General features: G+C 35.5%; 1 protein-coding gene across 2 annotated transcripts; it reads right to left on the bottom strand.

Moving 5' to 3' along the window:
- Positions 1 to 44,145: 44,145 nt before the first annotated feature.
- Positions 44,146 to 140,165, bottom strand: LOC149553754 (Metal-dependent phosphohydrolase). Of its 2 annotated transcripts, XM_089789114.1 has the most exons (7): positions 139,878 to 140,165; positions 139,772 to 139,802; positions 139,641 to 139,659; positions 139,421 to 139,515; positions 107,515 to 107,613; positions 67,644 to 67,819; positions 44,146 to 44,442 (listed from the first exon to the last, which is right to left on the bottom strand). In XM_089789114.1, exons 1-7 carry the CDS (start codon positions 140,127 to 140,129, stop codon positions 44,356 to 44,358), a joined length of 759 nt encoding a protein of 252 aa, XP_089645240.1. In that variant the 5' UTR covers positions 140,130 to 140,165; the 3' UTR covers positions 44,146 to 44,355. The 2 variants fall into 2 exon arrangements, with proteins under 2 accessions (XP_089645240.1, XP_089645241.1); XM_089789115.1 differs by lacking the exon at positions 107,515 to 107,613.
- Positions 140,166 to 144,179: the final 4,014 nt, after the last annotated feature.

Below are 144,179 nucleotides of genomic sequence, written 5' to 3'. Positions count from 1 at the left end.
TTATTTAATTAATTAGAAAATTAATTAAATAAAATAATTAAATTTGAAAATAAAATAATTAAACTGGAAGATAAAAGTTATAATATTAAATTTGGAATGTGACAATATTTATTTTAATAATAATATATTTGGAGCTCATTTTTAAATAAATGACTAAATAATATTATTATTAAAGCTAATAAATATTTTAGCAATAAAGTTTTAGAAAATGAAATTTAAAAGTGGAAAATATATTTTAAATTATTAAAAGATTTTAAATCTCATATGATTAAAATATAAATATATTAAGATTGAAAAGTGGAGATATTAAAGTTAGTGCATAAATAAATTAAATTGGAAAGAGTAAAGTAAATTGGAGTTATAAGCTTGTATGAAAATTAACATGTGTCAACAATACGGGGGTTAATGCATCAATTAAGCACAAGGTGTCTACAATTCTATGACTCATCAAAAAAGATTGAAAAAAACTCATGCTTAGTTGGTGACACTTTTCAGCGGTTTCAAAAAGCAATCCAAAGGTTTCTTGAGAGCTCTTGATATTCAGGCATTCATAGAAGCTTAAATGAAAAGCTTAATGGAAACTACAAGCTTAATGGAAGCCACGAGCTACAAGCTAAAATAGAAGCTTCAAAGATTACATGCAGGGGAGAATATTCATATGCTCATATATTTTCTACTTGCTTCTATGCTCCTTCTAGCGTTTCTAATCACTTGGAGGATTCGATCGGCTGAGATTCTTGGAAGAATTGCGAATGATGGAAAAAGAAAGGATTTTCTATGGACTTCTGAGGCATGACAAATTAGCATCAGTGTCCAGGTGCATTCGTGATATTCTCATATTCTCTTTGCACTCTTTCTTTTCCTGTCTTCATCATATCTGTTTTATGTGTCTGAATACTCTCTGTAATTGAATCTACTATTTGAAATTGGAATCTAAATATTTTATTTAGTTGAGAAGAAAACAATAGAAAAAAAAACTAGTTCCAAATGAGAAAGAAATTATATTTTAATCGGGTTTGAGTTCGAATTTCTATTAAATTAGAAAGACAAGATTTGGAATTAAAATAAAAATTTTATGGTGAAAATTCGAATGAATAGATGTAATCTGTCTATCAATTATATTTTTAGATGCGTATAAACAAACTCTTTTATAGTTAAATTTAGAGAAAATTATTTTAAGAGGAAATTCTTAATTCATCACAAATTGTCCTATCGCTGCCCTTTGGATAGACCCGAACTCAGTCATTCATAACTTTTTATCGAGATCGAATATATTCGATCGCTCCAGTCAGAATTGGCGCAACTTGGCCCTCTCCAACATATTTAAATTTCAGCCCGATCCAACGGTTCATTAGAGAGATATGGCCGTCGTACTGGGACTGTTTTATTCAAAAACAGATATTTCTCTATTTCTCATAACCAAAAATTTTTTATGCTTAAACTTCACAAAATAATATATCAAAGCATGGAATGAATTAAATATATTATTGAAATTTTTCTTTATTAGAATCTTATTAAAATGTATTAGTTTTATATGGTTTATTATCTAATCTAATTAAATCAAATTTAATTAAGATTAGTTAATAGTAAAAGAAGTGTAATTAATTATTAGTCAATCTAAGTAAATGAAATTTTAAATGAGAGAAAATTAAAAGAAAAGATATTTTAATATGGTTTATATAGTGGACTTTTTATAATGTATATTGAATACTATTTAATATATATTAAACAATTTTAGAGTTGTTTAATGAAGATGATAATGTTAAGAATTTAGAGATTATTCATGTTAAAATCTACAATGAGTCTTATTAGTTTGTGATAGGGATCTTTATATAAACAAAATATTATTAGAACAATTAAAAAATGGAGTTTAATGGTTTATTTCAATATTGATTAAATAATTGTAAGATGATAATTTATATTATGTTGATTTAAATTTAGAAACTCTGAATGATATTGGATTAAGACTGAATTATTATGTTATTGGTTAATACGTTTGAATACTTTAATAGAGTTAAGAGTTAGCCAAATATTAACTAATGAGTTTATGAAAGGATTCTATAGATTGGGTATTTATAGTTTGAGTTTATTATTTATTAATGTTTGTAAGAACTAGCAAACTATTAATAAATAATGGTGTAAATAGTTCGATTAGATTTAATCTAGTGAAGATTATTTAATGATTAAAATTTTGTAAAGATATTAGTTTTTGGATTTGAAGTATAATTGATTTTTAATCAATTGATATTCATTGAGTTGATATTATAACTATGATATTAATAATTAAGTTGTGCGATAGAGTCTTATTTGAAAAGATTAAAAATAATACGAATTTGTCAAGGGAATGTTGGTATTCTTTGAAAGAAGACGAATGAGGTCATTATAGATTTATTCTCGATATAATTTACTAATAAATATTGACAAGTTATTATTATTGAATTATTAATATGAACATTTGAGTATTGAATTATAGTTGACTTTTATCTTACAGAATTCTAATTAGTTATTAGTCAACTGATATTAATTGGAACGTTGCTATGGTTATGCAATTATTAATTAAATCAATTAATGAGAGTTAATTAGATTTAATTAATAATTAAGTTATGTAATAGAGATTTAATTGATATAATTCTTTTAATGAGATTTTAAAAGTATTGATATCAAGTTGATAGGTCTTAATCTGATGACTTGAATAATGACTTCAGATATTTTAATGGTGAAGACTTAGTAATATATAATTGAGAATTATTAGAATAATAAAAGGTCAAGGATTGTGAATCGATGTTAATTGATCATTTTAATAAGTTATAATCTTCTTGTTCAAAGATTGATAATTGGCTCTCTTATAATTTATAACGAATAATGATCTTAGAAAAGTTGAAAGGTTAATCAATTAGAATATGGATCATGGTTAAATATAAAACAATTTAATTAAATGTCAATGATGATCAGTTTAGTGAATATTTATCCTTAAGTTATTCTTAGAATGTAATTCTTAATAATGAAAGGATAATGTTATCGGGGAAATGGGTTGACTTGTAGGTCAAATGATGAAACTTAAAACACTTGAAAGTATACTTGCAAAAAAAAAAATTGAAAACCCCTACACTTGATTCAACTATGAGATTTTAGCAAAACCAAAACATGTGTATGCATCGTGTATTCTATATGCTTCTTGTTTTGGGTTTTGGGTTAACTAGTGTTGACCAGTCTTAAGTTGTTACCAGAGGCTCGAAGGATATGAGATGTGATGGCATGTTGATCTTATTTGGTCTCGATCTTTATAAGACCAACCATGGTAATGTGATCATATGCTCTATGAAATGGTTGTATTTACTAATTGTTATTGTTCATCAGTCTTCATGTGTGAAGCTGAGATGTATGTGTATGAGACACTTGAGCTAATCATTTTTGAGTCATCGATCAGTTATCCTTGGATTATTTTCTAGTCGCCATGATAGGACTAAAATGTGGATTTATTTCTTGATGATGTCATGTTGTGACATGTTTGACTCAACCATTTTGGAGTCTTCGATCACTATGATTTTGAGATATTCTTGGTTGTTTATTGAGAACCAATGGATATTGTGATTTATTTTGAGATATATTTTGGTTATTGAGAACCAATGATTATTATGATTATCAATGATGCCTTCAGTTGCCAATAGAGAACTGTTGTGGTCATAATTTTCTATGGATGCTTTTTCAGATGCTCATGAAGATTTGATGATTCTTATCTTGGAGATTTGATGATTCTTCTTATTATGGATTTTTGATGCTTTTATCATGGTTATTTGATGATTATTTTTATGGATTATCTTTTGAATTTTTTTTACAGTCGCTTGTACAGGACTGTGGTGATTTATGATTCCATGAGCTCAGGGTAGGTAATCTACTTGTAGTGTCGAGAAGTGGCTTGCAATGGGGTCCGGGGCCCTAAGTGGCTGCCAGGGTAACTCATTGTAAGTTTTGTTAATAAGTGATAAAATTTACACACTAAATGGAGATTAAATGAACCTAAAAAGATAATTATTTTGATGTTCTCGCCCATGCCTTGAGTGTTTGTATAGGCTAGGATGGGAGTAGTGAGAACGCATGGTTGCGACCGTGCATTCCGTAGTATGCCTCGTCAGTATGAGAGGATACTAGTGGCCGCATGAGATCAGTATGGACCTGTGGAGTTTAGCTAACTGTCAGGGTAACTTGTACGTGATAATTGTGATGACACTTTTTCGCTTGCAAAGTAGGTTTCCTAAATGTCTTTGTGTGCCTCTAAGAATTAGATGTCGATTTTGTGTGATGGAACCTTTGAGTTAGTATACTTTTAGGATTTCTGGACTTATAGAGATTTGTGCTTCATAAATTGATATCCTGTTTGAGACTTGAGATTATCTCCTCAGCACGGTGGGAGTGGACCACTTAGGTTCCACGCGGTCGGGTGGTAGTGTATTTTCACTCTTATCATTTGAGATCCATCCGAGACATTGTGGCTGGAGTATTCTTGGTTGATATTTATTCTTCATTATGTTCTTGGAGGATTATGATAGATAATATACCTTATGATGGATGTATTTACTGGTATGTTTCTTATATTGATGATTTGTTTTACTTTGCATATGTTAGTTGATGATTTATTATGTTTTACTTTGCATGTTAGTAGGATGTTTTAGGAGTGACATTTCTACTATGTTAATACTGATGATCTCTTCGGTGCTTTGGAATGTTACACACGGAGGGATGGCTAGGATCCATGATGGTCTAATGATGCTATTTACAGTTGGGAGGAATCGTGCACTTAGTTATTTATGTTTGTGATATATGATTATCTTTTGTGATGGATGTTTATATCTTTTGTGATGATGTATCATGTATGATATGTGGTTTCATTTATGTTATTGCATCATGCATTAATATTAAATGATGATGATGTACTTTATTTACTTGGATGTTTATTCTTTTAAGTTTTTCATACCCTGTGATATGTACAGTGGATGATTGAGCTAAACTAAAATATAATTACAAAAGGACACTTGTATATTGTTTAAGTACATTGGATGTATCATTGTTATTTCATAAGGATGGGATGTTAGATGAATAGTTAATTTAGATGTGATACAACGTTAAGGAATCTTTAAGGAATGTAGCATGTTATGTATATATGTTATGTTTATTTTTATTTGAATTGTTGCTATTGCTTCCGCAAATGTTATGAATGGTTTTATTTTTCATGTTTAAAAAAAATTTGTTTGGCAAACTTAGTAAAATTCTTTGGATCCCTTGGCGGGGCATTACAGTATTTGTAATTTTAAAAAAAATCATGGCATTTTAATAGACAACATTTAATCTTTGATCTTCCAATGCATTATTTAGTTGAGGTTCCTTAACACCTTCACATATTTTTTGAGGAAAGAAATTTACAAATAAGTGAAAAATACTTATGATCTTTATTTATTTTCAAAATAGTTGATGAACTCTATTTGATGGTAGCATTGTATCTTCAAGAGAAGCGAAAATTCCAAAAATGTTTTGATGATCAATGATGCTAAATGTTTAAGTTCCTTATCTTAAAGATGTGATTTGAGCCCTTGAACTATTATCTTAGGTTGAGTGTCTATAATGTCTTATTAATTAATAGTTTTTTATCTATTCATCATCCTTTGAATCATCTACCCAGTTGGTGACATGCACCCAATTTGTAGAAATTGTTCAATGAATCTCTCATCCCATACCAATCAAAATGGAACCACCCCGCTACCATGTTTCCCTATTCCAATGATGCCTTTAAGTGGTCATCTAAAAAAATAGTGTGAAACCAACTAAAATGGAGGTCCATGAAAAAATTCTAATTATTTTTTATGGCTATTGTGCTACTTGAGAGAAAACTTCAATGATGGATTCCTTTTACCTTGTTACAATCATGGTAAGGGTGGTAGATATCGGTTTGTTGTTCAATCCCATTTGAGGAATGCATATGAGAAAAGCTTTGGTCTACAGTTTCTAGTGAAGGATTAGTTGTTGATAGAAATCTCACACGTGTGGCTTTGGGATTTGATTCAATTCAATCCCCTCCTTCATTTTTGTCATATGCACACAAGTGGCTATAAGAATCCATTCAAACTAGAAGATTAATATAACCATATTCATATTTTATCTTTACTTTTCCATACTTTAGAGCATTTTTTAGAAGGAAACACAACACCTCCCCACCAGTAAACAAATGTTCACGCGTTACCAAATGTAGCAAAAGACTAAATGGAAATGGCAAATCGCTTGGGCAAAAATAATCGACATCATTCACAAAATTAATGCCCCACCATTAATTGCCTGACTTCCTCAATTAGGACTAAGCATTTATGGGGGGTGGCCTTCCATTTTAGCCCTCCACTTGATAACCTCTACACTTTGACACCTATATATGCTAGTGGACAAAAGAAATAATTTTTTGTTAATAATTTAACTAGTTGTTGCAATTACGATGGCCCACCTTGAAAGTGACGGTCAGTTCTAACAGCTATATGTCTCTTGCATAGCACAACTATCACAATAATGTTGTAACTATGATGGAAATCTCTAATGGATAACCATCACTTCTATAGCTCAGTTGTTGCATATATGTCACAACTATGACGACGGCATGAAAGTGTCAATCATCTTAATTATGACAGTGTATTATTGTGATTGTGACATCATAAGCATGAAATTATTTTTCCTCCCTTATTCCAAGTTAAGATAGTGTCTACTATCACAATTATGAAAAATTCCATCACCATCATAATTTGTGACAACAAAAGTCTGACAAGAGTCAACGAGCAAGTATGTCGCTACGGGGATAGTTGAACGTTACAATTGCAATGGTTTTCTATTGCAAAATGACTCCAAATTTTGTAATGATGGGTCTCTGTGGTGTGTTAGTGGGGGTTTCATGTTCCCCTTATGTGAAGAGAACTTGAGTGCTCCTCACCTTTAGATTGTATGTATGTTCCTTAATGGAGTGTCTCAACATTTGTAGATGTCACAAAAGGATTTTTTGGGACAAATGGCCCTAGTGATCATTCATTTTTACATTTCATACAACACACTTCTTTTTTCTCATTAGTCTCTTCATCTACCCTCACCCCTTTCATCGTCCTCATCGTAACCTTCTAAAGGGATTTTCTTGTCTTGGACTCTCCCTTATCGTCATTGTCTATAGAATCAGCATCACTCACCTTCTTTCTTTTGGATGTATTATTCTCACTTTCAAAATCCATTGCTATATTGCATGGTTCCTTGTAGGATGGCAGATACCCATGTACTAGATGATTCCCTGATTTATCAATGAGTTCCTTTCGCCAATGATGGTAGGCCTAAACTATCTCATTCTTTCCTTAGTGATTATTATAGATCTTTGGTATTGTCTCATCATCATCATGGAGTATTCTAAATTCAATCTAAAATGCTTATTTTAAATTGATCCATGTGGCCTTCTCTATATATATTAATGCAAGGTTTGTATACCAATCAATTACTATGCCAAAACAAGTTTGTAGAAAATATTTCAACCAATAGTCTTTTTCATTTTGGTTGATTTCTATTATTGTTATGTAGAGCCTAATTAGGCTTAGAGGTTAATTTTTTCCCACTTCATTCAGTGTGGGGAAGCTCCCCATGCTAGGGGTCAAGGGTCAACACCCCTTGTGAGGTCCTAAGGTAGTGTCATAGGTGAGGTCAAGGGGTAGTGCTCCTCGTGGGTTCCTAGGGTCTATGGCCCTAGGCACACTCCTTGTTATGATATAGGGAAAGATTGAGGGGCAACACTCTGAAGCAAAAAATGGAAGTTAATTTTCTATTAAACAACATATTCTAGCATTAATTTTGTAAGCAAAAAACAATCTTGTATAAAATGCCTTAGGGTTAGATATTTTATGATGTATGATGATTTCATAGCTTCTTGTGGCAGTACTAAGTTGAAAAGGATTAAACATTGTAATTAGGTTGAAATAACTAGATAATAAGAATATTGGACTCACTATTTATAGGGCATCACCTAGAGATTGGATGAACCACGTTAAATCTTATGTTCTCTTTTGTGCACTTTATTCTTTTCTGATATTAGTTATATTTGCATGTAATTGTTATTTATGTCTCTCTAATCCTAATAGCTTCCCATATATTGACACTTATTTAGATTAGATCCTCAAATCTTTCCCCACTAAATTTGAGAAGCTTTTATTTCCTTGGGATGTTCATTCTTTGTACATAATCACCAACCTATGTATCATTGGGCTCTAGTGAGTCGGTTTGTCCTTTGTGTTCTTTTGCCTCTTCTACACCTCCAGACATTTGTGAGTCCACATCCCTTCCACCCCTATGAAGAATTCCCTAGGAGTACAAATAACTCCTTCTTTAACTCTTTTGAATTAGCAAGACTTTAAATACCCCATAGAGAACTTTCAAAGAGGTCCATTATGTCCCCTTTGAGATAATTTTCCTCATCATTGATGTCCTCTAAGTTTAAAAATAATTTTTTTTTTTGTAGGAAGTCACCATGCCCACTATCTTTTTAGAACCCTTTCAATACCCACCCACTATGTTCTCGCTCTTATCATATGTTTGGTGCCCTACTATCAACATTTCTAAGAGGGTCATCTCAATTGGAAGGACTGAGAGATCATCCTGCAAGTTGTTGTAGCCATTTTCCTTTTTCATCTTGTTGAATCCATAGAGGCCTCCTCACAAAAAATTCTACTTCCTCATATTGTGTTTCTTTCATCATAAGCCTTCTATCTTTATTGGGAAGTATGGTGCCTACTAGTGTCATGGTGTTTCGTCTCTCCAGTTCCTTTACTCCTATTGTTGAAGTACTTATCACTTGTTTTTTCTTTCCTTACCACAAATTGTTCTTAAACCTTCACCATTGTCCAATTCAAAAATGTTGGAGGATTATGTAGAAGATTGTATACTAGACCATTCACTATGAGTTTGGCATGTATGATGGCAAGGATCTCTCTCTCTCTCTCTCTCTCTCTCTCTCTCTCTCTCTCTCTCTCTCTCTCTCTCTCTCTCTCTCTCTCTCTCTCTCTCTCTCTCTCTTTTTCTCTCAACCCTTCAACTGCATGTACTCATCAGCCCACATGTCCTATTTTTGAACAAAATATGGTTTTGAAACTAGTCCTCTTGGGTCACTTATGTATTGTCCTTGACGTCATTGTCAATTACCAAGACTTGTTGGTCAAAGGTATAACCCATTATATTGCCATCGTTCCTATCCTACTTCTTTAGGCCTCCAAGTTCAGACTTAGGAAACAAAACCATAATGTTGGATGCCTAATTCAAGATATATTACCCAATAGAATGCAATTATAACCATTCAATAATAATAACAAATATGAATCATTGATCCCATCACAAAAATAACTAGAGAGAATATTGAATGTATATAATGTGAGATATGGTAGAATGATATAACTTTTCATAACATAATAATCTTCAATATGCAACCCCTTTCTTCTAGCATGAATACAAATAGACTTGATAGTTAGTTAAGTGTGTCAACCGTCACTGGCCTACATCACTTAAAAACAACTATTTCATTATTTTACCCTTAAATTAATGAAAGTATTATAATGGCTTAGTAAAGCATTAAGAAATGGGAATAGAAAAATAGCAGGGTGTATTTTGAAGGTCATTGCTCGAGTCATTATTGGATCTTAGAAGAAATCTACCCAAGGCTTGTTGGATTGGTTGGGTAAAATACTAAAACATTGAAGAGAAAAACAATAATAACATGAAGGAAATATGTTTATGGATTTTATATAGTTGTGCTAGAAATAAAATTGTAAGGAAAAAAAATTGGTGTAAACAACAATGGAACTATAAGGGATGAGGGATGAATCACAATAGTGGGTGTATTAGAAACACAAAAGAGATGAGAGGAGGAATCATGGCAGTGGTGTGTCACAGGTAGTCCAAAGGGAAGGGTGGGTAAGGTATTGGAATTTGAAGAGAACATCATCCACAAATTATGAGATAAAGAAATATTTTTGCATGATAAAGGGATCTAGAAAAGGTTTGTTAGATGTTTCAGAAGAGAAAGCTAAAATATCATCAGATTTATGCAGAAGGGCATTAGTAAAGAAGAAATAAGGAAAGGTGTACAACTTTCCCTAAGTCAATTATGATATTTTTGTTAGATTGTGGTGACTGATCAGGAAAGTACTGTACATACTTCATAAATAGTGGGGTTCGGGGCATCGCCTCGAAAAAAAAAAATTTGGGAAGTAGCCGACATATTATGGCCGACATATGGCCGACATGTTATAACCCTAAAGCGGTTTAATACTTGTATAAAAAGGGCTTAGGGTTGGGTATTTTTCATGTGTGGTGATACGAAATTGGTTCTTGCGGCGGTATTGAGCTGTAAGGGATTACGGATTGTAATCAGGTTGTAATCACTGGATTGTAATAAGATCGGACTTGCTGTTTGGTGGACGTAGCCCAAGGATTGGGTGAACCACGTTAAATCTTGGTGCCTTGTGTTCATTTCTGTGTGTTCTATTATTTTCTGTTATTGGTTATATTTGCATGTAGTTTTTATTTCTGTCTGTGGTTTATCCTAACAATTTTCAACATCAAAAGTGAGGAAGCCAATAAATCCCCCTCTACCCAAAAAACTATGGAAAAAACAATATTGGTAAATTTTCAAAAAGAGGAAGAAGCTACACCATTCAACTAGGATATCTATAGACCAAAATAGAGGATTAGAATATAGGAAATGGCTTAAAGAAATACCAAAGGGGAAAAGGTTTATAACCATAGTTAACACAAAAAAATATGTATTTAGAAAGCATCAGAAGTCAAGGTACCCTTCATCTCAAATGTGAGATAAAAATATCGAGAACAAATTGCATAGGTAGAAAGGAATAGATAACAAATAAGACCTTGAATAGAGAATTTAATCCCATAAATAAGAATTGAATGTGAGAGGGCATAAATCAATTGAAACAATAGACAATAATTTTTTAAGTTTTGAGAATTATCTATTTTGTAACTTGTTTAAAGATTTGAAATAGGCAAATCAGTGTTAATTGGGAAGATGTAGAACATCTAGTAGAGAAATAGTTTTTAATCATAATTTTTTGTTTTTTTAAGAAATTTGGACTACATATGCAAAATTGATCCCCAAACTTCAATGTGGGAGATCAAAATATTAAGTTCATTTCTCTCTTCATATAGTTATATAACCTTCCATTAGAATACTAGCAGCCAGAAATACTTAAGTCATTACAAGTAAGATCAAAATCTTTTTTAGAACTATCCCTCCAACAATAACAAGAACCTAGATTGTGTTACTAGACATAGGAAATATCTTCCCCACCTCTTTAAAAATTATCTACAATTTTGGAGCATGGATCCTAAATATATACTACAATCGAGATGAATCAATGAGTACAAGTTATATCATTCAAAGCACAGTATGTGTACTAAACTAAAAGGAAAAGACCTATTGATTAAGGTGATGGACCCAATAGAATGTAATTAATTTAATAGGCTTTCTCTTTGGAGTGGACTCCCAACCACATATGCATTTATTGTCTCATGTCTATACATGTCTCACGTTGAGCCAATGTTTGAGAGTGGTTTTGGGGAAATAAAAAACCAACAACCAGCTAGTACATACCTATACAGTCACAGATTCCCCATTGCATGTCTAGTTTCTTGAAATTGATTGTTCTTCTTGTGTGTCACTAGTGTTAAGAGCCATCATTTCAGCCAATGAATGTCCTACTCACCACCAAGAATAGACCATTCCCATCCATCCCATCTAACTCTAACAAAAGAGTGGCTCTGATCATTGAGTGTGGACATGGTCTCTTGGTAATCTTTCTTTACTCCCACATTACATTTCTATCACAGTTTGATCATCTTAATCCACACAATCCCAATTATTAATACCATGTACTCTAATGTTGGCTTACATAGAAAGTTGAGCCTTTCCTATTCAAGGTTTGAATAAACTACACTATGTATTACATAGTAACAACACACATTATTTTTGTTAACCAAAAGAGAATGAAATAACCACGATAACTTGGGTATTTTGGTGCTTGAGCTTCTTCTCTAGTGTGTTTTCCTTTCCCTTTTCCACATTCTACTATTTGTTATTTTCATGTTTATTTAATTTATTGTCTTTCATTCCAAAAGACCACATATTATGGACTTATGCCAAGGCCTGATGATAGGACAAGGATCTCTATGTGCTTAGCTTCTTATATTTCCATATTTTTAATATCCACCCATTTCCTTCTTATTTCTAGGTTTCTAGTTTTAACAGAATTTTTTTTTTTTAAAAGGCCCATTATGTCAAACAATGCACATGCCTTGGGTATGCTTTCACCTTTTATCAGAGCTCACTCTTGTGCAGAAATATGTAATACCCATTTCATTGGATGAAAGGAATTAGATGGAATTTTGATTCAAGAAATTTTTAAGATGAAAATTTGGGGTTCTAGATTTTGATAATTTTAGGGCTTTCCCAGACATCTTTATTTATTTAAAATTGTTTTAGAACTCTTTGCCTTATTGTCTTTCCAAAGATTATTTTCTATTTCTATTTCTATATATTACCATATTATTTTTAGGATAAATATTTATTCACAGGAACTTTTAGATAATAAGTTTGGGGTTTCTACTTTTTCATATTTTAGGGCTTTGGTATCAAGGAATTAGAATATATTTGTTAGCTTTTTATTCATGTATGATGCTTTTTTCTTTATATATCTATGTTTATTACCTATTTTTATTTTAAGAATGAATTTCTCAATTTATTTCCAAAAAATATATTTCTACAAAATTATCGAAAATCCTATATGGAACCTTCAATAAGTATTGTTTCTCTTTTACCAAAATCCACAAAGGCAAGAAAATTGTTCTTTGCAATAAATCACCTCCTCTCTTATATGCCAAAACTATAATGGAACAATTTTCACTCTACTCTATAACTACTTAGAATGCTTGATTCACTCTGTCACTTCCTTTTTGCGATCAAAAATCCTAAACCAATGATTCCACCTCTATAGGGTTCTCCAACTCTTTGCTAGACCTCATGTGCAATACATTGAATAAAAAACTTAAAAGCATATGTTACCAAGGGGACACGGTTCATTTTTTTCATCAAGCACATCTCTATATAGTTTACATTTGAGTTGGCTTGTGCAGGAGTAGTTTCTCAATTTGATTGATATAGAGAAAACTAAACAATCATTGTAGATAGTTTAATTGATAATATGTATCTTGTCATCCTCAAAAATATTGTGGTCATCTTTATTAAGCCTTTAAAAGTTTCATAAATAATATCAAGCAATCAAGTACAAATTTAAACTTGCTTCTAGAAACTTGTAAGCATTCTTCTTAAAAATTTGTATGAATATTCGTCACGAAGTGGTTGATTTCTTGAATTTTCCTCTCTTGGTTGTCATTTACAGTAGTGAGGAGAATAATAGTAGGACTTTCTTAGTTGTCAATTATAGGATTCATATGAATAGCAGTAAGATTGACTATTTCCTACAGATGTTGTATATGCCTGAGAATTACAATGAAATTATTTAGAACAATATGAATTCAATCACTTCCTCTATTCTTAGAAAAATCTCTTATCCTCGAATTATAAGTTGAATTTGAATTATTCTTTTATTGTGAGTATACATCAATGTATTTGTAAATAGTTCTACATTTTGGTCAACAATCCTACCCAATTTGTTATAGCTATGGTAGCTTCCTAGCATACGATTCACCAAAATTTTACTATTTTACATAATAGTGTATTAATTTGTCATTAAATATTTTAATATTTGAAATATAGTGGAATGGATAAAGAACATATAGTTGCATACATTATTTGAAAAACAAGTAGATATTTATTTAGATAGAATATATCTATATATATTACTAATATATTTAATGGTAGTTCTAACTTGTTGGGTATAATTTCTTAATAATACTTTATAAATTTAATACTTTAACTATTGTTAATTGTAAATGCTCTCTAAACTTTAAGTTGGAAGTTACGAAAATTAATATGGAAAAATTAGTTGGGGATCTAGGTATTCATTTCTTGTGAGTAAAAGAAACTGCAAATTAATTGCTTTTATAAAACTAGGAATATTTTAATATTTTCTTGTATACAACTTAACCCCTCTCTCTCTCTCTCTCTCTCTCTCTCTCTCTCTCTCTCTCTTCCTGATTTAAATAAAAAGAACATTAAGAAAACTCACTTATTTCCCACAAACAAATACTTAATCTACTATTTACAAGTTTCTTTCATAGATTTAACAAATTCATCTCTTTTTTTAGGTCATAGAAAATAATCAACAAAAAAATCAATATTAGGATTAAAGATATAGAAATAATAGTTACATGTAAATATAACCAATATCAAAAAATAATAAACCACACAGAAGAGAACACAAGACACAAAGATTTAATGTGGTTCACCCAATCCTTGGGTTGCGTCCATCAAAAAACGAGTCCAAATTTCCTATTATCCAATGATTACAACTTGGTTACAATCTGTAATCCCTTACAACTCAATACCACTGCAAGAAGCTACAACATCATCATACATTATGAAATCCCTAACACTAAACCATTTTATGCAATCATTTTGCCACTTACAAATTAGGGCTAGAATAAACAGATCAATAGACAAATAAAACTTTTGATGTCTTTTACAATAGTAAATTCATATTTGGCTTAGAGGGCATTGCCCCTCAACCCCACCTTATATCACGATAGGGAGTGCACTTGGGGCTTCTGACCCCAACAACCTGCAAGGGGTGCTGCCCCCAAACCCCTGTAGTAAAATCTAAGGAGAAACTGTGTTGAATGAAGTGGAGAAAAATTAACCTTTGAGTCTAATTAAGCTCCATATCACAACAATCTCCCACTTGGAGATTGGTCAAACTCCAAAACAATAACCTTCGACTTGGAGACTGATCATAGCACCGCTAAACTTGTAGCTTCCACTTAAATTCAAAATCACTTGGGCTTTGTTGTTCTTTTATTTTGTTCAATCTAGAAGAGCAATTGAAGTTGAAGATGAGTTCATCTCCCTTCCCACTACATTCATAAACATATCAACTAGATTATCATTTGTATGTATATTTTCCAACTTTAACTGTCTATCATTTAAAATTGACTGAATGAAATGGTACCATAACTGTATGTTCTTTGTCTTTGAACATAGAGAAGAATACTTTGAAAGATGAATGACGCTTTGGCTATCTCTGGGCACCTCAACTCTTTCATGAAGAATTAAAGTCATATCATCTTCTTAGCTACCTCTATAGCAGTAACATACTTTGCCTATGTAGTGAATAAAGCATTCACCTTTTGTAATTGAGAAATATAACTCATTGTTGTCCCACTAACAGTAAATACATATCCTATAGTACTTCCCCTAGTATCAAGATTTCCTCCCAAATTTGCATCAACATAACCTTGTAAATGAGTAGTAGAGCCCCTAAAATGTAAACACTTACTGGATGTTCCTCTCAAATATATGAGAATCCATTTGATTGCATTCCAATGCTTAATCCTAACATGACTCATATACCTACTAACAACTCCTACTACATGTACAATATCTATCCTAGTACAAATCATGGCATACATTAAGCTACCTATAGCTGAAGCATAAGGCACCTTGGACATCTTATTCTCCTCCTCTTGTGTCTTTGGATGAATCTCCTTAGTCAATTTTAAATGACTAGGCAAAGGTGTGCTAACAGCTTTGGCACTTCATGAAGAAACGTCACAACATCTTCTCAGTATAATCAGCCTGAGATAATGTCAAATTTATGTTCTTCCTATCTCTACAAATTTTATTCCAAGGATTTATTTTCCTACCCCCAAATCCTTCATAGAAAATGAATGTGTTAATTATTATTTTAACCCCTTGATGTGAGTCATATTAGACCCAACTACAAGCATATCATCAACATATAAACATAAAATAATATAGTTGTCATCATCCAACCTCTTAAAATAAACACAATATTCTAAATGACGCCTAGTGTATCCATGCTCATGTATAAAATTATCAAATTTAAGACACCATAGCTAAGGTTCTTGCTTCAAGTCATATAAACTTTTCAACATCTGCACAATAAGTTATCCTTACCTTTGACCTCAAATTCCAGTGGTTGTTCCATATAAATTTCTTCATCCAAATCACCATGAAGAAAAGTTGATTTTGGTAGAGTAAAGCATTAATTTCATTTCATTTATTAAATTGCTTTACTCCCTTAAGATTTCCCTTTATGTACTTGCATTTTTATTTAATAATTAATTATTAAATGTCATTTAACTCTTAGGGTTTCTCTTTTAATTTTTTGATCTTCTTCATTAGGATTGATTGGTTGTAAATGTATTCATTATATTTTGCACAAGTAAATGCAATCTTCTTGTTTATTAAGCAAACCCTTATCTCTCTTCCTTTCTTACTTCTTTGTAACAGGTTATTTGCATGCAAGATATCTAGGGATCTATGGATTTGTTCATTATCAAATCCTACATAGTATTAGAGTCTTGCTAATGGCTGCCTATTCTTGTTTGGAGCAAAAGAAGAATGAGGGTTTGACAGAACAGATCTAGTATTTTTTGAATATTTTCTATGAAAAATATGAGGGTTTCTAATTTTTGAAGCACTTTGAGGCCAAACAAACGTCACAAAGCATCAAAACCCCCATTTTCATATAAAATTTATCAATTTTGGACAACATTGACTAGAGAAGCAAAAAAAGTTGCATAACCAGGTTGTACGGGCTCTACATGCACTCTAAGGCAAAAATTTGTAAATTGAAAAAATATATGTGTGGTTTTTTTATTGATGTGGTTACACTAACCGCAACGGCCACTATTGCAATCTACATTAACCACAAAGGCCTCTACAGCTCAGTGGCCACCATAGCTCCAATCACCTCTAGTCACACCACTACTCCACTTTGTCAGTCACTCCACCACCCAAGTGCCACCAGTAGACCACTAGTGGTGGTTTTTTTTTTTAATTTTTATTGCCTTTTGGAGGCCCTAGCAATATTTTTCCTCTAACTTGAGCATACAAGGGTATTTTTTTAATCCAAAAGAAGCGTTGGAAACATGATTCGGAGACAAAGATAATGGTATAGGTATTATTTGGAATTTTTTCAAGTCTAGTACCTATTTTTTGCTCAAAGTCATATGATTTCTTCTATCTTCCAAGGGGTGTAACTTGCTCATTATAGCTTCATTTTTTAATCCCAAAAAAGCGTTGAAAAGCTCTTATCAAGCCCTATCTAGATTCTATAGTTTTTCATCAGTATTTCTCAATGGTACATGTGATTCTCAAACTGAATTTTTTTCTCTCTTCTTTTTTATGCATTCCTTCTAGCAGCTAGGGTTCAATTTTTTATATTGTGGGGGGTGTTTAGTATTATTGTTTCTATTATTTACATCAATAAACCAGAACTTTTTCAAAAAGAAATCCAACACCTTATAAAATAATGGCTGAGATCTCTTCTTGTCTAGAACTTCTAACTCCTCATAACTAATGCACATGGAAGTCCCTGATGAAATGGCTTCTCCGATCAAAAGGATTGTGGTCTTGTTTAAATACAGTGCATCTAGTTTTACAGAGGCCTTTTGAGGTCCTGCAATATAGGAACAAGATGGATAAGGCAATGGGGTTGATTGCTTTACAAGTATCTGACATTCTAGATTTTCATCTTGATGGGTGCAATACGCCTCTAGCTATGTGGATCAAGCTCAATGGTTTGATTGGTACAGTGAATGAGTTCATGGCACTTCAAATTGAGGTAGAGCTTACCTCTCTTGTACCAGATTATTTTCCATCCATTGAGGACTTCTTAATTAAGTTCAAATAACAAAGATATTTATTGTAGGTTTGTGGGAAAATATAGACTGACACTAAGTGCATTTACTTGATTCTTTCTAAGCTTCGTGACAAATTTCAAATTTTTGCTTCTACCTTCTATTCCACCAAAGATGCTTTGGGTAATAGATTTTCCATATTTTTTGTGATCATTTGACTCAAGAGAAAGCTAAACTCTCTCAATTGGATTCTCTCATAGGCTCACAAACGTATGCATTGGTAGCTTGAACATCTTCTGGAATGAAGGAGAAGAAACAGAAGTCACATCCTATAGAGTCTCAGATTGATTCTATCCCTCATATCACATCAGTCCCACCTCCTCCTAAAGAACATAAACCAAAGCCAAAAAGACTGAAGTGTGCTTATTTTAATAAGCCCAATCATGATGAGTCATGTTGCTATGACAAGAAGTTAGATGACTATGCCAAACAAGTTTTAGATTTGACAGCTCTCCTTCAAAAGAGTAACATTGATATTCCTTCTATTTCTCATAGATCTTCTTCTTCATCACCATTTTAATTAGATGATCTTCTCAGGATTTGTTCTCTTCTTTTGAGGCTTCTCCTACTCCACACATTTTGATGGGGAACAACACTTTTATGACTATATGTGGGAAAGGTTCTATTGGCATTGACGATGGTACATTTCATATATACTTTTTGTTCCATCATTGTCCTCTAACCTCCTTTATTTATCAGATTACACATAGTGGGATAGGGAAGACAGTTAAGTTTGCACAAGATTCAGCGCACATTAGAGATAGTGTGATAGGAAATATTTTTGCTACAAGGATTGTTTATCATTCTTCCCACCTATACTCTCTCATTTTGGTCCACTATCTCCATTATCAAAATCTCACTCTCCTTCACGAGAGTCAACTGAGGTGAAGTCAGGTCACTTGAATGAATGTGTTGTTCCTAAGACCACTATTGTGACTTCTACACCTCCACCTCCTGTTTAGATTCCAATCATTGTACATAATTACTCTTCAACATTTCCTACCATTGCAACTTCAGTCATTGAGCCACCTACTATAGTTGTTGATGATATATCTGAGGACACATATCTCCTCTAAGATGACAGATTCAACTCACCTATTATCACACTTCCATTGGAGATTTCATTTTAGGATTCTCATGCATTCTCCTTTGAGCATTAGCTAAGACTTCTAGCTTCAACTTACATTTAGAGGTTTCACCCTCCTTGTCCATTGCCTTTGTTTCTTTCAAATTGGAGCAACATTGGTATGGTCATTGACCCAGGATTTCTTCCATTCTAGGGGGCTATGGAGTCTCAAGCTGCTATCATGGGGGATTTCATTGTACTTATGGTCTTGAGGAAGTCTCTTAAGATATTTCATTTGTGGATCCTTTTCTATCTCTTTTAGGAATAAAGTTTTTCCCACTAAGTTTTCTATGTTTCTCTATTTCATAAAGATTGGTTGTGATTGGGTACCTCACTAGGCCTTGTTGCCAAGACCCAAGTTTTCTTTCAGCTTTGCATTATAGTTTCCTTGCTTTTTCTGCATTGTTTGTAGCTGCATTGGTGTTCATCTTAAGTGGGGATGTTATAGTAGATCATTAATTTAAATTCATTTATTAAATTACCTTTACTCCCTTCTTAAGATTTCCCTTTATGCACTTGCATTTCTATTTAATAATTGATTAGTAATTATTAAATGGCATTTACTTCTTAGGGTTTCCCTTTTAAGTTTTTGATTCCTTCATAAGGATTGATTGGTTATATATTTATTCATTATGTTTTGCACAAGTAAATACAATCTTCTTTTTTATTAAGAAAACCATTCTCTCTTTGTCATTCTTACTTCCTTGTAACTGGTTATTTGCATGCAGGATATCTAAGGATCAGTGGATTTTTTTCACTATTAAATCCTATAGTTTTAACATTAAGTTGCTCCAAATACAAATCTTCGATAGCCATAATACTTAAAACATTACGAATAGAAGTCATTTTAACAACATGAGAAAATGTCTCATCAAAATCAATGCCCTTTTTCTATGCAAATCCTTTTACAACTAACCTGGCTTTTAAAAAAAATCTTACCTCCATCCTCTTCTTTCAAGCTATGAACTCATTTATTTTATAAATCCCTTTTACCTGTAGGTAACTTACATAAATCTCAAATCTGATTTTTTAGTAATGAGTCCATTTTTTTTTCATGGAAAACTCCTACTGAATCTTTGTATTGACCTTCTCAGCTTCATCATAATATTCAAGTTCACCTGCATCTATTAATAAAATAGAATACAAAGAGGGAGAAAATATTTATAGAGGTCTACTTAGCCTTCTTAATCATCTAACATTCACTGGGGTGTGTGAAATTTATTTTTGTGGTTGTTGTCGAACATGAGGGATGGCTGAAACATCATCTTTTTTAGTATCATCCAGCACTACACAATCATTATATTTCTTCCTATGTTGCTACAACATATCTTGTACAACACTTTTGTCATTGAATATGACATCACTACTTCTTACAATTTTAAGATTTTCAAAATTCCAAAGCCTATAATCAAATTCATTAATATCATATCCAACATATACACATTTATTTGACTTAGCTTCTAGCTTGATTCTATTTTCACAATCTATATGTGCAAATGCTTCACAACCAAAGGTTCTAAGGAAAGAATAACCTGCCTTCTTACCATTTCATTCTTCCTCTAAAATACCAGAACCCAAAGGAGTAGAGGGGCATCTATTGATCAAATATGCAGCAGTATTAACAACCTCTACCCACATGTTTAAGGGCAACCCAACATGCAACATCATGCTCTTTGCTTGCTCCATGATTGTCATGTTCATGTGTTCAGCCACTCCATTTTCTTGTGGAGTCCTTGAAGAAATTTTCTACCTTTGAGTACCATTAGTGGAACAATAATCTTCAAATTCATTATTGCAATACTCACCACCATTATCAAATCTAAGACATTTAATATTTTACTAGTCTCATTTTCAACCAAGCATTTTCATTTCTTAAAACTTTGAAATACATCATATTTACGTCTAAGAAGATAAACCCATACTCTTCTAGTTGCATCATCAATAAATGTAACATAATAATGAGAGACACCCAAGGAAGATACCTAAGCTGGTCCCCATACATCTTAATGCAAAAGCTCTAATTTCTCATTTTTCTTTTCCTTTTCACTCTTCCCAAAACTTTCTTTTATTTTTCATACACACAACTTTCACATAAATTCATATTGACACATTTTAGACTTGGTAAAACTTTATTTGAATAGAGTAATTTCATACCTTTCTCACTCATGTGCCCAAGTTTATTGTGTCATAGTAATATATCATAATCTACAATATTTGTTTGTTCTCCCTGCTCAACTACAACAACCATTCCTAAACATTCATTTTTTCTCTAAAAAAATTTAAGTAGAAGGAACAATATGACCTGTACAATGATATAAGGTTCTTATTTTCACACATTTTACTACTACTAAGGAACCTTTTGAAATCTCGTTATTTGTATCATTAAATGTAACTATGTGACCCTCATCACCTAGTTGCCCTGCTGAAATTAAAATCCTACTCGGCCTTGAAACATTGTCTTATCTCTTGTAGTAGCCAATGGTTCCCATTCTGCAACGTAATCTTAATGTTTCCCTTTTAAAAAATCTCACAGGGTTCATTATACCCCAAGTAAACAAGCCCAAAATCCCCTTGGACAAAATCAAGAAAAAAAACTTCTAAAGGGAGTAGCATGAAATGAAGCCCTTGAATCTAAAACCCATGAATCATCAACACTTGGTAAAGAAAGAAGCAAAGAATTCTCTTCGGATTTTTTACTTACCACATTTGCCTCCTTAATCCTTTTTTTTTTGTCTCCTTCATTGTTCTTTTGAGTCCATCAATCTTTCTTCGTATGCCATGTTTTCCCACAGTACCAACAATATCTTGGTCTTCTCGATTGAGACCTCTTGGGCCCCTTTGATTTTCCTCTTCATTTCACATGATTTCCAGAATTGTTTCCTCTCTCATTCATTATATCTCTTCTTTGTGCATTCAAAACACTTTCTAATGTAGATCCACTTGATATTTTCCTACGAGTTTCATCACATGGAATAACACCAATCACATAATCAAATTTTAGGGTATTAGATCTAGAAACAAAATTACTCACAACCATTACCAAGTCATTCTAGCTTTCTGGTAATGAACACAAAATCAAGAGAGCCTTGATTTCTTCATCAAAATTGGCATTCACAGAAAATAATTAACTAGTAACTCTATTAAACTCTTTTAAATGATCTGCAATAGATCTACCTTCTGCCATCTTCATATTAAATAAATGCTTCATGAGAAATACCTTGTTAAAAGTGGAGGGTTTTTCATACGAGCTTGCTAGGGTTTGCATCAAATCTTCCATCATCTTAACTTTCATAATTTTTAATGTCACATAATACACCAAACATAAATGAATACTTCCAAGTGTCTTTCAATCCAAAATATTGCAGTCCTCATCTGTCATAGGGGTCAATTTCTTGGATTGTCTATGCAATGACCACCATAAATCCTTCTGATAATGATAGTCTTATATTTGCATTTTCCATAGCTGAAGTTCTTCCCATTAAACTTCTCAACCTTCATCTTATGCTCATCTACCATCGTTCCCACTCAACTGTGAGACTTTTCTATAGAGGATAATTGAAAAACCAACCTTGCTCTGATACCACTTGTTAGGATTAAATAGATAGAAACAACAATTTCTTGAAAATATAACCAATATCAAAAAGTAATAAATCACACAAAAGAGAGCTCAAGACACAAATATTTAATGTGGTTCACTTAGATCCTAGTCTACGTCGACCAAATATGAGTCCAATATTCCTATTATCTATTGATTACAACCTAATTACAATTTGTAATCCCTTACATCTCAATACCACCACAAGAAGCTACAATCTCATCATACATTATGAAATCCCTAACCCTAATCCATTTTATACAAGCTTTTTGTTGCTTATAATTAAGGGCTATAATAAGCCAACCAATAGAAAAATATAACTTTTGACGCCTTTTAAAAGAGTAAATTAATTTTTGGCTTTGGGGGTGTTGCCCCTCGACCCTACCTTATATCGCGATAGGGAGTGTTACCTAGGACCTTGTAAGGGGTGTTGCCTCTTGACCCCTAGAGCATGGGGGCACTACCCCCAAACCCCCATAGTAAATTTTGGGGGGAAACCATGTTGAATGAAGTGGGGAGAATTAACCTCTGAGTCTAATTAGACTCCATATCACAACAATCAGATCAATCATATTTCAAGTAGTTCCCTTGAATTGATCAGTGTTCCACAACCATCCATTGGCTTCAATGTGTGTATCAATTTAATCAAAATGGTACAAGTGACACTTCACAATATCATATTTTTGTGACTATTGCTTTCACTTCTATAACCTATCAACATATCCTTTGCACCTTCTTCTGATCCAAGTGCTAGACCTAGAGAGGATGAAGATTGGAGGTTCAAAAGGTGTAGTATTTTAACTTTAATTCCAAACTTTGAAGAGTAGGATCATGAAAAAAAAGTTTCATAGCTAGGTGTCATTAGAGAAGTTTGAAGGGAAAACAAATGTCTCAAAACCTCATATCCTACTTTTCTTATGGAAATCATTTTGGACTCAGTTAAATTTTTATAACAAAGATGGATATTTGTTAATCACTAGAGGATCAAAAGGGAAGAGATGGATCATTATACATATCAACATGGGAAGTAGTAAATTATCTAATGAAGACTCATAGGGAGAGATGTGGGGAGACAAGGGTAATTGATCAAATATTCAAGAGAAGGGAAAACTTTATAATCAAATAGATTGACAATAAAAGAAACATGTGTACAAATTCTACAAAAGAGTTGGTTTGTCAAAACTTTTGAAAAACAAGATAAATAGTATCTTAGTGTCATCCCTATGGTGAACAAGCTAGATATAAAGGAAGCATTTGCAAACAACTAATATCTACACGAAGCTTTTTTATCAAGATTAGTGAATGAGAATTAAGAATTTCAAAAGGAGTTTGTTCTTATGTTCTCAATGCACTCAAGAGGAGAATAGTTCTTGCAAGATTTGAAGATTCTAGCTCTCTTTAAGGGCGTCAACGGGGTATAGAATACATAAGAAAGATTCTAGAGGAGAATTAGAAAGTTGGTGAAGGAGATATTAGAAGGAAAAAGTGACGTGAATAAAGGAAGAGAAAAGAGATTCCTATTCAAAGGAGATGGAAAATTTTGTGCAAAAATAATTATAGGAGTAGAATAACTTGATAAAGGAGATAATTAATCAAGTGGTATTTAAGGAATATATTAAGGAAATCATAACATATCAAAAAGACCTAATAGGAACAATGGAGAAAGAAATAATGACCAAGAAATTGAAGAGGGTAAGGCCTCCATGAGGTTAAAAGAAAAAGAAAACTCAAGTTTAGAAAGAGTTACAACCAAGAATTAGTAGAACCAATGAGTCTTAATGCAAGATGGAGAAATTGGTTAGTCTTGTGGAAAAGGAAAACTTGTGTGTTTGAAGTTAGTGCCAACAAACTATAGAAATAAAGGGAGGGATTATGAAGAATTTAAGAGATCTAGAAAACATGAATAATAAAGTTGATAAATAATCCTAAAAGTGGTTAATAATAACATAACAATTTTTTCAACAAAAATAATGGCAAGTAAGAACCCTCATAATCATTCAACAGGTTATAGTAGCAACTCTTCATTTTTTACAAATAAGGGAGTGGAATCTATTTCCTTTGCCAATGCAAAGAATAGCAAGAACAAGAATTTTTTTATAGATGGTTTATTGCCACTTAAGAGACCATAACAATTAAAGAAATATATTGCAATAGAAATAGAGAACTTCATGGAAATTCATTTAGATGATAATATCCAAAGTGAAAATATACCACTAGAATTGCAAGTTGCATATAAATTGTCCAAAATAGTAGAGAAGATGGAATATAATAAGGAGGAGATTTATAAGAATCATATGCTCATAGAAAAAAGAAATGGACATGATAGAGGAGGAGGTTGATCTTGAAGGATTATTGGAAAAAGATATGATAAAGGAGGAAATAAAGAGTGGTTGCAAGGCTAAAATTCAACAAAATCACAATGATATAGAAGAGAATTTGCAATTAAGGAATTAGGTATTATGTATTTTGAAGTCAAATATAGCCAAGAATTATCAAATTGTGGAAAAATTTCTAAGAAAAAGCAAGGAAGAAAGTCATTATCTCATTTAAGAATATTAGATGGGTATGATTCCAATGGAATCAAATTATAAGTTGCTGGAATGTAGGGAAGGAGAAGTTCTTTCTCAAGGAGCCATGAAATTCCTTTTGTAGAAAGTTAGGGGCATAAAAGCCCCTAATGAGCAATGATTAATTAAACATTGCATTTTTTAATAAAATGTGAATTAGCTATATTACAAGAAACTAAACTTAGTGAAGATCGAGGGATGAGTGTGTTAGAAAGTAAAGTCCACCAAGATAACTAAGAGAAGAGGGTGAATCATTTATGCATTTAAAATAACTCTTAGTATCTTCATTAATTCTGAAACATGTAATAGTAGATGCAACAAGATAGTCATACACAATAATACCAACTATTTTAACTAGGGAGACCGTTGATTAGAGGGAAAACCCTGGTGGGAATTATGCCCACAAGATGATGTACTACTATAAAAGTTCATTGTGAAAGGATAGACCTTGTTAGGAGTCAATGAAATACAATCAAAACATATGAGTCCTTTTTAGGAGACTTTGACCATGTTAAGAGATTACAACCCTATTAGGAGTTTTGCAACCCTGATAGAAGTTAATAGGAGAATAGTTGAACCCATTGTCCAAATAGCCTCAGTACTGTTCTATTAGAATATATAATCCACAATATAACTGAGGCGGGGGAGTGGGGGGGTGAATAAGCTATACAACTATTAAAACAATTATCATTCTTATTAAACCTTAACCATATGAGCAATATAATTAGCATCCATAACAAGATACTCATACACAATAACACTAGATATGTTAACTAGGGAAACCCTTGATCATAGGGAAAACCCCGATGGGGATGATAACCACAAGATGATGTATTGATAGAAATATTCCTTGTTAAAGGATGGATCCTATTAGGAGTCTATGAAAATAATCAGTACATATTAGTCCCTCTTAGGAGACTTTGAATCCTTGTTAGGAGATTCCAACCTTGTTAGGAGTTGTGCCAACCCTATTAGGAGTTGTAGAAGACAAATGGATCCCATTGTCCAAATAGTTTTAGGGGAAAGACCAATGAACCTACTATCCAAATGATCTTTGCATTATTCCTTGTCGAATAATAGAATTGAACTATACTTTATTTCTTCTTCCTTTTTCATGTCAACTAGACTTCTTCTCCTTCTGATCTCGATACCAGATCACAAACTTTGCATCCAATAATCCCTTGGATCACTTACTTGCATTTACCAAATACTTTGCTTCTTGTTTGTACATTTCATAATTGATTCATATCTCAATCACACTTCACAATCAAGGAAAATAATTTCCTTTGTACCAATTAATTATAATAGGACCACATTAAGATAATTAATTATTTTGCAACCACACAACACTTTCAACTCACAATCTTATAAACTACTTCTCACACGTGTGACTCCAAGACTTGCACACTTGTTGATGTCATCATCAAACTATCCGTCGTCACTATATAACTTCGTGTATCCTAATTATATCTCTATTAGGAGATACAATACAATCGTGAAAAATTGCTTATCATGCACTCTGTCTCTGCAGTGCTCTCTATAAATCATGTATATCTTACGTATTTCTTTGACTTATGTTACGATCACTTAACCTTGTCATCAAGACATGGTGTGGAACATTTCCTTAACCATGTGTAATCTGACCATTAAAACTTTATCCGTACGACCAGGATCTTTGTCTGCTACTCTACCAATCTTCATAGAATTACTCGTATGTTGACATCAATGACAAACATAGTCATGAATGCAACATGTCAATACTACCACATGCTCTCCAATGCTTAAGATACTCCCCCAAAGAAATACCATCAACATTCATGCTAACATATTCTTCCTGAATAATACAAATATGAAACAACAACTTTCCAACAAGCAACTTGTCTTGGCAAATACAGTTCATTGTAAGCTTAGTGTGCCTCAACCACAGTGAAATCTGCTCTAATCTTCATAAGTTTGCATATTAAGCTTTCACATTACATATTATATAGATATGACCATATACACACTCTATACCCAAGGAAAACATAGTTTCCTTTAAACCAAATCCTAAACAATAAGAATTGAGTCGACTTTGAGGCTTTCCTAATTTACAATAATAATATAAGACCATCATTAAGATATTTCAATACACATCACATTACAATTATACACCTTTTAGAGATTACAATCAAATTGTCGGCTCGCAATCTTCATAACTTTTCACTTGATGATCTTCTTATTATGCCTTTTGAACCAAGGCATCTCTATTGTCTTCAACCTCTATATTAGTTTGCTCAAGCCAATTCCATCTTTGTGAGGAGATAGAATCAAAACAATAGTACCCGCTTTCCAGATATATTGTCTAAAAGCTACCTTCACTAAAATCCTTATAACCTCAACTGCACATAAGCTAATATTTAATCTATGAAGTGCACCAAACACTTCTACCTTTGTAACTCTACCAGTCTTCACAAGATAACAAGTATGTTGACATCAATGACAAACACAGTCATGAATACAACACATAAGTTGTCAAGTATGTCTTTAGAAATGCTAATATGCTCCCCCATAAGAATAACACTAGCATTGATGCTAATAATCTCCCCCTTTGGCATTTATGGAAACATAGATGAAAAACATCTAAGTTCCATATACAAAATATTTTTCTTCCTCATTTGTCTTTACTCCCCATTCATGTTGCTCATGAATATAAACATACATCTTAGTCTCATACAATACATTCTTCCTTTACAACATGTCATGTCAAGTAACCCACATTGACAAGGAAGGTGTTAATCTCCCCCATACATAAGTGTCTCTCCCAAAGGATAATCTCTCCCCTACAAAATGTCACTCTTCCTCTTAATCTCTCCCCTACAAAGGTATCATCATGTCAATATTTTAAGTTCAATCATTTCGAAAACAATATGTTCAATACTAATACCAAGAGTCCTTCACGACTCAACTCAAACATAGATGATCCCCCATAGGATAAGCATTAAGCATCCAATCTAGGCAAAGAAATAGTGCTCTACTACCATCTAGATTGATGCAATATCTACATCAAATACTCAAAAGTACGTTGGGGCATAACCCCAAGTATACCTCTCAAATACTCAAATGTGTCATTAGCCAAAGGTTTTGTGAATATATCTTCTATCTGCTCCTTTGTGCTAACATATTCCAATTTGATTTATTTTTCTACAACTTTCTCTCTCAAAAAGTGATAATAAATATATGTTAATGTCTTTGAATGTAATATTGGATTCTTTGACATATTTACAATACTTGTGGTACCACAATGTATGATAAAAATCTCAGTGAACCCTATCCCAATGTCTTTCAACATCTTCTTCATCCAAATAATTTGATTACAATTGTTTTTGCTGCTACATACTCTTCTTCTATTATACCCTGTGAAATGCAATCTTGTTTCTTGCTCAGCCAAGAAACCAATCTTCCTCTCAAGAAGAATGCTCCACCACCAGTGCTCTTTCTATCATCTACACTTCATAATCGACATCAATATATGCACATACAGTGAAATTATGTGATCTACCATACCATAATCCATAATCAGGTGTGCCTTTTAAATATCTGAAAAATTCTTTTAACTATTGCATAATGTGCCTTTTTAGGATCTAACTAAAATCTTGCCACAATTCCAACTGCATTAGCTATATCAGGTCTAGTATGTGTCAAATACTGCAATCTTCCAATCATAGATTTCTACTTTTTTTGTTCAATGCTAAGGGAATCATCTTTTCTAGATAACATACATCTAGTTCCCATAGGTGTTCGAACAGGTTTACAACTTTCCAATTGAAACATTTTCAGCAAATCTTTGCAATACTTTGTTTGTGATATTAAAATGGCATCTTTATTCTTTATAATTTGCAATCCTGTGAGGCCTCGCCCCGACCCTTCATAGTCACAGTTGATACATTATTATTTTGATAATTGCGACTCGAGATGTCAAGACATTATCGGATACTTGAACATAGTATATTATTTCATGTTGTGTGATGTTACTTTCAGATATATGAGTCCTTCATTTAATGCTTTGTGAATATGTATGTTTACGAAATAAGTAAATGCAGGGTTAACACTTGGATTAAGAGATTTTAATGATTAAGAATATGAGTAGGATGAGAGAAACCATGATTGATTTATAGATGTATGTTTTGATTTATGTGATTCCCTAATACGAATACACATATGTGCATGTGATTTTATGGGACTGCTGATGTGTGCAATAAGTGTGCAGGATATTTTAGCTGAGAAACCCGATGAAGGAACGGAACTGATCCCTATGTGCTATTTGTGAAAAACTTGTTGTTCGTAACTTAATTATTTTGTGAGATGTATGAATGTATCTTTCCATGATTAGTAAATGTTAATGTTCATAACTATGTTCTTATAGTGTCACTTGACACTTGTGAATTGTTTATGCTTTTCAGCATGCTAGCTAGGGTTAACTGTGTAACCTTTGGACCTAAGTCGGACTAAGTTAGTGTCATTTTTGCTGATTTGTTTCTTAATCAAGTTTAGTCACTCCTAATCCAGATTAGTGCTTAATCTGCATTTTGGAGTTGTTAGATGGTCATAATTATTCTTAGTTTTTGTTTTGTCCCAAATCAATTTCTAAAGCCTTAAAACATGAAATATTTATACCCAAGGGGTATGGGTATGGGTTGGGGGTATTTTCCACCCCCTAAGCCCCTTTTGTTGACTTTTGAGGTCACTCAAAAAGTCTATTTTTGCCTTTGTGCGAAAATTGAAAGTGGTTATCATGAGTTGCATTACCTCAACTCCACTGAGTGGTTAACCTTAGGATTGGCTGAGTTAGAAACTTCTAGATTTGTAGGTGAGTGGGGGAAGTTATTGCCCTTTTTGGTGGTTGAGTTTGGATCTTATTTAGAGGCCCTTCTTGGAGTAGTTTTTGTTGTTATCCAATCTCTACTTTTAGAGAGGAGTCTTGGAAGATTGAAGGCAAGGAAGGAAAAGCTCTTCTCTATTTGATCATTTACCATAACCTCTTTGTGAAGGTAGGAGTTCTTCATCTCCCTTGTTCAGATTTTTCATGCTTGTTTCATGCTTATGCTATTGTGTTGTTATTTGGATGCTTGTATGTATGTTGGGTATGTTGGGAAGGATTGAAACCATGTTTCTTGAATTCTTTTCTTTCATGTTCTTGTTTGAATTTCAAAGTTTTTTTGTATGGGTGTTTTGGCATTACTCACCCTTGGATAGGGCAGAAGTGGCCAATTTTGGGAAAGGTCTTCTTTTAGTTGGACTCCAACAGTGTAGAGTCTCTTCTCAGGACGAGAAGAGGGAGAGAGGGTAGGGTGTTATGGGCCCTTCCCTGTCAGCACAAACTTTGTATGAGTTTAGTATGTAAAAATAGAAGAACGGAAGTTCTTGAATTATAGCCCCGATTGGGCATCTATTTTGGTGTTGTGTCTGACATCTCTTGTTGGAAAAATCCACCTTTCCCTAGTTTTGATTCATTGTGAATCCTATTGTGAAAACCTAGTATGAATATGAATGTTTGATTTTGTCTCTTTGTTATGCTTGTTTGTCACCTGGTCAGATTCTGTTCTCTCCACGAGCTTAACAATGTATTGCAGAAAATGATATGGACCCCTTGATAAGGGACATGAAGGAAATTTAGTTGATTGTTGAAATTTCGAGATTGAAATCACATGAAAATTGTATTTAATAACTTTTTTGTAATGGCAACAACGCCGAGTTTTCTTCCTGGTTCTTTCCCGGTTGAGCTTTTGAATCAAGTTTGCCAATAAAATAGTGATTGAGTATTATTGCTTCTCATGCATTTTCCTTGTAATTTTTTGTTATATAGATGCACATCAAAAATAAGATGAAAATGATGATGTTCAAATTGGCAAAATTTCAAGTTTTCTTATATGTTGAAAACGAAAATTATGTTATGAATGAAGGTTCAGATTTGTGATTATTGTAAACCAAAAATCAAACTTGCAATGTTATTTTATGTAGTTATTCAATTTTTGGTATATTTAGTTTGTAGCAAGTCCTAATAGATTTACTTTTTTTATAATAAAAAATCCCCTCTTAGTTAATAAATCAACTTCAAAATTTATACTTAGAAAAATAAAGACAAAAAAAAAATGTCCCAAGAGAGTAAAAACTCTCTAGTTTTTGTATGGGAAATAAATTTATTCTCCCTTTGGTAACAGAGAATCTTTTAAGATTCTTATATATATATATATATATATATATATATATATATATATATATATATATATTTATAATATCATAAAATAAGTAATACCATTCAAAAACAAAACAAAAAATCAAATCATAATATATAATACTTATAGCCTAGTATCCTAAATATCCTAATTTACCTATAAAACTTTGTCTTTAATGTTGCTCCCATTCCCCCTTCCAGGCGCAGCTCTTTGTATGGGCTTGAAAGAATTTTTAAAAAACAGTCAATAAAGTTGTTTTGGGTGACATCACCCTGTTTCTCCTCCATAGAAAATTCGCAGCCCTCAACAATCCTAGGATGTGACTAATATGAATGCATTGTAAGGAGGTAAATTTATTAAAGTTATCTTCCACCCTTGTTAGCTTTGGTCACCACTTTCCTCAAGGTTGGGTCTGCACTTATTTTTCTTGGGCAGAGTGTTGTACCATGACCAGCACTTGGAAATGCGCAAGAGTTTGAGGGGAATGGGATGTGAAGTGATGGGGAGGAAAAGTAGCGATGTGTTGGCACTAGGTTAGAGGTAGGAAGTGTTGAGTGGTGAGTAGATTTGTTTGTTTAATTAAAAACTTTTCATTCCACCCTTTGGTCTAGTAGGTAGGCGCTTAGGTTTTGAGGGGATTATGTGGATCTGGGTGTAGGGTAGAGTATGGGGGGGTGGTTAGTGGTGTGGTAGGTATGTTTAATATTTGTGTTAGTTTAAGAAAAGATTAGTATATGTTAATGTTAGTTACATTTTTTTATTTGTTAGTAGTATTGTTGTTAAAAAGTTAGTTTATGTTATAGTTAGTTTATGTTACATTTAGTTAGTATTTTATTTATGTAAAGTTCTTTTTGTTAGTTGTAATTTATAACTAGTTTAAGTTTTTTGTTAATAACATTTAATTAATTTGAGTATTAGTGTTTTAAACTTTATTAAAGTAGTAGTGAACAAGAGTTTTAAGATATTGTCTTATAATTTTCAATTATTATATTGTTTAGTATGTTCTAAATTAAATATATTATGGAAAGATTAATTAAATTTTGGTTTTGGTGTTAGATGTTGAGTTAATTGTATAAATTAGTATTAGTAAGAAGTGTTCAGATTTTAACAAGAAGTTGGAAATTAGTCCTATTTTAGTAGAAATTTTATCAATATATATTTAGATATGTTTGTTAGTTTTGTTTAATTATAATCTAAGTTCAATTTGCATTGTCAATCAATTAATTTCAATGTATTGTTTCAATCTAATATTATTACAAATCTAGATCAATATCCCTTTAATAACGAGAGCTCTAATTTAACAATCAAATTCGATCCTCATGATTACAAACTTAGCAGAAATGTAGTGAATCTATTCTTGCACTTGCGTATTCAACTCTTCAACCTTAGTGAACTTTATTATTATTAAAATTAAAAAATTGTGTTTTTGCCCTCGTATTTTGGGCATGACAAATCCCAATAAGTATTTCATCTCCAATCATACTCATCTCAAATTCTTTCTTCATTTATTATAAAAATGCCTCGCTTCATCATTACCTCCACAAATAATGACATCCACAAATACTACAATAATCAGTAAGCCTTTATCATTCTTTCTCAAATACAAGTTACTATCATCTCTATCTTTCACAAATCTCAAATTTGTTTTAGATTAAGGTAAAAGCAAGTTTTGAAGGGGCCCTGAAACTCTTTACATCAAAGAGAAAGATAAACCATTAAGCACAACCAGGTTTTAAAAGGACCTGAAACCAGCTAAAAAACTAAACCAAGTTTTACAAGGCCCTGTGACCAACAGATGTGACCAGAAAAAATAACCATAAAAACACTGGAACCTGGATAGTCCACAGACTGGAGCAAAGCAGCCTAAAAAACCACCCAAACCAGTATCCAACAAACCAGAAATGCATCCAGTTTACCATCAAAACTAGTTAGCAAAAGGGAACATAGGATTTTCCTTTTGATTTGAAGTTTCCCTTTCGCGACCAAAGGATCATATCTAAAGGGGGAGCAAAAGACTTAGTCTTCTTCCTTTTAACCGCAATCCAACCATCCTCTAACTTCACTGCCTCAGCAACCCAATCCTCAAAAGACAAAGACCCAGGGGACGTAGAAGCTGCAGCAAACTCCCTATGAGAATCAGCCAACTTTTGGCCCCTAGGAGAAACATCCAAAACAGAGGGAGAGACCAAAACATCCACCTCAACCACCGGCTCGGAATGAACGCTATCCTCAGCCATAGAATCCGCAAGAACATCCAAGGAATGTTCCACCAAAGCATCCTCCTCAACACCGGCTCAAAACAGACGCTAGCCTCAATCACAGAATCTGCAGGAGCAGCTCGGGGCTGTTTAATCGTGTAGTGCTCAGAGGAGACCCTTCACCACCAAGAAGATGGTAGCCTAGATTTAGATCTCCCAGCAACACAATGAGCAGCAATGTGACCCGTCAAGAGACAATTCCTGCAACAAAAAGGGATACCCTCGAAATCCAACAATTGTGTCCAAGAACCCCTCGGGGAATCCAAGCAAATCGCCTTAGGAAGGCCCTTAGAAACATCCAAGTCAACAAGAAAGTGTGCACAGGTCGAATGGAGAATATCCAAAGTGTCAACATCCACATATAAGAAATCGCCAATAGCATTTCCAATAGTTTCAAAAATCAAATCTTGCCAAAGATGTAACGGAAGATTAGGAAGTCGGACCCAGATAGGGAACTTATTAAAGGATTCCGTGAGTGGATCAAAATCCATATGCCACGGTTTGGCCACAAGTGGAAATCTGCCCAGCCAAGAAAAATTATTGTGACACAAAATAACCTTCCTGTCACTAGAACTTTGAAACTTAGCTATAAAAAAACCTTTTGCACACAGGAAGATGTGGACATTATAATCTATAAGTGGCATCTAGTTCTTGGAGATCCAAACATGTAGATCAGCAAGAGAGGGCCAGTAACCTCGGAAGCAAAATATGGCAGCCAAAGAGGAAAGCTCTTCAGCCGTATGAAAAATATCTTCAATAGAATCTGGGTCAAGAGAAACCTTAATGGGTTTTAAAGCACTTACAGGCGTCACAAGAGGGGGTTTAGATAAACCTGCATGAGGGGGAGCGCCATGTAAGCTGGCTTCAAAGGCAGCCACGTCCGCAAAAGACCTGCTGCCCGAACAAGGAGGTGACCTAGGAACCGAGCAAGGGGCAAAGGAAGCCCAAACCCCACCCACAGCAAAGGCCGAATGCAGGGCAACCCCTTCCGTAGACCGCCCAACATCACAACCACCTACACGATCGGCAAGAGCAAACACTGCAATGAAGGATGAGGACGCAGGAACGCCTAGAGCGGGGGCACCAAAATTTGTAGCAGGAGAGGAGGCGTGAACACCATTAGCGGGAGATCCAGCATTTCGAAGAGGAGCGGGAGACCCAGCCATTTCGAACTCAAATTTGTTAGGTGTTTATCCAATTTTGCATATCATGCTCTAGGTGCTTGTTTCAGTCCATATAATGTCTTCTTTCATCTGCAAACCATATCCTCATAATTTGTCAAACAAAAATTGTTAAGTTGTTTGATGTATACCTCCTCTTCTAGTTTTCTATTTAGAAAAGTTGATTTGACATCCACTTGATAAACTTTAAAGTTCTTGTTAGTTGCATATGTCAAAACATTCTTACTACTTCTAATCTAGCAACAAGTGCAAAAGTTTCTTCAAAATCAATTCCTTCTTGCTATGAGTATCCTTTGCATAACAATATTTCTTTTCCTCTCACTACTTCACCTTGTTCATTCATCTTGTTTGTAAATATCCATTTAATTCCAACAACATTATTATCTTTAGGTTTAGGAACCAATTTCCAAGTCTTGTTCTTTTCAATATGATCTAACTCCTCTTTCATAGCTTGAGTCTAATAATCACCTTTACAAGCTTCATCGAGATTATTAGGTTCAACTTGAGAAATTAAACATAATTCTTCATGTACCTTGCTCCTTGTCATAACTCCTTTGTCCTTAGCAAGGTGATTCTTCACCACATTTATGTTATGTTCAATTCTTGATTTCATCTTTGGGTTCTAATCTAGGTTCTTCTCTTGATTCTTCTCTTTGTAATTCAGTCTACAAATCAATGTCAATTTCATAAAATAATTCATGCTCAACATTTTTCTTGTTAGTTCTTCAATTAGCCTCCTCATCATAATCATAATCATCAATAATAATTATTAAAGCTTTCTCTTTTGTTACGTCCTCTTTCTCAACCAATCCAAGCTCATCATCTCCATCATCACTATCATCTAGAAAATCTACCATCTCGAAATTAAAGTCATCATCCTTGTCAACATAGAAGCAATGTTGTGTAAAATTTGACTTATAAGACTTTTTAGACTTAATCTTCCCTCTATTGGGACAACTTGATGAAAAATGACCAAATTTTTTGAAGTCCAACAAACAAAAAATCGCATACCTTCATCTATCAGCTTATCTTTTTATTTCCAACTGTCATAGTTCTCTCCATCAAACCTTGGTCTTTCTTTCCTAAAATAAGCCATAGATCTCCTTAAGATGTTAAGTTTTTTCTTCAAAGACCTAATGCTCTCATACTGATTGTTAGAAAGTAAAGTCCAACAAAGGGGGAGGTGAATCAATTTTGCATTTAAAACAACTCTTAATACCTTTATTAATTATGAAACATGTAAACAATAGATGCAAAAACCATAACACTGGATATAATAACTAGGGAAACCCTTGGTCAAAGAGAAAACCACGATGGGAATGATGCCCACAAGATGATATACTAATATAAAAGTTCCTTGTGAAAGGATAGACCATGTTAGGAGTCGATGAAATACAATCAGTACATATGAGTCCATGTTATGAGACTTTGAATCCTAAGATTCCAACTTTATTAGTTGTGTCAATCCTGTTAGGAGTTGATAGTAGAGCAATTGAATCCATTGTCCAAATAGTCTCAATACTATCCTTCCTAAATAATACAAGTATGAAACAACAACTATCCTACGAGCAACTTGTCTTGCCAAATACAGTTCCTAGTAAGCTCACTGTGCCTCAACCGCACCAAACTCTGCTCTAATCTTCATAAGTTTTCATATTAAGCTTGCACATTACATATTACATAAGTATGACCGCATATACACTCTATACCCAAAGAAAACAACATTCATTTATACCAAGTCCTAAAGAATAAGTATTGAGCTGATGTTGAGGCTTTCCATATTTACAATTATAATATAGGACCATCATTAAGATATTACAATACACGGTATATTTCAATTATACACCTTTTCTAGATTACAATCAAATTGTTGGCTCATGGTCTTCATAACTTTTCCCTCAGTCTTCTCATTATGCCCTATGAACCAAGGCATCTTTAATATGTTTACAACCTCTATCTTAATTTGCTCAAGAAAATTCCATCTTCGTGAGGAGATAGAATCAAAACAATAGTACCAACTTTCCAAAAATATTGTCTGAAAGTTGTCTTCACTAAAATCCTCATAGCTCTGCCCAATCTTCATAGTTTCGTACACACTCTTACTTGTATTATCTAGACATATTGTAGAACACAACCTCAAGTGTGCATAAGATGATCTTCAATCTACAAACCGTGCCAAACACTTCTACCTTAACTCTGTCAATCCTCATAAGATGACAAGTATGTTGGCATCAATGACAAACAAAGTCATGAATACAACACATAAGCTATGAATCATGTCTTCAGCAATGATAGTATGCTCCCACATAGGAATATCACCAGTATTCATGTTAACAAAGCATCAAAATGTCTATAGGAAATTCAAAAGTGGAATTAGTGGCCATTGCATTTTCTAGAGGCCTAGCAATTCCATGGAACCTTAGGAAAGTTTTTGTCTATGGTTGGGAGGTAAATATAATAGGCTTGGAGAAGTGATGAGTGGCTTGAAGGGGCCCTTAAAATTTGTTATCATCGCCCTTTATAACCATATTAACAAAAACGCAAAAGCCAAAAGTATGGTAGGAGATGGAAATTTTCATCATGGGGATGATTTTAATGTCACTCTATTTAAAAAATGCAGTGGCATCCGAAGGAATTTCAACTGCAAATAGACTTATCAAACTAGATATAAAGGGATACCCTACAAGATATTGAAATGGAAAATGAAAAGTGAAACATACACTTACAAAAATGGCAGATTGGGTTTTTGCCAAGTAGCTAAAAAGTTGGATATATTTTTTCTTTAACGGGCAACTAAGTCCATTTCCCTATTATTCAAATTTTCAATTTCTCGAATATCAGGTTCAAATCATTTTCTCATTCAACCCATTGTTATGTTTATTTAAATTTGAGAATATGTAGATGAAGGGCAAGGAATTCCTAATGCATATAGACAAATAGTGGAATGAACCACAATTTGAAAAATTCAAATTATTTTGTTTCATCTCAAAGTAAAAAAGGTATCAAAACAATGTGTTAAAGGGAAAAGGGATCACTTTAACAAATTAGTTGTTTCTAAGAGCATTAATTAGTAGAATATTAAGGAATTGAGTAACCAAGTAATATTGCATCTCTAGTCCAAGTCAGTTCTAATAAATGGAAATCCATAAGGGCTTTCTTAATGCTCTACAGGGATATGCCAAGGGGAACCTCTTTACCCCTTCTTGTTTAATGTTGTAACAGAGGCATTAGGAGGGAAGCTGAAAAAGTATCACGATATTGCTTTTATGTAAGCTGTCAAATTAACTACCTCAGTTCAAGTTGTGACTCATGAACAATTTGCAAATGATACAATGTTGTTTGGGAAAGGTGGCATAGGAGAAGCTTTATGTTTAAAAAGGGTGGTAAAGCTATACTCTAAAGCTTCGAGACAACTTGTCAATCATAACAAATCACAAATATTAATTTTCTTTGCCAAAGCTAGAGCGAAAAAACAAGGTTTAGATTATTGGAAATTAAATATGAAAAATTACCTTGATCATTAGTAATAATGCCTTTGGATATAAGGTTAAGAACCATTGTGGTACATGGGATACAATAGTAGAATAGATGAATAGGAAAATAGAATCGTGGAAAGCTAAGTGGCTATTCTAGGCAACCAAAATCATAATGTTGAAGGCAAGTTTATCAGCTATTACAATCTATTTAATAGCATGCATATCACTTTCACCTCAAGCCTATGCCAAACTAGTGAAGATTTTGAGAACCTTTTTTGGCAAAGCAAAGATATGAAGAAAAAATATGCATTAACCTCTTGGGAAAAAAAATTGCACAAGCAACTGGAACTATGCAAAATAAAGCATTAAGGGTAAAATCATTTTGCAAATTCCATAAAGAGTCAAAACTTAAGTGGGTTAGGATTACTAAAGGAAAATATGTTTGACTCAAATGACATATAAATATTAAGAATATCTAATATTCTTAGGGTATCATACATTGGAATTTTATGTCTAAATTCGGTGACAATATACTAAATCAGCTGTCGTGGAATATTAGCATAGTTACATTATCAATGGGGACAAGGGGACAGGTTTCAAAGATCGAAGACAAAGGGGCCTCAATTTGGAGACAACAAGAGGCAACAGCTATACTATATACTATACATATGGTAGTTAAAATGCTAGTCATGAAAAGATGAAGAATATTAAGAAGTAAAATTGCAAAATTGCAAATGCCAAATACTAAATAGTAAATACTTGAGCATTAAACACTGAACATTAAAGTTTTCATTATCGAAATGAAAATATTCACTCCAATCACTCTTTTCTAAGCTTGTCACTTGTCTTCTTGTTGTAGCAAACAATTTGAAATAAAAATGTGAATAGAAATGAAGCTTGGAGGCCTTTTGAAGGAACATAAAAGCATAGATGGGCCCCACACCCTTAGGGTTTGAATAGAACCAAAGTAATTTTTAAAATGTCATTTTTTAACACGTGTTAAAAGCTAACATCGTGAGGGACGCCTATTATTATTTTATATGCTTATAGTTGATGTTACAGGAGACGCCTAGGCATCCCCAAGATGCTTGAGGGATGTACAAGCACCCCCTCAATGTCCTAGGAGCATTGGGATGTTCTCTCATTCCTACCATCAAGTGCCAACATTGGTAGCACCACTCAAAACTTGGAAACATAGTCCCCACATCCTAAGGATGTCCTCAATCTAGGAATGTTTAAGGTTTTGGGGGAGACGTGTCCTTAGGGTACACTAAATATTAGAGATCAAGAAAGCATTATTTTGGAAGGGGTGGGGGGACTATCCATTTAATGATTACCAAATAGAAACAGGCAAATCAAACATACCTCTCAACAAGTTTGGCAATGTCATGTCAGTTATCATAATTTTATAGACCATCAAAATAAAGCATTCAAATCAGAAGATTGTTGAAGTACAACTCTATTTCCTTTAAGCAGGAACAAGATCAATCATATGGAATACCTCCAAAATTGGAAATTATAATGCCAAAGATGGATATAGGATTTACTCCAGAACACAAGGAATGAATGCTTCAAAGTTTCAAAACCATGAATGTTGGAATCAATTGTATATGTCAAAGTTATGTATCTTTACATGGGCAAATTTGCAAGGCAAGATCTTAATAACAAAATGGTTCAACAAGATCGGATTTCATGGCCCATCCCCTAGTTTTATGTGAAAACAATGAAGAGACTACCAATCACATGCTTCTCAATTGCTCCTTTGTGCAAAGATGTTGGCAATGGTTATGTGCTAAATTGGAATGGCTAATAATATTACCAAAAGATATTATGACATTATTCCATTCATGGTTGATGATAAAAAATCAAAGCTTATTTGTAAATATTTAGGTTATTTCCCCTTCGTTATTAATGTGGGGAATATGGAAAGAATGAAATCGAAAAATATTTGAAAGGAAAAGAATGGAGTGGAAAATAATGACAAATAATGTGGAAGCTATAATTGTTGAGGTGATGAACTCAAGATTACTTTTGGAAGGGGACAAAGCAAGTTACTATACTAGTTGGGAGACAAAATGAAAAAAAAGTTGGATTGACCTTAAAATGACTACAATTATGGGAAAAGGGGATCATTCAAATAAAAAGGATAGAAATCAATGTAAATGATCCCCTCCAAACTAGGATGGTTCAAACTTAACTTTGACAAAACATGAAGAGGAAATCTAGGGATTTCAAGAACGAGATGTGTAATCCACTCATGAAATGGTAAGATTGTTGCAAAATTGGCAAAACCCTTGGAAATTGACACCAAAAATATGGTAGAATTTAAAGCTCTATTGGAAGGATTAGTTTTTTGCTTAGAACTGGACTTGAAAAAGATTGAAATAGCAAGGAATTCATCCATTACTATAAATGGCGTCAAAGCAAGAAACACTCCAAATTAGAGATCAAAATCTCGTTTTAGATGAAGCTTTAAAGTGATTGAGAATTTAGACAGTGTAACAAAAATCACATTTGGAAAGAAGGTGACCTATAAGTAGATGAACTAGCTAATATGGTAGCAAATGGTAAGGATTATAAACAGTTTATCTTTTAGATCGAGAGGAATAATAATTGATAAGCAACAGTTGGTGACTCATCAAAATATCTAGCATTATACGAAAAGACAATGTCAAGCAAAAAAACTTAATTCAAAATGCCAATTAGATTAATGGGATTTGAAGTTTCTAGGGTGAATGAAAAATTGGTCTTGGTATTGATATTAACAAATTGTTCCTCACTTTTACGAAGCTATTGCGGATGCTATCGGTGATTTTTTATATGTTGACTCAAACACTTCGGGTATTCTCCGTTTGACGTGGGGATGCTATCGGTGATTTTTTATATGTGGACTCAAACACTTCAGATATTTTCCGTTTGACGTATGCATGAATTCTTGTAGAGATGGATATTTCAAAAGGCCTTCCAAAGAAGATTTGTTTGGAATCCTTGAGGGTTTCTTGGACCCAAATGTTGGATTACAAAAGTATCCCTTTTCGATGTAGAAAATGTCATATGATAGGTCACATTGTTGCTCGTTGTGCTACTATAAAGACCAAATCAAGGCAACCACCTTCCTGGTGGTCAAGGGCCTCTTTTGAGCACTATACGGTGGTTAAGCCCATGGATGCGCCTCTGGAACCTATGGATGACTCTCCCCCTGTGGATGATCCCCTTACTGATGATCATTTGGTGCCAATGGTAGCGGAGGAAGTTTGGACTTTTGGTTAGGACCCTGTTCCCTCTCCTGCCCCTGACTCTATATCAAATGCACCTCCTGGTACTGTTGGGGGCAAGCCGTCTATGGGCTCTCCTAGGGAGAATGTTGTTGCTACTGATTCCCTTGGGTTCCACTGTTTAGTTTCTTCTGGGGATTGGATTGCTGAGGCAGCAAAGGTGGAGGATGGTTGGATTGCGGTAAAAAGAAAGAAAGTTAAGCCCTCTGCTCCTCCTTTAGAAATGAACCTCTAGTCATGCAAGGGAGGCTCTAAATCAAAGGGCAAATTGTGAGCTCCCTTGTAGTGACTAGTTTTTTGGAGGCTAATCTCTCAGATCGGTTTTTTGCCTTCTAGTTGGGTGTTTGGTTTTGGCTGGTGATAGACTCTCTGTCACCATGGTTACCATTTGTTTGGGGGGCGACCGGTTCCTCTTTGGTTTGTTGTACTTTTGCATCTGTGCTTATTGAAAATCTTTAGACTTGTACAAGGTTTCAGGCACCCTTCAAAACCTATTTTTCTTAATCAAAAACAAATTGTTCCTCACTTAATTTATATCACACAATCAAAGTTGCAATTGCAAGAGCGATAGTATATGAATTTAGTTGAAATTTTATCAACTAAAGTATGCTAATAATAGACATTAATTGAAGACTGGAAAAATACTCTGTAAAAGATGTAATCACTATGGGCAATAAAAGGTAATCCTCTAGAAGTGGAGATTTTGAATCCATATGGTTAATTTTAGGTGATGGTAAACATTAGGAAAGAGGAAGATAAAATTATCGCTTAGATTTTGAATTCATGTAGTAATAGCCATTAGTGGTGAAGAAGATAGAAAAGGTGATTTGAAGTTAGAAGCATTTCTAGAATTAATAGGGGCTAAATTTGGTCAACTAATTTGGGGGAACATTTGGTAGAATGACAAATATAGGGTAGTGAGTCAGATGTACTTATAATGCATTTAAAGTGTCATCTTATGAAATAGTGAGGTGGATATCTTGGTGCCAAGCATTGATCGAAAAGACAAATCGATAGCATTACTCTTCCTCACAACTAGATTATATATATGTGCTCTCTTTTAAAATCACTAATATCATTTTTGAGCAAAAGTGTATGGGGAAAGTTCCAAATACGATTAGGGCTCTCTGAAGGAACAAAAGTTATTTTCGTAATCGCATTCGATCTCTAAGTGGTATTATTGAAGGTGTTTTCTTCTATGTTGGCTCAACGAACTGATCTTTTGGCATAACGAAAGTTAAACTACAAATATGGACACTCCCATCAAGCTTACATCCCCCAACAGCCAGATAGCATATAATAGATGCATCATAGACTTCAAAATTAAAGAGGTATCAAAGTATAGAAATTGTTTAATTGTTCATGCAACTAGAAGAAATTTGGGTTTTAATTGCATTCAGGGTGACTCAGATATATGCTCTAGCTTTTGGCACCAATTCTAGTGACAAGGGAAGTTAAGGCTATAACAAAAAAATATATAATAGATTGTTTGAAAAGTACTTTCTTGGTTTTCATGATGTAATAATCAATATTGATGAAATTTTGCAATCCCCTATCCCATGGATTGTACAATGGTGATGAACGTTGAGGAAAGGATGCCATATTTTGCAGCTCCAGTTCAAAGAGACGGCTATGGAGGCCCTAAAAGGAGATTTTGTGTGTTCTTTGGGTGGGAAAGGGAATTCATGGAACTAAGAATTACCATTATTCAAAGGAGTTTAAGCTTTCTGGAAATTGTCCTTGGTATTATCACTAATGTTTTAAGCAAGCCAATTGGTAATAGCATCAATGAGAAGGAATGGGTTTACAAGTATAAATATGATGAGAATTTGGATGCTCTTGGAATTGAATATTCTTTAAATGAAATGGAGGGTGAATAAGGGCTTCAAGGAGAACAAAGTTCTGAAGAATCAGTGAGTGGAGGTAGGACAAAGAGTCAATAGCCCTAATTGATCAGCCCATTTTGAGGTTTGAAGAAGGAAAGTCATCTATGGCAATGGAGGTAAAGCAGAAGATGCCAATAGAAACGCATCAAGAATGGATTGGATTGTGGATGCCTGCTCTTTTTGTGGGTTTTATTCAGATGAGATCCTAGTTTAGCTTGTTTTGTTCAAAAAAATTTCTAGTAGAGATTTTTTAGGTAGATTTTATTTTGCATATGCAGAGCATGGCTTCCTATCCTGTGGATACTGTCTATCAGACTCTTCAGTTCTGAGCATAGTCTTTAATCCTCAGTTTAGTCTAGTTCTGGTTTTGGCTGTTCTTTATGGGTAGATGAGTTATTGGCTGTTGTTTATGGTTTAGAGGAGTTATTGGCTGTTTTGATCTGTATGTTGACAACTGCTAAACTCTTTGAATCTTTTTTGGTTATTGTATGCTTTGATCTTTTAACAGAAATATTTGGCTTCAGCCCCTTGTATAGCAATATATGCATATATAGGAACAGTAATCCTCATTGGTTAAAAATTCTGAAGTTTATAGAAACCCACTCTTAATAACCTGATTACAGACAAAAAAGTGAAGTTAAATGGGCAACCACTAATAGGTGTTAAATATCAACAGCAAAAAAGTTTTAAATAGACAAGAAAGCATCTTACTATCAAAATATCAAAACCATTAGAGATATTCCTAGGCATTCGATTTGCAATTCAAAATTGCCTTGATATTGCCAATATTCACCACATAAATATTCTGAACAAAGATCTGATCAAACTCTAGAAGAAATCACTTTTGCGAGCATTTCAATGGAATATCTGAATCACAATTTGCCTTCCCATTCTTCATAAAATTCTGTAAGAAAATCCTGCATAAATGTGTGCCTCCTCTCGGCCCTTTTTCTTCCAGCCTATTTCAACCATAAAGAAACGTTATCACAATTTGTATTACATTTGTATCTCTGTGTCTGTGGATTCATAAGTATCTTAACATTGACAAATATATAAATAGGTCTATGCTTGCTAGAAATAACTGAGCATTGAAAAGATATAATATAGCATTTTCGTAGTGTGAGCTCAACCCAGGTTGAAATTCAACAAATTGGTCCTTGAGAAAGGAGTGCCCTAAAAAGAGGTCTGGTGGTATTAAAACAACATTTGCCATTTTAAGACAATGAAAACAGTTTGTACTTAACAAACCAAATTGATTTTTAAAATGCTTTCAAACTTTGTCAATTTAGAACATTTTAGGCTTATAGTGATACACAAAAAACATTTGAAAAGATTAGCATTTGTTTCAAACTTTAAGGTATGCAGTCTACAAAAAAAAATTCTACAGGGTTGAAACATAAAGTGCATCTTGGCAGTCGCACAAAGAGGTTACAAAAATAATACTTAAAAAACTGAAGAGATGTGGCCCTGTAATGTCCCCTTAGGCTAATTCTTCAGAATTAAGAGCAATTAACTCACAAAATCAATTGCAAGACACTTATTTCAAAAAAGACTCTAATAACACTTAAACGATGACTAACTGATACTACTCAGTTATTATATGATGCAATAAGATATATTACTAATCACTGCTATCTCTGATATATCAATTAGGTCTATGCAAGGATGACATCTGCTCTAACAATATGAATTGTGTAGTCAATGTTGCTGATAGCTGTCTCTGATATGGCACTCGGGAATATGCTCAAATATGCTTCTATCACTTATAGAGATAGTGTATCTTTCTGTTCCTGGTCTATCTTAATAAGTATGCAAATTATATTCAATATTTCTTATACCAATGTTATTGATGTTTCTGATTCGTCTCTACAAGTATGCAAGTCACTTATAGTGATGTTATTGCTCTCTCTGATATGTAGATTATATGTATGCAATTGTCTCCAATATTGCTTGTAGCAATCATATTACTGTCTGATCTAACACTTACAAATATTATAATATACAAGATGGCAGTGCTCTTCCTGATTAGTTAACTAAAATATATGCAACCTGATTTGTCAAAGGCAAGTTCTCAATCAATTGAGCAATCCAATAAGGATAAATATGTAGTTACAAATAACTGATGATGATTTTGAAATCTGAATGGTTGCATCCTTTGAATGTTTAGAGACATTTCTTCCTTAAATGTACCTATTCATAACTTAAACAGAACGGCTTGTTATACAAATCACATCTCTTGATGATTTTATACATATCGGCTTATTATACAAATCACATAATTTTTATTTGTTTGATTTGCATTCAATTTGCATTCGATTTGCATTAGTATGTCTAATCGTTATTCAGTAGTCTCTTTACATATCGTCAGTTACTGATCTTCCTTAGGTGGCAACGGAGATGATATCATGCTGATCACTGAGAATGTGGTAATCAATTTGCTGATAGGAAGCTTAGATATATATATACAGTGATGGCTGCATTGTACTATTCATCATGAACATGAGCACTCGAATGATGTGATAATACTTATCCTTTAATGATCGATCTTCTTAATCAATACCTCTAGTAATGATGGAGTATGATGATCATTTGAGCAATACAATAATCTGAACATGCTCGCTGATATCCTATCTCTATTATTCTTCTGTGAAATTTTATATATATATATATATATATATATATATACACACACACACACACACACACACACAGAGATTACTTATTGCAGATTATCAAATTGAAAAATCAATAAAGATATCAACTGTATGAAGTCGATCAAATAAATGATACAATACAAGTGAAATGAGTATCAAATCAAGTCTGTTCTTCCATGTTCACACCATCAACACTACTGACGGTGATGAGGAGATGATCATTAACACGTTGTCAATCATAATACACTGCTTATGAAACATGGGCACTGGTTGGTTTGGGAACACGCCTCACGTAGGGACATGTCCCTACGTGAACCATGTTCACACAGAGACATGTCTCTACGTGAGTCATGTCCCCGGGGATAAGAGATATATATTCATCATAACTGCATCTTGGAAAACATAGAAATACATGAGTGCTATTACAAGTTATATGCAGAGATTAAATATATATAATTCCTACTTGCAAACAGCAAATCATACTTACAGATCGGCAGCTTCGTTCTCTTATACAGTTCTGCAAAAGAGCAATCACATTAGTTTGAAAGGAAATCAATTCAATAAGACATATCAGTCACTACCGAAGGAAAAAATAAAAATAAAAATTCCTCATCTCTAATCTGATCACTTTTATTTAACATGGGCATGACTCCTCGAAGAATTTCCTTTCTAATGTTCTCAAACCAAAGGGGTTTTGAGTCTTGTAGTTGTCATTTTACATCCCCATTTTTTTGGCATGCAATTCATTTTTATTTTTCATCTCAATGCATATGAGAGCGAACCCCACATTTTCAATTTGCGTCTGCCATGTATGCATATCCTACATGTCCTCTTGCAATGTCCCCAGCACTCTACATGTCTTCAAACTCATTCCTACACTCACTCCTGGGAACTTCGGTTCGATTCCTTTGAATCTCAGTTCCTCTACATGAATAGCCTTTTGACACGGCTAATGTTATTCTCAAATGTCTCAATTAATTTGTGAGATTGTTTGCTTGGTTGGCAAGGTCGTGATATACTTTGTCAATGAGTGTTAGGTGAGGCTATTTCCTACCATTTACTCTACACATTTCTTCATTGATGGTCTTCCTTTCTTCCCTTCTCTAACTCTAACTAACACTTAGCTTCTACTTCTTGGTGGGCTAGGGCTTCATGTCAAGAATCCTTCAACTTCTTCATTGATTGCAGTCAACACTCTTTTCGTTCTCTTATCTGAAGAGATACCACTGATTCCTCTATCACTTCATGACTGCTTGGAATTTTTGTCCTATCTTTGTTTGACTGCACAGGCATTAATTCCCAAGGGTACATTTGATTATATTGTCATGTTCTTCCTCTTCCCATTGGTTTCTTAACTCGCACCTTTGCAGTATTTGTTTCCTCTGTTGCTCCTTGTTAGAGTATTTGGCAACTCTATAACACCCTCAAGATCAATGAAAGGCCAAAATAGCTTCCACAAGAGAATAGCAAGAAGATTGCATCACAATACAATCTTGTTCATACTACTAATGGACATGTCAATGTACATAATGAGCCTTGGTTATAAAGGCGAGATGAATATGGAGTATTAGACAATATGCTGACAAGTGTCTTAATCTTATGCAATCAACGAGCCCACATAAAGCAGAGAAGTGACAGTGTGATAAGTCTACTAGAGGTGGAAGATCCACTCAATGCGGATTAACATGATAAAACCACAAAAAGTGGAGATCCTCCTAGACTTCAACTGGTCACTAAATAAACTTAAGGGATAAGCGTTATAAGGACCTTGGTGAGATTATCAATAGGTAAAACACCTTAATTGCACAAAAAAGCTTGATGCCTCTTTGCCAGAAGATCTTGAAGGGTAATGAAGTGATATGTGACCAGCATTGGCAATCTGTGCAGCAAAAAGTCAGCTTCTACAGATGAGATTATCGAAGATAGTGTTTTGAGCTACCTAACTGCCAAGAACTTCCCTCTAAATATATTACCTTAACGAGGTAAGCAAGTCTTCTTATTGGCTTGTACTGGTTTATTAACAGGTTGTCCAATTAAATAACCATGGTTCTCGTCCATGAATTATATTATGCCAGAGTTTGAATTGGCAGTGGCACCAAATGTTTACTCACGTATTATGTCAATGTACATAATGAGCCTTGCTTATAAAGGGAAGGTGAATATGGAGTATTAGACAAGATGCTAACAAGTGTCTTAATCCAATGAAATCAATGAGCTAGCACCCACATGAAGCAGAAAAGGGATAGTGTGATAAGTCTACTAGAGGTGGAAGATCCACTCGACGCAGTTTAACATGATAAAACCACGAAAAGTGGAGATTCTCCTAGACTTTAAGTGGTCACTAAATAAACTTAAGGGATAAGTGTTATAAGGACCTTGGTTAGATTATCCATTGGTACAACACCTTAATTGCACAAACAATCTTGATGCCTCTTTTCCAGAAGATCTTGAAGGATAATGAAGTGATGTGTGACCACTGACCAGCATTGGCAATCTGTGCAGCAAAAAGTCAACTTCTACATTTGATGATGAGTTTATCCAAGATAGTGTTTTGAGCTACCTAACTGCCAAGAGCTTCCCTCTAAATATATTACCTTAACAAGGTATGCCAGAATCTACCAAGGCCTGAGCAAGTCTTCCTATTGGCTATTACTGGTTTATTAACAGGTTGTCCATTAGATAACCATGGTTCTCATCAATTAATTATATTATGACAGGTTTTGAATTGGAAGTGGCACCAAATGTTTACTCACGTATTCTACTTTGATAGATTTATAGAGTAAACAAAAGTTACAAAATTATAGAACAATAATATAAATTAATTGCAAATGTATTAAAAAAGATACAGATTTATTATCACTTGTTCGATATGCAATGTTCACAAGATATCATTTGAGCAATTTCCAAATAAAAGAAAAATATGAAATACATAGGCAGTCTGACAATGGTTGACAATGCCAACCAATGTTAACTACAAATTAACCAACAGTTAACCAACAACTGTTGCGAACACAGAATTAATTGTATTAAGTTTATTATGTGAATTTGGTGTGATCCAAATTTCATGTTACATTTGGTGGACTTGGCAACCTAAAGCTTCTCGAAAAGACAGAAAAAAGCTTTATAAGCAGCAATTCTTTATAGCAATTTTATTGCGAGAGTGATAATCTCTAGCTAGACACCACTCGTTCTTGAACATTAAGCCATGAAGATCCTTGAGAAATTGGTCGGCTGTATCCTGCCCCATGAAACACCTACTTGATTTCATGATCTAACCACATTGATGAGCATACAAGCAATTTGAGTGGGAACCGAAAAAGCTAGTACAAGATTGATAAAATGTTGAATGGGCACAAAAAGAGAAACTCCCTTCAGTTCCTTAAAAAACATTATGGTATACGTCAAGCATAAGATCGATTGGTTTAAGAGGAAGCTTCTCAATAATGTCTTTTCTTTCCAAATGATATAAATAGCAAATCCTTGACAAAATTGACCTATTTTATTGGTGCCATTCTGGAAACACACTTTAACATCCTTATGTAATATGCAGGTACTGTCGAAAATATCAAAGGCACCCTTTTTTCTGTATTGACAACAATCAAATGGTGTAACATCACAATCAACTACATTCTGGAATCACTTGATCAAAAATAGAACAGTACATTTACAAAACACAAGTTTGGAATAATTCGCCTTGGCCCGCCCCAAGTGTTATAAATTTAAATCTTTTGTATTTAAAGATTTTTTTGATCATCAAACAACAATTTGAGAAATCAAACTCTTCAAGAATAATATATGCCAATCTGATCTTGATATGCTAAGTTATGAGTGCATTAAGCCTCACTATCTCTAATGTAATAGTCATTGACCATAAGGATGAGTAAAGGATTAAAAATGGTTAGGATCTGTACCTCCTTGAATCTCCAAGTTGTATGTTAAACAACAAGGGTCTTATCCTTTGATTTGAGCTTATTAGAACATATTGGATGATTGTTTAGTGTGACTGCGATAAGCACGATAGTTCCTCTTCATTGCCTTATTAAGGAATCAAGCCCTTAGTGTATTAATCTAGTGAAGAATGTTAATCCTCCATAAGTGGAAAGCACACAAAGTGTGAGCGATAGCAAGCAAACAATAAAGAGTGGTTCCTTTTGAAAAATAAAAGATTAAAGACTTCAGTGGTCCTTTTGTCACTTTGCCTCTACCTTTATTATCTTGACTCCACAGCTACCCTTCAAACTGAATTCTAACCTAGCCATTCTGAAACTTGGCCACAAATTCTTAGCTAGCCCTTTGTTACATTTCATTTCATCTAGGTAAGTCATGCTGCAAAACTGAGAACTAGTAACCTTGGGGAGAAATCTCCTTTCAAAGTAGTCAGCCCTATGATTCCTAGTGTCAGGCTCATGCTATATTGCAACTCAACGGGAAGATTACAACAATATTAGAGAAGCAATTTCCGAAATGGTCGCTACTTCTATTTTTCATGTAGCAAAGATTCAAAGAGGAGAAAATAAATACCTTGAAAGTGTTTCACTCATGTTGACTTCCTCTACATGGATTGGTAGCAACCTTGTCTAGGGTAGCTACTTGTTGATGTGAGTTTTTGTACCACTATATAACAATTAGCAATTGAATACTTGATACGGAGTATCAAACACACAATTCCTCACTTGAAAAGTTAATACTCATGAAGACATAAGCATAACTCCAATGTTCCTTACACCCGTGGATGCTAAATCAGTTATTGATGTGATTTGTTGGTAATCACGTACGCGGGCTTATGTTATTCCTTCAAGGACAACTTGGATTTTGGGATGATGGTAATGGCGATTCGGTACGAGTGCCAGATGATGTTGATGGTGATGGAGGGTGAGTGTTCGAATGGCTTATGCTTTCTTAACCTTCTTCAAAACCTCAACTAATCAACCACTCGCTATTCTACTCCTACTCCTATGAATGGAAAGATTAGCAAATGGACGGGGATTGAATCTAATGAAAGTTTACCAGCGGCTCCACCCTCATAGATGCAATGATTCAAAGGAAAAAGAACTAGTTTACCACACAAGACTTCCCCAACAAGCCACTAGGATGCTAGTGGCCTAGCTATAGATCCCTATCAAACATCTACTAATATCACCATACAATTAGCCATCTACTTCTACTCTAGCAACATGAAATGAAATCCTAGTTTTAATTTCATAGATGAGAAGAACCGTGCAATACACCAAAATGATCATGTATATCCACCATGCAAGCAAGAACAATGAATAGAGAACAATTTTGATAGTATTTTGGCAACAATTCTCCAACATAACTCCCTCACAAATGAGAGCAAAATGGCCTTATATAGAGGCTCCAAATTACAATGAATGGCTGAGATTAAGAGGCAAAATCAAGGGCCAAGATTATATCTTACAAACCCTAATTAGGGTTACCATTATTCAACCAATTACATGAGGGCACCAACTTTGTGGGCCAATGAGAAAATCACAATAATTTGTCAAACAATGAGAACATAGGGCACTTGGCATGATTTGATTGCATGCACATGAAAGTGCCACCTCATCAACCTTATCTTATAAATTTATTGAATCCTTGAGATAAGGTGAAGCCTTGGATGCTTGAGCTTGTCCTTAGAAACTTTCTTATCATCCGTCGAACTTGCTTGTACTTGATGTCTTGACCCTGAAAGGATGAGGTCTTCATGCACTTGGGGTAGTCTTGCCTTGGCCTCGATGGCTTCCTTGGATGTGAACTTCTTTGCAACTCGAGAGCCTTGCTCTTGGCCACTACCTTGAAATCGAACTTAACCTCCCCCATTATCCTTGCTTTCCTGGTCTTCCAACCTTCCCATTCGAATTCAACCAAGCTAGCTTACACGAATAGCCAAGCCTTGCCTAGCCTCAAATATTTTCAAATGTTTTCTATTAATCTACTCTTTCTTGAAATTGCAAGGCCTCTTGAATCTCAGTCTTCAATCAAATTTTCCCTTCACCCAATTTCATTCTTCACCAAAGCTCGTACTTCAACCTTTGCTAGCTTGCAATCAAATAGAAGGACTAGGACCCCATGTGGAATTGCTTCTAGTTTTGCACTGCCCTACGTTGTAATTCTAAAATTTTCACTAATTTTAGCCCAATCAAATCTTCTTTTCCTTTTTCAATTTCATCAATAAAGAAGTCTATCCAGTTTTTGAATTGCATACCTTGAGCTAGGCCCACGATCCGGCTAAGAAGCACAATGAGATCTCCATATTCTGATTTGAAGTCTGCCACTGCAAGCCTTGATGATCTAGTAACTCCATTCCCACCTTCGTGTAGTCAATCCTACTTTTGTAAATCTCCTTTGCCATGGGGGATTGTCCTTCCTTCAGTCTGTCCTTTAACTGTATCATGTTTACTGTACCAACATTAGTATCGGTTATTCGCCTCATTTTTTTAAAAAAAGTTGTTTTGAGCATCATATCCTCCTTGTCTTTCTTAGTGTTTGTTCCCTTAGGGTTCTTGCTTGCATTAACATCTACCATCCTAAGCACTTATTTCTGCCCCTTCGTTCTAAGTGATATGGACTACTTTATTGATCTCCAACCTTCTTTCTATCGATGGATTCTACACTTATTTTTGCCTCGCCAAGTCCTATCACTACACTTATCAATCTTCAATCTTCAACCTAGGGGTGAGACTATCACTTATTTCTACCCCTTCATTACCTTAGGATGGACTACACTTATATCTCCCAACTGCAACCTATGGTGGTCTAGCTTATTTCTACCTCGCCAAATGCTCTATCATGAATTCTATACTTATCAACCTTCAATCTTCAACCTAGGATGGGATGATGAAGTGGTGGATGTTGAATGCAAGAAGAACCAAGAGAAGCAAAAACTAGACAAGAACAAAAGAGCGAAACCCGCTTAAGGACCACTTTCAACTTTAAATGAATTGAACTTACCTTTACCAATGGCCGGGTCTTCTTTTGAATTTCGGATCAGACCTAAGAATTTCAAGCCCCTTGCAAATATTGATGCCCTAGCTTAAGAAATCAGAATTCTGCCCACTTGAAATTGCCCATGCATGTGCAAAAAAATTTTAATCACATATTTCGTTTGCCAAATAATACTGTCCAAATCTGATGTAAAATCGCAGCTCCTCAAGAAAATCAGACTTCCACAAATTTCAGCTCCACAAAATTCGGCTCCACAAAAATCGCAACTCCACAAAATTCGCAACTCCACAAAATTTGCAGCTCTCTATGGAAATCAGACATCGATCAAGAATCATCTAGGGCAAGGAAAATCAGATATGCCTTATAAAAATCGCCAAGAACTGCCTTATAAAAAAAACGCCAAGGAAGAAGAGTTGCTCCCATATGCAAATCTGCCCTTTGCCAAAAATCGTCCAAAGAGGAAGAGCTACTCCAAGCATGGAAGAGGAAGATGGAAGAATGAAGAGACAAGGGGAAGGAGAGCTTTCTTATACCCAATTCACTTGCCTTCCCTAGCTGGCAGATTTGCACCTAGGAGAGGGAAAAAAAATATTAATTAGTGCACAATCTAGTCCCAATTAAATGAGAAGCCAAAAATTAATTTTGCCACAATGAGATTTACATTATTAAATTGCCGGTTAGACCAAAATTGCAAAAATAAAATTAATAAACCCTTGGAGATGCTAAATGTTTTCATTTAATGACGATTTAGTAATTAATATATCATTAAAAATCGGATTTGGCAAGCCAAAATTGATTTTTTCAATTTTAAATTACTAATTTCTTTAAAGACTTTAAAATCTTCAAGGCAAATTTAATCCATTTAATGTCAATTTTTGCAATTTAATCCAAAATCGATTTTGCCATGCAATTTTAATTTTGTAACAAAAATAAAATCATTTCTCTAGAGTCTAAAATCGATTTTCCTATTTGATTTCACCATCACAAAATTAATTTTTTCACCGAAAAAAATTCAAGATTTTCCAAAAAACCCAAATCTAACAAAATTTTCATTTTTTGAAAATGATTCAAATTTATACAATTATATCTAAGTTTTCAAAAAAAATCGTCTAAGTACAAAATTTACAATTTTATCTTGCCAAGTGTTGTTCTTTGAAATTTGTTTGGGCTAAAGATAAAATTAATCGTTCTGGAAAATCAAGAACCTATCTTCCTCCTGGCCTGAAAGTGTCGAAGACATAAAATTTTCTAAGATCGAAAATTTTTGGACAACTTCAAAAAATTATTGCCAAGGCGATCAAAAAAAAGGGGGTCCCCAAAATTTTTGGGGCGATGATGTGAAAACCTCACAACACTACTCAATAACTATGCAAAAGATGCAAGTCATTGATGATACTGTATACGAGGATTAAACTTAAACTTGCTAAGTGGTGGAAATTGGCAAGAATGCCAATTTTGTGTGCCCATTGATTGTTTCATGTTTCTATCTAAAATCTTGTAAATGGCAATAATTGTAATGTCCCCTTTTTTCAGACATTAGGAAAGTCAAAGACATATATATATATATATATATATATATATATATATATATATATATATATATATATATATATATATAAAAATTGACTTGGAGAGCGTGGACTCAAAATATAAAAGGTCAATTTAATATTATAAAGTGGGCTAAAAGGACAAGGAGAGATAAGACGAAAAGCCAAGGGAGTCGAAGAGTCACAGTGTGTGGATAAAAGAAGAGACTCTTTCTTTTGGCATGCTTGATTTATGATATAACTTTCAGTCACTCTCTTGCGAGAGTTATTCAGCTTTCAGCCAATGTGAGGACGTAGCCCCTCGTGCCAGCAAACAATAGACACAAACCCATTGTCCGTGGAGACGTCACTTCAGGTGTCTCGTATGCGCTTATAGGTTCTTTTCTTGGTGTTCCAATCTAACTATAAAATTGTGCTTAAGATTGGGTTTTGAATGTTGGTTATTGTATTGCTGTTGTATAATGCAATAATGTTGTTTTAAGGACTTTTATGAGAGTTTATTGGTTTCATTTTGTTGATTTGTAACGCATTTCAATATGCTTGAATCCTTAATCTTATTTTGATGAAGAATGGGTTGATATCTATTTATAAATCTATTGGTTCCTATTGTGTTTCATAATACATCTGCATATGTTTAAAAGTTGAATATATTTTGAAAAAGAAATAGAGTATATATCTAGTTTGGGATATTTTAGTAGTAACAAAGCATCGACCTTGCCATCCTGTTAGGTCCAATCAGCAGCTTCATGAGTAATGAAGTTATTTACAGGCTGAATTTTAAATCTGACTGCACAAGGGAACAATTATATCATCAGCGTTTCTGGAAAATATAATTGGAGAGTGTCGAAGATTGTCTATTTTTGGATTGTTTTGAAAACTTGGAGCAGATCGATATTAGGAACAAATGAATATTTATCTCCAAAGTGTGTCCTGGGAAATAAGTGTCGGAAGGAATCTATATCTATTGAGCCCTTAGTATTAGAATAATCTTCAAATTCAATGTTTTGACTCAAGGAATTGAGTCTGGGTATTTCTAAAAGGAAATTACAGGAGTCTGTCGTCTTCTTAACTGTGTGTTCTATCATATGTGCACCAACTAGCAATGGAAGAGCTTTGCTAGCTCACACAGAAGCCCTTGAATCAATTACAAAGGAAAATGATTATTCTGCCCAGGCGTTGGCTCACTATATTCATATTTCACGAATTGAAATTATATCATTGCAAGTAAGTTAGAAGTTACAACTTCAAATTAATCGTTGGGGTTCACTTCTTTTTCACAGGTGCTAAGTAACTCGAAATCGTGGATATCATAGTCCATACTGTCGTGGGTCCCAAGCAGTGTATGGTTTGCAGCGTCAACAATAATAAGAAAATTATATCGGACCACTATCTTTTTAGTAAGTGGGACAACAATATTTGTTTGAGAATTGCCAAAGTTTAATCTGTCGGGATAATCAACTGGGTGCCGCTAGTGTATACATATCATTAATTTATTTGAGGATCAACCAAATATTAGTAAAGATTGTTATTGTTTGCGGTGACTCTTCTTTCTGATTGCGGAGGATTAATTATCGAGCCCACTAGTTACACACATTACTGGCAAAAGATCCAAGGGGTTGTAACTGTCAAGAAGTGTTGCAAAACTGGAGAAAGAAAATGCCTGCACCATTTACAAAATTTGAAGCAGGTGGAACAATGTGTCCAAAGGATTATGGAGTCGCTTCAAAAATTCCTTTGAGCGATAAAAGCAGTTGTATATTAAAGACGAGCATGTTAGAAGATTAAAGGAATTCTAGAACCATAAGACTTGAGAGTTATCATTACAGATTCAAGGTCGGAAGATGAATCTATATCCATAGCATTAATATCATCATTGTCATATTGTGAGCACCAAGGAATTGCCATTACAACTTCATTAACAATTGACTTCAGTGCATGTGGAAGAGGAGATATCGAATGAACAGTGGTCAGAACAATTTTCCTTTAGTTTTCGTCAACATATATTCTGGGTCAGCCATCGTTCCCCAAAAAATTGTGGAATCAACTCCAAGCATTATGAGTGAGAGTCAGGATAGTACAATTTTTAAATAAGGAAAATATCATTCAGTACCTGTTATTTTTCCTTGCCGAAAGATTATCTAGAGTCGACAGTTTGTAGGAAATCTAAAATCGATAGAGGCATCAAGGCATCTTGTATTGTGTTTTTTCAATATCACAGGTGTGTCTATTCAGTGTAGAATTCACAACATATTGTCGTTGTGAACAAGACAAATATTTGTCCTGAGAAAGCATGTCTTTGTTTAACAAAGGCATTATCATACATCGTTTTCTACCATCTGCTTGGGTTGGAGCCGTTGTTATTACTAGAGAAGCAAGTGATTGAGATTGGTGATGCCACTAGTTCTCTCAAGTGGCATGAACTACATGATCCAAAATAGGGACTGCATCCACAGACAATGATTTGGCACGGTGGTTTACAGATGGAAAAGATATATATATATATATAGAGCACTCCAGCAAAATATTACTCCAAATTTTTAGAAAGCATCATTTATAAGAATATTTTCTACGCACAGGAAGCTGAGAGTATTGGACAAATGCAACTGTCGGGTTTTCTTGCCTCCCTGTGAATTGCCAAAATTCTAAGAACCGCCAACAATCAATACAAGTAGATATTGAAGATCAGCAGCTTGAATCTGATTATAATATCGCAAATAATCCACAAATAGGTATCTGAGAAGGATTGGAATGGAAACACAAGTCGCTTGTGATTATTGCGTTAACAGTGCTTACTAGTTCACAAGGAATTCTAATTGCATGGTCCAAACGAGCTGGAAAGTATGATTACAGTGTTGCGACGGAAAATTTTATGGTCGATAGGCTAAAGGGTGTGTTCTCATTGGTTGTTTTCAATCTAATATGGAAAAGTGAAGGCATCGCAGAGGATAACAAGTAATATTGCAGCCATGGTTAACTAACTTATTATCACTTGGAAGAGAAAGAAATTATTGAGTAATTGTTATTACAGTGAATACAAGTTTGTATTCACCAGTGGTGCTACTTTCGATGCTGAGGGAGGCTCCCAGAATGGCCCAAAGTGTGTAAGATGCAGACCTTGGCCATAGACTAGTCGCAGAGTGACAGCAATGGTTAGACTAGAGATGCCAGTTTGCTGAAGACAATAATTGGAAATAATCTGCTAAAGCCAAATCTATGCGACCATTGGATTTGATTATTAATTGGGCGACACAATATGTAATCAAATGACGTTATGATTGGGAATTACAGCAACATAGGGATTGTTGATTCTGAAGAATGATTTGTAAATTTGGTAGGAGAATTGACACTTCAGAGAGTCAGTTGAGAAAGACAAGACAAAGAAATTGCCAGCCATTAAGATTTCACCTCTAAATTCTTGGGAATTAGCTACAGTATAGCAGCAAACTATTTAACTGATTCCTTAATAGGAAGAGAATATTTTATTATCAATCGATAAAGAAATCAAGATAGTTTGACTATTTGAAAAAGGCAATTCTGGGGTAGAATGTAATTATTTGTCAAACTTACAGTAACAAGATACCAACATTCAGCAAATGGGAAAAGATTTGTATAAAATTGGGAAGGGTGCTATGAAGCCACAATAGCAATTAGCCCAGAATTTCGAATCCAATATAAGAGCAGAAATACTTGACATTTATGGAGAGTATAAAGACCTTCCTCCCTGAATTCAAAATGATTTATCATTTAGTGATTACATGGATTTTCTTCTAGAGCAGCAAAATAAGACTGATGTGGCAAAAAGAAAGTATTTGGAATTGGTTCAAGATCTCCTTGCAAAAGACCCAACGTAAAAGAATTCTCAGCAGACCAAAATCATCGAATAGAGAGTCTTGAAAAAGTAGAGCAGTCAATTACCATTGATTTACAACCTTCTCGTGATCGCATAGAAAATGTTACGCAGGGTGCAAGTTTCTACGTTGATGAATTGAAGGTTAACTTTGACAAGAAGGTTGATGAGGACGGTTGCACACGAGGGAATACCGTAATAGTAGATTGGGGTTTTTGTGTGATGAGCCTTTACATACAAATGATAACTTGGCAACATTTTGGTCTTTGCATACAAATCAAGAGAACAGGGGAGAGAAGGTCTATGATTTTGAGAGGTGTGATGAACCAAACATCTCTTATGTCCATGACATGAATTTAGAAGAACAATCTAAGATGACACTACAAGACAACGAACCGTTTCAACATGACAATAATGAAATACATACCTTAAAGAACCCGTTGAAGGTTAGCGAAGACATGGTTGTGGCATCTTTGGTACGTTATGACAGCACTCACAAGATGGTTGAGGATCTCTACAGGAAGGTTTAAAAAAAAATGGAAGAAGATTGGCTTGTTTTTGATTCGCAAGTGATCAAAACAGCTCTTGAAAATATAAAATCACATTATTTATATTTGCTTTCCGACAAGGATAACATTCTTAAGGCTACTGAAATACATGTTGATCAGCTGAATAAAGAAAGGAATGAGATTATGGAGCTCAATAGAGAGCTTAAGTATACTCATAAGGCATTAGATGATGCTTGGATTTCCCTTCAAGAAGTAGAAAATCAAATTAGGATCATGAATCACTCTTAGGAACATGAGGATAAAGAGAGGCAGCAGTTTTTCCAAGAAGTAATTGATGAACTTGATAGCATTCAGCAGACATATGACTTGGATAGCTGTCCCAAACGATCAAGTGTCAAAACTTCAGATTGCATTCAGCTTGTAGACAACCCTTTGTTTGAAGTAGATGCTGATTGGACTTCCGATAATCCCCTTTTTGTGATAAACGAGGGTAACTCCTTTTGATTGCCATGAAGAGGATGATTTTGATTTCAGAATATTGGATCCTGGTACAACTCCTAGCAATGAATCTTGGTCACAGGATGGGAGTGGTGAATTGACTATGGTTGTGCATCATTGGATCAGTCCAAATAGCATTCCCGATTTCACACCATTCAAGAGTTAGTTGGATTACATACATCAACCTTTGGATAGATTTTGGTGTAGTATTGATGAGATTTATGTTTCAATCTCAAGGAACGGTTTTTCAACTTCATTCTTATTCATAGTACCTATTTACCCGGAGGTTCTCCAGATTGATAACAACCGTATGGTATTTGATGCGGCCAACGTGTTATTTTCAATTTTTGAACGGCTTGTTTCTTACATCATCTATTTAAGTCAGGTTGTCACCATCTACTGGGTTATGCATAGTTCATTGATGCATTTCTACCTTATCATATTGGCTGGTTATGACAATAGGGTTTGGGATCCAGGTGATCGTATGTATCTATGGCTTGTTGAGGACTTCGTTGTAGTTCTATTCAATTTACGACTGGATGCAGTAATGATCAAAGTTGTACAATTTACAAGTGTTACATTATTTCATAGATTTATATGAGATCTAGGGATTCAGTTGATGGATGGATTGCGGAGTGACACCATATTTCGCAGTATGGCCGGATTTGTTTTCAGATTGTGCTGCAAAGCTACCTGCAGATTAGTATGTAATCTTAGTACTAATTGCTTGAGAACAAGCAATTTCAAGGAGGGGAGATTTGTAATGTCCCCTTTTTTGGGATATTAGTAAAGTTAAAGACATATTATATATAATATTAAAATTGACATGGAGAGCATGGACTCAAAATATAAAAGGTCAATTTAATACTATAAAGTGGCCTAAAAGGACAAGGAGAGATAAGACGAAAAGCCAAGAAAGAAGTCGAAGAGACAGTGTCAGGATAAAAGGAGAAAAGACTCTTTCTTTTCGCATGCTTGATTTATAATATAGATTTCAGTCTCTCTCTTGCGAGAGTTGTTCAAAAAGGTTCAATTTTCAACCAGTGTGAGGGCGTAGCCCCTCGTGCCAGCAGACAATGGACGGAAACCCATTGTCCGTGGAGACGTCACCTCAAGTGTCTCATATGCACTTACAAGTTCTTTTCTTGGTGTTCCAATTTAACTGTAAAATTTTGTTTAAGATTGGATTTTGAATGTCAATTATTGTATTGCTGTTGTATAATATAATAACGTTGTTTTAAGGAGTTTTATGAGTTTACTGGATTCATTTTGTTGATTTGTAACACATTTCCATATGCTTGAATCCTGAATCTTATTTTGATAAAGAACAGGTTAATATCTATTGGTAAATAAGATTGGATTTTGAATGTTGGTTATTGTATTGTTGTTGTATAATGCAATAACGTTGTTTTAAGGAGTTTTATGAGAGTTTACTAGTTTCACTCTATTGATTTGTAACACATTTCAATATGCTTGAATCCTTAATCTTATTTTGATAAAGAACGAGTTAATATCTATTGGTAAATCTACCAGTTCCTATTGTGCTTCATAATACATCTGCATATGTTTAAGAGTTGAATATATTTTGAAAAAAAAAATTGAGTAAATATCCGGTTTGGGATATTTCAATAATTGATAACTATATAGGGGAGGATTCATAGGCTTCACAACTAAAAAGCATATAATCTGATATGCACCAATACCATATTAAATTTATAGGAAAAATATTGAACATTGTATTACGAAAGGTTAATATAATACAAGTTGATTGTCCCTCAAAGCTATGAACCAAAAGACTACCAAAAACTATATATTACTAGAAATTAATAAAGATGTTCTATATTTAACATCCAACATATACTTTCCTTTCACAAAGCCAGTTTGAATGGATAGAATTATCGTAGGTAAAACCTTTTTTCCTTGAAAAAGAAGAAAGTTTGTCCAAAGAAACTCCATGAAACATTCTTAAAGTGGAATGTGCCTCCAATTTTTATAAGAGAGGTATCTCAAAGGAGCTTAATAACACCCTTATTAATTCCCTACCCAAAAGAATTGTCAAAGATTGTTTCCCTATACACATCTAAGAGAAGAAATCTACTCCATTCTTTCCTTTGTTTCATTACTAAGGGAGCCAATCATAGTAAGAATTTCTTCCAAAACATTACTTCATCCAGCTTTATATATATATATAAGTTCACTATTGAGCTTTACATAGCACTTTTTTATAAATTATATCTCTAGCCCTTTGCAATGTCGCCTTCTTTGGCTAGATTGAAAGTCATAATGTTAGCCTATTTCTGAGTCCCATTGGCAATTTGGTGGTGGCAAGGGGGCTTCCTAGGGAGAGCTCAGTATCGGTTTCCTTTGCTTCCATCGACCGTGTGGTGCTTAGTTAATGTTCCAGTTTGTTGCCACACTCTTTGAAGCATTTTTGTCCTTCTAGGTTGTTCACACTCCTTCAAGAAAACAGCTATGTTTAGTGAATTCCCGATTTAACACATAACATCATTGCTTAGCACTAATTATATCATGATGCAATCAAATTCAATTTTTGGTGTCTTAGCAATGCTTTCTAAAATTTGCTCAAGAACATTTACAATGTGTACTAAAATTTTAACGTAATGTTTAATGGTGATATTTCTATCAAGATTTAACTATGTAGTTTTTGAGTAAAACTTATTGACCCATTTTTCATGAGTAGTGATTCAACATGAATCCACCTCTTATGAGAATAAATGGAACACTTAGCAGTCAGATTGGATCTAGGTGATGCTCACAGAAGTGAAGCACCGAGACTACCCAGGAGGTCACCCATCCCAGTACTGCTCCAACTTGAGCATGCATAACTACGGAGTTTCCTCCATGATTAAACCCACTCTGCTTGCAACCCCATTTGCAAAACCTTCACCAAGTGTTGTGCCTTATGAACCATTCATTAGAAATCCCCTAAAGCTCATCAATTGATAAGTAGGAGATAATTTCCACAACAAGTCAAATTGTAATATTGCTACCAAGATTCAATTGTGTAGTTTTTGAGTCAAACTCATTGACCCGTATTTCATGAGTAGTGATTCAACATGAATCCAACTCTCATGAGAATGAATGGAACACTTAGCACTCATTGTATCTAGGTGATGCTCATAGAGGTGAAGCACCACGACTTCTCGAGAGGTCACCCATCCCAGTTTTACTCCAACTTGAGTGCGCTTAACTATGGAGTTTCCTCCATGGTTAAACCCACTCTACTTGTAACCCCATTTGTAAAACCTTCACCAAGTGTTGTGCTTTATGAACCATTCATTAGAAAGCCCCTTAAGCTCATCAATTGATAAATGTAATTTCCACAAGAAGTCAAATTGTGATATTGCTATCAGGATTTAACAGTGTAGTTTTTGAGTCAAACTCATTGACCCATATTTCATGAGTAGTGATTTAACATGAATCCATCTCTCGTGAGAATAAATGGAACACTTAGCACTCATTGGATCTAGGTGATGCTTACAAAGATGAAGCACTGAGACTTCTTAGAGGTCACCCATCCCAATACAACTCCAACTTGAGCGCACTTAACTACGTTGTTTCCTCCATGGTTAAACCCACTCTAAAGTAGTATTGGGATGGGTGACCTCTTAGGAAGTCCTAGTCCTTCACCTCTGTAAGCATCACCCAAATTCAATGAGTGCTACGTGTTCCATTTATCCTCATGAGAGATGGATTAATGTTGAATCACTACTCATAAAATATAAGTCAATGAGTTTGACTCAAAAACTACACTGTTAAATCTTGATAGCAATATCCCAATTTGACTCGTTATGGAAATTATCTCCTACTTATCAATTAATGAGCTTAAGGGGCTTTCTAATGAATGGTTCATTAGGCACAACACATGGCGAAGGTTTTACAAATGGGGTTGCAAGCAGACTAGGTTTAACCATGGAGGAAACTCCATAGTTAAGCGTGCTCAAGCTAGAGTAGTACTGGGATGGGTGACCTCCCGAAAAGTCCCAGTGCTTCACCTCTATGAGCATCACCTATATCCAATGAGTGCTAAGTGTTCCATTTATTCTCAAGAGAGATGGATTCATGTTGAATCACTACTCATGAAATATGAGTCAATAAGTTTGACTCAAAAACTACACAGTTAAATCTTGATAGAAATATCACAATTTGACTTGCTGTGGAAATTATCTCCTACTTATCAAGTAATGTTTAATTATTTAACTTTAGTATAATATTTTCTAAGGTGATGATATGTCCTCTTGTGTGGCACCTACGGAAGAGGGACTTGAACTTAAGTTGTTATTCAATATTCAAGAAGGCCATTAGATGGTAAGTTATTTAATTCAATTTAAAATGTTATTTTTTCCCTCTATAAAAAGTAGTGGGCTCTCATTTGCATATTATTAGGAGTGCACATGTAGCAAGATGATGTTAAAGTGAAATGAGAGTTCTTCTAAGGGTTTGCCCAAGAATGATTATTTTATAAAATCACTAGTTTCAGATCTGATTAATGGTCGAAAGCTGGTAGAGTGATTGCACATGGGAATCATCTTCGTTTTCATGGAGTTGCAATACCAGGTTTTAGAAGAAAATGTAGGTTTTCAAGGTATTTTGAGGTGCAGATTATGGGGTATGTTTCATGGTAACATAAAAGTAAGTACAAGTGAAAGATTTAGAATTCATACATGGACCGAAATAATGTTGATGTCTTGTGCAAGCCTCGACATCTGGTGAAGAGGAGAAGCATTGACATGGGCTTAACCTCCCAATCGCAGAGCATATCCCCACACAACCTCTTACGAGAAAGAGCCTCCCTACCCCGAGCTAGGCTTGGGGCACCATAGTCCTACCATCCGAGCATTCTGGTGTTAGAGTGTCGGCTAAGCAACAGACAAGGCTGAGGAATTCCTCCATCAACCTTCCCTCTGTCAGTTAGCACTCCTGACCTCTAGTGATCAATCGTGGCAAGCATTCCTCTAATCTACCTTAGCCAAGAATTTATATGGGTAAATGAACAACCCGATCACCACCACTCGACTTGACAACTGAATATGCCTTGGACAATCATGAGCTGACTTGGACTAAACAGTTTTCCCTTTTTCTTTAGATATTCATGCTCTTTGATTATTGATTTTCAGTTTATTTCTTGCAAGGATACCTCTCCTCTTCACCCATTTATACTCGACCCAGCTGGTTTTGGGTGCACCCTAGGAGATATGCCGGTATCTATGTATTCTTTATCAATCAAATCTTATGAACACAATTCTGATTCTTATCTCAACTGGTATATGGATAATACCACTGTATAAGTCAAATATATTATTTGTGAAATATAAAGAAATAATTCTTATACCAACTCTCAGCATTAAGCATTGCACAAGTAACTGATCAACAAATAAAATTGAGTCTCTTCGGGTTTGACTCTGTGAGCCTGTCCTAGCACCCGACATGTATGGAACAAGAATGATTACATAAAATGGAAAATAGAGCTGATGTTCTATTAGATTTCTACACTCTTGAGCCTTAGCATTGGCTACAATACTTATTCAAATCATGGATATGATTTAATCATAATATTTCATCATTAATTGCGGAATTTATCTCAGAGAATGCAACATATGAGACGCAGACATAAAATAAGAAATAAGACTGGTCAGATGATTTCATGACCTGAGATTGTAACTTTGGATTTGATGTCATGGTTTGGCAATACAACTCCAGCACGGACATACTAACAAGCATGGCCAATGTTGTTATCGAAGTATCTAAATGTGATCCTCCAATAACGATAATCTCATAAATGAAGGTGCAATGGAAATAGAGGAAGTTTTGGTTCAGAGCAATCGCATGAGAAAAGAAATGAATTTTGAATGCTTCACTCTTGCCACAGGGAGAGTAAGTAATGTCTCTTGTGGCTTCAATTACGAGAAGGAAATCAATCAAAGCCAATATCAGTTACAAGAAACTTTTCTTAACTTTCAAATTTTTAAAAGAAAAATAAGGCCGATATAAAGGTGGCAGCACTCATTGATATGAAGCCAAAATTAAGACATAAAGATTATACTTTCTTATGATTTAAATATCAATTATATATATATATATATATATATATATATATATATATATAGATATATAGATATATATATATATATATATATATATATATATTGTGATCATGTTATTGGATTTTTTTACCTATAATTGTACATACATATCCATATATCTATATGTGTGTAATTCTGAGAGTACGCATAATTCCTTTTTATCATTAAATTCTCTCTAGGTACGCATGCATATATGTATATATACATGTAAGTGCAATTCATAGATATTACGAGAATATCATGGTGACATTATATATATATATGAAGTTATAATGTTGACCACTTCCACAATCTCAAAATAAAAGAGAGGTAGTTGTTGTTCTCATGATGTTAAATGTTAATGTTTCCTCTTGTTTTAAGAATCGACCAAGTAGCTCATGACTGTCCAAGGTGTAATCTGTTGCCTAGCCGTTAAATCCTTCACCAAGGTAGTTAGAGCCCATACCTGATATAATAAGTGTTTGATTTCTTCTTCAAAACATGACGAATGCCAAATTACAAGCAGGCTTTAGACAGTATTTAAATTGACAGTGAAAGACATATATTATATAGAGAATAAATCTACTATCATATTGATATTAGAATGCACAGATATCTATTAAAAAGTCTTCAACTTATTATCGCAGGTCAAAGATATTTCCCTCTTCAGTCAAGAACGGTACACGTCTGCAATCAAATTGTTCAACACTTAAGCAGTCTTGTACGAGATTTATTACCATAGTCTTCTACGGGATTTATTAATCTGCCAATATATGATATAACTCAAACAACCACAGTGTAATAAGATTGGCACAATAAATATATATTTATACAAGTTGTTTCTTTTCAAGTGATTCAAATTCATATAGAAAGAATTTTTACATAATTTCATCACATAATTCAGTAAATTAAATTGAATTGTAATTTAAATAAATCTGATCAACAAATTTAACACTTTGATCCCTACAGAGGTAACACTCAAAAGAGGGTAGTAAATACTAAGCAAATGATTCTGGGTGACAACTAGTGGGATCATGTAGAATATCTTTTTGGTTACTAAGGCCATTTTGAGTATGATCCATTCCACTAGGATCAATAAGCCATATTTGTGAGACATAAGATAATGGCATCAACTGAGTGAAAGAAAAGATGAAGAACATCACAAATAAGAAAGAACAATATCTTGAAGAAATGTGTGAAATTCATGATAACTAATGGAAGAAAATGACCACTAAATCTCCTTACCTTTGCATTGACTTCAAAAAGTTACGTTGTTGAGATCCTTGCTTTACCATCAAGGGTTGCGTCATACCAATATTCGGAAAAGGTCACAAGCAAGCGTTTGCTAGACTCTTCACTAATCTTGACTCGGAGGTTGTGATCACAAGTGAGTTTGCTAATTTTATGTACTCCTAAGGTCGAAATATTTATTTTCTTCTTCACAAGTATAAGAAGCATGCTCACATTTGGCGGTATCTCTATGGCCAAGCATTCCTACATTTATGGCCTCTTGCAATCAAAATTTATCACAAGTTTTTAAATTATGTTTTTTCATCTGAAAACTATAATGTTTCAAGTTTTAAGTTTCACTAAAAACTGTATAGCAGTAATGCACAAACTTTGACTAAATAGATTGTTAGTCCATCTTCATACGGATATGTACTAGTTAAAAAAATAATCAAGCTCTTATAATTTCTCTTTCTTCAACATCTCATATGTTAAATGAAATTATATGCCCACAATTCTCTCAAGAGAAGGATAGTCTAATCTATAGTCCCTTTTCACTGTTTTAAAACATGCTTCCTACTGCAACCAAGCTTCTATAATCTATTTTTTTAAGCTTCTGCATGACTAAAATAGTTCCCTCAAGTTGTCTAACTTTATAGAAATACAATATGTGCAATTTCTTTACATCTCTAGTAAAGCTTCAAAAATCACGCTCAAATATTTATAATTAATTAAAGATAACGAAGAATTGGAATCTCCCAATAGTTAAGTATTTCTTGTCTTCCAATATTAAGCTTGTTACATACATAAACAAGCATGCTCAATTGCAGTTAGGAAGGGGCAGTACCTTAGTCTTCATTAGGTCTTTGAGCTTAAGGAGTTTCTCGTGAAAATGATTCAAGGTTGTTTGCTGACCATCTTTCTTTGTGTACTCTTCCTTTGACAAATTTATCCGTGCTTCAACCTCTGGATCATATAGTATCCGATTTCGACTTCCACCAAAAGTAAAACATCGAGCAATTCCTGGGGGGAAAGCCCTTTCATCAGCCTCCACTTATTATTGGCGATAGAAAAACTACACCTATGATCAGAATAACTAGTCTAAACAAGTAGGAAAGTCTATCTTGATACATATTAAATTAAATATAAAAAAAACTCAGTCTTGCCAGAACTTTATTTCATCAAATGATGTAAATATTTGCATGTTTGTAATGAGACTAATTTATTTTTAACTGCAACACATATTGCCTGAGGAAAGTAATCGACATTAGTAAATCAATTTAACAAAAGATTACATGAACAATTTATAAAAAATTTAGAGTGAAATAATTCAAGCTCTACTTTCTAAATGACAAAGTTAATAAATGTGAACAGCAAAATTTCCATGCAAACTTTAAAAAACAATTACACTATTAGGTTGAACATCAGCAGCTAACAAGTTATTTTGACATTCCATTTCAAGTCCTTTGTCCATTTTAGAAGCCAAATATCACACTTGTTCTTTTGCAAGTAAAAAATCAGCTGTCATTCAACATCTTCCTCATTTTAGCATTACTTTCAATGCAACAAGGCCCCTATATTCCAGTTTAATGTTTGTAAAATACTTTAGCATTGTAATGCCCCCAAAATCCTTACTTATTTAATATTGATTTGTTATTAGAACAATGATGTAAAAACCCCAAGCAAACTAACTCCAACAAACATCAAATTACTTCACTTCTAGATGATCAACATTTTATCAAACATTTTGCATGAAACCTCTATCTCGCTGTCCTGTATTTTCAGATTACTTTAGCTTGCTTGTAATGGTTTCAAATTTGGTTTAAACACTTGCAAATGGTTATTAGTTATCCAAGCAAAGAAACTGAAGTAAAGATGCAATCTTTTTTAACCATTCAAATTCATGCATATGATTTCAATACGTAAAATGTGTATCTACAGCCAGTAGACATTTCTATAAAAACTTAGCATGCATACTAATGACTGAAACACAACTACAATCTGGCATTTCATCAAAGTTGTGTTCCAACCTTGCCACTCATTTCAATCCCAAGTTGTTTTCAGTGACAACTAATGTTGCTTACAACTTGAATTTCAATTGCAAAATAAACAAGTTTGCCAAACAATGAAGAATTTCATCGAGTAAATGGATTCCCAAGAACCTGATCTGTTATGGAATTAATTTTGAATATTCCTGCCCAGTCAAGGGAAATGGAATGCCACCTTTCAGCTTGCAATTACCAGTAGATATACCCCCAATGTGGCTTGGACTTGAAACACCACCTTAAGCCAGTGAAAACAGCCTGTGTATTGCTGCTACAGAAACGCTTTGGCTGCTAGAAAACCAACGCAGTTCCTTAGGAGGAAATCACAGCTCTTGCTAGCTGCTCAAACAGTCACTATCAACCCTTAAATTGATGAATTAAATGTCAAATGCTGCTTCAGATATTGCAGCGATTAACCCCAGGAGTAAACACCCAAACAAATGATAAATTCCTTCACCTTTCTTCAGCTACAGCAGAGATATTTTTCCTTGCATATGAAACCCACTTTGGACACCAACTCTCAGATTAAACAGTGATCAAACTGTTATACAACAGCAACAATTTGATTGATAATCATTAACAAATTTAACACCATTCACCATGTGTTCCAATGGCTCAAAGTGTAACAGTAGAGAGAGGAATCGGTCCTCACAGAAATGCTTGCTGAAAACTTTCAAGTTTCAACAACTCACAAAATAATTAAATCAATAGCCAAGAGAATGAATTATTTTCCTCCATTAAGTCTCCTTAAAATGCAACTTGGCTTCTTCCTCACACTTTCCATTAAAGAGCCTTCATCAATACACCTTTCAATTAAAAGCCCTCATTTAATAATTTAATAATAATTTGGCCGTTAGAATAATAATAACTACCAAAATACTTATCCTTTAAATATATCATCAGAAACAGAAGTCACACCTATTATTTCCCACATGACCATATGCATTATCCTAAAATAGAAAGGGTCCCTCTCAATCATCACCAGGCTTGCCATAAATAGCAGGTGCATGAAATTAAGCTAAAACAAAGTCCAATCAGAGTCAAACGAAGACCAAACTGGAACATACTGAATTGTGAAGAAGACAAGATCGTCCCATAGCAAAGACCCTCTATCCACAATAATTAGCCTACGAGGATCACAATAATAGCTCCCTCAAACTCTGATACTGGCAAAAATGGGGACATTACAAATGAGCAATAAGATATATATATTGATTTAGTTTGATTACTGTAAACATAAATGAATTGCTAAATCATTGATATGTTTACTGAATCTCAATTTATATGTTATTGTCTTCATGGTGTTTCCGATACAGTGTTTCATTTTCCTCTGTTCGTTTCAAGAACAGAAAGATGGCATCATTATTTAGTAAACAAAGTAAAAGGACAGAATTTTTAGAGTCAATCACTGCACCCCATTTTATGTTGGTATGCTTTCAATTAATGATTACCAATTGTGTGTTTCAAATTCTTGTTATTAGTTTAATCTGTAATGTCTTCATTTGCTGATTTATGAGTAACGACACCAAATTGAATTGTCTTGATAGGAATAGAAATTGTTTCGTGGAATAGATTCATGTAATTCATATGCCTATAGCAGTACTAAAATCTGATCAGGCAAAGGTCTTGTTAGGACAGATTGAGTATTTCAATTTGACTATTTTACTCATGTTGCCTTCACTGAAGAGCTATTACTAGTTTAGTAAATTCTTGCAATGAGCAACAACCAAATACACATGTATAGTGATTTGAAGTATGGTGTGTTTGTAAAAATGTGTATAGAAATGTGGTAATGATTTGATCTTTAGATGTCTATAGAATTATATGTTATTAGAATAATTGTATCCTTTTGTATTATTAAATATATATGTATAAATTATGTGTTGGATAAATATAAATGGTATTTTAAAATTATTTAAACCCATAAAAGTATAGTATAAATGTATTTCACTCTGAATGTTTCTCAAAATAAAGTTACATTTCAAACTGTAAAATAAACATATAAGTATGAGGAATCCAAAGGGAGAACTTTGCAGCACAGGATATCTAGGGCATTGTTCAATTTGTCATAAAGAACACTTCAGAGAGTCTGCATCAACTCGTGGACCATGAACTCAGATTAGGCAGGCAAAGTTGACCATGTCACAACTCTTCTCTTGGCTATGTCCATGATCTCTGAGCTAGTCATTTTATTGATGAACCAACTTTGAGAAAGGCAGGGTACAAAAGAGTAGTCCTTGATAACCAAGAGGCATAATGGGCACATCAACATCAACCAAGTTTTGCATCTGTCACCAATACTTCACAACTCTTTGGTGTGCCAATTAACAGTCGCTCTATATAGCTTGCAATCTAGTGAAGCACTAGCAAGCCAAATGCATTGAGCATATTGCATCTGGCTACTCATCTCAGATTGCATATTTCAGTCAGCAGTACTGTTGTAGAGAGGTCCATGTTGTAAACAACATTACTAAATTGTCAGCAATTGCCAAGTATGTGCAACTTCAATGGATACTAGGAGTGAAGCAAGTTGACATTAAAATGGGATAGCCCATTGTTCCTCTTTCTACCTTGATTTCCCAAGTTAAATGAAAAGGGAATGTCACCGTATTGATGGTTTCAAATACCCATGGACATGAGAATTGGGCAATTTTCATTCCCATGAATATTTTATCTGTAACTGTTGGGTGATGCGACGCGCTCCCCTGCCCACAGGTGGTTAATTATGTGGTGTTCCATGTTCACTAACAGTCATGGCTTTTGGTGCAATGGTAAATGGGCCCTACAATTGGTATCAGAGCCTGGTTTTGGCTTGGTCATGGGTTCAAATCTCCCCGGTGCCTTCCCGACCCGTGTAAGCACCTGGTATGCGCGTCGAGGGGGAGATTGTTGGGTGATGCGACGCGCTCCCCTGCCCACAGGTGGTTAATTATGCAGTGTTCCATGTTCACTGTCATGGCTTTTGGTGCAACGGTAAATGGGCCCTACAATTGGTATCAAAGCCTGGTTTTGGCCTGGTCATGGGTTCAAATCTCCCCGTGCCTTCCCGACCCGCGTAAGCACCTGGTATGCGCGTCGAGGGGGAGATTGTTGGGTGATGCGACGCGCTCCCCTGCCCACAGGTGGTTAATTATGCGGTGTTCCATGTTCACTAACAGTCATGGCTTTTGGTGCAACGGTAAATGGGCTCTGATACCAATTGTAGGGCCCATTTACCATTGCACCAAAAGCCATGACTGTTAGTGAACATGGAACACCGCATAATTAACCACCTGTGGGCAGGGGAGCGCGTCGCATCACCCAACAGTAACCTCTTTTAGACTATTGATGCAAGAGCATCTTGGGTATAAAGGAAATCTTGCATTACCCAAAAATATTATCCGGTTTGTCAATAAGGGCTATCTTAGTGTGGAGTTGTGTTGTGAGGTTTTCACACCATTGCCCCAAAGATTTTGGGGACCCCCTTTTTTGGGCAAGCCTTGGCAATTTTCGCGGGTGTTGGGAATTTTTTGGTTGCCTTAGCAAAATTTGGAGTTGTCCAGAGGTTTTTGAATTGGCGATTTTACACCTTGGATGCCCTCAGGCTAGGAGGGGATTTGGTTTTTTTTTACCTAGTGCGAAACTAGATTTTACAGAACATGTAATTTCATCCTTACGCCTAATAGGTTTGAGCAGCAACATTTTTTTCGATGCTAAAATGATATCTGGCAAGATAAAATTGCAAATTTTAGACTTAAACGGATTTTGAAAATTTGATTTAATTGAACAAGCTTGAACATTTTCAAAATGAATTTTAGATTTAGTCGTTTTGGAAAATCTTGAAATTTTTATGGTGAAAGAAATTTTAATAGTGTAATTGAATTTAGAGTTTGAATTTCGATTGCCAAGAAAAGGATTTATTTTGTTAAAAATTTGAAATTGTATTGCAAAATTGAAATTGGATTAAATTGCAAAATCTCATTAATTTGGATGAAATTTTGCCTAGAAGATTTTAGAAGTGTTAAAAGAAATTGGTAATTTGGAATTGTAAATTGATTTTGGCTTGCTAGATTCAATTTTAATGATATTTTAATTGTCAAAATGTTGTTAAATGAAAAATTTTGACATCTCCTAAGCTTACCTTATTTCTATTTTGCAATTCTAGGTCTAACTGGCAATTAAAAGGGTCAAATTCACTATACAAATTCACTATAGAGCTTAGTTATTTTCATGTTTTATTTAAAATTGGGCCATTTTGGGGGGTTTAAGTTTTTGTTTCCCTCCAGGCAGGTCAGCCCACTCTGGAGGTCAATAGGAGGATATAAGAAGGGGTTTCGCCCCATTTATTTCCTCGTTCCATTTCCACTCCTCTTGCTTGATGTTGAGCGATTTCTTCTAGTTGACTAAATTTCTCCTTTGGCAGCGGTTTTGGCTTAAGGATTTCCATTTTTAGGCAGCGAATTTCTTCCTAGAGGCTAGGCGATTTCTGCCCTAAGGCAAATTTGTGGGTGAAGATCTGATTTTAGGCAAGATTGGACGATTTTAAAGGTTTGATTTTCCTCTTAGAGCAGCGAATTTTTTCCTCCAGCTAGGGCGATTTTGTTTGGTGAAGAGACAAGGTGCTTTGAGGTCTAATTTTTGCAAGTGTGGGCAAATTTAGACAAACAAAATTCTGATTTGGAAAAGACTTTTCTACACTAGGGCAGCGATTTTCCTTCTAGTTGGGCGATTTTGGCAAGGAGGTCAAAATTTGGTGAAAGGAGCAGATTTTTGCAAGTAATCCATTCGCTAGGGCATCACATTTTAGAGGAGGAATGAAATTTCTGAGATCACATCTGAATTTAAAGAGGCCCAATTGTTGGTAGAAGGCAAATTTAAGATGAGATTTTTTGTTCATCTTTACAGGTGAAGATTTGTTTTAAAGGCAGATTTTATTCCTTTTTCTTGCCTGATGCGTTTCCCTTATCTTCTTCTTGCACTTTTCGTCCACCACTTCATCATCTCCATTGAAAAGCTCAAGTTGGGAGATATAAATGTAGATTTCATGATAGGAAATTTGGAGAGGCAGAAATAAGCTAGACCACCCTAGGATTGAAGTTGGGAGATATAAGTGTAGTCCATCCTAAGATAATGAAGAGGCAGAAATAAATGGTAGTCCCACCCCTAGGCTGGAGAGGCGATTATGTGTAGATATAGGATTTGGAGAGGCAAAAATACGCTAGATTCCATCGATAGAAAGAAGTTGGGAGATGTATAAGTGTAGTCCATATCATTTAGAACAAAGAGGCAGAAATAAGTGTTTAGGATGGTGGATGTTAGTATAAGCAAGAACCCAAAGGGAACGAATACCAAAAAAGACAAGGAAGACATGATGCCTAAGACCACCTTCTTTTCCAAAGTGAGGCAAATAAGTGATATCAATATCGGCACGGTGAATATGGTACAGTTGAAGGATAGATTGAAGGAAGGACAATCCCCCATGGCGAAGAAAATGTCTAAGAGCGAAATTGTACACGCGGCAGCTTTCCCTCCTACCTTGCCTTGTCCGGAATTGGTAATGGAGTGTGCATCCCGATTTGATATTGTGACCAAGTCCATCATTTTTTAGGCTAACATCAACAGACAAGTAGTCAAAGAAGTACTCAATATTCCCCAGCATAAAGGCATGACAATTGTAATCATGGATCAAACAACCAAGTTCTTTCAAGATAATCAAGATGCCCACTTCATTCATCTAAAGCAGAATTGGTTACACGAAGGCAAGAAGGGAGTAACCACGTTGTCAAAGCTCACCAAGTCAAATTTCAAATCAGAGTATGGAGACTTTATTGTGCTTCTCAACTGAATCATGGTCGTGGCTCAAGATATGCAATTCGAGAACTGAATGTACTATTTTATTCATGAAATTGAAAATGGAAAGAGAAAGTTTGATTGGGCCAGAATTATAAGTGAAAATTTAGAGTTGCAACTAAGGACAATACAAATTCAAAAGCAATTCTACATGGGGTCCTACCTTTTCTATCTGATTGCAAGACTATATGAACATCCTAGACTTAGGGTTGTAGGAGTGATTGGCAATGGGTCGGGGCAATGTTTGGTGCATGAGTGTTATCCATAGCTTCATTTGCACAACACCAAAGATTAAGATGTTTTATGACGCCTTTGCCATGAAGACGGTAAGGATATTACAAGGGACACCTGCTAGGAGGCTCTCATCGAAAGCGGAAGAAAAAGTTAATAAGTATGGGAGTTGGTTCATCCAATTTTTGCAATTCACATATATTAGAGTAGTAGGAAGCACAATTTATCCCAAAAGACTTCCAAGGTACCCACTTGACAGAATAGTTTTGATGGAATTGGCCAGGCAACTTGAGCATTATGACAAGATGATGAAACTTAATGATGAGACAGAGATTACATTCTCATTTGGAATAAGAAATGATACCCCAATCTTCTCGCCTTTGCAACTGCAGAGGAGTTACAATGGTATCATCTAGGATGGTATAGAGCAAGACAAGGATTCGATCCTAATGGTCTTATTGAGGCATCTCATGAAAACACATTCAAACATATTCCTACTATAGAAGAATTTTGAACCAATGCACAAGATGACTTTTATGTGAGGAAGCTAGCTTTCTCAAGGTTGTCCGTGAGCATGATGAGGGCAATCAGATGGAGAGGCCTTGATATTCCCGATCAGCTAGAAGACGATGAAAATGTGCTAAGAGAAGATTATGATCTAGTGGATGGAACAAAACTGGGTCCAATGGATTGGGATGATCATCAAGATCCTTTCTTAGAAGCAACTACAAGGACAATTGATCTGCACGCTGAGGCATGGAACAATGAGAAGTTAAGGCAATTACAAAGTCAGAAGGTACGCCTTACTTATGAGAAGATGAAACCGGAGAAAGAGGGTCTAGCGGAGTCAGTCAGACAAAAAGGTGGGTGTAGTAGCCAGCAAAAAAAAGCAATTAAGAGCAAGAAGAGAAATTTGGAGGTTGAGAAAAATAAAGAAAGTCAGGAGCCTCCAACAAAGAGACAGAATGCAGCATCTTCAAGGGAGAGCATAATTGAGGCTAGGAGCCAAGAGGTTAATACAAGTGGACAAAGGGTCGCGATAGAGGTAAACTCTGATTCGGAATCAAGTGGTTACGGTAACAATACTGAGTATTCTCCTCTCTCGGAGAACCAACATGGAGATGATATGACAATCACTAGTGAAGAAGAAGATAGGCCAGTTGATATTGAGGAAGTAAGTCAAGCACCCAAGGCTATTGGTGATGCTTTGCTAGTCGAGCCGAATCCAAATTGGGGAGATACGTTGCACCACTATGGTTAAGGCAAATGCTTATGCCAAGAGGCGAGGTGGTGACTGTCCGAACAGTTGAAGATATTCAAGGGTTAGTGGAAAAGGAAGATAGTGAGAAACAGAAACAAATTGCAAAAACGATGGCAAAGGTAATCAAGAGCGATGATGAGGGTCACTGAAAAGTTCAAATTGCTATACCAAAGGTTAGCAAGGTAGTGGATGAGATTGTAGCCCAGGAATATAAGATAGTAAAGCATGACTTGGGAAAAATCACAGATGACATGGAGCGTAAGGAGATCCAGGAAGGCATGGTTTCAATTAGAGAAAGGTTGAGGAAGGCGAACGAAAGGATTGTAAAGTTGCAAGCCGAAAACAAGTACTGAAGAGATTGCCAACCTATCCAACAGTGGCATCAGGCAGCCCTTCCGCAAGAAAACGGGAGCAACATAGAAGAGATATCGGCTCAACTGCACTAAATCAAAGATTGGATCAGTGATATAATTCAAGATGGACGAAATTTCTTGCTTTCCTTTATCTCGACATTCAGGTCATTGGTGGCTATTAGAGACAAATTCAGAACATTTGAAGGGGAGTGGAAGGATTTCCTTCCAGTCAAGAACTTAGCCATTCTAGGCTATGGGTAGTTATTGAGCTACCAAAGAGATATTTGGAGAGAACCAAGTTGGTGGATGAAGGAGGAATGAGTACAATGGAGTCTTGGTATGTTGCCTTGACCATCAAATTGAGGATACTTGAAGAGATACGGAATGAGATTGCACAGCACAGCCCAAGCGTTGACACTTCCATTTCAACCATGATGAGCAATATTGGGGTTGCACTTGATTTTCAAGATATCAGAGAAGCGAACATCAATGAGACAGAGTTTGGATGAGATGGGGAAGGTTGCCATCAGGAAGAAGCATTTGGGCACCCTTGCCTCCCTCATTGCCTTTATCGGATATGCGAAAGAATATGAGAAGGATCATGAGAAGACACTGCAAGCAGCGAGCAACATGATGAATTTAGCTGAGCTCAAGATGAAGCACACGCCTTGCCCTCCCATGAAGGAATTCAATGACAGGCTAGCCAAGTTCATTGCCTTGGCTAAGAAGATGAAAGAAAAGGGTAGAATTATATTAGAGGATCATTTGATGTAAGCCCAAGTGGCAAATTCTCCTTTGTTTTTGGGTAGGATAGGTGTCTGATTCTGATTGGCTACCATTTTGGTGCCTTCTCATTGGTTGCCACTTTTCCTTTTTTTCATTGGTCCATTGTTGAGGTGGCGTCTTCTCATTGGCCGATGGGGTGGCAACCCTAGTTAGGGTTTTTGGGATTTGATCCGGATCATTGATTTTGTCTCTTAATCTTTACTGTTGGGTGTAATTTTGGCCCCTATATAAGGCCATTTGCCCTCATTTGTAAGGGGTTGAAGAAAATTGTTGCTTAAGATAATACCAAAATTGTTTCTCTTATCATTGTTGTGGCTTGCATGGTGATTAAAAACACTTGGTGTTATTGCATGGTTTCTACTTCCAATAGTTAAAGTTAAATTCCATTGAAGTTGTTAAAGAAGATTTTATTTTAAGAAAGTTGTTAAGCAATAGTAAGAATAGATGGATAGTTGCATGGTGATATTAGTGGATGTTTGATAGGGATCCATAAACTATTCCACTAGCATCCTAGCAGCTTGTTAGGAAGCCTTGTGTGGCAGTCTAGTCTTTTTTCCCTTGAATCATTGCATCTATGGAGGTAGTGCTGCAATTAAGCTTTCATCAGATTTGATCCCCGTCCATCTGCTAATCTTTCCATTGATAGGAGTAGAAGTAAAGCAGCAAGTAGTTTAGTAGTTGAAGTTTTGGAAGAGCAAAGTCAAAAGTGAGATAAATTGGAAAAGTAAATTGAGAAGGTCAAGTCTGTATATGTTGCAAAGCTAGATTTCATCACCATCATAGCAAAAGTTTGATATCCTTGAAAGAACAACGTAAGCCTATCTACATGATTAACCAACAAATCACATTAATATAACTAAGTTAGTATCCATAAGTGTAAGGAACCTTGGAGTTTTCTCATGTTGTTCATAAGTATTTACTTTTCAAGAGAGGGTTGAGTGTTTGGTATTCTATATCAAGTATTCAATTGCTATATATTATGTAGTAGTACAAAACTGACATGAACAAATTGCTATTCTAGAAACTTACTGTGACATCCCAATTTTTGGCCCAAATTTAAATGCTCTTTTATAATGTTCATTAAATTTTCAAGTTCATCGAGGATGATGAAACACAAGGGGAATGGTATGTTACATCCCAATTTTTTACCCAATTTAAAATGTTCATATAGTTGAGGTTTTATGTGAAGTTAGTTGACAGGTAAAAAATAGTTATGATCTTATGAAATGATAAGATGGGTAATCACTATAATTTCATATGAAGATGACATGTTGGTTAATCGTTATGATGCAATTATATTGTTATTTTGAAATCTTGTAAAATTGGTTATTCATCATGGAAGTGAATTGGTGGTTAGCCGTTATAATGGTTTATGAATAATAACTTGTTGAGGAATATGATATTCTCGTAAAAATTTATGTCTACAGAAGTGCGTTGAAAGGGGAAAGCATTGCTAGAAAGGAACTAGGCATGGCAAGCAGCACCATCACTGGGCAAATAGGTATGAGTTGTGAACCACCATGGCTAAGGGTAAGCAACTAGGAAAACAAGAGTGTACGTTGGACAGTACCACAAGCTACTTGATCAAACTTTTAAAAATAGTACGCTTTTAAATATTTTGTTAAAGAGCAATTACCTCTCTATTGATTTGAATCCCTATCAGTGTCATCTTGCTAAGTCTATATGTGTGTGTGTGTGATCAACTTGATACATGGATAACACCTATACTCATACATATACGTGTATGTATATATATATGGGTGTGTGAATACGAAAGGGAAATAGTGTTAGAAATAAATTTTACATTCTCTCTGAATAGAAAACATACATAAATATACGTACACATATAGGTATAATTATAAGTATAATCATGTAACAAGATGATTCAATATATATATATATATAAAGTTAGATTTTTCATGTTATCCAATGACTTCATTATTCTTTTTCCATCACATCAATATGGCGACCCAAGGAGTTGATGCCATGTATTCATGACCGCAGAGTTTTTCCAAGATTCGTAAATCAAGATTTCATACCAACTGATGTTCTTGTTTTGAAACTAAGTGGGAGTTCGTATTTAATACTACTGCGAATGCAGTTTGGGAGAGCTCTCTTTCTCTTTTCTCTTGCTAAGTCTGCAGAGCAACCATTCTAACATTAACACAGAAACATCTAGCAACTCTGCAGAATCGGCATCATATTTCCTTCTTTCCATCTTACTCATTCCTCCTTGTTCAGTTCCACAACCCTGATCTTGGCTCACGCGAAGGGGTTGGGAAGAACTCTCATATATTCGACTTTCGAGTTTAGGCGATGTTGCTTTGATACAACTAGATTGTGTTTATTATATCTCTATATGAGCGGCTGATACTATATGTCATTGTCGGGTGGGTTTTTCAATTATATATCAAACCTAAACCTTAGTCCAGATAAGAATCTCTATCCATGATGCTATCTCTCTCATGTTACTATAATTCTTATGAGTTTTTATCCTCAAATTAGCTTTGAACTTCCTAGGAGCCGCAACCAAAGTACACGCGGGTGCACGTTGTATTTCTAATATGTGAATATATTTAGTGAGACTGTGTGTTAGGATCTCAAGAAATCTAGTAAAACTCCAGGGACTCACCAAGGTGGAAAGGCCTTAGATAATGGGTGAGGAGTGGTTCCCCTACAAGAAAGAAATAATATGATTAGTCATTCCATAAATGATAAGAATCTTTAAATGCAAATTACTTAAGCATTAGCTCATGATTGTCCAAGTACACTTAGTTGTCAAGTCGAATGATGAGATGATACTCTAAATATCAGGATGCCCAGTTGTAGGATATGGTGTTCCCCATCTATTTTTGGGTAGGGAGGGTCTTTCTCGTTAGAGATTGTGTGGGGATAAGTAAGGTCCGCAGTTGGGTGGCTAAGCCCCTGACAACATTTTCCTCTCCACAAGATGTTAGGACATGCACCAGAGAAAGATAAGTTATGCATTCAAAACATTGTCGATAACAGGTATTTTACTTTATGATGGATTGATTTATATCATTGATTCAGTTATTTCCTTTAATGAAAGCAACTTTTCTTGTCAATAAAAATTGGTAACCAATTAGATCGGTTGATCTTCCAACTGAACATGGAATATATCTATATGTAAGAGATAGGTTTATCTGATGGATTGTTAATTCAGTCTTTCATCTATGTGAAAAATAAATGAGTATCTTTTAACTACATGTTATTGCCATAGTTAACAATGGAAGGAGAAGGGATGATACAGTGGTATTTGATGCCCTAAATGATACAATGATATTTGATGCCCTAATTGATACAGTGGTATTTGATGCCCTAATTGGTACAGTGGTTTTTGATGCCCTAATTGGTACAGTGGTTTTTGATGCCCTAATTGGTACAGTGGTTTTTGATGCCCTAATTGATACGATGGTATTTGATGATATTTGTCATTTTGAGAAAGTGGTATAGCTATTTGTTCGTAAGTGGTGTTTATGGACTAACCTAGGTCTTGCAGGAGCATCCCTTGACAGATTTCAGTTTTGAATTCTACGATGTGTAGATTTTAAATTTCGTGTTAAATTCATTGATGGTGTCTCTAATTGATACTTATGAAATTTATGTTTAACCGATTGTAACCATTATTCTCATCCACATGAACATAACTGTATAACTATTTTCTTATGAATATGAAGTAATGACTGTATTTCTTTAATATTTTAGTTGTTAGTTAAGACCAGGAAAAAGTGGTTGTTACACTTACTATTATTTTGGTAAGTTGGTGGTCAGAGCTCAGAATGTTGTAATTTCCTCCCTAGAGGTTCACTTTGGATGTACCACTCTGCCAATAAAGTTTCATTGCAAGATCAAGTTCAATTTTGAACATGTTGAAAATTCCGATATTGACAACAAGGTACAAGATCTTTGAACTCAGTTTGAAGGCTTCAAAGGCTCCAAAAGGAGGTCAAACCTTGGCTAACTGGAGCTTGGGCAAATGTGTAAAACCTTTTTAGGCAACTAAAATGCCTATATAACGAAGGCCCATAGGATTATTTAGGGCAATTCTAGCAAGGTATATAGTGGCTCCGGCTTGCAAAATATTGCAAGCAAAATGCCCATGTGCCTTCGCATGTCATAGTTCTAAATATTATAATTCCATTTCATTGGAGATAATAGAAAGAAAGTTTCTTGTTCTAACAATACCCTTCATCAAATAGGATCAACGCACAAGTTTCTAGGTGTGTAGACAAACCGCCAAACATGAGGCAGTTTACACAAGGACTATGGTTGTGGGTTTGAGTCCTAACTATGAAAATATCTCCGCGAAGGAACCTGTTGATGTCAGTTTTTGTACCACATAACATATTAGCAATTGAATATCTGATACGGAGTATCAAACACACAATTCCTCTCTTGAAAAGTTAATACTCATAACACATGAGAATAACTCCAATGTTCCTTACACCTGTGGATACTAACTCAGTATATCAATGTGATTTGTTGGTAATCACGTAAGTGGCCTTACACTATTCATTCAAGGATGGCTTGGGTTTTTGGTGAGATGGTGACGATTTTGTATGGGTGCCAGGTGATGTTGATGGTGACAGTGATGGTGGAGGATGTAACGTCAGATAATGTTGATTGCGCGAGGAGGCAATAATGTTTCTAATGACTTCTACCTTCCTAACTTTCTTAGAGTGAAATTTGACTACTCAACTACTCGCTATTCTTCTCCTACTCCTATGAATGGAAAGATTAGCAAATGAACGGGGATTGAATCTAATGAAAGCTTACCAGTGGCTCCACCTTCATAGATGCAATGATTCAAAAGAAAAGAGAACTAGTTTACCACACAAGGCTCCCTAACCAGCGACTAAGATGCTAGTGGCCTCGTTGTAGATCCCTATCAAACATTCACTAACATCACCATACAATTAGCCATCTACTTCTACTCTAACAACATGAAATGAAATCCTACTTTAATTTGAGAGATGAGAAGAACCATGCAATACACCAAAATGATCATGTATATCCACCATGCAAGCCACAACAATGAATAGAGAACAATTTTGATAGTATTTTGGCAACAATTCTCCAACATAACTCCCTCACAAATGAGAGCAAAATGGCCTTATATAGAGGCCAAAATTACAACTGACGATAGAGATCAAAAGCAAAATCAACAATCCAAATTGGATCCTATAAACCCTAATTAGGGTTGCCACCCCATCGGCCAATGAGAAGACGCCACCTCGTTGATAGACCAATGAAAAAAAGGAAAAGTAGCAACAAATGAGAAGGCACCAAAATGGTAGCCAATCAGAATTAGACACTTGTCCTACCCTAGAAGAAAGAGAAATTGCCACTTGGGCTTACATCAAATGATCTTATAATATAGTTCTACCCCTTCCTTTCATCTTTTTAGCCAAAGCAATGAACTTGGGTAGCTTGTCGTTGACTTCCTTCATGGGAGGGCAAAGCGTGTGCTTCATCTTGAGCTCAACTGAATTCATCATCTTGCTTGCTGCTTGCAGTGTCTTCTCATGGTCCTTTTCATATTTTTTTGCATATCCGATAAAGGCATTGAGAGAGGCAAGGGTGCCCAAATGTTTCTTCTTGATGGCAACCTTTCCCAACTCATCCAATCTTGACCCAAATTTTGCCTCATTGACGTTCTCTTCTTGTCCACTTGAATTAACCTCTTTGGCCTCTAGCCCCAAATATTTTCAAATCACTTCCTCAAATTTGCTCTCCTTGAAATTCACTCTTCCTTGAGATTCAATTTTCAATTTTCACTGCCTCTAAATCAAATAAAAGAGGTAGGACCCCATGTAGAATTGCTTTTGATATTGTACAGTCCTAAGTGGCAATTCTAGGTTCTTGCTTATGATCCTAGCCCAATCAAATCTTCTTTTCCCTTTCCAATTTCATCAATAAAGAAGTACATCCAGTTTTCAAATTGCATACCTTAAGCTAACCCCATGATCTGGCTTAGAAGCAGAATGAGATCTTCATACTCTGATTTGAAATCTGTCACAGTGAGCTTTGATGACCTAATGACTCCTCTCCTACCTTCGTGTAGCCAATCCTGCCTTTGTAGATCTTTGCCATGGGGAATTGTCCTTCCTTAAGTCTGTCCTTTACCTGTATCATATTTATTGTACCAACATTGGTATCGGTTATTCGCCTCATTTTCGAGAAGAAAGTTGTTTTGGGCATCATATCCTCTTTGTCTTTCTTAGTATTCGTTCCCTTAAGGTTCTTGCTTGCACTAACATCTACCATCCTAAACACTTATTTCTGTTCCTTCATTCTAAATGATATGGACTACCCTTATCGATCTCCAACCTTCTTTCTATCGATGGATTCTACACTTATTTTTGCCTCGCCAAATGCCCTATCACTACACTTATCAATCTCTAATCTTCAACCTAAGGGTGGGACTACTACTTATTTCTGCCTCGCCTTTGCCTTAGAATGGACTACACTTATATCTCCCTCTCCAATACCTAGGGTGGTCTAGCTTATTCTTGCCTCTTCAAATGTCCCATCATGGATTCTACACTTATCAATCTCCAAACTTCAACCTATGATGGGATGATGAAGTGGTAGATGATGAATGCAAGAAGAACCAAGGGAAACAAAACTAGACAAGAATAAAAGAGCGAGAATCCGCTTAAGGACCCCTTTCAACTCTAAATAAATTAAACTCACCTTTACCAATGGCCGGATCTTCTTTTGGAATTTAGGATCAAACTTAAGAATTTCAAATCCCTTGCAAATCTTGATGCCCTAACTGGAAAAATCAGAATTTGGTGCTCTTGAAATTGCCCATGCATGTGAAAATTTAGTCCTCCAAGCGAGAATGCGAAGTCATGGCAAGTGAAATAAGACCTTGGAATTCTGTTCACCTTATGCAAATACTGAAAATGCTTATTAAAACTCCTTGTCTAGGGCACCAAAATGTGTGAAAATCTGCCCTTATGTTGTCCAAATCAGACTTGATCAAATTCTGGAAATTGTCATTGAAATACTTGATCTAGGGCACAAAACAATGTCCTCAAATCTGCCTTCAATATCCTTCAAAGTTGCCAATAGTAGAAGATGTCAATGAAAATTGCTAGAGTTTGGTTATGACCCAACTAGGGCATGAAGTGCTGCAATAAAACTTGTCAAATCAGACCCTCAAATCTGTCATAAATGATATAAATCAGACCTCCAAAACACTATCCAAATTCTGTCCAAAATGCCCTAGAAGTTGCCGCCAATAAAACCCTAACATGCACATGCAAATTGCCCAAAATGAAGGTGCTCAGATGTGATGGATTTTGCTGCCTTATAAAGACTAGAATTGAAGCCAAAGGATCAGATCTAGAAATGAAACAAATGCTGCCTAGAACAATCCACAATGGAGGCGCCAAAACCCCAGATGCTTGCCCAAAAATCGTCAAAATGGAGTGCTAAAGAAGTATCAAAATTGTCCCCTCTATCGCCAAAAACGGATGCTAACACATGCCTCAAAACCCTAGCTCACTGCCCATAAACAAATTTGATATAAAATCACAGCCCCTATGCAAAAAAAAAAAAATCAATCCTCCACTCAATTCGCCCAAGTATTAGGCCTCCACAAAATTCGCCCAAGCAAGAAAAATCTGAATTTGCCTCAAAATCACCTAGGCTAGAAATTCGCAGCCCTAGTTGGAAGAAAAAAATGGTGCCAAGCCACAAGAAATCTGCTCCAATAGAAATCGCTAAGTCTGAAATTATCCTCCAAGAGAAAAATTGCCAAGCTAGAGAAGAAAGCTGCTCCAAAAAATCGCCAAGCAAAAGAAGGCTTGTGATGGAATGAGAAAATGGGAGAGGGAGGGGCCCTCTTATACCACTTTCCCTCCTTGAATAGGGCCTACCTGCATTGGAGGTATATAAAATTAAATAAGGGGGATTAAATTAGCCAAATTCGAAATTACCATAAGCCCTAAAATTTAAAATTTTAAAAAAAGTCATGTAGGCCTCTAATATAGCTTTAAACCTTCCCCATTGTGGACCCAATAATTTACCTTGAATTTCACCCCTTTAGGCCTTAAAATACATTGAATTTAACACACAAAGGGGGCCAAATTAAATTTCCAAATTACAAACACTTAGCCCAAAAATATGATTTTAATTTCAATTTCACTTCCTTTTAAAATTTCAAAATCCCCCCAATTAATGGCCCAGATTTAAATGCAACATTAAATTAATTTGCCTATAGTGAAATTTGCACATTTAATTGTCAGTTAGGACAAAAAGTTACAAAATGAAATTAGGAGAGCCTATGAGATGCCAACATTATCATTTAAAAGTGTTTTAGCAATTAAAATATCATTAAAATCAACTCTAGCAAGCCAAACTCGATTTTCAATTTTAATTTACCAATTTCTTTTGACATTTAAGAATCTTCTAGGCAATATTTCAACCAATTTAATGCAAATTTTGCAATTAAGTCCACTTCCAATTTTGCAAAGAAATTTTAATTTTAACCCAAAATAAATCATTTTCTAGCATCCAAAATCGATTTTCCAATTTTTATTTCACTATCACAAAATTTCCCTCTTCACCAAAAATTCAAGATTTTCCAAAACAATTAAATCTAAAATTTTCATTTGAAAATGTTCAAGTCTATACAATTACATCCAATTTCCAAAATCCATCAAGTCCAAAAATTTGCAATTTTATCCTGCCAAGTATTCGTTTTAACCATCAAAAAAAATGTTGTTTTTGAAATTTGTTTGTCCTAAGGATAAAATTACATGCTCCAAAAAATCAAGTTAACACCGGGTGAAAAAGGAAATCACAATAAATCAAATCCCTCCTCGCCTGAAGGCATCCAAAGTGTGAAATGTTCAAATTTGAAACCTCTGGACCGAAAAATTGCTAAAGCAACCAAAAAAAAAAGGGGGTCCTCAAAATTTTGGGGCGATAGTGTGAAAAACTCACAACAAAACCATAGTAGAAGAGTTGGGGGAAGATCTGGGAGAGTGACAAAAGAGGGTTTTAGAGCCCTCCAAAGACAAGTGCATGCATTGCAAGAGGAGTTGTGGAGAGAAATGAATATTGTTGTAAAAGGAAAGTGAGGAGGAATTTCAAGAAGAGCGGAAAGAATATGAAGCACCAGAAGCAACTAAGGATTCTGAGGAGGATAGGTTTTTTAGGGTTATTTCTAAAATTGCAAAGAGACCCAAGATTGGAGTCCGAACAATTCCAAGAAATCTTAACCTAGAAGATCTAATCGATTAGATTAATGGTCTAGAAGAATACTTTGAGTATGGAGATGTTGAAGATCATTGAAGGGGTAAATTTGAAAAGGCCAAACTAAAAGGGCGTGTAAAAACAATTGGAGAAGAATAGAAGAGGAAAGGAGAAAATCACAAGATGGGACCGAATGGTGGAGAAATTAAGAGGCAATTCATTTCCATTGACTATGAGTTTGATCTACTCAAGAAAATGAAATATCCCGAATCGGATATTTACTAGATTTCTCTTTTTACAATATATTCAGAACTAAACACTGTAGATGTACTACAAAATACAACAAAACCAGCAGAATCTTCAATAGATACTAAGTCATTCTTTCTCAAAATAACATTTGAAATGCCAGCAAATGAAAGTACATTACATACGAATAGAATTAAACAAGTAAACTCACATTACATTCCTTCAAATACATTATTGCATTATACAACATCAATACAATAACCAGCATCCAATCCTAAATACAACTTAGCAGTCGGATTGGAAAACTTAAGAAAAGAACCTGTAAGCACAAGCGAGACACCTGATGTGACATCTCCAAAGACAATGGGTTTGTGTCCACTCTCTATCAGCATGAGGGGCTACGTCCTTGTACTAGCTGAAAGCTGAAGCTTTCTGAAAAACTCTCACAAGAGAGAAAACTGAACTGAATCATAAATCAAGCATGCCCAGGAATGAGCCTCTTTCCCTTTTTCATACACACACTGAAACTCTTCAACGCCCCTCTGGCTTTCGTCTTATTCCCCATGACTCTTCAACTTCCCTCTGGCATTTCATCTGATCTTTCTTTGTCCTCTTTAGCCCACTTTGAATATTAAATTGACCTTTTATAATAAAATTCCACACTTTCATAGTCAATTTTAATATCATATAGATGTGTCCTTTAATATTTCTACTATCCCAAAAAGGGGACATTACAAATCTCCCCTCCATGAAATTGTTTGTCCTCAAGCAATCAATACCAAGATCCCATATGAATTTGCAGGTAGCTCTGCAGTCCAATCTGAAAAGAAATCCGGTCATACTGCGAAACAAAGTGTCACTCTGCAATCCATCCATCAACCGGATCCCTAGATCCCATAAAAAATCTATGAAGTGATGCAGCACCTATAAACTGTACAACTCTGATCATCACTGCATCCAGCCTCAAATTGAGTAGAACTACAACAAAGTCCTCAACAAGCCACATATACATATGATTCAACACCTGGATCCCAAACCCATGATGCACCAATCAAGCTAATACTAAGATCCTGTATTACCACATATGCATAATCTATCGTCTACTAACACGTGAGAAAATTTTGAATCCAACTGAGGGCTTTCCTCCAACCGAGATCACAAGCACTGCTAGAGTCAAATAGGGATGGGAACTCAACATCACGCCAACCAACTCCTTGAAACAATATTGACCATATGGCTCATCCTCCTAGGTCCCAGAAACAAAAAAACATTCCCCTCCCCAACTACCTAGAATATCTTGTCGTTCCATACCATAAAACATTGGAATGTCCAAAATATCAAACTGCCACCATACTAATCGTCTAACAGGTATTTTGAATCTATAATTGTATTGAAGAAGCGAGCTAGATATGGCTTCCTCCTTCATTAAGGGAAGTGTATCAAACCAAGTACCCACATTGTACTTAACATTTGTGACAGTAGAGTAACTGTAGGCACTAGATAAATGATTAGAATAGTCAATCAATGAATACCCATCAGCATTGTCCTCTCTCCTTATATGCCTCTTGGCCTTGTTAGCAAAATCAGCATCATGTCCCTTCGTCAAATGTAATAAATCAGTCACCAACTAGTTGCAATCACTTTTAATTGGCGACTGTTGATCAATATCAAAAGCTATTCCATCCTCAAACTCAAATAAGGGATTCTCCATTATCCAAGTAGCATCCATCCCAAAAAGTGAGTTACTATGTTCTAACCAATCAAAATTATGTTGGTTGAAGGTATTATCATCATAAGAACAATTACCCTTAGGTGTTGCTACACATTTAGCTGATCCAAAAGATGATTCATCAATCTTAGTCATCAACCAACAAACATGATGTCATAATGCATAGAGACTCCTTTGAATTCCCAGGTATCTGATCCATGGTTGTATCTTTTTCAGCCTTGTGGTCCTGCACAATACTAACAGCTTCATAACCTTTAAGCTACCCATATGACTTAGTTTTGTCTTTCTTTTCATCCCCCATTATAGGCTGAAACAAATTTTCTTCCCTTTCTTCTACAAACTTGTACCTTACTAAGAATGATTTCAATTTTTTATCACATTGTTTGACGATTCTGCCAACCAACCTATAAGCATCAAAAGAAGTGACATGTGTTTGTTTCAATTCAGCCAATATGGTAGAAAGGAAATTTTGTGAATCCTCATCACTCTTCAATTATCAAGGACATAATGGACTGCATAAAGGATAAAACATTTCCCTTGAGGTCCCCTTTAATAGCAATCATGAACTGATGGAACATATCATGAATTAGGTCTTCACACCCGAGATCCAACATAATCACACAAGCACAAAGTTTTGCTACTATTTCTAAAATATTGACTGCCTTACCAAAGGATGGATTATGGATGTTACACAATTTTTGAAAGCTTTCTACAATCAACCAGAATACCTCTTTCATTACTTCCCTGTTGTATGGAACATAGGGTGCAGTTATCCTCATAACCTGAACAATACATTGCGTGACTACAAGTCTTACTTACCTGTCAAGATGTCTCAACAATGCTGGCTTAGCCAAAGGAATCACAACAAGTAGGATGTTCACATGATTATTCTTTGAATCTAGTTGTTCCATTGTGGATACATAGTTCTCTATTGCTTCCAACTTGCGAAGTAAACCATGTTTTGATTGAGGCAAATATGCAAGCTCTCTTTTTATATTGTAGAGTTTTTCTTCAAGGTTTTGATCCTTGTCCTTGACAATAAATTTGGGTAGCTGCCTAAACATGTTTGGGGAAATTCAGATACAACTCAAACAACTACTATCACTGAAAAAGTCCACCCAACTAATATTTCATTCAGATAGGCATAATCTTCAATGAGATAGTCTTCAAATCAAACTCCAATATTAGAGGATATCCAATTTGGTCTGGATGCTGCCCACCAATGACTTCCTTTTGGATATTGAACACTTCAATCACCCAAATGTGCAATTTATCTTTGGACAACCATCTACAAATTGACCCAACTGATGTGTTTAACCTACAGGAGTTTTGTGCCAAGATAACTGCTCAATCTGAATGTGATAATACCCGACAAGGAGGGCTTATGTACCGCAGTTCTTATGGATTGAAGACTTTGCTTAGAAATGTTAATCCGGAAGCAGGTTGAGATGACTCTATTAAATTTATAACACCAACGAATTTAATGACTAGTCAAGCAGCAAATTCTCTTCTGAGCCCAAGCAAATTCTAGCATTGTTTTTGCTCTGTCATGTTCTCGTAGATAGATGTTTGTACTCACGGTTCAAGTAAGTTTTCAGGACTTCCATCAGCAATGATCCATTATCATCATCATTACTAGGCTCTCCATCAATCTTCGAGCCAAACTTCTCCCTAAGTTCAGATTTCCACAACCCTTTGGGCAAATTACACTCAGGCAAATACACTTTCAATGTATGCCCCAAATGTGCCCACTCCAAAATTTCACAAATTAGTGCAATCAACAATTTGCCTAATGGAGAGGCATGAAGTTGTAATGTTCTCAACTCCGTTTCTCTTGTTTTAATTAAATCCTGTTACTGTTGTGATTGAGCTTGGTCTCCTTGTTGTCCAACTATAGGTGCACGTATTTAAGAATTTTGTGGATACCGTGAAGGTTTGAACTACTGATATAGTTGTTGACTGTTAAGTGTTGGATTGAATACCTCGTCACTCCTTGCGGCCACTCACTACACCCTCACTGTCAGTTACAAACTTCTCACACTTGTTGACAGGGTTTGTGATCCACAGTATGAGAATGGTCAAGCATGTCCACTGAGTTCTCTTGCCTCCCACACGAAAGACTACAGTCGATTTCCTTACTGCTGTAAAAATGTTGAAGCCCGATAACCTGCACACTAGCCACTGTCCCATCCACACTATACTGAAACCCACGTGACTATGTGATTAATGGTTGGGCCTGTCCTACCAACTGAGAACGAGTTGGAAGTATATCTGATGATTACCAAAATTTCATAAACTGTTAATACCTGTTTTGATACACTTACTCCTTGGATTTCGACTAGTTACGACGTTTCATACTGCAACTCCACTTCTGAAAATGAACAAATATTTTGATGAGAGGCTGGGACTACGTCCAACTCCAAACAATGCTTCCTGCACACGATTTTTCCCTTGCTTGAAAACAGTTCCATACACAACAGACAAGGTATATCTGTTCAATCTGAAACACTTCCTTCTCACCTCTGTTGCATCAGGTTATCGAAGGAGTGGAATAAATGTTGTTTCTGCATGATGGTTGAGTCTTATAATATTCATAGTAATTATCCACTCATCCCTTACTCTTTGCTAGGAGCATTACCAAAGGACTCCACACTTCTTGACAAATCAGCTTCTGCCAGGAGCGTTACATGCAAGAATGCATGGGTATTATGACACTTGCATCGTTTCTTCCATTTGCTTCTAAACTGCCTTCAGTTGCAAACAATAACAATCATTTCCAACTCGATGTTTAATACTTTGCCATCGACCACCTGCTTACAATTTCTGACTTGGCAACCTTCCTTGCATTAATTCACCAAAAATGTTTTTCGTCTCAGTCTCAAGACTGCTTTGTTTTCACAGAAGTATTACTATTTTGTTCCTACAACCTTTTCAAATACTGCCTCTACTTCTTCGCCCCAATTGATGTTCGATCATTAAACCTCTCAGTTTTTCATTACACAACAGACATTTTCAACTATTGTGGCATAGATTCTACACGCCAACTGTTTATATTCCCTCAGTCCCAAATGACAAATCTTTACACCTGTATTTCTCGTAGAAACCAAACCACAGAGATCCCAAACAACCTGTAACTACTTACGGTCTTGAAACACTGAGATAAAACATCAAAATCACAAGTCTGTCCTTTGCATTAAATATAGAAACTCAACACGGTACTAGAGAAACATTATTATTATTGCAACTACCCTCACTGCTCGCACCTAGCATTAGTCGACCATCAATCTCAGAGGCTCCCCAATAAACTCATACCATCATTTATTACCATGGAGATCTAAAGTGATCCTCAAGAATGAGCATAAATTTTTATCAATAGTGATGCCAAAACTTCGGTAGTTTTAAGCCTTTCGAACAAAGAAATTAAGCCACTATTAATTTTACACCTGTCAAATTCAATGGGCTGATCTGCAGATGTTTGAGGAACAAAATTGAACAGTCTGATAATCACTAAAACACACACGAAGCACTCAATAACTTACGGCTCAATATTCTCGTAAAAACACCATTGAATACTGGATTAATTAGATGTTGAATACTGACAGTAATCCTAAAACTTTCTGCGAATGCCAGATAAACAGAGACCTAGATAATATTTAGAATTGGAATCCCTCTTCCACTATCAGACCAATGACATTTTATTAATTTAGAAACGATCTTGAAGCATTACAAAATACTAACCTGCTCAATAGATCGACACTTATGTCACTCACCGACACACCTAGGCCGGTAGGTAACGCTGTCTTATAACCTTTAACAAAAAATGTTTCTGATGAAATATCTGATGTTGACCTCTTAATACCTAAATTTCTGCAAAATATTGAGTCTATATCTGAATAAAACTTCACAAGCTAGCAAAAAAACCAGCTCTAATACCACTGAAATATCCTGAATCGGATATTTACTAGATTTCTCTTTTTACAATATATTCAGAGCTAAACATTGCAGATGTATTACAAAATACAATAAAACCAGCAAAATCTCCAATAGATACTAAGTTGTTCTTTCTCAAAATAACATTCGAAATGCCAACGTATGAAAATACATTACATAAAAATAGAATTAAACCAATAAACTCACATTACATTCCTTCAAACACGTTATTGCATTATACAACATCAATACAATAACCAGCATCCAATCCTAAATACAGCTTAACAGTTAGATTGGAAAACTTAAGAAAAGAACCTATAAGCACAAGCAAGACACCTGATGTGACGTCTCCAAGGACAATGGGTTTGCATCCACTGTCTGCCGACACGTGGGGCTAAGTCCTCATACTCGCTGAAAGCTGAAGCTTTATGAAAAACTCTCACAAGAGAGAAAACTGAACTGAATCATAAATCAAGCATGCCCAGGAATGAGCCTTGTTCCCTTTTTAATAAACAAACTGAGACTCTTCGACTACCCTCTAGCTTTCGTCTTATTCCCCGTGACTCTTCAACTTCCCTCTAGCATTTCATCTTATCTTTCCTTGTCATCTTTAGCCCACTTTTAATATTAAACTAACCTTTTATAATAAAAGTCCATGGTTTCATAGTCAATTTTAATATCATATAGATGTGCCCTTTAATATTTCTAATGTTACAAAAAGGGAACATTACAGAAAATGAAAGGGTTGAAGCAAGTAGGAAGATATGTTTAGGAATATATAAAAGAGATATATCGAGTCTGATGGAGTCTAAAATTTCTAGTCTCCATTTTTTGACATTTTTCCATCCTTTATACCATTTATGTCATGTTTATTAATCATTTACTTTTCTAAAGTTTTAGGGATCCCAAAGTAGCACAAGCGGTTGAATTTGTGCATGCAAGAACATGTTGATAGTAGTTTCAAATGATGTTGTTAACAGGCCAGATTAAGTGAGTCAACATGAAAAGTTCGATGCTCTCAAATTAATCCATCTTACTGCTATTCCAATGACTTCACTCCTAGAACTCACCCTCGCCTGTAAATGAGTAATATCTGCAAGTATCAAAAGTTTTCATTTAACATACCAAAAGAAAGATAGTTCAAACTTGTCGTAACTGGAAGAAGTCATCAGGAATGTGTAGAATGAATACAACCCGATAAAATATAAATGAAGGAATGAATATTCCAGAGGATGATGATAACACTACAAATGATTAAGTTCATAACATGAATTGAAGTCACCGCAATTCAAAAATTCACAAATAAAATTTGGAGGTGTGTGTGCCCAGTTTTATTTTCCCTAACTATCAACTTTGTTTGTCATCACACCATATGTAGGGCAAATCAAACTACTGTAGATGTACGAGTGCTAAGGATCTTCAAATACTATCCAGAATGATAAAAATAAGCAGCGTAGGGTTGTATATCAACAATAGTGATGACAAGCGCGACAACCAGACACAATGCCAAGAAAAACAATGCCAAGAGGAAAGACGTGGACATCAAGGAGGCCAAGCCATATGACCATGTCCGCCAAAGTACAAAGAAATGAAGTGACTTGGGTTCAAAGTATGACGTTGTGAGCTTCCCTCAAACGATTTTGAAGTATGAAGGGTGTAAAGCGATTGCACTTGGCAAAATTTGGAAAGATTAATAATATAAGCTTTGACGTTCAAAATGGCATACACAGTCGGGAAGATCATCGAAATAAACAAGTAATAATGGCTATCATATGCTTGAGAGGAGGTCAAATACATTATCGGAACTTTGGAAGATAGGGATCAAATTAATAATTATTTCATTCAAAATGTTTGAAGTCCATAAAAAGGAAATTCAAAAATTAACTACTCAAGATTAAAATTTAATGGTAAGGTGTGATTATTTGAAGAGGAGCGACTATTTTATGAGGTGAGACTTTTTTTTAAAAGGTCGCGTCTCTAAGATAAAAATGATATAAATAGGAGAAGTAAAGAATACATATCTGAACATTCACATCGATATTCTCAGGAGAAAGTATTTTATATTTATTATTGTATGGAGGGATAAGGAGCAACATTATGACTTTGTAATATAAATTCTATTATTTTATTTTTATAATAAAATAAAATGTCTTGTTTATTTTTAAATTGCATGGAGATTTAAACTGCAAATGAATCGTCCTTTGTAATTATTATTTGGAATTTTGTATACAATATAAATATCGGATAAGTGGACAAGGTCATTTAGCATTTAAATTCGATCATCACAGATAGTGTGAAATATTTAATTGTTTCTATATCTGTGTCCAGTTTGTCTCCCAAACAAAGGAGTTAAAGTTCAACCTGGACTAATTTAAGATTGCATATATATTTGATCTGTCGCATCTTGATGATTTAATTATTAGCAGTATAAGTGCGTAAAATATTATAAAGTTGTACGTGAAAATTTGTTGAAGTTGACTCTATTGCCCGAATGAGAAAAAGGAACTGGTCTTTTTATTGTTGAAGTCAGAAACTCTATATATTCCTTCCTACAAGCATCAAATTCATTATTAACAAACCTTATACAAAACATAAAACCATTTTAAGTACTCAGCATTCAGTTTCAGTTTCATCAAGTTCAAGGACCTTGCCAGTCGGAGAACTCCAAAGCTTAAATTTGCTTTAGAAAAGCTCAGAACCAAGTGATCAAGTTCGAGGAGAAGGTCTACCCGCCTAGGTGTACTGAAGCCTAAAGTGCAAGGGAATCAAGGTGATTCTCGTTCATTGGCCAAAACTGATTGCGAAATCCTGTCGAAGAAGTGGCAAGCTCTTGGACTTCCAATCTGCGGTTTTGGGAACCAACAAAGTCTTCATCAAGAACAAGTCATGCAAAAGTTGATTAGGGAAAATTTGCTAGTTACCTTAATGGGTTAAGGCTAAGTATCCAAGAGGACTTGAGTCTGGTTAGAACGGTATGTATTGAAGAGGCGTACCGGTTTTCTTTAGGGGTAGAAAATAATTTGAATAAGAAGTTTGAAAGCAAGCAAGGTGGAAAAGGTCGTGGTGGAAGATCCAGCAAACAATCTTATGGAGGCCAGAACGAAGATCAAAGAAAGAATGATGAATCAAGTAGAAGTCAGACTCAAAGGGGAAATAATTTCAATCGTTCTCGTGATCACATAACAAGGATCAAAGAGGAAGTGAAAAAGGGCAAGGACCAGGAAGAGGAGGTTTTCGAGGAACATGTTTCCATTGCGGAGAAGAAGGTCATAGAGCTTGTAAGTGTCCTCGACATCAAAGGAGAACCAATAGAAGACCAAAGGGCAATGCACAAGTTGTGCATGTAGATGAGGATTTCAAGTCATCACATTTTGAAAGAGGAGAGTCCTGGTTACCAAAAGAGCCTTATTGAATGATGAGAATGAACCTAAACAAAGAAAGAATTTGTTTTGCACAAGGTGTAAGTTAAAGGTAAAGTATGCAATGGCATACATAGTTGATAGTGGTAGCAAAGATAATCTTGTTTCAAAGGAAATGGTTGCTTAGTTGAAGTTAGAAAGAATGAAGCATCTAAATCCCTACCGGATTGTTTGGTTGCAAAAGGATCATGATGAGGTGGTGGTTGCAAAAGGATTATGCCTATGGATATTTGTTATGTGTCACTAGGGAGGCCCTAGCTGTTTGAGCATCGTGCAATACATGATAAGTATGCAAGAACTTATGCTTTAACAAAGGATGGAGTCTGACACAAGTTAAAGTCATTGAAGGAAGAAAAAGAAAAAGTATGTAGTAACAGAAGGAAGTTTCTAGAAGGTATGATGCATGACCATATATGTTTTGTTTTAATTCCAAAAGTTGGTAAAGAGGAAGTAGAAGATGCAGAGGTTGCAGATTTGTTGTATGAGTTTCAGAATATTGTATCTAATAATGTACTTGATAGATTGTCACCAATGAGAAAGATCATTTACTAGATAGACTTGATTCCAAAGGCCAAATTGCCGAATAAGGCAGCTCATAGAATGACTCGGGCAGAAAGCAAAGAGTTGAACATACAAGAGTTATTGTAGAAGGGGTTGATTTGAGAGAGTTTGAGTCCATGTGTTGTACTAATAGTACTAACACAAAAGAAAAATGGAGAATGGAGTTATCAATAAGATCACTATCATGTATAGATTTGCCTTGCCAAGGATGGATGATATTATGTATTGTTTGAGTGGGTTTGTGTATTTCACAAAGAAAGATCTAAAAAGTGGATATCAAAAAATCCAAATCAATGGTAGAGATGAATGGAAGACAACCTTCAAGACGAAGGGGGGATTGTATGAGTTGTTAATCATGCCTTTTGGGCTAACCAATGCACTGAGAACTTTCATACAGCTCATTAACAAGGTATTGAAAGAGTTTCTCAATAAGTTTGTCAATGTTTATTTGGATGATATTTTGTTCTTCAGTAAGCCATTAGAAGAGCATATAGTGCACATTCATAGGGTGTTTGAGAGGTTAAGGAAAGAGAAGTTGTTGATTAATCTAAAGAAGTTCAGCTTTGTGGAGTTAATGTATCTGGGATTTGTAGTTTCAACAAAACGTCTTAAAAAGGAACCAAAAATGGTGAAGGTTATCCGAATGGCCTACTCCAAGGAGTGCTACTGAGATAAGATCTTTTCATGGTTTGGTTAGCTTTTACAAAAAATTCATCAGAAATTTTAATTTATGTGTACCCTTGACTGAAACAATGTGAGGGAATAGGAAAGAGTTTTAGTGGACAACAACAACAGACAAGTTTTGAAATGTTGAAAATCAACATTTTTTAGCACTTCCAAATTTTGATAAGGTGTTTCAAGTAGACTATGATGGCAGTGATAATGCCATTGGAATTGTTTTAAGTCAGGAAGGTAAACCCATTGCTTATTACAAAGAAAAGTTTAATGATGCCAAAAGAAAATATCCTATTTATGATCAGGAGTTTTATGCTATAGTCCAATCATTGAGGAAGTGGTGACATTATCTTTTTCCTAAGGATTTTGTTTTATTTATTGATTGTCAAGCTTTGCAATATCTGGACAGTGAAGGAAAGTTAAATCAGCAGCATTGGAAATGGGTGGAGTCTTTGCAGAGCTATACATTTGATTTAAAAAATAGGAGTGGGAAGTCTAATAGGGTTGCAAATGCCCTTAGCAGGAGACAGATTTGGCTAACAGAGGGTTGAGATTGTTGGGTCCAAGGAACAAGAGTTTGTACCTTGAGGATTTTGATTTAGGCGAAGCTTGGAAGGCTTGTACAAAACATGTTACTCTAGATAATCCAGGATGGTATATTATTCAAAGGTTGTCAATTGTGCATTCCAAAGAGTTCTATGAGGAAGAATCTTATCAAAGAGAAGCATAGTGGAGGGTTAGTTGGACATTTTCGTCGAGATAAAACCACTTCTCTAGTTAGTGAGAATTACTTTTTGCCACAGTTGCAGCAAGATATTAAGAAATTTGTACAGAGTTGAGCCAAGTAGAATACAAGGTTATATCAACCATTACTTGTACCAGAGCAGCCATGAGAGGATATTAGCATGGATTTTGTTCTTGATTTGCCAAGGACTCTGAGAGAATAATTTAATTTTTGTGGTGGTAGAAAGGTTTTCAAAGCTAGCACATTTCATTCCTTACAAGAAGACTAATGATTTTGTTTGTGTGGCAGAATTGTTTTTCAAATAAGTGGTGAGACTTCATGGTCTACCAAAGAGCAAAGTGACGAATTGAGACACAAGTTCGTTGGATACTTTTGGAGAACATTGTGGAAGAAGTTAAAGACAGATTTGAAGTTCAACTCAGCACACCATCCACAAACTGATGGACAGACAGACATGGTCAATAGGAGTTTGGGAAACCTATTGCAGTGTTCAGTTGGGGATAAGCAAAAGGGATGGCATTTGATTTTACCACAAGCCAAATTTGCATACAATAATTCTATCAATAGGAGTACTGGTAGATCAATATTCCAAATACTATATGGAAGTAGTCCCAAAAAAGCTTCAAAATTGAGGAAGTTGGGCAAAGGGGAGATGAGTAGAAGCTAAAAACTTTGCAAAACACTTGAAGAATTTACATGAGGTGGGGAATCACATTACTAAAATGAACACACAATACAAAGCTAAGACAGATGAGAAAAAGAGACATAAGAAATTTCATATTGGAGATGAAGTCATGGGTCATTTGAGGAAGAAAAGATTTCCAATGGGAACATAAGTTGGAGATGAAGAGGTTTGGATCATGCAAAACACTGAAAAGCATGATTCAAGAAATGCTTATGAAGTAGAATTACCTAGTGAACTCAATATCTCACCAATGTGATGTTTCAAATCTAACAGAGCACAATGAAGTAGGTGTTGAAAATGAGGTCACAAAAACACAGTGAAATATTCCAGCAACTACTTCAACTACAAAGGAGATTGAAGACATCATGGATAGCCATGTTGGCAGAAGCACAAGAAACAAGACATGTGAAAAATATATGGTGAAATGGGAAGGAAGCCATGTTAAAGATTCATCATGGTTATCAAGGAAGAAGGTTAATTGTCTTGGTTTTCCTCTAAACACCTAAGATGTGACCAGGTCACTTCTCAAATTACCCTAGCTGTATAATGCAAAAACATCTTGGGTGTAAAGGCAATCTTACATCACCCAAAAATATTATCTAGTATGTCAATAAGGGCTAGCTCAATGCAGAGTTGATATTTCTAGAAACTTATTGTTTTTCATAAGTTGGTCATTGGAGCTTAGAATGTTCTAATTTCTTCCCTAGAGGTTCACTTTGGATATATTAGCTTGTCAGTAAAGTTTCATTGCAAGATCATGTCTAGTTTTGAAGATATTGAAAATACGTGATATTGGCAGCAAAATACAGAAACTTTAGAGTTTAGAGCACTTCCTGCCATTTCCAAAAAGGGGTTATATTAGCCAATCGAGTCAACTAGCAATGAGTTATGGTCTCCCGAAATTGCACTACCTGAAATAGGAGAAAAAATGAAATTCATTCAAAATTTCATTTGAGTTCCAAAATTGTTTGGGCCTATTCTAGTGTAATAAAATACAAATAATAATATCTTAGAGATGGTCAGTCAGCCACCAAGATTAGGTTTAAAATTTCTACAACCTTCTTGGTGGCTAAAAATTGCCTATATAATGAAGGCATGTAGGGCTAACTAGGTCATTTTTGGGAAGGTATATGGTGGTTCTAGCTTTCAGAATATTGCAAGGGAAATGCCCATATGGCTTTGCATGTCATATTTCTAAATAGTGTAATTCCATTTCATTGAGATAATATAAAGCAAGTTTCCTCATCTAGCAATTATTTCTATACTTTATTGTGTGTGATTGTGTTGATAAAGGGAGTAAGTATTCTTCATCAACTATAATAAGTCTTAATTGTCATCCTACTCATCCTTTTGCATGCATTCTGTTTTGAATCCATTTTCTCCTAGTTGGCTTTTTTACAAGTTTAACTAGAAGAATATTTTCCCAACTCTTTCTCCTTTTTTTAAAAGGATTGTAAACAATGCACATGCTGGTGAAACTGACAAGTCTATATCAGATTTGAACAAAAATCATTACATCATATTGAAACAAATTTCGCTCAAGTAAATCAAATTGAAATTTAAGTCTTCTAATTCACTTACACTAAGTTTAAAATAGTCAGGATTTCACTTCTTGCTATGCAAGTATTATCAAAATACAAAATTGTGGTTTTTTCTCACAAAATTGGGGTAAAAGCGTAAATATTAAATTTTTTTCATGCCTCCTCTTACAGAAGGCAAGAGTTGTAAAGAAGTTGACAAGAATGTCCTCTAAATTCCTACAACTTTTCTCACTTGCATCCACACATACGTAAAGCACACATCAATCTAACAAAAATATGGCATTAGAGTCTTTGACTCTGAGGCTACAGATCTTCTCTGATGCATAATACATCCACCAAAGCAGAGTGCTCTAAATCCAAACTCTCACCTACTTAACATTCAATTTAGATAGCCCTATCAATTTGCAAGGTCTTAAATTCTTTTACAGGTTTCAAATAGTTAAAGACATTAGATGCATGAAATTTCCACATTCCATGATAATATGTCTTGATAGCTTCTGGACATTTTAGCGGTATTGGCAATTATACAGAAGCTATCAAAACACAGTTAAAAATGCTCACACAGTCAGAAAACATTAGATGGTAAAAATTGCTGACAGCCTGACACAATTAAGTCCAGAAGCTATCAAGACATAGTTAAATACATTTTTTTCCCTAAATGCCATTACCATCAATAGATCCATTAATGACACTAACTACTTCATTATCTTTTTCCTCTAAGTTCTTAAGGTTAGCCATATAATTCATCTTTAAGTCATGCATAGCCTTCAAAACAAAGAACCCATAAGCCCTTGGTGATAAGAATCGGCCTCGTTTCACAACTCCAAATGACAGTCAATCCTATCTAATTATGAGACATCATCCGTGTATTTTCAAAGATGATATATTTCACAAAATGCTTCCAATAATGAACAATGGATTAAAAAAAAGATGCAGTACTCAATTACGAGTGTACCATTTCAACCTGGGGCTCATCACCCTTCAACCCATATTAGAACAATTCTTTTTTTTTTGGTCGGTAAAATTACAACAGTTTTGGCTGCAACAAATCCCTCTTTAATTTTTCAGAGCTCCTTTTTTCCATAAATAATTCTAAGACCTTGAGGATGGTTGCATCAACTTCAAACAGACTTTTCTTTCTCAAACTGGACTTGAAACAAATTTTTGGGACTACTCAGAACGAACCCACCTAAAGTCTACTTTCACCTAGTTTACATGGGACCAGATGTTGTTTCCATTTGCCCAAGGTAATCTTCGAGTTCTAGATGCATGGCTCACATGCCAATCTGCTACATCAAATAGGACTATTTTTTTTCCACTTGCTCAGTATTAATTTCAGAGATTTCATTACATGTCTCTCATACTAATCTGCCACAAAAAATACATCATTTATATAGATATATGTCAACCTGAGATGTCAACTCAACCAATTAGCATACAATGCATCAGATCTCAGATCATAATATATTGGATATCGTGTAAATCATTCAACTGCAAACAGAAGTGCCTAAAGCTCATTTGATCACATTGATGAGCACACAATTTTTCCCATTTGAATATCAGTCCCAATTATCTGCAAGATGACGTGTAGTGACTCACTACATCACTAAGAAATTATAAATATAAAATGGGTTTTTAGGGCTTGGGATGGTAATAAAAATAAACTTAAAAACTCTGTCATAAAGAAGCAAAGGAAAACTGTAACTGTTCAAAAAGAAAAATGAACTTCCATTTAAAGAACTTGTAATAAACATAATTACACTAGAAGAGGTTAATGTTAAGAGCACGGGAAGTACATGCAGAGGTACAAAGATCACCTTGCCTTACTCTTGGGTTCACTAATTATCCCTGAATTTACGTTCAAAGGGCTTTATTCACCTTCCATGGATACATCAGAAAATGTTTCAATGGCTAGTACCAAACATAAATAGTGATGTACTATAGTACAATGAATACCACAAATGGATTCTAGGTGTAATTCAAGAAAAAAATCTTGTCTGCAGCTACTATAGTACAAAGAGAAAATTCATATTCTACGCTCCTTCCTACTAAGGACGTTGGCACTAGAATTGCAAAAGAAAACATATACAAACAATACATCCAAACTACCTAGGTCTTCCATTTTAATCTGTTCAGCACCAAGTTGGCTTTTTACATCATGCATTTTTTGCAGATGAGAGGTGTTATTAATCACCCTCTCTATATCTAATGCCACAAGTCTCGTGGTTTGAGGTTTTGCCTTAGTCAATTGAGAATGTGCTCTCAAAATTACTAGGTTAAATTGATAATCACATCCTCTATCAAGACTAGATCTATCATCTTTGCTCCCTCTTGTTGTGAGGTTTTCACACCATCGCCCCAAAAAATTTTGGGGACCCCCTTTTTTGATCACCTCAGCAATAGTTTTTGAAGTTGTCAAAAAGTTTTTTTGAGTTTTGAAAATTTTGAGCCTTGGGCACCTTCAGGCCAGTGGGAGAGACTTAGCTTATTTTCACCTGGTTTTTTTTAACTTGATTTTCCAAAGCGACCAATTCTATCCTTAGGCCGAACAAATTTCAAAGTTAATTTCAACTTGGCAGGATAAAATTGTAAATTTTGTACTTAGACATTTTCTTTTGAAAATTTAGATATAATTGTGTAAATTTGGATAATTTTCAAAAAGTGATTTTTTTGTTAAATTTGGTCTTTTGGAAAATCTTAAATTTTTGGTGAATGAAAATTTCTTTTGTGAAGATGAAATCAAATTGCAAAATCAATTTTAGACTTTAGAGAAATAATTTTATTTGTGTTAAAATGCTAAAATTGCTCAGCAAAATCGATTTGAATTAAAATTGTAAAATTTGGCTTTAAATGGATTAGATTGCCTTGAAAACTTTTTAGTCTTTAATGAAATCAATAATTTAATATTGAAAAATGGCTTTTGGCTAGCCAAAATCCAATTTTAATGACGTATTAATTACTAAATCTTCATTAAATAGAAATATTTAACACCTCTAAGGCATTATTTATTTTCTTTTTGCAATTTTGGTCCAATTGGCAATTTAAAAAGTTAATTTTCATCATGGCAAAATTAATTTTGGTTAAGTATTTAATTGTGGGCCATAATTTTGCATTAATTATTTGTTTTTCTTTCTCCCAGGGTCCAAGTCGGCCAGCTAGGGAGGGTTTGTGGAGTTGGCTATAAGAGGAAACTCCTTCCTCTTCTTTCCTCACTTCTCATCTTCTCCTCCTTGCTTTTGGGCGATTTTTATTTGAGGGCAGATTTCTCCATTGTTGGGCGAACTTTCTTCTTGGAGCAGCTCTTTGGTGTTGGGCGATTTTCCTTGCAAGGCAGTTTTTTCTCCATTTTTGGCGATTTTGGTCTTGAGGGCAGATTTCCCTTCCATTGGCGATTTTTCTTGAGGGCAGATTTGGCCCTTGTCTTGGGCGATTTTTGGTTGAAAGGCAGATTTTTCATGGTGTTGGCAATTTTTTTGCAAATTCTGATTTTTTGCAAGGAACTATGATTTTTGCCCTAGGTTGGGCAATTTTATTTGAAGGTGAATTACATGATAAATTTCTGATTTGCAAGTGGATTTGAAGTTCTTGAGGTCTGATCCTAAATTCCGAAATATCACTGTCCGGCTATTGGTTAAGGTGAATTTTAATCATTTAGAGTTGAAAGGGGTCCTCAAGCTAACATCCTTCTTTCGTTCTAGTCTAAGGATTGTTTCCCTTGGTTCTGCTAGCCTTCTGGTCCACCACTCTACCATCCCGTAATAGGGCGACGAGTTGGAGGATGTTAGTGCAAGTAAGAATCCCAAGCGGACAAACACTAACAAAGACAAAGAGGATATGATGCCCAAAACACCTTTCTTCTCGAAAATGAAGCGAATAACCGACACCAATATCGGTACAGTAGACATGATACGGGTGAAGGACAGACTGAAGGAAGGACAATTCCCCTTGGCAAACAAGATACAGAAGGCGGTTGCACATCACAACCCAAGCGTTGACACTTCCATTTCAACCATGATGAGCGACGTTGGGATGGCACTTGATTTTGAGGATATTAGAGAAGAGGATATCAATGAGACAGATTTTGGATCGAGGTTGGATGAGTTAGGAAAGGTTGCTATCAAGAAAAAGCATTTGGGCACCCTTTCCTCTCTCAATGCTTTTATTGGATTTGTGAAAGAATATGAGGAGAACCATGAAAAGATACTGCAAGCTGCAAGCAGCAAGCAGCGTGGTGAAATCAATGGAACTCAGGACGAAGCACACACCATGTCCTTCTGTGGAGGAAGTCAATGAAAGGCTAGCTAAGTTCATTGCCTTAGCTAAAAGAATGAAAAAAAAGGGAGATTTATATTAGAAGATCATTTGATGTAAGCCCAAGTGGCAATTTCTCTTTCTTCTAGAATAGGACAAGTGTCTATTTTTAATTGGCCACTATTTTGGTGCCTTCCCATTGGTTGCCACTCTTTGCACTTTTTTCATTGGTCTATTGACGAGGTGGCGTCTTCTCATTGGCCGATGGGGTGGCAACCCTAATTATGGTTTCTAGGATCCAATCTGGATCATTTATCTTGTTTTGATCTCCACCGTCTGTTGTATTTCTAGCCCCTATATAAGAAAATTTGCTCTCATTTGTAAAGTGTCGAAGAAATTGTTGGTAAGATAATACCAAAATCGCTCTCTTTTTCATTGTTGTGACTTGCATGGTGATTAAGAACATTGGGTGTTATTGCATGGTTTCTACTTCCACATAGTTAGATTTCTTTTCAAGTTGTTTAAGCAAGAGTAAAGTAGATGGATAGCTGTATGGTAGCATTAGTAGATGTTTGATAGGGATCAACACTAGACCACTAGCATCCTAGCGGCTGGTTGGGAAGCCTTGTGTGGTAGACTAGTTCATTTTCCTTTGAATCATTGCATCTGTGGAGGTGGGGCCACTGGTTAGCCTTCATTAGATTCGATCCCGATCCATTTGCCAACCTTTCATTCATAGGAGTAGGAGTAGAGTAGTGAGTAGCTAGGTAGTCGAAGTTTAGAGAAGGAAGTTAGAGAAGTAAGCCAAGTATCAGAACACACCCATTCACCCTCCACCACCATCGCTTTCCCATCAACATCATCACTGGCAGGCACATACCCTCCATCATCATTACTATCAACATTATCTGCCACCCACATATTTCACAAACCCATCACCATCACCATCACTCCACCAAAGTCCAAGTCATCCTCGAATGAACATGCATAAGGCCGCTTACGTGATTACCAGCAAATCACATCGATAAACTGAGCGAGTATCCAACGGTGTAAGGAATATTGGGGTTATACTCATGTTTCATGAGCATTAACTTTTCAAGAGAGGAGTTGCATGTTTGATATCCCATATCAAATATTCAAATCCTTATATGTTATGTAGTGACACAAAACTCGCATCAACACCTCTAAGCATTAAAGACCAAAAAACACTTCATTTAAGATTACCCATTTACTATGAGATCCAAGGAATGAAACGATAATTGTTTGATATTCAATTATAAACGAAGAAGAGGAATACTCCTTCAATAGAGATTGCATGCAAAGTTTCTAAAATAGAAATGAAAGACCGAAAAGAAGCATTTTAAATAAGTTATAACTATGTAAAGGAAAGATCCTAACTAACTGACCACTATAGAGACAGTACAAGATCTATAGAGAAAACTGCAGAAGCCAAGTTTTTGTTCTTAAAAAATTGCCAAAAAACAACAAATCATGATTTTTAGGGGAAAAAATTGAATAGACCCATTATGAATTTTTGGAAAAAAGTCCAAAACACACACAAAAATAGACCATGATTTTATAGAAAATCGTGCAAACCCCAAAAAAATCACAATCCAGAAGCATTGATTCTCAAAAAAAAAAAACTTCACTTGCAATTTGCTGCCCGATCTAAAAAACAAGAACTCAGAAAACCATTAAACAGTTCTGAAAACTTCAATTTTATGAAAAAATCAGTAAATATCTTCTAAAAATTTCAAAGAAATTCTTGGTAAACCTTATGATTTTTCATTTTAAAACATTAAATCACTTACGGAGATATATTCCAAGTATTGAAACTGTCAATTTTAAAAATTTGCCAAAAAATAACCTATAGGCTCTAATACCTGAAATGATAATCGAGTCAAATTCAACTATAAACAGAGGAGAGGAATACTCCTTAGATGAAGACTACTTGCAGAGTTCCTAAAACAGAAACGAAAGACTGAAAAGAAAGTCTAGATAAGAACTAACTGAAAAAAGGGAAGATCCTAACTGAATGACCATTATACAAACATTACATAATTATTTTAACAAGGAAGATATCAATTGCCTCTATAGGGACACAAGCAACACTCTTTCAACCTTCTGCAGATATTCAAACTAGTGGCGCCTAGCTCTTTTCCATGTGAGGCCATCACCCTTTGATGCAAATCCCCGTAGAAAGAGTCCATGTTATTCACCCCTTTTTACACCTAGGTAACAAGCAACATGCAAAAGAAAAGAGCCTTTGGATATCAATACTTCACATATAATAGTGGACAAATCAATCAGGGGGGTTCTTCTCTCAATGCTACATACCACTCAGTTTACTTAGATTTCCTAGCCTGCTCACCCTTGGGCTTTTGTCTCTACTCATTCCCATTGACATGACTCAGCCTCACTCTAGTGACATGGACATTGGCTGCCCCTTTGACTACAAAGGAAAACTCATTTTACGAATCTATTTATGCTATTGGAGCTGCACTGGCCTTGAATGTTAAGGGAGTTTTTAAAGGAAGTGCTTTGATTACCCCTAGGATCTCCCAACCTGGCATCTCCACCCTTGGGTTCTCCTCGATGAACATTATTCAACTTTCACAGTATCAATAATGGCTGAAGCAACTACTTGTTTCAAACATAAACAAGGATATTTGATGATCTTTCCATGAAATCTGCATCAGCACATGTTTTTGGGGCTCTTGTTTGTCCTTGGTTGCCATTCGTATTGCAATTTTCTAGTGGCACAGTGCTTTATTTTGACAATGTAGTTAAATTAATTGCATTGCTAGGAATCTCGCTTCCTATAACATTCTGTTGTTAATTTTTGTATCTTCTAGTCCCACAGGCCTAATTGTTAGTCAACCATGGACATTAATATTATTTATTTCTTTTTTTTTAAACTATAAACACTAGACTGTCCAAACTTGTAGCTGACAAAATTTCTTGATTCTATACTAAAAGCCTCCTTCAGGACTTCAAGCTTTCTGTCTACTCATATCTCTGTTCAAAAGAAGAATTATCTACACTTCTTAATTTTATAACTTTTTCATAGTACTCTGATTACAAAAATATATATTCAGGAAAATGCCACTAACTTGGAAGAGTAAAGGATTGTTACAAAAGAATATGAAAGGCAGAAAAATCAAGATTTAATTTTACAAATAATTCTATAATATACAAACCAATAGCTCCAATAGCATCAAGGCGATCAGCATCCTGCACAACTCCAAACTCTGGTGGAAGCTCGTCATTTTGTACTCCTGCCAGTTCTTCCTTAAACCCTGTGAAATTCATCATACCAGAAATTCAACAAAGAGTTTTCATTTCCCGTGACATTTATGTCAGCAAAGAGTATATCACTTTATCTTCAACTTTGATTATCAAATTTCAAATATGATTAGAAGACACTCTTTCAACTCGATAGAGTTCATGTTTATTTAATAGAGTTCATGTTTATTTAAGAGTTAGTAACAAGCTTTATTTGGGTCTAACATTACAACCTTAAATATATATATATATATATTTAATATATATATATATATATATATATACTTATGTAATAATATTATGATAACATGACAGGTATAATGCATAGAGATTAAAAACATAGTACATGAAAAAGGAAACAATTTTAAAAAGAACAATAGAGGTGTATTGTTTCTTTTTGAAAAAACAAATATGTAGGTTTTTATTATTGTTCATAATGGTTGCTGCCAGTTCAAGTTCAATAGATCTTGAGGCAAAGATGTCTTTCAAATTTGGCAAAGGATCCCCTCTCTGGAGACATGTGATGATGATTGAATGACTTCCAAGAAAGTGTGGTTTTTTCTTTTGTGATGTAGTCAATGTTGGTATGTTTGCCATTGCACCAAAAGCTCGAGCTGTCAATGAACGTCACAAACACTAGACTTACCCAGATCCACGATAGGTGGTTAAGCCATGTCGCGAACCCCGAAGGAGGTGCTGACCACCAAGTCAACAATCTCCCCCTCAACACCAACTGAGGGTTCTGCACCGACGGAATGAAGGAGACCTCCCAAGATTCGAACTCGTGACCCAAGGCTCTAATACCAATTGTTGGCATGTTTGTCACTGCACCAAAAGCTCGAGTTGTTAATGAACGTCACAAACACTAGACTTACCCAAATCCACGAGAGGCGGTTAAGCCATGTCACAAACCCCGAAGGAGGTGCTCACCACCAAGTCAACAATCAACACAATAACGAATACAAGACTGCACATAGATAGATGAAAGCTCACCATGTATAGTCAAGGGATTAGAGTTTGTCTAGGACAAAAAAAAAAGTAATTGCCTGGTGAATAAATTCTTCTTTCAATAAGAAAGTAAGAAGCAACAAATACTGTGACCAATAGAGCGAAATTCAAATCCCATTATTCAAGAAAGGATCACATAGATCACTGCTAGGGCCATCTTTTACTTCTCCAAAAGAGCTTGCCCCATAGCTATTCATTGTGAGTTCACCTCGCAAGAAGAGAAAATTCCTTCTCTTTCTCCCAAAATAGGCACATTAAATAGGACATTTCAACTTGAAGAAAGGGGCATTAGGAACTTGGTAAATAGAAGATTGGCACAAAGATAGAATGGGAGAAAGGAAATGTACATAAAGGGTGAGGAGATACAAACATTCATGACAAACCATTGCATGTCACAATCCACTTCTAAGTCCTCAAAGTTGGAGTTATTGCAGATATGTTTATGAAATTTCAATATTTGTTGGTTTAAATGTACAATAGAATTTTGGTTGTATGGCAAATCTACTTTTCAAAATGTTAATTTTTTTCACTATCAAGTTTGTGAGACTCAATTCGCATCACAAACAAACATCTTGAGATGACTTGTAAAGGTGCAAGAGGCATTGACTACCATGGTCATTAAGAAATGTTTAGTTTATGAAGGCATGTGAATTCAAAGAGGGCCAACAGGTCAAGTCGTAGATTTTAAATAGAAATTATTTTAAGTTTTAATAAGCCCTCCATGTGCATGATGATCTAAAATTAAGTGGCTACTTTGGATCTATCTGAGATAGGTGGAAGATTGGGGTCATGTCCTAGTTTTTGCCTAGTTACATAAGTCAACAATTAAAGTAGAGGTGCATTCTTTTCTACTGAATTTCTCCTTTGCGACCTAAGATTGCCTTTGCCAACAAAATCAACTGTTGCAGAAGTCACAAAGATACTTACAAAATCATGATGTTGTTAAATTTTTCAATAGTCATTGTCAAAGTTATGTGATGTGGCTGTGCAATCGTCACAATGCTCACAAAGTCAATTAGACGCAACCAACGAGTGACAATTTGGCAAAAATGTGATTTGTTCTTCAGGCAATCGCTAACTTCATGCAACCAATTGACCAGTTCATACACATAACAAAGACAAGTGGCAGAAGAATTTAGATGCTCAAGCAGCTGGACAGCTACAATCATTTCTATTGAATGCCATATGGGATATGGAAAAATGTGTGCATGTAAAGCAATAAATAAAATGTATGTAATTTTTGCTAGAGACATTGGGTTGTAAGGTGAGGAGTTGAAGCTGTTGGATAGAAAATAGTCACAAGTCTTGCCATTGCTATTCAACGGCTGTAAGTTGTAACGGTAAAGAGAAGGGTAGATGATTATTGGATGACCCAATGCCTACAAGACAATAGTCCATCCTTTCCCAAAACCTCTGAAGTCTTTTATTATAGGCACATAGAGGTAGAAGAGAGATAGATGGAATTGAAAAAAGAAGGTCTGTGAGTTGTTTATGTGGCCTGAGGGAGCAATAACCCTCAAAGGTCATTGGCAATCTCTCCAATCAAAGAGTCCCTCGATGTTTACTTCCAGGTTCAACAACTCTTCACTCAAAAGAATGTTAAGGTTTGATCGTAATGTTTCCAAGAAATAAAAGGGTAATGGTGCCAAAAAACAGAGTTAGAACTGTTTCCTCAATTCACCAGTTAATAATTTTGTGCGCCAACTTAACACTAACATATGTGTCATTAGATACAGTTTGTTTCTAGATTGTTCAGCATTATGTGTCATTAAATAGGGATCTCTGGACTTCAATATATTTTATAATCTTCTCTGGCAGATATATTTTGGACTTCAGAAATATTTCTTTGAAACTTACAACCCCATCCAAATGCTATATGATAAACCTAGATTATTAGTGCCAAACTCAGATGGCTAGCTCTTGAAAAATGGATGCATACAGTCAATCACAGGTCTCACAAAATCTGCGAGCAAATTTTTTATTGTAATGTGAATATCAGGATTTAACTGTGTGATTTTGAGTCAAACTCGATGACCCATGTTTCATGAGTAGTGATTCAACATGAATCCATCTCTCATGAGAATAAATGGAACACTTAGCACTCATTGGATCTAGGTGATGCTCACAGGGGTGAAGCACCGGGACTTCCCGGGAGGTCACCCATCCCAGTACTACTCCAGCCTGAGCGCGCTTAACTACAGAGTTTCCTCCACAGTTAAACCCAAAGCTTGCAACCCCATTTAAAAAATTTTATTGCCAAACAAGAAATATAATTCTCTGAAACACAAAACCCTCACTATTATAATACTTCAAATTTTGTTTACCCAGTAACTTCAAAGTTCTGATATTACCATTTGTAATGTCCCCAATTGGGGCCTTCAATAATTTATTTTATTTTTCCAATTATAGACTGAATACATATATTTTCTTCCATATTTCTCTATATGTGATTGATGATTTCTCAAAGTTTTTTAATTCTATATATATACTTCTTTCATTCTAAGAGTCATGAATTTACATATATAATAATTATATCATGTTTGATAATATAATTTTATTAATAATTATTTATTAATAAAATATATAATATCAATATTTTTTTTTTTTTTTGATAGGTAAAAGGCCATGAGGCCCAAGATTGTGTTTAGATTAGAAAACCATCTCAATTGAGCACCAAAGATCAGAGATGGATATGTTGGATACAATTGATTAATTGTGTGTTGTCTTTGATGTTACACAAATGTCATTATCATTATCAGTCAGTATATGTCGAGCTCACTCGGGCAGTGAAGACAGTTCTCAGTGTCTACCGAGCGTTCCTGTGTTTGCCTAGTTTAGAAGGCAGTGTCTACCGAGTTCACTCGAGCGTCGAAGGAAATATTGCAGAAAGCAAGTGTTAACTGAGCTCACTTGGGTAACGAAGGAAAGTTGGATGGAATCAGTGTTCACCTAGCTCACTCGGTAGCCAAAGGATTTTCGTTAGTTTTTAGTGTTAACCGAGCTTCTGTTGGTTAATGAAGGAAATCATTTCAGAGTTAGTTTCTACCGAGCAGGGTCGGCTAGCAAAGGATTTTCCTATTTTGTTGTATTGAGTTTAATTGATTTATCTATTGATTCCAGCCGCCTGACGTGATGAATATTGATTATTGTAAATTGTATTTGAGCCAACTTGACAAAGTGGAAGTATAAGTATAAGGTCAAGTTGTGATTTCAAAGTGTGTAAGAAAGTGTGCAAATGTGAGTGCAAGTGAATATGCGAATTATGATGATGTGATTGAAGATCTATTGCTAAGCAGCAGAAGCGAATTTGAAGGATAAGCAGAATATCCTTGTGGTGCACCAAAGTCATATTCGATCAGGAAGGATCAAGTACAAGCCAGAACAGAGATCTAAAATCAACAATTAAGTTGCATTCAAATCAAGTCATTTCATTGTTACTCTCTAACCATTGTAGCAGTGATCTAAATCTCTTAACAAAGTTGGCTTAACAGCTATTTGCAAATCCTCTAACAAGGTGGCAATTCCATTGAATTATTCTCAAGACCTTTAATCAGGCCACTCCTAACAGGGTGATTAAATTCTTTAACAAGATCACACCTAACAGTGTATTTTGTAACCTTTAACAGGGTTGGCTCCTAACAGGGCTCACTTCAGAAGAGTGAAAATTAGTTACTAGTTGCTGTTGGTGGTTTTTCCCAAATTAGGTTTCCACGTTAGATCTTGGTGTCAAGTGTATTCATGCTATTTTCTTTATGTGTTTGCAACTAAGTTAAAGTAATGGTAATCACAGATAACATCTAATGGTTTCTATGTTAATCTTTTATCGAGCTAATCCAGTTACTACTGAGTTACAGCACTCTGTGTGTTTACCAAGCTTCAACAGTATTCAATTATATGTTTGCATTTTGTACCAACATCAAAAGGCATCTAGGATTTATTTTGTAGTAACTGATTCACCCCTCCCCTCTCAATTACTCCTCTTATATTTCCAACAGGATAGGTATCCTTGGTGTAGCCCTAACATAAATATCTCAGAGTGATTTATCCAATTTTAGCATCCACTTTTTATTTCCAAATTTATAACATTGCTCTTGATACTTCCTTGAGAATATAACCTGAAAATTAAACTTGGCTACGATCAAGTTGTTAGAACAAAAAGAAATATGTTTCATAATCAAATTGAAACTTACCTCCTATTAACTTTAATCTTAAAATCAACTGGTATATAAGGAAAAGTTCTAAATAACCGAAAATTTGTCGCTTATTAACATTGAACTTCCATGATATCAGCTAAATTTAAACATGTTTATTTTAATAGTAAGAGTTCTAAACCAATTTCACTTCAAGAACAAGTATCTAACTTATCATATTAGCTTGTCTTATTAGAATCTCTTTTCCATTTGCTCTTTTATTAGTGAGATTATTTGTTTCTCTATTACCTTTCCTATAAATATGTTTTATGATTGTTTCTTCGACTTGATCAACGATGGCTAGGGGATATTCCACTTTAGAATTAAGGGTCCAGTTTGGGGTCTTTCTTTTTCTTAATGCATTTAGGATAATTTGTGAGTCCTCTTCGATAACTAATTTGTTAATACCTATCTCTCTACTTAGAGTTAAGCCTTCTATCAAGGCCTCTAGTTCAGCTAAGTTATCAGACATTACTCCTAAAGGTTTGACATGTTTAATTAGGCATGATCCTTTATCTGAACAAATAATACATCTTAAGCCTATTGGTCTTGGATTACCTCTAGAGGCCCCATCAAAGTTTAACTTTGACCATCCTACAAGAGGAGGTTCCTGTTTACATTCTTTCCTAGCAAACTTGTTGAATTTTGTGTATATCATTGGTGGGTTGATTAGTTTGAACCTATTTTTACGCATTTTTGCATCCCACTCCGAAAAGGAATCTTCCTTCTTATATGTGTTTCTGAAATTATTGTTAGCTACCTCAATAATACAAGCCTCCAATTTATTAAAAAAGGATGTTAGATCCATCTTTTCATTATAGAAAATTCTTCTATTTCTTTCTTTCCATAATTCCCATAGAAGTATGGAGGGGGATATTTTCCATAAATTACTATAAACCTTAGAAAAACCATGTTTCGGCCAACTTTTTAAAAAAATTAAAAGTTATGAGGGAGTGCAGTTTGCCAATTTACTTTTTTACATAACCAATACCAGCAATTCTTGGCAAAGGGGCAATCATAAAGCAAGTGTTCAGAAGTTTCAAATTCTTTTTTGCAAAGTGGGCATCTAGATGGTCCTTCAAAACCCATCTTGGTAAACCTATCTGCTGTTAGAAATTAGAATTCTCTTTTGAAGAGCAGCCCAAAGGAAGATACCTACTTTCGGAAGACATGTTGGATCCCAACATAGATTTAGAGGGATGTCAATCTTATTCCATTGCTGAGAATTTGTTATCTTTTCATAGCCTAGTTTGACTTTATAATTTCCATCTTTCGAGGCTTCCCAAATTATTTTATCTTTCCTATCTTTATGATTTGTCTGTCTACTTTTAAAAATTGATTAAAAATATACTTTTCCTGTGATGAAAATGTAGTCTCATCTAGGGCTTTCCATTCCCATCCTCCATACAGATTATCATTAATTTTGATTTTATAATCACTTACATTCTTACCCCATAGAGCTAAAAGAGTGTTATTTATGTTTGCAGGTAGATTTACAATATCTGGATAATGGAGCCCATCCCATGAATCTTCCCAAAATAAAGCATCTTGCTCTAAACCAATATCCCAAGTTAGGTTTTTAGCTATTAATGGACGAGAGTTCAACACAAAGTTTCAAATTCTTGAACCTTTTGGAGGATTAATAGTTCTAAACAAAAACAAAAGATTATTGTTGTTTAAATAATTATGATATTAAATTTTGGCCCATTTACTATTATGTTCTTTAAACATTCTCCAAATAAGTTTTGCCCCGAGTGCCTCATTTTGTCAACTTAAATTTCCATGCAATGCAACATATGCAGGCAACAATAATTTCCATGCAATGCAACATTTAAATATTCATCAATTTAATACAAATTTCCATAAGCTTAAGAAGTAATCAGATTGGGGACTTAAGTCATTAACCCAAGGATATAATGCAAAACTACTACTTTGCAATGATTCACAATAAACAATCATTTTCAATGAAAGGAACCATTTTATTCTTATAATCAACAAAATAAAGAATCACAAATAAGATTCATCTATTTACTTGCAAATAGGAGAAAAATAGGGGAAACAATGCACCTTTCTCCACGAGGAGAAACAAGAAGAGGCACACAAGGCCAACACATGGACACCAATCAATGGCTCCATCCAAAAAGGGTCACTCAAGCAACCAACCAACAAGGCACATCGACACTAACAACAAAAGAAGGAAGACTCACTTCCTTCTCCTCACACAGATCTAGTTGCATCTACTGGACAAGCAAGTCCATCACGAATAGATACCAAAGCAACAAAGATCACGAGTTCTCACCAAGACACTTGCACTCAACCAACGCAGCAACAACTACAAGGGCAACATAAACATAGAGATCCCAATGTTTGAACATGGGCTCTGATACCAGATGTAATGCCCCGCCCAGAGATCCTCGGAAACAAGCATGAAATACAAGCCAAGAATTTTTTTTTTTTTACAAGTATGAATGCACATGACAACATCATACAGGGATCAATACGATCGCAACGAAAGACTTCACCACAATCCCGGCAACCAACAGATCTCCGAACGCCACTACCAACTAACACACGCGAACAAAAGCCAACAACCACCACAACAAGATGAGGGCTCAAGAAACGACCACTCATCAACAAAACACAAACTGGGGTAAAATGCAAAATCCTGAAAGGGTAAAATGCAGAATCTTGAAATTTGGCTAAGCTTGAAATTCTGAAGCTCTGAAAATTGGCTAAGTTTGGATTTTTGAAGCCCTAAAATTTCCTAGAATCCTTAACTTATCTTCGAGAGGTCTAAAACCTATCTCAAAAGATTCCTCGCATATATTAAAATATATCTTAAGTATAAGAAACTTATACTTAAACCATATATTTTAAACCCCAAGAGACTAAAACATAAACACGAAAACTGGATTTCAAGAGAAACCGACAGAATTCAAAATGCAACAGCATAGGGTCGAAGAACACCCAAAAGGGTAGCCAAATCAACCCTTAAAAAGTTTGGAACATGACGAAAAGTGCCAGCTGTCCGCCCGCGCAGGTTTTTACAAAAAACTGTGCGACACTTCTTACTAAGGGAGGGCGACACTTCTCCTTAAGGCGTGCGACACTTTATCAGTGTCGTACGACATTTCTCAAGAAGGCGTGCGACACTCTTCCAGTGTCGTACGACATTTCTCAAGAAGGCGTGCGATACTTCACAATATCGTACGACACAGTTTGCATGGGCGTGCGATACATTTTTTATGTTGCACCATGCTGAACAAATGTCGCCCAAAGAACACGAAAACACTTCAAGAAACACAAAAGACCAACAACTGACCAAAATAGAGCAAAGAACCTCCACACCAGGGAGTACCGGATCCACAAAGGCTCGAGGAATGAACACTCAAGTGCAAGAACAATACAAAACGATGAACATCTATCCATCTAAACTACAGCAGCAAAGAACATACTGAAATAAAGATCGAAGAGAACAAAAGCAACATCGCAATGTACAGAAATGCATCTCAGGAACAAAACAACCAAACTAAGTACGCAGTTCCTCCCATCCGTCAATAGCATCATAAGACCATCGTGGGTCCTAACCATCCCCCGTGCGTAACATCCCAAGCCACCGACCAAATCGTCGGTACTGTCGTAATAGGGACGTCACTACTAAAAACATGCACAATATCAGTATAAGGAAATCTAACATGCTAGTGATAACGCATAAGATAATCCTAAAGTAGATAGCATCACCTATCACATGTTAAACAACAGCAAGCAACAAATATACTACTAAATCAAATAACATCATCTAATCATATGCTAAACATCATGATAAGGGAATGCATCAAATAAACTAACATCATCTAAACATGATATACTGTAATGTCCCCATTTTAGCAGTTGACCAAGTGTGTGTGCGTTAGCCTTGTTCTACATGGTCCCGAGGGCTACCGAAGGGTTTAATGGGATCTTGGAGTGTTTTGGCCTAGTCATTTCCAATTTGGGCCAAAACAAAGTTGATTTACTCAGTTTCAGGCATACTTACTATATTTAGTAAGTCGGTAGGACACAGTGCAGGTCAATTTTGGTGATTGGATTTGATACTCCTTGGTGAGAGCTTTCCGATGAGCTATCACTCGCATTATCCGAAGTCCGATTGCTAATACATTTTAATGCCTGAAATTTTATTAAAGTAACGTCTAATTTAATTGTAAAATATTAAAGTGTTACTTTAATATTTATTTTATGGGGATGTGTACCCAAAGGAGACATAAAGGGTATTTTAGTATATGTTTTATATACTACACATCTTTTATCCCACATTGCCCATATGAGTTGAGCGGACCCTTGGAAATAGAATAAAAGGAAGCATTTGTGGCTTCATTAGCCAGGTTGAATATGAGAAGAAATTGGTGTGTGAGTTGCAGCTCCGTTCTTGGCATTTGAGAACGTCTATCCTCTCTTGTAACATTCTAGACGTCATTCCCTTGGGCTTTGGCCTTTGGAATTCTTTGTTATTGGCTTTATTATCAGGCAATTTAGTTGCATTTCCAGCTACAGGCAGATTTGGTATTTTGCTCATATCTTCTTCACTACTTTTCCGACGCTTATGCTGCTTTGAGGGAATGATATTACGAAAGTAGTGGACTGATTGAAGGACAAAGCACTGTAGCAGCAAGTTCGAAAGCATGGGCTGGAGTATTATGTCAATACTGCTGAAGTAATTAGTGAGTTGATAAATCTGCCATGTATTTGGTTTTATGAATTCTGAAAATAACATTTTATTAGCAACAGTTCATTTCCACTTTGCATATTATTGTAGTTTCTTTCTTGTTTATGTTGTATGATATGAATTCCATGCACAAAACACAACAAACAAATAAACGTTTGATTTCCGGAGTTATAAGAGGTTTAAAACATTAAACGGAGAAATAAGAGGTTGAATGCAAACTGTTTGACAAAATTCCTTTCAGCAAATTGGTTTAGTTTTTTGGGACATCCACAGGTGCCCATTACATATACAAGCATCCCAATGAAAGCACAAATCACAAGAAAGCATACTCTGGAACCCGAAGTATCAAGTGAAGACATCTAGCAACGGTCGCACTAGGACAAAAGATCGTCTCTGTACACCGATCCCTAGCAGTGGTGAAGGTAGCTACTCCTCCCAACCACGTGGCACCCGTAGGTCCACACCCGCCGTGCTGATGGAGATAATGATACAACCACAAACACACAAAAATCACAACATCCATGGCTAACACTCACGCCAGACAGTATGATGGCTGAACCAAGATCCTAAGACAATGCAAGGAGTACAGGTCCTGGTCAGACACTCAAAAGGCTGCTAAGTAGGGGCTGACATCCTGGAGAGTCGCTTGGCATCGAAAAGCCCAAGCTCAGATCGTGTGTCCTCAAACTTAAACAGGTGCTCACACATTGTGTCCTCGAACTTAATCGGGTGCTCACACATTTTATTTATCTTAAGTTTTATTAACAATCACACATTTTATTTAGTTATCACTTGCTTAAAACTTCTTATCCTCCATCAACCTCCGACGCCATTAACGCCGAGCTGCGAGATAGAAGCCCCCTCCAGATGCTACCCTACCCTACCCATGCTCATCCTACGACAAGTGCTCGTGGGCATGCATACTCCCATCCCAACCCCAATGATCATAACTTCCGGCAAATCCACGGAAGATCGGGCTTCACAAGTCACCCAACAAATGTACACGCACATACTCGTGTGTGGCGCACCACCATCACAAAGATCATAACACAAGGACAGGAATGAGAACACAATGTAAAGAAAACACCCAACCGAAAGCAACACGGGAAGGACGGATTCTACACGAATCCCAAAGCCAAAAAAAAAAACCATACATCATAAAATCACTCAACCGGCCTCAATCCAAGAGTATGGATTCTACACGAATCCCAATGATGTAACGAGACCAAAAGTCATGAACTTACTCAACCGGCCTCAATCCAAGAGTATGGATTCTACACGAATCCTAGTGTCCATGAAACAAAACAAAGGTCCCAAAGAAACCAAACAACAGGCCTAAAACCACTCGACCGAATGCAAAGTCGGAAGTACGAGTGCGACACGCATCCCAATGCAACATAAACATGCAAAAGTGATCTGACTGATATCCAAACGAATCATCCAAGTCCACGACCCACATTGTGCCAAGAAAACCCGAGAAAATAGGGCGGCACGCAAAACGAGGTAAAACTCCCAAATTTTAAAAAACTTTCAAAATTAAAACCCATTTGACCTTTGGGTTCAAAAACCCCAAAAATCTAAAAATAAAAGGAATCGGACACCGTATGCAAAAAAAGCCAGCATAACAGTCCAAAAACCCAAACCCTCATTTCGGAAAACAAGGAAATGTTCGTACCCGCCCAACCAGGTAGAACTAACATACAGAAACGAAGGGGAACACTAGTTCCCAACCTCCAAACAAACGGCTACCAAAAACAAAAGTAGAAATGGAGCAGAAACAATAAAACGGAAAAGCCTTACCTCACAGCCAAAAGGGCAAAACGAGAATCTGAACCATAAAATAAATATCCCGTAGAAGTAGCTGAAAATCGCAGCAATCCAAGGTTTCCCCGAGCTGGATCCAATGAGCCCAACCTCGCGACGATCCTATGCCCGTAGCTCCCACAACGAACAAAACAATAAATCTTCATGAAGAGGATTTTGGGTTTTACTCTCCAACTTTCCAATTCGAAAGTGAGAAGTGAGGAATTAAATTCCTTTTTGGATACTTATTCACTTTTCGGATGAATAATCGATTAGGGCATTTAATCAACCAATCTAGTTAAACCCCGAATCGACCCAAATGAAAACAGGCTATTCCTATAAATAAGAATTCATCTATGGCAAAGCTGCCAGAAATTAAAATAAATCAATTAAAAAGCCCAAAAATCCAAAAACACATAAATTTCTTTAATAACTTTCGTGACAATGCGAATCTCTAAATGCACAGACACGCTTACTAGTCTAATCACATAATGCAAATGAGTTCGGATTTAATAATCACTGAAAGGTTTAACTTAAACATTTTAATAAAGGATACGTCAACCATATAAAGATGACATTGGTAAAATATGAATGGCTAAATCACTAACTCCATGTGCCACTGCCAAAGATATAAATCCTGCACACTAAACAACACGATCAAGTGCAATTGCATATAATAACATAGCCGAAGCAATAAATGCATTAAATCACCTAATTTAACCATTTAATTAATTATATTAAAATAATCTATTTACATCACTCACGTTCACATAAAGCATAAAAACGCAGGAATGAAGTAAATAACCATAGCATTAAATCCATCACATAAGAACAGATATCTCTCAGATCAATATATAACAAGGTAAATGTCTGCAGCACATAACCAAATGATCCCACATGAACAATATATTTCTAATTACTTAAGCATTTCATAATGATTGATTACAGAATCAACAAAAAGACACTTAAAACACATAAGCAAACACAGTCATAAACATGACTAACCACTGCTACAGGTACCTAGTCCAGTGTAGCATGGTAATAGAACATAGTGCAATCTCTGCACACATCTCAGGGTAATCACGGAAAAACCTCATGATACCACATCGATCTTGGTAACCACTGGCACAAACCTCAGTGAACCAAAAATCACAACATAATCTCATAGATCAGTCAAAAGCATAAACAAAGCAACTGATACAGGAACATAAATTCAAACACCTCGACGGTGTAGACCACTCAGGGTCACAATCATGATCCCATCACAACAAAAGATCAACAAGGTTGCATCCATTAGGATGACTTACAGAAGTCAAATGGGAGAGGCACTACAAGCTAACCAAAAGCCAAGGTCATAAACAAAACCACAGTCAAAGGGGAACAACGACAACTTATGGAGGAGACGTTGTGGAAATTGGCAAGATGGAGAACACAATGCACTCGGCAATGATTCTGTCATGAGAAGAGCAAACGCTCAACACACATTCTCAATCATCAACGTCAACCTTTCCTCAGAAAATAGAAGCACCTCGCCAAGAGCATGGTCCCACTTTCTAGGAGTTGCGAGAACAATTGAACAAGACTAGAAGAATGTGGATCTTGAGGAAGATATATCCTTTAAGGATTGCATTAATATTCATATAAATACTCGAAAGGTGGCAATTGTGGCTACTACAACAATAACATCATAAGCAAGATAAATTTATCAACATTTGATGCAACTAGGATAATATCAGCACAAGCACGGGTCAAGAAGCAAATACCTACTTCCAGCTTACCAATATTTGAGGATGAGGCCATCAAGTTTGCAACACTTCACCTGCAAGGAGTCACTAGCGAATGGTGGCATCATGGAATGGCCAGACTCACCCATGATCAAGTAACTTCATATGATTAATTCACGAAGAGGCTTCTAGACCGCTTCGACAAAAAGGATCTAGAGCTCAACTTCAAGGAGTTGGCTCAATTGAAGCAACCTGGACCATAGTTCAAAATCCCACTCTCTGCAACTTATTGGCGAGGCAAAAAAAAAAACTTTTCTTGGCAATTATCGGAGATAAATCGATAACTTCTCGGGAAAATATCACGAATTTAAAAAATGACTTAAATTTAATTTAAAATGCATTTTTTTGCAAAATTCAATAAGGAGATACATCTAATGAGTCAGTAAATGAGTAAACAAACCAAACAAGCTGATCTAGATATTATATAAATGCAATACATAACAAAATCTCATCCTCATGTGGAATATCGATGACTGACAACCATAGTTAAAGACTCTGAAGTTTGAAGCAAACTAAAAATAGCAAATTTTTATTGTAAAAAGATAAACAAATACAAATGTAAGTACAAAATAAAATTAGTCTACATCTTCCTCTTCCCCTTCCCAGTAGCTCTAGTAAAAACTATGGGAGCGAGAAAGGCTCTTGCCCTAGTAGTCCACTCTGGTTGTGGTTGTAGTTGTGTCTAAATATTTCCTAGATGTAGTTGGTGTTGGCGCTAGCAATGACTCCTCATCTTCTATATCTTCACTCTCAGTGCCCTAAGTATCCTCACTCTCACTGCCCTCCTCTTGAATGTCATCCAATCTCAATGCAAACCACACTCTTTTGAATCGATATTTTCTTCAAAAATCTCTTTGAATCCACTTGCAATAAATCTACAAGGCTTCCCATAACTATTTCTCTCCACCAAACCCTTCTCCTCCAAAGGCTGCAAATTTTGAAATGAGCCACTAAATGGTATCTCATTGGGGAGCTCGTAAGATTTTTTCAACTTCTTGAGAAAAGTATGCCACTTCTTGGCGAGATATCGTCAACTTCTTAGCTAGAAGTTTCAAACTTCTCGGCTGAGATTTTGGGGTGAAAAACTTGTATTTTCTCGCCACTCCAAACTTCTCGCAAGAAGTTGATTTATCGGCCACTTATCAGCACTATTTTGAACTATGGTCTGGACCAATGGATAGTTACATTACAAAATTCCAAAGACCATTCGTGTTGGTGACAGATATCTCGAAGAGGAGATTGGTGGTATTGATCATTGATGGGTTAATGGAACCCCTAAAGGGTTGGGTGGAAGGGTTCAACCCCAACACGCTTACCGAAGCAATTAAGAAGGTGAGTGGCATGGCCTTCTTCCAGAAATTATTCACATGACAAGCCATCCCATGCCCCTCAAGAAAAAGATAACAAATCCAGACAAATATAGAATTTCCCAACTAAAAGCATAAAATTTGGATCGAAATAGAATCTGCCCACTTAAAATGCATAAAATTTGGATGAAAATATAATTTTCCCACAAAATGCATAAAATCTAGATGAAAATCAAATTTCCCCTCTTAACAAGATATCTGCAGAAAACTTAAGTGTTGGATCAATTTATCGAGATAAGGATCAATTTTTCCCTTCTAGATATTAGGAAAAAAGACCAAAGTGAAGAGTCCATATGCAAATCAATTTTCCCCTAGATTGTATACTTTGAAAATTTCAAAGGAATTACCTTGTCCAAATGGATATGAACTTTCTCCGTTGTTCCGACAAAGATGATTTTTCCACTATCCAAAACTTAGAAAAGTTTTGAGCTCCAAAGTCAAGAAAATCCAAATGGAAGAAGATTTTCCCCTTTGTCCAAATGAACATGAAATCTCCCCAAGTCCAAAAGCGGGTCGTTCTTCCCCTTTAAGGGCCATTTTTGTTAAGTGAAAATGTCAAGTATTGGGATTATATCAGTCCATATGAGGGTCAATTCTCCCCTCTATGGACAAGGAAGATTATTCAAATGGTAACGAGGTAAACTTGAAGGGATTATGGAATCCCTAAGCTGGTCGACTTTCCCTTAATAATTATAAAGAAAAATTAATTAAAATACAGCATACACAAACTTCAAGGTGATGTGATTTTCATCCCACATTGGCTGTGTGTGGGAGAGTTCAACCCAAGACTCCTTTAAAAGACCGCAGCAGCAGTGAAGAAATACAAAAGTGAATGATGCATTGACTTCATAGTCAAGAATTGGTCAAAGCAAGAGCCAAAAAGTCCATTAGGATATCATCCAAGGTGGAGGAAGGTTGGAATTCGAACTCAGCAATAGGAAAAATATCGGAGGTAACCATAAAAATCAAATTGCAAAGAAAATGTTTGAAAAAAAAAAAAATCAGAACTTTTACCTAGATCATGGTAAGCATCCAAATGATGAGTTGACACAAGACATGAATATTTTCAGATTAAAATCTGAAACTCCTCTATAAGGGTTTGATATTGCAAAAAACCTTTGAAACTTTTTGAGTCGTCAAATCACACGGAAACTTGTTGTGGGTTGTTTTAAGGACGAAATCAGAGTTTTAAGACCAATTTGGAGGCACCAAGAGGGCTGTAAGTGAGATGTCTGCAGACTTAAAGTCTGAAAACACATAAGGATTCGATTTTTTTTAAATCTATAGAAAAATCCCAAGTCATTAATCCTCCTTTGCTTTCATTGCAGAGTCCTTCAAGGGATAAAATCTGAATTCTAAGACCGCAAGAGGTTGAAAGAGCATTAGTTTTCAACTGAATCTGAAACTTCTCATGACAGGAGCATTTTTCAGAAAAAAAAATAGTAATTTCCTAAGTTGTTCAATTGATCCAAAGGTTATTGCTGAGTATTGGGAGGTTAATCTTACATCAAATCACTGGGTTTAGAGAGAAAAATCATCAAGGAAAGGCATTTGTTTCTCATGATTGATCATAAGACACCTTACTACTCTTATTAGAAGTCGTGGACAATGGTTAGAGTACATTTGTCAAGAAGATTGGATGGATTTTATGACATTTTCAAGCTTGTTATAGGGCTGTCCTGGGGAAATCTGAGTTAATGTTTTAATGATAAAATCTAATATTTACACTTTCGAGTCTAAGCTGGTCATTTAAGACTTGTTTTTAATGCCTTATTAAGTCTGATTGTGCCATTGTCCTCAGACTCAGTTTTCAGACATTTTTTGAACATTATGGCTTTTCAACATTTACATTTTCCTTATGGATTCAATGCATTTAAGGATTGATTTGCTCATTATTGCATTGCCCTCATTTCCAAGTTTCATTTGCAGCCATGGCTATCAAAAAATTGAAGTCTTGGAATCAGTTTTAAGAATAAAAATAAAGGTTAGAAAAACCTGAAATTAGTCCTTTTATTAAATCCATTTCAAGATGCTAACTTTGAGCTTTGTACCAGGAATCATGTCTGGACCAGAGGCAGGGATAGTTACAAGAAAGTGACAAAACAAGGTGGAAGACAAGTTTAGCTCAAAGTCAAGGATAGCAATGAAGGAGGACTAACCTAAAGCGGCCAAGTTCAAAGGACGACAAGACTTCAAGATTATGCAGAAAAGCGGATGAGGAAAAGAGGATTCAGCAATGCAATTACAAGGCAAAAAGAACTCGATACATTTGTTGTGAGGTTTTCACATCATCGCCCCAAAAATTTTGGGGACCCCCTTTTTTTGGTTGCCTTAGCAATTTTTTCAGAGTTGTCCAAAGGTTTTCGATTTGAAAATTTTACACCTTGGACGCCTTTGGGTTAGGAGGGATGTGATTTGATTTGTTTTTCACCCGGTGTTAACTTGATTTTTCAGAGCATGTAATTTTGTCCTTAGGCCAAACAAATTTCAAAAACAACATTTTTTCGGCAAGATAAATTTGCAAATTTTTGGAGTTAGCCAGATTTTGAAAATTTGAAATAATTGTATAAGCTCAGACATTTTCAGAATGAATTTTAGATTTAATTGTTTTGGAAAATCTTGAATTTTTTGGTGAAAAGGGAAATTTTTTGATAGTGAAATTAGAAGTGGAGCTTGAATTTCCAATGCCAAAAAAATGATTTATTTTGGCTAAAAAATTAAAATTGTATTGCAAAATTGAAATTGGATTAAATTGCAAAATTGCATTAATTTGGTTGAAATATTGCCTAGAAGATTATAAAAATGTTAAAAGAAATTAGTAAATTGGAATTGAAAATTGATTTTAGCTTGCTAAATTCAATTTTAATGATATTTTAATTATCAAAACGTTGTTAAATGAAAATTTTGACATCTCCTAGGCTTACCTTGTTTTTATTTTGCAATTTTTGATCAAAACTGGCAATTAAATGGGCTAATTTCACTATGGGCTAGGTAATTTTAATGTTGCATTTAAATTTGAGCCGTTAATAAAAGAGCTAACTTAATTTTACTTTCCTCCAAGCAAGTTAGCCCACTTGGAGAGGCAAGAAAATTTGGTATAAGAGGGGCTCCCCCCCCGTCTTATTTCCTCATTCCTTCTTCCTCCTTCTTTGGTGAGTGATTTTCTTCTAGAGGCAAATTCCAGCTTGGGCGATTTCTTCTAGGAGCAAATTTTATCCTTTTTTGGCGGCAGTTTCTTCTCCTTGCTTGGGCGAATTTTTGCCCTAGGGCGATTTTGGGAGCAATTCTTATTTTTTTCCAACTAGGGCGATTTTGTTAAGGCAAATTTTTCCATTTCTTGGTAGCAAATATCAAAATTGGGCGATTTTATTTGGTGAGAAGGCTACATGATTCAAGGTCTGATTTGTTGGCATATGTGGGCAATTTCAAGCAAGCCAAAATTCTGATTTTTTGCTAAGGCATAATTATTTGCAAGAAGGATTGAAATTTCTAAGATCTTATCCGAACTTGAAGAGGACCCGATTATTGGTAAAGGCAGATTTAAGATAAAATTCTATTCATTTTTAGAGGTGAAGATTGGTTTTAAGGGTGGATTCTATTCCTTGTTCTTGCTTGGTTTGTTTCTCTTATTTTCTTCTTGCACTCATCATCCACCACTTCATCATTCCATTAATAGGCTGAAATTGGGAGATATAAGTGTAGAATTCATGATAGAATATTTGAAGAGGCAGAAATAAGCTAGACCACCCTAGGTTTGAAGTTGGGAGATATAAGTGTAGTCCATCCTAAGGTAAAGAGGCAGAAATAAGTGGTAGTCCCACTCCTAGGTTGAAAGTTGGAGATTGATAAGTGTAGAAATAGGACTTAGAGAGACAAAAATAAGCTAGAGTCCATCAATAGAAAAAAAGTTGAAGATTGATAAGTGTAGTCTATATCATTTAAAACAAAGGGGCAAAAATAAGTGTTTAGAATGGTAGATGTTAGTGCAAGAAAGAACCCAAAGGGAACAAATACCAAAAAAGACAAGGAAGACATGATGCCTAAAACCACTTTCTTCTCGAAAGAGAGGCGAATAAGTGATACCAATATCAGTACAGTGTGTTAGAATCTGAAAAGATTGATAACCTGGAAAATTAGTGCAAAGAATAGATATCTAAACTATGAATGCAAATGATACAAAATAAAAACAACATAGAGTTAGTCTCCAAGAGAGTAATGCAAATGCTGGAAGCAAAATAGCATTAAGAGGATGCAAAAGAAATCGATCACAAATACAAGCCAAGTAGCATGCTTATATAGACTAGGAAGAGGGAGGAGGTGGCAACACCGACCAATGAGGAGCAACCATCTATCGGACTAAAGATAACAAAGTATCTTCCTAAGATAGCTAATGGATGCTCACGTGTAGGAAGGTGACACCTCACAACCACTTTCTAAATAAAACATGATTTATTAACCTAAGCAAGATTATTAAAAGTGTAGGAAAAACCTAGCAATATAGGGAAAAATAATTAACCCACTAGGAAATTAAAAAAACTACACTAACACCCCCCCATAAGCGAAGCTAAGGTGGATGTAGAAATGGGTCCCGGCAAGTCAGGCCTGAGGAGGTACTCATGTACATAAAAGTCCTCCAAAAGAGAGAGAAAAGAGACTCCCCAAAAAAAACAGGACTCCAAGTGAGAGGAAGAGGCCCCCCCAAAAGATGAAGCATCCCGCACCCCCAGCAAAGCTCGTAAATTTTGTCCGATAGATCCACTTACATCAAACAAGTTTTCTTCCCTTAAGAAGAGGGACAAGATCCCAAGTGTGGTTCTCCATCAAAGAACTATACTCTTCCTACATAGTTGTATCCCACTCAGGAATACTAGAAGCCTCATCAAAGGACGGTGGATCTGAGGCAGTCGCAATGAAGACATGTCAAGCATCCTGGAATTGTGAACGAGTCTGCCTAGTGTCTGATGGATCCCCAACCCAATCACTTGCTGACTGCAAGGTCTATCTAACCCAAAGTGGACCAAAAGATGGAGAATCAGGAGGAGAATCATCAACCTGTGAATGATGACTACGAGAGGAAGGAGGTAAGTCCTTTGAATCACTCTCTGCATCAAAATTGGAGGTAGAAGACAGCTCAGGTGAATCTGACTCATCAGAAGATCTATCATGTATTCCAAGTGACTCAAATGTCAAAGTAGAAAGAGTTGGAGAAGTGATAGAAAGGGAGCTTGAAGGTCCCTCCTCAAACTAAACACTCCTCTCAATGAACAACTCATGTGTAGTAAGGTGGAGCAACTGATAACACTTCACACCATCAGGATAACCTACAAATATGCAAGGTCTGCTTTGCGGATCCAAGGCTTTGCGTTTCTCTGCAGAAATGTGGGCCCATGCAGGAGAGCCAAAAACTCGAAAGTGCTTAACTGATGGTTTTCGACCATTCCAAGCTTCAAAAGGAGTAACTCCCTTCAAGGCTCGGTGAGGAACACGGCGTTGGATATAACAAACACAGTTAATGGCTTCTGCCCAATACTGTGGTGCAAGAGATCTAGAGTGAATCATACAGTTTGCCATTTCCTTCAAGGATCTATTCTTCCATTCTGCAATATTGTTCTACTAAGGATTGTATGGAACTGAATGTTGTAAATCAATCCCCTTTGAAGTGCAAAATCTTTCAAACCGATGGTTGACATACTCACCACCATTGTCTGTGCGCAAAACTTTGATAGCTTTCCCGGATTGCTTCTCTACAAAAGTTTTTAAGTCCTGAAAATAATCAAATACCTCTGACTTTTGTTTGAGAAAGTACACCCAAGTATATTGAGAAAAATCATCAATGAATGTGAGGACGTATCGGGCCCTGTTGAAAGAAGGATACTGAAATGGACCAGCCAAATCACTGTGAACTAACTCTAGTATCTATGAAGCTCTCCATGCCTTACTTTTGTCAAACTTTTCCTTACGATGCTTACCAAGAATGCAACCTTGGCAAACACCGCCTAAGAACTGAACTAAAGGCAACCCTGTGACCATGCTCTGCTAGTTGAGCTGATGCAAATAGCGGAAGTTAAGATGGCCAAACCGCTCATGCCATAATTTACTCACATCATTAGATTGAGTGAGCAAAACAGACCAAGGAGGATCAGGAACAAAGTGAGAAAATAGATAGAGTCGTGACTGATGATCTGCTCTTACAATTGCAACTGTAGAATCACTGTGCAACTCACGTATCTCCATTGAATCAGGAGTGAACTCAACCCGCTTGCTTGAACCTGTGTGAGTGGTTTGGTATACCTATAGGAGATTAATTGATAATGAGGGTACACAAAAAACATCATGGAATGTGTCATCCCCCACATCAATAGACCCTCTCCCACACACCTCAACAGGAGTGTTATCACCCATCAAAATAGAAGGCATAGTACACAGCTCCAAGGATGCAAGTTCTTCCTTAGATGAAGCCATGTGGTGCGAAGCACCTGAATCAAGAACCCAACTGGATGGTGAGGAAGCAACTACAACAAGGGCCTTGCCCTTTCCTTTCCCCTTATTGTTTTCTTTTTGCTTGTTAGACCCTTCATTAGAACTTTGTTTGATAGACTCAGGAACACTGATATTTTTCTTCTCAAGAATGTATGTCAAGTGATCAATTTGTTTTTTCAAACGTTTATGTTCATCATGACCAGGTCTTTTACAATAGGCACATTTGACCTTTTCTTTCTTAGGCTTATCGCCCTTGGAAGATGGGGTATCAATAGTTGCTTTTGAGCTTTTGAAGCAACCGGTATATGATCCTTCTTTTCCTCACTATTATTTTGTTTCTCATCCTTACTATTGTTGTTACTACTTTGTTCCTTTTGTTCTTTTGTGCCTTAGTTGGCAACCAAGGCATGTGACTTAGAGGACCTAAAGAGTGCCCATCTGGATTAGCTTGTCCTGTTCTCGAGTGAGATTGATAGCAAAATCATCTAAAGATGGCATGGTGAATTGAGTATCAAGTGCACCCTTAGTAGCATAGAAGGTAGAGACAAACACAGAATATTCAGAACTTAGCTTAGAGAGAATACTAAGAATCAGTTGTTAATCTTTCTTTTCAATTCCACATTGTTTTAACTACAACCTTAGTGACTTCAATTTAGTGAAAAAATCTTGGATTGTGTTGAAATTGCCTGGACTTAAACTAATTAGTTCATTTTCCAACCTATGACCCCTCATTGAATCTTGTGTGCCAAATAGTGTTTCTAGCTTTAACCATATTTCATTTGGTGTATTCAAAGATTCAATGCGAAATAGAAAATCAGGAGAAACAGAGAAACACAATGTTCCATATGCCTCATCACATTTGTTAAACCACTTAGGCTTATCTTCATCTTCATCAGGTTCAGTTTCAAGTCCCATAGTTATCCTATTTAATCCAGCTTTCCTCAAGTGAATTGTCATGTGTGATTTCCACTCAAAGTAATTGTATGGAGTTAGGATGGGCATAATTGTTTGATCCATGATGAAGAAATGCAGAGAAGAAATGCCAAAAAAAAAAAGAACAAAGAACCCAACCACGACAATGCCCCCCCTTTTTACTCAATCAAAGAACCCCCTCAAAGAAATATGATTTGGCACTTTATTTTAGTGCGTTTACAACTACCACTGGAAAGAAATACTTAGTGGTCTTAATTTTAATGTATTACAAACCCTCATGAAGAGCATATGCTGAAAGTGAAACTTGGGCACAATAATCAAGGAAACAAATAGCACCACTGCGACCTACTCGAAAAATCATGCACTTTCAAAAAAAGAATCTCCTCAATACGAGGTTGTATGAGAAAATTATGATCCACTGAAGTTTCCAAAACGAGAACTGTGCATAGTCACGACCGAGAATCTGCAATTTCTGAAAAATTTATGCATGAGAATCAAAAAACAACTCCACTAGTGGATAGAGCACAAAAAAATAGCCAAGTTCATAATAAGAATCGTCGAAATCGGAGTCCGTATGAGCAAGAACGAGGCATTTGAAAACTATGTTCAAATCTGCAACTACCAACAGAGAGGGGTATGGCCGTAGCTTTCCATGCTCGATTTTGCAAAATATACAGATTGCATGCATAAACTAAAAGATACCCAAATGGTTTTTCGGTGCTGCGAACAAAACCCAGAAAGCATTTTTTTTTGCTAATGTACAAAAGATGTAGCTGTAGTGTAAATTAGACGTCTTTAACAACAAAAAACGGACCCAACAACCAAGAAACGACCCCAACAACCAAAAGATAACATGCAAATGTTGAATCAGCTTCCTAAGTCCATCAATGGCATGCTAGAACCTGCAATACTGATTGAAAACTCCAAATATGCAAGTTGGTTGTCAGATTTGAGATTGAAACCTCAGAGATTCAAAACGTTTTTGTCAAACTTTTCTGATTCTCAAGATCATCCGAAGATGCAAGAGAAGAGCATACATTTTTCAAAAAACTACGATAAGATTTATTAACCCCCCCGAATCTCTCAAATAAGGAAACTAAAATCTATTCTTGCACATAGAAAAGCTCTAATACCATGTTAGAATCTGAAAAGATTGATAACCCAGAAAACTAGTGCAAAGAATAGATATCTAAACTATGAATGCAAATGATACAAAATCAAAATAGCAACATAGAGTTAGTCTCCAAGAGAGTAATGCAAATGTTGGAAGCAAAATAACATTAAGAGGATGCAAAAGAAATCGATCACAAATACAAGCCAAGTAGCATGCTTATATAGACTAGGAAGAGGGAGGAGGTGGCAACATCGACCAATGAGGATCAACCATCTATCGAACTAAAGATAGCTAAGTATCTTCCTAAGATAGCTAATGGATGCTCACATGTAGGAAGGTGACACCTCACAACCACTTTCTAAATAAAACATGTTTTATTAACTTAAGCAAGATTATTGAAAGTGTAAGAAAAACCTAGCAATATAGGAAAAAATAAATAACCCACTAGGAAATTAAAAAACTACACTAACACAGTGAACATGGTACAGTGGAAGGATAGATTGAAGGAAGGACAATCCCCCATGGCAAAAAAGATCTACAAGAGCAGAATTGTACACGTGGCGGCTTTCCCTCCTACCTTGCCTTGTCTAGAATTGGTAATGGAGTGTGCATCTCAGTTTGATATTGTTACCAAGTCCATCATTTTTTATGAAGGGAACAGAGTGTTAGCCAACATCGACGGACAAGTGGTTGAAGAAGTATTTAATATTCTCCAGTATAAAAGCATGACAATGGTAATGATGGATCAAACGGCTTAGTTATTTCAAGATAATCAGGAGGCTTACTTCATTCATCTAAAGCAAAATTAGTTACACGAAGGCAAAAAGGGAGTTACCAAGTCATCAAAGTTCACCAAGTCAGATTTCAAACTAGAGTATGGCGATCTCATTGTGTTTATCAGCCGAATCATGGGTGGAGCTCAAGGTATGCAATTCGAGAACTAGATGCACTTCTTTATTGATGAAATTGAAAATGGAAAGAGAAATTTTGATTGGGCTAGGATCATAAGCGAAAGTTTAGAGTTGCAACTTAAGACAATACAAAATCAAAGGCAATTCTATATGGGATCCTATCTTTTCTATCTGATTGCGAGACTATATGAAAATCTTGGACTTAAGGTCTTAGGAGTGATTGGCAATGGGCCAAGGCAATGTTTGGTGCATGAGTGTTATCCACAACTTCATTTGCACAACACCAAAGATTATAAAATATTTTATGACACCTTTGCCATGAAGACAGTAAGGATATTACAAGAGACACCTGCTAAGAGGCTCTCATCAGAAGCGGAAGCAAAAGTTAAGAAGTATGGGAGTTGGTTCATCCAATTTCCACAATTCACATATATTAGAGTAGCAAGAAGTACAGTTTGTCCCAAGAGACTTCCAAGGTACCCACCCGACAAGGTAGTTTTGATGGAGTTGGCTAGGCAACTTGAGCATTATGACAAAATGATGAAATTTAAAGGTGAGACAAGGATTACCTTCTCATTTGGAATAGGCAATGATACTTGCCCCAATCCTGTCGCCTTTGCAGCTGGGGAGAAAGAGTTAGAATGGTATCATTTAGGATGGTATAGAGCAAGACAAGGATTCGATCCTAATGGTCTTATTAAAGCATCTCACAGAAATACATTCAAACATATTCCTACTATACAAGATTTTTGGGCCAATACACAAGATGACTTTCATGTGAGGAAGCTAGCTTTCTCAAGGTTGTCAGTGAGCATGATGAGGGCAATCAGATGGAGAGGCCTTGATATTCCCGATCAACTGGAAGATAATGAAATGTGCTAAGAGGAGACTATGATACAGTGGATGGAATGGAGTTGAGTCCAGTAGATTAGGATGATCATCAAGATCCTTCCTTAGAGGCAGTTACAAGGACAGTTGATCTACATACCGAGTCGTGGTACAATGAGAATTTAAGATAGTTACAAGTCGAAAGGTACACCTTACTTATGAGAAGATGATACCGGAGGAAGGTGGTCTAGCAAAGTCGATCAGACAGAAAGGTGAAGTGAGTAGCCAGCAACAAAGACTAGTTAAGAGCAAGAAGTGAAGTTTGGAGTTTGAGAAAAGTAAAGAACATCGAGAACCTCCAGTAAGGAGATAGAATGCAGCGCCGTCAAGGGAGAGCATAATTGAGGCTAGAGGCCAAGAGGACAATACAAGTGGACAAGGGGCCATGGTAGAGGTGAGCTCTGATTAAGAATTAAGTGGTTACAGTAACAGTACTGAGTACTCTCCTCTCTCGGAGAACCAACATAGAGATGATATGACAGTCACTAGTAAAGAAGAAGATAGGCCAACTACTATTGAAGAAATAAGCGAGGCACCCAAGACCGTTGGTGATGCTTTTCTAGTCAAACCAAATCCAGATTTGGGGAGATGCACTGCACCACTATGGTTAAGGCAAATGCTTATGCCAATAGGCGAGGTGGTGACTACCCAAACAGTTGAAGATATCCAAGGGTTAGTGGAAAAGGGTGACAGTGAGAAACAGAAACAAATTGCAAAAATGGTGGCAAAGGTAATTAGGAGCAACGATGATGGTCACTAAAAGGTTCAGATCGCTATACCAACGATTAGCAAGGCATTGGATGAGATTGTAGCTCAGGAGTATGAGATAGTAGAGCATAACTTGGGAAGAATCATGGATGACATGGAATGCGAGGAGATCCAGGAAGGCATGGTTTCAATTTGAGAAAGGTTGAGAAAGGAAAACGAAAGAATTGTGAAGTTGAAGGCTGAAAACAAGTATTGGAGAGATTGTCAGCCTATCCAACAGTTGCACCAAACAGCCCTTCCACAAGACAGAAGGAGCAACATAGAAGAGATATCGGCCCAGTTGCACGATGTCAAGGATTGGATCCATGATACAATTCAAGATGGGCGAAATTTCTTGCCTTCCTTTGTGTCGACATTCAAGTGATTAGTGGTTATTAGAGATAAATTCATAACATTTGAAGGTGAGTGGAAGGATTTCCTTCCAGTCAAGGACTTAGCCATTCCCAAGCTACAGGCATTTATCGAACTACTGGAGAGATATTTGGAAAAAACCAAGTTGGTAGATGAAAGAGGAATGAGTACGGTGGAGTCTTGGTTTGTTGTCTTGACTATCAGATTGAGAATACTTGAAGAGATACAAAACGAGATTGCACAACACAGCCCAAACATTGACACTTCCATTTCAACCATGATGAGCGATGTTGGGGTTGCACTTGATTTTGAAGATATCAAAGAGGAGAACATCAAAAACAGAGTTTGGATCGAGATTGGATGAGTTGGGGAAGGTTGTCATCAAGAAGAAACATTTGGGCACCCTTGCCTCTCTCAATGCCTTTATCGGATATGCGAAGAAGTCACTACAAGCAGCAAGCAACATGATGAATTCAGCTAAGCTCAAGATGAAGCACACGCTTTGCCCTCCCATGAAAGAAGTCCACGATAGGCTAGCCAAGTTCATTGCCTTGGCTAAGAAGATGAAAGAAAAGGGTAGATTTATATTAAAAGATCATTTGATGTAAGCCCAAGTGGAAAATTCTCCTTCTTGGGTAGGATAGGTGTCTGATTCTGATTGGTTGTCATTTTGGTACCTTCTCATTGGTTGCCACTTTTTCTTTTTTTCATTGGCCCATTGATGAGGTGGCATCTTCTCATTGGCTGATGGGGTGGCAACCCTAATTAGGGTTTCTAGGATTTACTCTGGATCGTTGATTTTGCCTCTTAATTTCTACTGTTGGTTGTAATTTTGGCCTCTATATAAGGCCCTTTGCTCTCATTTGTAAAGGGTTGAAGAAAATTGTTGCTAAGATAATACCAAAATTGTTTCTCTTTATCATTGTTGTGACTTGCATGGTGATTAAGAACACTTGGTGTTATTGCATGGTTTCTACTTCCAATAGTTAGAATTAGATTTCCTTTGAAGTTGTTAAAGTAGATATCATTTTGAGAAAGTCGTTAAGTAAAAGTAAGAATAGATGGATAGTTGCATGGTGGATGTTTCATAGGGAACTATAAACTAGGCCACTAGCATCCTAGCGGCTTGTTAGGAAGCCTTGCATGGTACTCTAGTCTTTTTCCCTCAAAACATTGCATCTGTGGAGGTAGAGTCGCTGGTTAGCTTTCATCAAATTCGATCCCAGTCCATTTGCTAATATTTCCATTCATAGGAGGAGTAAAATAGCAAGTACTTGAGTAATTGGAGTTCATTCTAAGAAAGTTAGGAAGGCATAAGTCATTTGAACACACCCTCCATCATCACCACCATCAATATCATTTGGCGCTCATATATTTTTCAAAGTCAGATTCGTCACCATCACACCAAACGTCCAAGTTATCCTCGAATAAACAACGTAAGGCCGCCTACGTGATTACCAGCAAATCACATTGATATAACTGAGTTAGTATCCACAGGTGTAAGGAACATTGGAGTTTTTCTCATGTCTTCATGAGTATTAACTTTTCAAGAGAGGAATTGAGTGTTTGATATTCCATATCAAGTATTCAATTGCTATATGTTATGTAGTGGTACAAAATTGACATCAACAACATTCAAGAGGGAGACTAAGAGGATTCAAGATCAAACCTTCACCAAGCAGGGACATGGATAAGTCTGAACTTAAAAACAAGGAATCCATGGACAAATTCAAGGACATTCATGTGTCCCTATGCAAGGCAACTTTCCACTTGATTAAAAGCTTGAAGAATAAGGACTATCTTATAGGGAGATCAACTTGTCCCTGTTCACATCAATTTTCCATAAGGAATAAACAGGATTCATTCAAGGATAATTTGATAGGGACTCCAATTTGTCCCTATGAGGGATCAAGGATAAAAGATTTTGAGTCAAGGAGGTAATGGACAAAGGTATCAAGGATGTCCCAAACTGGTTGAGGAAAGCCTCACCATGCAAGGATGATTGAATTATGCAAGGAGGAAAGGTTTACAATGAAGAAGAATTACCATCAATGATCATCAAGGGTTCAAGGACATGAACATTTACAAGTCCATGATCAATAGAGACAAACCCATCACTTCAAGAAAATCAAGGACAATTTTAAGGACAAGTTCACTGAAAGAATTCCTTAAAGAAAGAAGATGAGGAAATAAGGATCAAAGATGAGCAAGTTGAGGTGACATCCATCCATCATTCAACCAATCAATGAGCTCCAAGTTGACATCTACAAGATCATCCAATCAGAATCATTCACAAATGAACACGTGAAACATATTATTTTCTCATTGATTCATCCTCTAGGGGAAATGGAATGTGATCTTCTCATTAGCCCATATGGTGGTGCCTCAGTATTTAATAATTGTAACAACCCTAATTAGGGTTTTCTATGAGTTAGTTTGGAGCATTGATATCAAATATTTTGGTCGTTCATTGTATTTGTTTACCCCACTCCTCATCATTGTAAAGAGAGACTTGTTGAAATTGTTGCTAAGATACTCTCAAATTGTTCTTAATTCATTGTTAGTCTTCATGGTCGATAACTTATATCATTTTGTAGTATTGCATGGTTTCTACATTTCCTCATTTGAATTAGGATTTAATTTCATGTCATTTAAAAGTAGTCCTTAGTTGAATGGAAGTGATTGTGGATACATCTTTGGTGAACTCACATAGACCAAACCACTAGCTGCTTGATGATTATGAGTTTGTCTTGCATGGTTGAAGGTCATATTTATGAGCTTTACTTCAATTATTGCTTGCACATTCATATGCATTGATGTATGTTGGTAATGGAATGGCGATGAACATCTTACATCGACCTTAGGAAATCGCACTAACTTTGTTGATATTGCTGGCTAAACTAAGTCTAGTAGAGTCACAAAGGCATTCATTATCTCTTACATTCTACGAGTATAATAGCTTTCTAGACCCTTTCCTTTAGCAGTTTAGTTAGTTGGAAGTGATTGAAATAGTTGATATCCATTGAATGAATAGTGCAAGTCCCTTTGTGATACCCAGCATATCACATTATTATAATAAGTCCACGATAAAGAAGGAACCTTAAGGCTGCCTCATTTGATCATACAATCCATGTACATTGCTAAGCATATGAGCATCCTTGTGTCAAAAGAGAGTTGGAGATTTAGTGTTTCATCCTAGAATACTAAGTATTCAATTCTGTATGTTGTTATGGCATGAAACTCACATCATGTATTAATGGGTATCCTAAAAAAATAACTTCTGTGGTTGAATTCACTTTGTTTCAGAAGTCAAAGTTCATGTTCCATAATATATGTAGCATTAATGAATTCTTGCACATGGGTTGTATAAACTACTCTAAATAGAAGATATAGAGAATCTGAGAAACCAGATCCAGGCCTATACCTTGATTTGAATTACCTGTCCTTATAGCAAGTTCTTCCCAAAAATCGGTACAGCCTAGCTATCAAACTCTACATTACTTGAATAATTTGCATGTGGCTAAGCAACTCATACAATTTTGTGCCGACATTCATGATTTGAGGAGAACTGTGCTTCCCAAATTTTCAAATCTTGTGGCTTATTACAAATGGATAAATGCATTGTCTTATTTGACTCCTGCAAACATAAAGTTTAAGCTATAAAAATAATGCACTACAACTTATATGTAGCAAATCCTTCCAATATAACAAACAAATACCATTCCTGTAAAATCCACCTCGAAAAAAGTCCTCTGAAACTGGAACCATCCAATAAATGTTCTATTACTTTCTAAGTCCTGCAACGAATTGATGTTGAAGGGTGTACTGATTGTATGCAAACACCTGGGTGTCCCAGCAATTTCTATAGGGATCTAGCATACCTTTAATGAGTTAGGCATATAACAAGGCCAATGAAAATATCCTTAAAAACATTTATCAAACATCAATTACAGAATACATCCCAATTGTTTTTCATTTGAAAACAGATTTTCCAATAAAAGCATCAGAAAAAGTTCTTCTTGTTGGTTTTTGGTTCTGAAATCTTTTAAAGGAACATTTATGTACGATAAAACCCACACAGCTAGGACTAACAAAGTCAAATAGAGTATTTCACAAGGAAGCTTGTCTTTATGTGAATGATAACCGTTCATCCAACTTAAAAAGACAACTAATTCCACACTATCCAGGATGCAATAGATGTCAACCTCGTGGAGTCATGCCAGTGAAGTAATAATGATCCCATTATATTAGGTTATAATAGGACACAATTTCACATTCAGAGCTGTTTGTTTCGGATGCAATCCATTATAAAGGTAGAGATCGTTTCTAGATGATCCAAGAATCAGATTTTGACAAGCTAGACAAGCAGGGTTGTGAAGAGTTAATTTCAGTAGAGTAGGTGATTTGCATCTAGGAAACAGTTTTTGCCACAAAACTATTATTTCTTGATGCATAATATTTTGTGGAGTTGACTGGACGATATAAGCGGTGGTCCTAAACATCTTGACAACTGTTTTTTCAAGTTGCAAATGTCAGAGTTAGGTGAAAAATGGCAAATGCCAAATTCATCGATTTTTAAAAATGTTGAAAGTACCATTAACTGCAGTGAGCATTGATAATATTCCATCAATTGAACAGCATACTGCAGAAAAATTGTGATTGTCGGTTTGGTAAAAGTGAAGAACTCGTTCTATTTGGGGGAAATTTGAATCTACTGGCTTTCAGATAATTTCTTCATTTTGGAGTCATAAAGGCAAAGAGAAGTAATACAACTTGAGTAAAAGCACAATGGCAAGAGTTGACTTATTTGCGTATCTTTAAGTTTCTATGTTCTTATTAAAAAACAGTGAATAAGGAAGTGCTTCCAATTGAAGGAGTTAGTTTTTTTTGTAAGACATCAATTAACCTTAAATGGTGTATAACAACTGTACTTGACAGATGTAGTGATTTGAGCAACGAATGCTCATTCCTTCTAGACGTTTCACCCAATTAGCATTTTCCTAAAGTATCTGGGTGTTGTGTGCTTGATATGGTGTTTGCGTATACTCTGTTTTAAGCCAATTCGCGTTGCTTCTTGTATTTGACCATCTGTGTACTATTGTTCACATTCACTTAAATTGAATAAACAATGGTTGACACTCACAGTGTGACTTGACAAAGAGTATAACCATTTTTGTGGATCGTAGGAGGTATAACCCATGATTTACGGAGCACCAAGTGAAAGGCAAACAGCGTTCAGGTATGTGAGACCCCCTTTGGTAATCCAATAAAGCTATTTAATTCAGCTTACCTTACATATTGTTCAAACTTTATTCCCCTCGATTTTGGCTTTGCGACCCTTATATGAAACCTTACTAAAAATGATATATGAATAGAAAAATGGAGGACCCACGGGTGTTGACGCATAGCTTAGAACTCCGCTCCAGAAACCCTACTAGAAGCGTCATATCTATAATTGTATCTGGTATTTCAATCTCAATATAGAAGAAGTGTAATCTTACCCATTCTATTTATTATGGCCATTATTCTCTCCCTTTTCCAAGGATCCACACCGTGGCTTTCCAAAAAATATTCGACCACCTTGTCTTCCCCATTCCTGCACATTTGAAAAATCAATCCTCTCTTCATCTAAAAGGTTGTTGAAACAATAAAAGAAATTTGAATTGGGAAAACTAATGGTATCTATGAAACCTAGATAACAGAAAAATGATTATAACCCACCTTGCATACTTGTGATCGTCTATGCAGCAAAACCATGAGAACAGAAAGGAATAAATAGTGAGTGTAAACAGGACTGCTAGCGAATTCAGAACGTGACTAATAAAGAATAGAGATAGGCATCAGATGCTGACCAATATCGTGTAACAGGGCTGTCAGCTCGACCTGTTAAAAACGTGGGTATAAGCCTGGTGGAAAACACAACTTATTGGCAATTATAAAAAATGAAAAGATGCTTACTATTTCCATGCTTTCTGAGGGCAACTGTTCTTCAGCAGCTAGAGAAAGTGCAAGCTTGCGAACCCTGAGCGCATGGAAGGCATCGTGAGAGGCATCCCACTGCCCCATTACCGAATGAACCAGCGCCTCTGCTGCTTTCACAACATCGTCCATGTTTTCGCTCACAATGCCTATCGGAAAAACTAGAACAGCAGTATAAAAAATATTGAGGAGAGAACTTTCAAATTTATACAATAGCTGACTCAACATCATTTTCAAACGAGAGCTAATTACATTGACAACAAATTAAACATACACAACCTCAACAGCTAACTCAAACACATCTACAATAAGAACTTCATTCAAACTAATTACTCTTTGACTCAATTTTAAACTAAACTTGTGTTGTCAGCAATTCAACAAGGTTTGCCACATGTTCAACAATTATTATTGACTATTGTTGGAACATTAACTCTAACACCCCCACTTAATATGACAACTAAAGGAAACATTATTTAGAAATTATACTTTGAAAATATGTTAAAGGTGTAAGACTTTCTCATAGTTATGTAGCTATCATCCAACTTTGAAACACGATTGGACAGACCATCTCCACATGAGATGTCTCGTAACTTTCGTAAAGGTATAACTTCTCCGATCCTATAGCACCTCAAACTATTCAAGCATACATCTAGCCTCTACCACATCATTTCCTATTTTCCAAAGCATTGATCTCTTCAAAATCAAACAAAATTTTCAATGGAAACATAATCATTTAGTAGTTCTTCTCTTGCCCTCATCTTCTTAACAACTTCTTCTCTAATAGACAGAACTTAATAGGAAGAGAGCTCTGATACCATATTGGAAAAATGGAATAGTAGTAAAAAAGAAAAGAAGAAAGAACTTTCAACTTGTTATTCTATTGAATAATAGATGCAAATTTATACAATAATTGACCCAACAACATTTCTAAATGACTGCTAATTAGATTGACAACAAACTACTTTATGATTAACAACACACACAAACTTGATAGCTAACTGAAACTTATAGACACCTAACTCAAACACATCTACAATAAGAACTTAATTCAAACTAAAACTGTTTGACTCAATCCTAAACTAAACTTGTGTTGTCAGCAACTCAACAAGGCTTGCCACATGTTCAACAATTATTATTGACTACCGTTGGAACATTAACTCCAACAATACCATGCCACAAAGTATTGCCAACTAAATGATGGTGGGAACTTCATTTTGTTCATTTCAACCCTAACTTCATAAGAGATGGGTTGGTGATCAATAAGTGCCACGTTGGCAAGTAATTGCCTTTGGTGAATAGTTATGAAATATACTATGGAAAAACAAATATTTGTTATAAATGGTAAGATTGTAGTTTTATTTTCAATATTAAATTATATTGTTGATATTAGACAAGGGTTATAAACAATTTATCTTAGAGTCTCAAACAATAGTTATATCGTACTAATTTCCATAAGTAATTCATCTAATATATTTAAATAACATTCTATTATCTAGAGTAAAATTGAATAAGTAGTGGTACAATTTCCCAATTAGAATTGAAGAAATAATAATACAATGAAAAAATAGATCTAAAGAGGAGGTGACAAAGCACTTAGTGTGAAGCATTAAGTAGTTTATCTAAAAACAAATAATAACAAGAGCTCTAAGAGAGTTTGAGTCTCTACCTTGGGCAAGGGTTAAAAGGTAGATGAGACATTGTGATCAATGCATAGTTTTGACTTAGCACAATTCAATTAATTATAGTGTTCAATTATATTAAAAGTTAATTTAATATCGTTTAGTTATATTCAAAGATAGTATTTTTTTTGGTATACATTTTTTAATATTATGATTATATCTATGATATTTAGTATTATTAGATTGTATGCTTCTTTTTCATAATATTTATATTTTCTTTAAAATATATATTTAAAAAATATATCAAGATATCACAAGTTAAATAATTAAACAATGAATAATAAAGTGATTAAATGTTTTATGGACATCTTGGACAACGAGAACCTTATAAGCTGGCAAACTCTTAGTAGTAATTTTGATCTCCTTGATACTCACAAAAGAACTTACAACATGCTTAAAAATTATTGTTCCCCTCTTAATCTCCCACACAGCATTGATGTGGACTCCCACAGATTCCTCACTTTTCGTTGGGATGATGGATCTCTCCTTCCTAAGGTTAAAGCCAAAGACATCTATAAGATTTTTAATAAAGACTCCTCTATTTTGGATTACCTTAATTCCATATGGTCTACCTTTATTAACCACCCCCCCCCCCCCAACAAAAAAAAAAAAAAAAAATCTTAGGAAAATTTTGGAAGTCCCTGATCCCCCCCTCCCCCCAAACTTAAATGCTTCAAATGGTAGTGGATAGACTGCCTATTAGGACTCATCAAGGAGGATCTGATACTTGTTTGTAAAATGTCTGAGAGTATGCACTAGTGGATTTAACCCTAAATGGCGACCAAAATTTGCGACCAAGTTTTTTAAATGGTTTGGTTGGTTGCGTTATAAAGTAAATTTTTTTTTTTTTTAGTAACTAGCCCGTGTTGGTCGCAATTGCGACGAATTACTTTGGTCGGAATTGCGACCAACACGGCAGCATAAAACAAAAAAAAAAAAGGCAAAAATGTAATTCACATTTCATTTGCACTGTGAGTCTGCATCAACATTTGCGTGAAAAGGGCACAAGGGCACGTCTGCGTCAACATTTGCGCGAAAAGGGCACAAGGGCACGGGTGCGTTAAACTTTGTTGCGACTTATTGCTATGTATTGATCATTCATGTTATGGGCATTTTTGCTCTTCTTTTTTACTTCCCATTTAGAAAAGGTGTTTAAACTTTCTGCCGGCTACTCTTTGCTACGGAAATGCCTCCCCTAGCTGGCTTGTTTCTCCCTTTTAATGCCTGTTGCATTCTTAACGCGGCTTCTCTTTGTTGGCACCTTGAAATCTCCCGCAATGGCCACAGCTTTCTATCACTTGCGTGAATTTCTTCATTGGCCTACTCTCTGTCTTTAATCTATGCGTGAGATGGGAACCTCTTCAATAAGCTTCCTCTCTGTTTGTTGTATGGGCGGCTTTCACTGCATTTTTCTTGTATTCAGCTGCTCGTCTGCTCCTTTAATCAGCTTTGAGTGTAGTTGGGTGCACTTAGCAATTAAGGCATTTTCTAAGGACATAAAATTAAGACCCCACTAAACACCCACGGTTTGTGTTATTAACATGGACTTGGAAAAAATAAAATCCCATCAACGCACTCGGACTCCTAAATTTATGAAAAAGGAATTGAGGAGCATATATGTTGTGTTTTTTCATCCCTAAACGAATCACTTTCACCATTCAATATTTTGGAATATGAAAACTTAAAATACAAAGAGCCTCTCCTTAGGGTTTGAACATAATCACTGATTCTTTTACTGAGCCTTCATGCGGTTTCCTAGAATTTTTTTTGGATGATTTTGCCACTATTGTTTAGAGCTTTTCGCCATATTCTCCATAATTTTTATATGAAGGTAACTATGTTTGAGTAATGAGAATATGGTATCCTGTTGCTTTCAGACCTTTATAATAACAAACCCCTTATCGTCTTCCTGTAGCATTTCATTTTTATGTTTGGAGTAGAATCCGTGGCTTTTCCTACTAAACATTTGGGCATTCTTCACCATTTTAAAGGTATATAGTGGGTTATTTCCTCCATAGAAAAAGTTATGTTTTTCCTTTCTATTCTCTGCATATAATTCTTCCATCTTCATTGTAGGAGTTGGAAGAAAATCATGGGGTTCTGAAAATTTGTTATTATTGTTGAACCCAACTTTTTTTCCTATAGAAGATTTCAATTTGTAACTCACATGCAAGTATCTCAAATGTTAGAAATCAAGTTTCATTTTCTTAGAGACTTCTCACTAGATATTTTTGTTGGCATTTCATGAGTATAGCTATTTGGGTTTGGTTAGTATCATGTATGTCTGCAAGTGTTTGAAAACTCATACACTTTTTTCTTTTTAGTTATACATGTAATATCTCCAATATGTGGTTCTCTTTTACTTCTTCTCCTATGTTTTAGACCCCCTTCTTGCAGGATTACGCTTTGAAACAAGACTCCGACTTATCTCTGTGAGTGACAAAAAAAAATGAAATCTACATGAACAAAATTTCTTTCATTCTTGCTACGATCATGCACATAGAAGCTTAAACCCCTTCTAATCTTGCCTTCTTTCTGTTGTATAAAACCTGAATGTATATATGTTGCTTAATTGTTAGAATTAAATCTTCGGTTGAAGCTC

This window comes from Cupressus sempervirens, chromosome 6 (assembly GCF_028749045.1).
Source record: "Cupressus sempervirens isolate cs-2001-9-10 chromosome 6, ASM2874904v1, whole genome shotgun sequence".
In the NCBI taxonomy this organism is placed as follows: domain Eukaryota; kingdom Viridiplantae; phylum Streptophyta; class Pinopsida; order Cupressales; family Cupressaceae; genus Cupressus; species Cupressus sempervirens.
The sequence above is the reverse complement of the archived record's forward strand: the minus strand, read 5'-3'. Positions and strand labels throughout refer to the sequence as shown.

What these genes read in the sequence shown, in the direction of transcription:
- LOC149553754 (XM_089789114.1), bottom strand. Translation starts at nt 140,129, where the DNA reads ATGATGTTGAGTCAGCTATTGTATAAATTTGAAAGTTCTCTCCTCAAT. An exon ending in CCTCAGAAAGCATGGAAATA is followed by an intron (nt 139,803 to 139,877) that starts GTAAGCATCTTT and finishes CGTTTTTAACAG; the next exon opens with GTCGAGCTGACAGCCCTGTT. An exon ending in GGCCATAATAAATAGAATGG is followed by an intron (nt 107,614 to 139,420) that starts GTAAGATTACAC and finishes TGAATTTCACAG; the next exon opens with GGTTTAAGGAAGAACTGGCA.